At 34.0% G+C, this 117,624-nt stretch overlaps 12 protein-coding genes across 12 annotated transcripts; 4 read left to right on the plus strand and 8 right to left on the minus strand.

Moving 5' to 3' along the window:
- Positions 1–5,133: 5,133 nt before the first annotated feature.
- Positions 5,134–6,970, plus strand: LOC122600892 (alkane hydroxylase MAH1-like). Its single transcript, XM_043773670.1, has one exon. The coding sequence runs from the start codon at positions 5,218–5,220 to the stop codon at positions 6,718–6,720; it is 1,503 nt and encodes a 500-aa protein (XP_043629605.1). The 5' UTR covers positions 5,134–5,217; the 3' UTR covers positions 6,721–6,970.
- A 19,732-nt stretch (positions 6,971–26,702) lies between these two features.
- LOC122601637 lies at positions 26,703–28,297 on the plus strand. Its single transcript, XM_043774382.1, has 4 exons — positions 26,703–26,766; positions 26,858–27,011; positions 27,060–27,612; positions 27,716–28,297. The coding sequence occupies exons 1-4, from the start codon at positions 26,703–26,705 to the stop codon at positions 28,295–28,297; spliced, it is 1,353 nt and encodes a 450-aa protein (XP_043630317.1).
- A 6,664-nt stretch (positions 28,298–34,961) lies between these two features.
- LOC122600967 (auxin-responsive protein SAUR71-like) lies at positions 34,962–35,608 on the plus strand. The gene has a single exon (XM_043773745.1). It carries the CDS (start codon positions 35,053–35,055, stop codon positions 35,434–35,436), a length of 384 nt encoding a protein of 127 aa, XP_043629680.1. The 5' UTR covers positions 34,962–35,052; the 3' UTR covers positions 35,437–35,608.
- A 20,627-nt stretch (positions 35,609–56,235) lies between these two features.
- On the minus strand, positions 56,236–57,193 carry LOC122602189 (protein GL2-INTERACTING REPRESSOR 1-like). Its single transcript, XM_043774905.1, has 2 exons — positions 57,058–57,193; positions 56,236–56,803 (listed from the first exon to the last, which is right to left on the minus strand). Exons 1-2 carry the CDS (start codon positions 57,148–57,150, stop codon positions 56,423–56,425), a joined length of 474 nt encoding a protein of 157 aa, XP_043630840.1. The 5' UTR covers positions 57,151–57,193; the 3' UTR covers positions 56,236–56,422.
- A 364-nt stretch (positions 57,194–57,557) lies between these two features.
- On the minus strand, positions 57,558–64,227 carry LOC122599584 (TELO2-interacting protein 1 homolog). Its single transcript, XM_043772113.1, has 15 exons — positions 63,956–64,227; positions 62,598–63,063; positions 62,410–62,499; positions 61,552–61,971; positions 61,369–61,476; positions 61,153–61,283; positions 60,944–61,070; positions 60,534–60,861; positions 60,032–60,453; positions 59,774–59,953; positions 59,535–59,693; positions 59,368–59,442; positions 58,946–59,236; positions 58,649–58,864; positions 57,558–58,382 (listed from the first exon to the last, which is right to left on the minus strand). The coding sequence occupies exons 1-15, from the start codon at positions 64,156–64,158 to the stop codon at positions 57,738–57,740; spliced, it is 3,861 nt and encodes a 1,286-aa protein (XP_043628048.1). The 5' UTR covers positions 64,159–64,227; the 3' UTR covers positions 57,558–57,737.
- A 3,713-nt stretch (positions 64,228–67,940) lies between these two features.
- On the minus strand, positions 67,941–69,364 carry LOC122601638 (transcription factor MYB10-like). The gene is made up of 3 exons (XM_043774384.1): positions 69,220–69,364; positions 68,950–69,079; positions 67,941–68,598 (listed from the first exon to the last, which is right to left on the minus strand). The coding sequence occupies exons 1-3, from the start codon at positions 69,362–69,364 to the stop codon at positions 67,941–67,943; spliced, it is 933 nt and encodes a 310-aa protein (XP_043630319.1).
- A 7,486-nt stretch (positions 69,365–76,850) lies between these two features.
- LOC122602333 (phosphoglycerate kinase 3, cytosolic-like) lies at positions 76,851–79,939 on the minus strand. Its single transcript, XM_043775030.1, has 6 exons — positions 79,463–79,939; positions 79,284–79,361; positions 78,008–78,268; positions 77,612–77,929; positions 77,350–77,508; positions 76,851–77,259 (listed from the first exon to the last, which is right to left on the minus strand). The coding sequence occupies exons 1-6, from the start codon at positions 79,862–79,864 to the stop codon at positions 77,050–77,052; spliced, it is 1,428 nt and encodes a 475-aa protein (XP_043630965.1). The 5' UTR covers positions 79,865–79,939; the 3' UTR covers positions 76,851–77,049.
- A 2,218-nt stretch (positions 79,940–82,157) lies between these two features.
- LOC122600998 (ATP-dependent zinc metalloprotease FTSH 12, chloroplastic) lies at positions 82,158–88,427 on the plus strand. Its single transcript, XM_043773775.1, has 19 exons — positions 82,158–82,617; positions 82,769–82,953; positions 84,093–84,325; positions 84,501–84,772; positions 85,076–85,153; positions 85,240–85,482; positions 85,581–85,721; positions 85,818–85,985; positions 86,065–86,177; positions 86,250–86,466; positions 86,598–86,669; positions 86,762–86,881; positions 86,972–87,088; positions 87,166–87,342; positions 87,443–87,562; positions 87,659–87,733; positions 87,822–87,929; positions 88,029–88,109; positions 88,201–88,427. The coding sequence occupies exons 1-19, from the start codon at positions 82,267–82,269 to the stop codon at positions 88,276–88,278; spliced, it is 2,949 nt and encodes a 982-aa protein (XP_043629710.1). The 5' UTR covers positions 82,158–82,266; the 3' UTR covers positions 88,279–88,427.
- On the minus strand, positions 88,413–91,631 carry LOC122600999 (peroxisomal 2,4-dienoyl-CoA reductase [(3E)-enoyl-CoA-producing]-like). The gene is made up of 5 exons (XM_043773776.1): positions 91,397–91,631; positions 89,557–89,716; positions 89,300–89,472; positions 88,762–88,981; positions 88,413–88,669 (listed from the first exon to the last, which is right to left on the minus strand). The coding sequence occupies exons 1-5, from the start codon at positions 91,580–91,582 to the stop codon at positions 88,515–88,517; spliced, it is 894 nt and encodes a 297-aa protein (XP_043629711.1). The 5' UTR covers positions 91,583–91,631; the 3' UTR covers positions 88,413–88,514.
- Positions 91,632–93,650: 2,019 nt separating this feature from the next.
- LOC122599429 (serine/threonine-protein kinase pakA-like) lies at positions 93,651–100,463 on the minus strand. The gene is made up of 9 exons (XM_043771938.1): positions 100,346–100,463; positions 95,483–97,884; positions 95,348–95,419; positions 95,091–95,243; positions 94,803–94,966; positions 94,531–94,678; positions 94,297–94,419; positions 94,135–94,222; positions 93,651–94,051 (listed from the first exon to the last, which is right to left on the minus strand). The coding sequence occupies exons 2-9, from the start codon at positions 97,766–97,768 to the stop codon at positions 93,858–93,860; spliced, it is 3,228 nt and encodes a 1,075-aa protein (XP_043627873.1). The 5' UTR covers positions 97,769–97,884; positions 100,346–100,463; the 3' UTR covers positions 93,651–93,857.
- A 2,352-nt stretch (positions 100,464–102,815) lies between these two features.
- On the minus strand, positions 102,816–103,985 carry LOC122601639. Its single transcript, XM_043774385.1, has one exon. It carries the CDS (start codon positions 103,983–103,985, stop codon positions 102,816–102,818), a length of 1,170 nt encoding a protein of 389 aa, XP_043630320.1.
- Positions 103,986–112,347: 8,362 nt separating this feature from the next.
- On the minus strand, positions 112,348–115,740 carry LOC122599513 (DCN1-like protein 1). The gene is made up of 11 exons (XM_043772041.1): positions 115,617–115,740; positions 115,382–115,443; positions 114,368–114,510; positions 114,118–114,176; positions 113,847–113,870; positions 113,637–113,719; positions 113,484–113,548; positions 113,331–113,380; positions 113,142–113,243; positions 112,997–113,056; positions 112,348–112,650 (listed from the first exon to the last, which is right to left on the minus strand). The coding sequence occupies exons 1-11, from the start codon at positions 115,617–115,619 to the stop codon at positions 112,528–112,530; spliced, it is 774 nt and encodes a 257-aa protein (XP_043627976.1). The 5' UTR covers positions 115,620–115,740; the 3' UTR covers positions 112,348–112,527.
- Positions 115,741–117,624: the final 1,884 nt, after the last annotated feature.

Below are 117,624 nucleotides of genomic sequence, written 5' to 3' on the forward strand. Positions count from 1 at the left end.
ACTCTTGTTACAGATTTTGGTTTGCTTCATTTAATGCTACCCACTAGAGTGAAGCACTAATCTGTTGATTAGACTTTTGGAGTGTGCAGATTACTGTACTACCGGAAGAACTGAACCAACTTTCGGAGAAAAGTCTTGGCTCGCGGATTAGAGAGTTATACGAGTCTGGTTCGCGGTAGAGGACTCTAGGACTTTCAGGTAATCTTTTTGAGCGTATTCGAAGGTTTGAACTTGGATGGGATTTTGTAACAGTGGGAGCACGAGGAGTGTGTTGACATATGTTGAAATTGACGTTAAATTCTGAAGACCAGGGTTCCGAATGAAATCTCTCCTGTGATGCTACCGCTAGTGGAGAGTGTTGTTATTCCTCTGGAGTCTCTGAAGCCGGAATTTGACATCAGTAGGAGCTGGTTGAGATTGAGGATGAGTCATTGGTGGACTTTGCCATGATTGAGTCAGTTGTGTCTGACTGTATTGGAGCGGTTTACAGCTTCAATGGGCCTTTCAGGTGACTAGGTGACTGATGAACACTTGGGATGCATGGATTGAAGTTTGGTTTGTTATTGGGAGCTGGACCTGTAAAGACTTCTGTTCCTATCTGTTTTTATTGAAATCTTAGCTTATTCATGGAGAACTGAAGACTTGGGAAACTTCTGTTTTGAAGTTTTTAGTTTGTTCTTAGAGCTGAAGGCTTGAGGATTTCGGTTATCTGAAGATTACTGGAGTTACTGGATGACGGGGATATTGTTTGCTTGAATGGTGGGCTGAAATTTATCGCAATACCTTCAAGTGGGAGATTGTTGGGTTTGTGAAGGCCTTACGGGCCTGCTGGCAAGCCCAAATTGGTTTCCTTGTTCAACAAGCAAAAACCTAGTTGTTCTCCTATATATACCTTTCATTTTAATTGTAATCTCATGGTTCAGAGCATTAATAAAATAACCTAGTTGCAGCAGGTGGATTAGGCCCCCACTGGGGCCGAACCACGTTAAATCTCGTGTGTCGTTTATCTATTTCCTGGTTGTTATTATTATTTATATGTATACCACACAGAAAAAGCTATTACATATTCTCAACCCTAAGAAAAAACCTACATAAAACAAAAGCTATGATCGACTACAAAAACGGTTTTTTATTTAAATATTTTTTTAATATTTAATTATTATTTTTATTATTATTTAACATTGAAATTGTTATGTTATTGTTATTATTATCTATTTTAATTTAGTTTGTTATTTATTATAGGTTTATTATGACTTCTTATTCAACAACAAAAACATAAGACCACACATTAGATGGTCATTGTTGATGAATTGATATTAATCTTTCAAATTATATACTTTACACTTTTTGTTTCTCTTTTTATTCACCTAAAGTTTGGGGAAAAAAAGAGTAAACTAAAATCAATATTTATATGGAGTTAAATTTCATATGTTTCTTCTTTAGCTTTCATATTCATTAAGTTGTGATATTGGTCATAAACTTTTGGTTTCATAATTATCATAAGATTTATATATCTTGATACTATTCATCCAATGGACGAGATTAAGCACTAGTATATATATATATATATATAGGAGAAAGATAATTTAAGACCAACTAAAAAAAGTCCAAAAAAAGATCATTGATTTTCGTAACTTACACACCACCATCATCATCTACTACGATATACAAGACTTTTTTGTAAAAACACTAAGACTTTCCAGCGACTTTTTTCGTAACTTACACATGTGTAAGTTACTTACACATGATTTCTGGTGCGCCCGTCGCCGGAAAGTCTTAGTGTTTTTACAAAAAAGTCTTGTATATCGTAATAGATGATGGTGGTATACAAAAATCAATGGTCCTAGTTGATCCTAAAATAAGAGGTGGTCTCAAAATATCTCACCCATATATATATATATATATATATCGATTAGGGAATACTATAATTTTTTGCCATTAAAACACAACATAAATGACGGTTGGAAAATAAATTAAATAGCGAAAGGTCACCCTCTAATTAACTCTCTAAATGACTACCCAAAATTAGTTAGATGGCTACCCAAAATGATTTTAATACTTCTTGCGTTAAATCACTTAAATAAATGCTAATTTGGGCTTGCTCAATCGGCATAAGTGATCAATGACAGGAGACCGTGACTTTTGGAGACTGTGGTTCAATGTCTAAATCATATAAGTTTATTAATAATTTGTTGTTGGGCCTCTTATAATTAATATATATGGTTCAATTCAGATGTCGGTTATATCTATGTGTCTACGTGGCATCATGCAACATGTATTCAGTTTAGCTAATGAGAAGTCGTTCATTTCACGTTTTAGTGGGATTTTACTTTTGATTTTAGTAGTCGTTAAGTTACTTGTTTGTGTCTCATATAGTCATGTTAGAGTTTTATTCGTGTTCGCCAGTCTGATCGAACTATATGTTTCTTGTATTGTCTGGTGTCTTGCTAGCATTTATTTTTTAAATAAAATTTTAATGCCGTTTAAAAAAAATAATATTTAATATACTTACCTTATGAAGTCAAACTTTTCATTTTTACAATTATTTTACTTAGTTGTGTTTTATTGAACTTTTATATTTTTACACCTTTGCTTCTGGAGACAGAGGTCATGGGTTCAATCCTTATTTCATGCAAAGGTTGGAGGGTCTTTTCTACCATTTAGGTAGAAACTGGAAGCAGCCTCTCTACTTTGGTAGAGGTAAGGTCTGCCTACATCTTAACCTCCCCATACACCGTCGAGGTATTGAGGCTCAAAACCCGCAGAAGGCGGCACTGAGCAGTTACTAATTTTTTTTTTATACTACTTTATAAAATAAACTGCCCCCTCCTTAGTTTTAAAAACTTGAAATGACATATTTACACACTTTAACTAAAATGCTCTTAAAAAAAAAATCAACCTCTATCTCTCTCTCATGCAGAAACACATAACAAAAACCTTAACTCAAAATGCTTCCCCCTCCTCCCCGCTTTCATATCCCACCGCAATATTTCATCATATCTCTAACTGCAATAAATTTACTTTTACGTTGATAACCACACCGTCACCGTCACCGTTATCGCTGTTGCATTGCGCAGACACCAATATAGTTCATTTTTAATAATGTAAATCACAAGTATATTATAAACACCAACAAGACTCTCATAAAATGTCGTCCAATGCGACCGTTAAAAAATGTTTATTTCCGTTTTATTCGCGACATTATGCTAGTTTATCCAAATGTAGATGGAGGTGAATGTTAAGGGTCGTGGAAAAAACTCAAAAAGGAAAGTTTCATATTTTTCCTGTTGATATTTTCAAAATATAGATCGATTTTAATACATCATGCATGTATTAGTTTTTTAAGTATGTTTTTGGTATTTAATAAGTTGTTCAGATGCCCATTTTGGTGCGTGAAGGAACTTATGGCTGCATATTTGTTTGTATGTTTTTTGAAATGTTTAATCGCCTCCAATTTGTATGGGACTTATACGTCAAAAATACACATAAGTAAATTTGGTGGTAAAGCCTCTGTTGAAGATTTTTTTTCATGTCTTGTTTGTTGTAAATCTCATATAAGTTTCTTTTTTTCATCCTTTTTGTAACGACCTTTATAGTTAAAACTTTGAAAAGAATTCTAGTTTGTGTGTTATGTTGCATCTCTAGAATAGTAGAATACCTTTTTCGTGTATGTTATATGTAGTTATGTACGGTTGTGTTTAGCACTTTGCTAGACTTTGTTTTTAATACAATCTTTTTGTTGTTAAAAAAAAAAAACTTTATCATGTACATGATATATATATATAACTTAGTTATTATTTTATTGAATATATATTAATTATTATTTTATTGGATAGTTATCATTTTTTATTTATTATATTAGAATTATTGATTAAAAAAATATAAATTTGTGATGGAAAAAAAAAATATATTTTAGTTACAATTGAAACAAAAATCAACCTTAAATAATTAAAAGTTATGATTATTAAATAAGTTATTAATTAAAGTAAGTGTTTTTAGTATATTAAAAGATGTTATTGGGAAGGAAAATCAACATTTCATTTATATTCTATGATTTTTTAACAGTTAGTCGTTATTTGACATCAGAGAACACCTCACTGTATAATGGTGAAGCCCTACACGTACTCTAGACTATAAGATGTAGATCATAAACCATTACAGGTAATTCAGGAAAAAAACTCACAAGCTTATCACTCCTGAGAGTCGAACTTAAGACCTGTGAGAAAAACCAGAAATGTATCTCACAGTTGAGCTATCTTTATTTGTTTTTATGTTGTTACTCTCTTAAGCATGACAAAGGACATTAACTCAAAATAACGTACACCATTATTGATTGGCCCCTCCTTCCATTTAAAAATTACAGGTAAAATGACCTTTCTTAAATTAAAACACTACAATGACAATTTATTTATTTATTTATTTTTTTCTAATTTCCTTTTAACAAACAACAGATATCAAATTATGAAACCTAAATTCTGGTGAGATAGACCCACAATAAATAATCCTGGTTAGTTCAATCGGAGCCCCAAACCTAATAGTTCTGTTACAATATTACATGAAAGGAAAACCCATCAATTCTAGTGAATCCAGTTGGTTAGAGATATTCTCGGTTTTACCTAAGCTATTGATCGAATTTGATATTCAAAGATGATAAGCCTTATGGTTCTTAATATTACATGTCAATATTTTATTGTCTAGTGTACTTACAAACTTAACCGGCCAATATACGTTAAAATTTATCTAATATTATATTCCAATTGAATGTTCGAAAGAAACATGAGAGAAAAACCCAAGAGGTTGTAGTGGGAGTTTGAACACCCAACCTAATAAGTAAAACCCATCACTCCCTCTGTGATCAATGGCAATGATTTTTTTTTTTTCTTCTCAAATTGAAACAATCATATTCAATACAGGATCATGATATATTCGGTATGTATACGTTTTCATTTCACAACTTTTATTTGTCTGTAAGCATATATGTTAAATCCAAAATCTTACTTCTTTTTCTCTCTACAATTTGAATACCCACCATATCCATATCTTCCAGCTAATGATTTTTAGCTAGCGACACACATTTTATTGCAACCTATATCAAACACAAAATTACAAAATACCATGACATCTATATATATATATATAGATAGATAGATAGATAGATAGATTTCTCTTGTTTCATTTTTTATTATAACTTTTATTATAGTTGATTCCTCCCAACCCATGGCATCCTTATACTTCTATGATATACTTCTCCTTTCCATTATGTTGATAATATCCATTATTACCATACTTCTTTACCGGAAAAGGCGCCTTCCTGTTACAAATTGGCCATTTTTTGGCATGGCACCGGACCTCCTACTAAACGCGCATCGTGTCCATGATTATGCGACTCTTATCCTCAAAATTAGTGATGGTACCTTCATGTTTAAGGGCCCTTGGTTTGCCAATATGGATATGCTTGGCACTTGTGACCCAGCCAACATTCATCATATGCTAAGCAAAAACTTTCCAAACTATCCCAAGGGCCCCGAGTTTCGCAGCATGTTTGATATTCTTGGAGATGGCATTTTCAACTCTGATCATGAGTTATGGGAAATCCATAGGAGAACAATCATGTCTCTACTTAAACATCCCAACATTCCAACATTGCTTGAAACAAACATTAGGAACAAAGTCGAGAATGGACTTCTACCCATTCTGGATTTTGTTTCTTCACATAATCAAGAGATGGATTTGCAAGAAATATTTCAGAGGTTCACTTTTGATGCTATTTGTGTATTGCTATTGAATTACGACCCTAAAAGCTTGTCCCTTGAATTACCATACATTCCATGTGAGAAAGCTTTTACGGACGCTGAAGAAGCGCTCTTGTGGAGACATGTGTTGCCTGAAAAAGTTTGGAAGTTGCAAAAGAGATTTGGATTAGGGAAAGAGAAGAATTTGAGTGAAGCTTGGAAGGCTTTTGATGAATTTATATATAAATGTTTGTCTAGAAATGAAGTAGTACAAGAGGATTCAGGGTTGTTAACGTCATTGAAGAGAGATTATGAAGGACAAAGTGGTACTTCAGGAGATGCAAGAAAGTTCTTAAAAGATACCATATTTAATCTTATGATTGCAGGGAGAGACACTACTAGCACGGGTCTTTCTTGGTTTTTCTACCTACTTACCCAAAATCCAAGCGTAGAGAAGAAAATCCAAGAGGAGATTAAAAAAGTGTTGGCTGCTCGAAGCTGGAAAAGCTTGGGCCTAAAAGAATTAGGGGGGTTAGTTTACCTTCATGGAGCTATATGCGAAGCATTAAGATTGTATCCGCCTGTTGCTTTGGAGCGCAAGTCTCCAGCGGAGGCGGATATCTTGCCAAGTGGTCATGTTGTTGATAAGCATACAAGGATAATTCTATCTTTCTATTCCATGGGCAGACAAGAAGCAATATGGGGGGAGGATTGCATGGAATTTAAGCCAGAGAGATGGTTTTCGCAAGGAGGAGGGATAAAGCATGAACCATCTTACAAGTTCACCGCGTTTCATGCTGGGCCGAGGACATGTGTAGGTAAGGAAATGGGTTTGATTCAGATGAAAATGGTGGCGATTGCGATAATATGCAATTACCATGTTGAATTGGTGGAGGGTCATCAAGTTTGTCCAAGTGATTCTATCATACTCCAAATGAAGTATGGGTTGAAAGTGAGACTTTTCCCTAACAACATCAACCAATCTTAGTTTCTCCAAGTTTCCATTATAGATAATTTCTCTTGCAAATGCACAAATGTCGTTGAGTGTCTATTATATGAAATAATATGGTTTTGTGACTCTATAATTTACCATGGTTTTGGTGAATTATGTCATACAACGCATACGTACTAATTATATAATGGGATATGATATATGTGTGAAACATACTGGCCGGCCGGTTTTGTATCACATCATGTGAAATAAATTTTTGTATATATATGGTAAATGTCATTTTCCTAATGTGATTATTTACCATGATCGAACGACGATGATCAGAAGATCACAAATAGACCGCTTCATGATCGATACTCCAATAAATATCCTGCTTTTAATGAATTAATTGGAGTTAATACTGAATCATACGTGCACACGTAGCTCACCAATATCATTTGGTTGGATATATATTTTTAATAATGTATATAGTGTAATGTAAATAATACTACGCGGAGCACCACTGCCGATACAATTATCATGCTTACCAGCTCTTACCATACTCAGAAGGATGTAATTGTCCATTGCTTGAACGTGAAGATTACTGAAGAGGCTAAGCCGGCTAAGCACTCTAACTAATCCTCGCTGACAATGGTATGCAATGGGATAGATGGTTTTTGATTAAAAAATTTAATATATGTTGGAAAAAGTATTTTGGTTTTTGCTTACTTTTAAAATTATGTTTTATTTTTCTTTGAAAATAATATTATGTTATATATTTTATATATACAAACAATATATGTTAGAAATTTGATTAAAAAATTTACATCTAATAAAAATATAAATATAGAATTTGACATAAAGTAACAATATTTTATTAAATCGAAAGACCTGATTGGAAGATTGGAAGGCAATGTGTCATTCAACGCCTACCTTTTAGGTGAGACTAAACGTTGGGTTGGGGAAAGGACCACCCTCGTTCTTAGCCCAACACCTAATATCTTAGCCCAGCAGTGCAATTTCTGTACCATTTTCTATTTTGCCAATCTCTAATTCCGGCCCCCAGCTCAAAAGTGTTGGCATTCCCTAGTCCATACCTTGTTTTGACTGTATACGTTCCGTAAGATCAACTAGGTTCAACCGTTTTTTGATTTTTTTTTTATTGTAATATTTATTAAAATTATTTTTATGATAATATGTATACTTTAATGTTAACTTTGGTTGTTTATGTATTTCTAACATACATAAAAAATTTGTACCTTTTATATTAAAAGTCTACCACCTGAATTTTATAGTAATTGTACAACTCATTAATACACCTTAATCGCGGGCTGCGTTTAGCAACTCACTTTAACTTTGTTTTAATATATTGGAAAGGTAAACGATTAATTCTCCTGATTCATTAGCTTAAAAATCCTTCTAACTTATAGGATGGTAACATGTGGAAATTCAAGGGAAAATTAAGAAAGAGATTTAGTGGATTCCACTTGTCATATTCATATTGTTTTAGAAGGATTTTTAGGCTAATGTTTAGGAGGATTAATCATTTTTCTACTGAAAAACTAGTCTTCGGTCTCGTTCGATGGATCGGTAGATTCAAAACATATGACTTGTATATTTCATTTCAATAAGTTACGATCTAAAGAAGTCGTCTGAGAATCTATGGAAGAGCTTTGATGCTTTTATACATGGATTAAATTCATTTCCTTTAGATATTCTAGGAACTCTATAGGTACACAAATGATTGTCCTACTTTTTAAATTGTCCCGATACTCTATTTATAGAAGAAAAAGAATGTGACTGTAATAATGTAGTTTTTGTTGAAATATTTACACATAAATTAAGATAGTTCAAAAATGAAATGACAAATATTAAGTATGTACATGCTTTGATAAAATTGCAATACATGCTTACATGGATTTTTACCTGAAGTTAGTTTCTGTATCTTACTCTTTAACATTCTGATTTAGTATAATTAACGATGAATTGAAGTTGAGTACAACTTTGTTTGCAGGTTATGCAGGGGTATTCTTGCTCCACCTCTGATAAAATTCAATACTCAAAACAACTACTGCAAAAAGTTTTTCCCCTTTTGAAAAATCTAAACGAAGAATCCCACATCAATAATGAAATGCAGATTAAGATTAAAGGTTAGAACGAATTTGTTTGTTGCATAAGTTCAGTATGGGTCAATTTTTTGTTCCATAATACTTCAAATGACAACAATATTTATTATTTGCCTATAGTATCTCATTTCATAGGATCATCTCTCTCAGATGTGAAGTTGCAGAATGAACAGTTAGAAGTAGATGATGATATAACTTGGTGAACATCATGAGATGATACATCATATGATAGTCTTATTATGTGGTAGTTATTCACATATATTAAAAGTTATCTTTTTTGCAGTGACAATTGTGGAGCATATTTCTTTGGCTTCTGTCGAAGTTGTACGCGGTGTGACTATGATTTATGCATTGCATGTTTCCGCGAATTGTGTGATGGAAGCCTTAAGTGGAAATGCGGGTCAGATGGTAGCATTCCATGCCCACCCAAAGGACTCGGTGATTGTGACAATGGGACGTTAGAGCTGAAACACGTAATGCTTTTGGAAGATGTTGAAGAAATGTTGAAAAAAGCACAAGGAATATACGAAAGGGTTGGAAGTGATGATATTTTCGAGACTTTCACAAAGTGCGGTATCTGTTGCGATTCTTCTAAAACTGAAATGCAAGAAAATTCAAATGCAAATTGTTTGTATTTTCCAAGTGCAAAAGACATCCAAGGTCAAGATATGAAGCATTTTCAGTGGCATTGGTCAAAAGGTGAGCCCATTATAGTGAGTGATGTGCTTTCAACTTCTTCAGGGCTAAGTTGGGAGCCAATGGTTTTGTGACGGGCTTTTAGTCATGTCACAAAAAGTGGCAATCACCCCATGCTTATAAAGTGAATGCAGTTGACTGCTCGAATGGAGAAGAGGTCAGTAAAGCAGCCTTGTCACTTGTGTTCGTATATAGGCATGATATTCTAGGTTATGAATATAAAATATAAACACTACCATTCTCATAATATGCAGGTGGAAGTTTATCTTCAGGAATTCCTCAGAGTCAGAGGATACTCAGAAGGTGGATTCGACAAAAAAGAGGGTCCAAGGCTGCTGAAGTTGGAAATTGGCAGCCACCTTGCTCATCTTAAGAAGAATGGCCACGCCATTTTGCTGAATTTATAAGCACCTTACCCTTTAAAGAATACACGCACCCGCACAATGGTTACTTCAATGTTGCTTCTAAGTTGCATGATGTGCCTCGGAACTAGACATGGGTCCGAGGATGGATATAGCTTATGTAGTAGAAGAAGAGTAATATGGAGACTCTATTACTAAGCTTCATTATGATAAGTCTGATACCGTAAGTTTTCTTCTATAATGAGGTGGCTAAATGAGAGGGTTGGGTAACAAGTCAAAACCATTAGTTTTTCTTAATGAGCTGATTGTTTTACTTCAAACCATTTTTGTCCAAGCTTTTCAAATTTATATAATCACTGTGTAAATGCATTGACAAAATCACACTATTCCATTAATTATCCAGTTTGAGATTAAGATGATGCACTTGCTGCAACTTTAGACGCATTTGACTCACCCGTTTGAATAGTTATGCCTTCTTAAGTTTTGGGTGGGACTACAAGAACATATAAGGTTGCTATTCGTTAAAAAAAAAATATTTCATCCCCTTAACATGCTTTTACAAAACTTGTAGGTGAATGTACTGACACATATTAAATCTGCTCCCCATTTATGCTCAAAGCTCAAGAAAAAAATAGCAGGGAAACGAAATTATGGTGACCAAGATGGAGCTTCAGTGTCCAAGGAAGGTGTCTCGATGGTGGAAGGTGCTCTGTGGGACATCTTCCAGAGACAAGATTTAGATAAACTAAAGAAATATATTTGGAATCACAAAGCAGAGTTTAAGGTTGCTCATTGTCCCTCAGCTGAAAAGGTGATTTTATAGCTTTCCAAAGGTTGGCGTCTTCAGTTTCAGTTTTCTTGCTATAGGTATTTAGACCCATTTACTAATGAATGCCTCGACACATGTAATGTTTTATCACTAATGACTAATGAGTCAAACGGATAAATAAAAAGATTAGCCTAAAAGAAAACGAGTCAAAAAGGCCCGAAGCCTCCTAATATATATCTAATGAATAAAACCTTCTAACTCAAAGTCCTTTTATTCAAGTATTAGCTTTTATAAAAAAATTTCATTTATTTTTCAAAATCATATTGAAACACCAGAGCTAGAACTGCCCTTTTTGACCCAATTCCCAACCTGCTCGGCCCATTTGTTTTGCCATGTATGATGTTGTTTTTGGTTGCAGCTGACAGCATGTTTCATGATACAGTTCTTGTAGTTTTATGCTGAGGCTAGTTTCCTTCCATTTGATAGTTATTGTGCTTTTGCAGGATTTTTTCCCAATACATGACAACAGCTTTTACCTAAACACGGAGCATAAAAGAAAGCTCAAAGAGGAATTTGGTATACGTTAATTGGTATCTTGCCGATTCATTGTCATGTAGATACATACTTATTGATCATGATTTTTTAAGCTGATTAGGAATTGAACCATGGACTATCAAACAGAAGCTGGGTGATGCAGTTGCAGATGGTGAGACCGAGAATATGAACAGCAATGATCTGGGACAAGAAAAGTCTTCAAATGAATGGATCTTCATAAGCAGCCCGGGTTCTCAAAATGAGTCCCCGCCATTAAAGACTCCAATGAAAGAGTCCAATGAAACTGAAGGAGTGTATAGGGGAAATGTTGTTGGAATGGAAGAGAAAAAGCTGTTACAGGCTTTCGAGCTGCATTACCCTGATGCATTTGATTGGAAAGGAATTCCCTCAGCAGATATCGGGCGTGTAATATTGAAAGCATTGTAAACTCTCCTCAAAGGCATTTTGGAAACATTCTTGGAAGACATCGTGGATCAAGAACAGTTGACTAAACTTAAAGAGCAGCTCTGTGCATTCAATAAACTTGGATTCAAGTTTCATGGATAGAAAAGAGGTTAGAAATGGTTAAGGAGCTTAGATTTGGAGAGAACCCATTGCACCAAGAACTTCTATTAGTACAAGAATCTGTAGAACCACTTCAGGAGGAAGCACAAAGACAATACATGGAAGCGCAAAGACAATACATAGATGCAAAAAACTTTTTTAAAAAGGCTAAGATCAAGTATGATGCTGCTCAAAAGTATAAGAACAAGCTCAATGAGATGGTAGAAAAGTACGGAGACACGCTTGTATTGTCTGGTTCACTTGGTTCCAGAATGTTGCCTGGGTACTAATCTCGGTTTGTTTGTGTGTAATCTTTTCAGTGGATAATATGCAAAGTCTTTGTTAAATTATCAACTTAATTATGATAATAACTTAATCTGTTTTGTGTAGGTTTAATAAGTTGAAGGGCTGAAGCTGTAACCTTGGTGTCAAGAAGAAAAAGGACTGAAGAGCAAAAAGACCGAAAGACAGAGGACTAAAGCTATACTTGCTGCCTATATATACACAGCCTTGTGGAACCTAGGGATTTTGGACATTCTCTCTGCACATTCTGCCGTTGTCATCATTAGCCGTTAGGGTTGTGAATGTAATCTAATCTATGAGAGTCTGTTCCTGAAATTCTTTTTTCAAAAATGTCATTTAAATTATATTGTTCTTATTCCTTTTATCTGTAATAATTTATTTACCTAAAACCTTTTTGTTTAATTTAATATGAGTATTTACATCCACTCTGTTCTTATAATCAAAGCTTCAAAGTTTGATTGTGTCTTATATAAGGTTTAATTAATCTTTTTTTACATGGTATCAGAGACAGGTTCGTTTATCACATCGTTTATTTTTTTTTTATCAAATCATCTTTTACATATCTCGATTTTGTACTGCTCTTTTTAGGGTTTTTATTGTACCAAATCGATTGATTTTCATATTCTTTCTCATTCTTTGCTCCATCTTCTTTAAGATTGTGAGTAAGTTTGATTGATTCTTTTATATCTGCTCATGTGTGGGTCTCCTCTTCCTTAAGAGTTGTAGATCTGCCTTTAGTAGTGGATTCATTGTCTTAAGCCTTGTTATCATAAATCATTGCTTGTCCCTTTAACCGTTGTTTATGGAATTACTGTTGGCGACCCCACTGTAAGGATTCTCTCCTACCTCTTCTGTAGCAAATTTCTTTGTGCTTGGAGTGCTCTGAGTACAAAGGGTTTGGCCTATAGATTTGGACCCTTTATCCTTTCATATTGTGTTATCTGTTTGTTTCTTGTGTTAACTACATGCTTATATGCTATATGTGTTAAGTACTTTGGTTTAGTTATTTCTTGTTCTTCTTCTGTTATATTTCTTGTTCTAACCCCTTTCTTGTAGAAGAGAGGGCCTTAAGTAATACCTGTCTTGGATGCTTGAGTATCCCTGAATCTGGTCACTTACTTGAGTTGCTCTTTAGGTTCTTTTTTTATTATTAAGTGTTGTCTTGTGCTTGTTTTCTTTTCTTGACTATATCTGCTGTGTGTTTAAAATGGCTGATGTCATAAATGAAACTGTTAATCCTGTTATTGGTAATGTTGATGTTGAGGAAAATGTACTTGGAACCTTGATAAGCAAACTGGATTTTGGTGATGAACTGTACTTGCATGCTAGTGACACTGTAGAAACACCATTAATAAATTTTAAGCTTAAAGGCACAGAAAACTATAAGGTATGGGTATATGCCATGGAACTTGCCCTTGAAACTAAAAATAAAATGGGTTTTGTTACTGGTTCTTGTGAAAAACCTTTAGATAATGATGTGTTGGCTAAACAGTGGGACAGATGTAATTCTGTTGTCTTGTCTTGGATTCTAAGTTGTGTGACTGAAGAACTGTATTTGGGCCAAATTTTTTCAAAAAATGCCAAAATTGTTTGGGAAGAATTAAAGGAAACCTATGACAAGGTTGATGGATCTATTACTTTTAACTTGCATCATCAAATTCATTCTTTAACTCAAAATGGTTCTCTTATTTCTGAATATTATCATAAGCTAAATTCTCTTTGGAAACAATTTGATGCTCTTGTTAACCTACCCACATGCACTTGTAATGCTGCAAGAGAAATACAAGAGCATCAACAACTTTTAAAGCTTATGCAATTTCTCATGGGATTAGACAATGTCTATTTACCCATAAGAAGTGGCATCTTAACCAGAGATCCATTACCAAGTGTCAAGGGTGCCTTTGCCCTAATTTCTAGAGAGGAATCTCATAGAGGTATACCCTCAAATGAAGGTTCTTCTAAAACTCAAAACAATGTTTTTCATGCTAAAACTTTTGAAGGAAGTAAAAGGAACTTTGGCAACAGAAACTTTAACAAGAACTTTGAATCAAAAAGAGGCCCAAATCTTAATCTTCAATGTACCGGGTGTTTAAAATATGGTCATACTGTTGATAGATGTTATGAAGTTGTTGGTTTCCCACCTGGATATGGCAGGAACACTACTGCAAGAAGGAACAGTTCTCAACCTTTTCACAGAACCATGGCAACCAACAATGCCATGGTTTCTGAACCTCACTCTATTTGCTCTAATTTGACTCCTGGTGCTAGTACCAGTGGGCCTCCTTCTCCTAGCACTGCTAGTACTAGTGGTGGTGTCACTCTCACTAATGATGAATATGCTAAGTTAATGAGTCTGTTGAATGAAAAATCTCAAACCAAGGGTGTACATGCCAACATGGCAGGTACTTTCACTGTTTTCAACTCAAATTTTGATAGATTCTTCTGTTCCAATGTTGAAAAGAAACCAAACCACACCAATTCTGGTTGGATCACTGACTCTGGTGCCAACCAGCATATGACATGTAATGAAAAGGATTTAATAAATGTTGAAGACATATCTATGCTTGGGCTCACTGTTGGACATCCCAATGGTACTCAAGCAAAAATTCTTAAAATTGGTGATTTGTGGCTAACTAGTAAAATTCTTCTTTTTGGTGTTCTTTTGTTTCCTGAATATTGTGTTAATTTATTATCTGTACATTGTTTGGCTAGAGATAGCAAAGTGTTCATAGGATTTGATGAAAACAATTGTTATATACAGGACTTGAATTTAAAGAAACTGATTGGGAGTGGTAGTGAGTCTGGTGGTCTTTATATTTTCCAAAAAGAATGTAGAGGTACTAGAACTGTTTGTAACAATGTGAATGTTCAATGTCATTTATCCAAACAAATTTGGCACAATAGGCTTGGACACCCATCTCTTCTTGTCTTGCATAATCTTAAAGACAAAATTAAGCTTGATCTTGACCAAACCAATTCTCCATGTGAGATCTGCCATAGAGCCAAACAGACCAGGGGATCTTTTCCTACAAGTATGCACAAAAGTCATCACTTGGGTGAACTTGTTCACCTTGATTTATGGGGACCTTACAAGGTCTCAAGCAGGGAAGGTCATAAATACTTCCTCACTATAGTTGATGACTATAGTAGAGCTGTCTGGACCTTTTTACTTAAAACCAAAGATGAAACCTTTGAAAGCATTGAAACCTTCCATTCCTTGCTAAAAAATCAGTTTAATAAAACTGTCAAAACTTTTAGAAGTGATAATGGGAGTGAATTTATTAATCACAAATTCAATTCTTTTGTGAAACTTCATGGTATTGTTCATCAGACTTCTTGTGCATACACACCCCAACAAAATGGGGTGGTTGAAAGGAAACATAGGCACTTGCTTAATGTAGCAAGAGCTCTTATGTTTCAAGGGGGGTTACCATTATACTTATGGTCTGATTGTATTCTGACTGCTACTTATCTTATAAACATGTTACCTTCCTTTGTCCTTTCTGGAAAATCTCCTTATGAGCTAATTTTTAAATGTTCTCCTAATTTGTCCCACCTAAGGGTGTTTGGTTGTCTTTGTTTCTCTACTATCGTAAATAATCAAGATAAATTTTCCAAAAGATCTGAAAAATGCATTTTCATAGGTTATTCTAATGAAAAAAAGGGATACAAACTTTTTAATCTTGATAATAAAACTGTTTCGTACTCCAGAGATGTCAAGTTCTATGAAAATGTGTTTCCCCTTAAAATGGTTAATGAATCTTGCAATAATCCTTTTCCTAATAATAATTCTCTTAATAAATCTCCCTCTCAAACCTTTAGTCCTTTCTTTCTTGAAACTGACAACCCTAACACCCAACTGTCCAATGATGAAAGGAGAACCACATCTTCAGAAGGTGTTGGTAGTATTAGTGGTTCCTCTGGTGGTACTCATGAAGCTGCCAGGAACCATGATCCCTCTGGTGATACCTTTGGTACTGCTAGGGATCAATCTACCTCTGCCACACCTTTTGATGATATCATACAACCCGAGGACAATGTCAACATTAACAATGATCATCACATTAATGCTCATAGGGATGAGTCTTCCACCTCCCTTGACCCTAGAAGATCCAACAGAGCCATTAGAACTCCTAAGAAATTTCATGATTATGTGCTAGGAAAAGGTGTTAAGCATAGCATATCTAACTTTGTTTGTATTCCAACTTAAGTCATGAGAATTCTTGTTTTGTGTCTAATTTAAACAAGCACTATGAACCTGCTTCCTTTGAAGAGGCTTGCAAGGACCCCTTATGGGTTGAAGCAATGAACTTTGAAATGGAAGCCTTATATAAAAATGGAACTTGGGAATTGACTGATCTTCCACCCAACAGAAATCCTATTGGATGCAGGTGGGTGTATAGAATCAAATACAAATCTTCTGGCCAGATTGATAGGTATAAGGCCAGGCTTGTTGCCAAGGGCTATTCTCAAAAACTGGGGATTGATTTTGATGAGACATTCTCCCCAGTTGTCAAAATGGTTACCATTAGATGTCTTATGACCGTGGCAGTTAAAAATCATTGGTCAATGTATCAACTTGATGTCAATAATGCTTTTTTAAATGGTGAGCTTGATGAGGATGTCTACATGTTGCCTCCTCCTGGATATCACTCTGTCTCTAATCCTAAAATGTGCAAACTCCTTAAATCTTTATATGGGCTTAAACAAGCCCCTAGAATATGGAATGAGAAGCTTACTAGTGCCTTAGTTGAATATGGTTTTTTGCAAAGTCAAAGTGATTACTCACTGTATACTAGGACTGTTGACAAATCCTTTGTTGTTTTACTTGTTTATGTAGATGACATTGTCATCACTGGTAATTGTGAAGTTGAGATTTAAGTTCAAAATTCTCAATAAAAGATTTGGGAAAACTTAAATACTTTTTAGGCATAGAAGTTATTGACACAAAAGATGGTGTTTGTATGTCACAGAGAAAGTATTGTCTTGATTTAATTAATGAATTTGGGCTTTTGGGATGTAAACCATCTCAAACTCCTATAGACTGTAATCTGGTTCTCGCTTCTAGTGATGATTCTGACAAACCTCTTGCTAATGTCACTGAATATCAAAAGTTGGTTGGCAAGTTAATCTATCTAACTCTCACTAGGCCAGATATTTCTTATTCTGTTCATATCTTAAGTCAGTTTATGCGTGATCCACATGATTCTCATCTAAGGATTGCTTTGAAAGTTCTTAGGTATCTTAAAAGTTCTCCAGGTAAGGGTATATTCTTCAATAATAACTCTAATCTTGTTCTAAATGCCTATGTTGACTCTGATTGGGCCAAAAAGATGACTGCCAGAAAGAGTATCACTGGTTTTAGTCTCTTTCTTGGTGGTTGTCCCATATCTTGGAAAAGCAAAAAGCAATCAACTATCTCAAGGTCATCAGCTGAAGCAGAGTTTAGAGCTCTTGCTAGTGTCACTTGTGAAGTAATTTAGGTAATCAAAATTCTTAAGGATCTGGGTATCACTATTTTTAATCCAATTCAGATTAAATGTGATAGCAAAGCAGCAATGCAAATTGCTGCTAATCCTGTGTTTCAAGAAAAAACAAAGCATTTTGAATTAGACTTATTCTTCACAAGAGAAAAGGTTAATCTTGGAATAATTGAAATAGTTAAGGTGGCCTCTGAGCATAATATTGCTGACATACTTACCAAAGGTCTTGTGTATCATCAACACAAGATCTTATGTGACCAACTGGGAATGTTTGATCCCTTCCACAATTAAGTTGTGGGGGGTGTTAAATTATCAACTTAATTATGATAATAACTTAATCTGTTTTGTGTAGGTTTAATAAGTTGAAGGGCTGAAGCTGTAACCTTGGTGTCAAGAAGAAAAAGGACTGAAGAGCAAAAAGACTGAAAGACAGAGGACTAAAGCTATACTTGTTGTCTTATATACACAGCCTTGTGGAACCTAGGGATTTGGACATTCTCTCTGCACATTCTGCCGTTGTCATCATTAGCCGATAGGGTTGTGAATGTAATCTAATCTATGAGAGTCTGTTCCTGAAATTCTTTCTTCAAAAATGTCATTTAAATTATATTGTTCTTTTTCCTTTTAGTCTGTAGTAATTTATTTACCTAAAACCTTTTTGTTTAATTTAATATGAGTATTTACATCCACTCTGTTCTTATAATCAAAGCTTCAAAGTTTGATTGTGTCTTATATAAGGTTTAATTAATTTTTTTTTACAGTCTTATTATGTTCATTGCTTCTACGTTTCTAATTTATGGGTTGATACAATTTGATTTCACTGGGATGAATTGATAATTAATGTGATGAGGTGAAAATTTTAACCATTTGCTTTTGAATGGGTCAATTCAGGTTATGCTTATATGTTTTATCTCTAACAGCCTCAAACGAAAACATTAAATATAGCTTAAGTTTGAGGGTGTTGAAAGGTGTCAAAGCTGTAATGTACTAATGTTAGCAACAAAACCTACTAAGCCTTTGCGGTCAAAGTAGAGGGTATAGCATGATATAATTTGTCCATTATATAATTTTGCAACCGTAATTGACATACAAGTTAAGTTAGTAACAAAATCTACTAAACATGAATATTGTGTTATCATATCTATCCCCATTTACTTCAAAATGTGAGACTTCGATCAAATCTCGTGGATTGTAAACTAAATATTTGTGCTCATGGCTCGAGAGACATAGGTCAAACCTCTTTGTAAATTGAAAATTTTTGATCAATGATGTAATCAAGTTAAGGTGAGAATTTGATCAAATTTCAGGTAAAAAAGCCTTGAAGGCAATATTCACTTCAAGGTAATCATGAGTATATTCATCGTATCTCACGATAAAACCCGATAATAGAGTACTATAATCAAATCACAAAGATGAAGATCACAGACTCTATGGGCATATATACTTTGCTAGAACAAGGCAACGACTAATTGCTGATGAAGATGAAAAAGGTACACGAACCACCATTGTTTCATACATCATCGACTCTAAAAGACCCTACTAGTTTTAACCATCAACAGAAACTATTAAAGGTTTCCACCAAACAACATATAGATGAAGAAAAGCAACGATTTCACTAGCAAATGGCATCGATCATCTGCAAGAAATGTAAGACAGATACTAATGATGTTATCTATGCATAAACTTTCATCTACATAAATAGAAATAAAAGATCAACAAAGACCAATAAAATAGAAATATTTTTTTGTAGTCTAATCTTAATTACAGACCTAATTATGCTACTGGAAGATGATCAGCCAAGGTGTTCTACATACCAAGTACAAAGATGCCCCTTTACGTCCGGATTTAACCCCTCTAGCCAACTCATCAACAGATTAACCCCTCGAGCCAAACCACCGAATTAGAAATAAATATATACTCGATCACTCTATCCCTTTTGCTTCCGTCCAGAATGTAACAGAACACGGTGGCACTAACTTCAATTGCTTAATTGAACACAATTAATAATTAATACTAGAACCAAAATGAACCCCTGTTCACAGACTTGACTACGAGTATTATTCAACAAAAATTATGAGCTTATAATACAACTCTACATGTTTCAACTATCAATTACTCCCTGTTTCAATATTACTGTTCACTTGTTAAAAGCATACGGTTTTCAAAAACTGTATTTATTACGTTATTGATATTTGTTATATAAATAGTTATTTAATTAATGTTTTTATTTAACTTTGTAAATATTAGTTTTTGACTGGGGGTGTCTGATATACTTAACCAATTTCAAGTTATATTGTCTTTAACAAATAAATTTGGAATGAAGGAAATATATTTTTTATATTTACCGATCGAGCACATCGAAATGAGAAAATGATTCGCTTTAAGACAATTAAGTCCAGGTCTATACGTACATACTTTTCGTGATTTTTAGTAGTAAACGTACGCTGTTGATAATGTATCTGACCATTGGCGTCTCTTTTGTTTCCAAATGAAAGGAGTCCGGTCTATACGGACCCACTATTTTGAATACATTAAAAATCATCTCCAATGTGTGTTGTGTTCAGTTTGTTTAAGCATTCTAGTTTGATCATCAAACATAGTTTGAATCTAGTTTTTCTTTTTTCTTTCAATGCATTGAAAATTCTATTTGACCATATCACCACATTATTAATATCCTATAAAAAATTATATTAAAGTAATAATATCATATAAGAAAAACACATTATAAATCTAAATAGAAAATAATGATGTGCGTGGGAGCCAATATGTGGCCGGGAGGTGTGGTAACAACATAATGCACAAAGCCTTACAGTGGCTATATATAAGTACCAGTACGTTGTACGTACATGGAATTAATGGATTTTCATTGATATACTATTTTCAAAAGCACCCACTTTATCCCAACCAAGTTTTTTTTTATCTCGACTACACCTACTATTTGCAGCGATAATTGCTGCAAATAATGTGAGCCCCCTGTCTGTAATGACAAATTTGACAAAAAATAGCGAACCCCCTATCAGTAATCGCTGCAAATAGTTGGATATGGACAAAAACACAACTATTTGCAGCGATAATCAGTCTGGTTTAATTACCAAAAGTTTGGTCGGGATACCAGCCACCTTCAAAAATCAATGATGTTACGAGGCAATAATGGCAAATGAGCCCACAAAACAAACAGAATTAAAAAAGAAAAAAAGTTCAAAATTTTTACAGCCAAAATAAAATGAAACTTGACACGTTGTGGAATATGCGACATATATATGTTGAGTTGAATTTTGAGGTACAAAAAAAAAAAAGTCTCTAGTCAATGAAGGGAGCAATAATGTGTACGGTTGATCCAACTACTCTAATGTCTCTTAACTTCTCCCTCATAAAACCCACTCTGTCACTCCTGCCAAGCACATGCTCCCACCCTCTATCACCATCACATATATATGTATCAATTTCATCAAACGATATTTCGCCGCACAAAACGCGTTCATAATGACAATATGTAGACTATTATTTTTGTTATGAATTGTAATTTGTCTATTTGATTTATCATAGTAATAATTTTATTCTTGGTTTACATTTCTTTATTCAATTCGTAAAGTTAAGGTTGTTTTTATTTTTTTCTAACCGAATCAAGCAGCATGTGCTGTATACGTGTTCAACATTATACTATGTGAACAAGTATGGTTTTTTTGCTACTTAAGACGGTAATCATATGCCCATTATTAGATGTATGGATGTATTACGTTACAATCTGTACTACATACTTAACTTAGACGCACATGGATTTATGTTTGTTATCATAGTTTCAACTAGCTAGGTTTGGGCGTGTGGTACGAGTAGTGTGACAAACGAGTCGATCCCTATATATATATATATATATATATATATATTCTTGTTTAGTATATATCTAGAGATAGGCTCTAATGGGATGGAAGGCCACATATATTTTGTGGTTCTTAATTAATTATTTGACACATAATTTTGCGTTAATATAAACTTTGCACCTATTTGTTTGAGCCTTTTGCTTATCACCTGGCTATGTTTTCACTTAATAGAACGAGAAATGATACACAAACAAAAGGTTGAGTAAACTTCACATACAAAATGACATGAACTATTTTAATTGTATATGAAGAAATAAAGAAGTAATAAAGAGAAAGAAGAAAACAATATGATTGGTCTATCATCTATATGATTGAAACCTAAAACAAAATTATTGTGTGAAAATACTATTGGGAAATTTCAAAAGGAAGCAACTAACATATGGTTTGTTGTAAATCAAAAATCAAGATTGAGGACTATATAATAACAAAACACATGAAGAATCAAAATTGTAACCAAAAATAAACATATCTCACAACCTTTAGTCTAGGCAATGTCTTACTCTCTTTCTCTATAACAATTTGTCGTTTTTGATATAAGCGATAGTGTTATATACATAAACGTAACTTCATCTTCTTCTAAAAGTAAAGAAGAAAAAGACATATAACTTATTCTTCAACCCTTAATTGTTATGTTGAGAGGGAAAAGATAACATAAACTTTTAATAGCATGATATAAATATCAAGACAGATTGGTTTTAAACAGAAATAAGGGGTTGGTTGAGAGATGCAAATACAATCCAAAAATATAAGAAAGACTAGTTGTAATGTAATGTAATGGTAAGGTAGTCCGAAAGTTGGGTGAGAATGATGTGTTGGTGACTAGTGAGTGGTGGCAGGGGTCCATTGGTCAATTATATTCATTATACTATATATATTATTTTATTTTAGGAATTGATATCTATATAACTTTTTTATGTTATACAAAACAGTGAAATATTTATATAATCAGAGGTTGGGTATTGTAAAACAAGTATTAAGGTAAAACAAATAAGACAAAATCTTGACCCTTAGATCATGGTTATATTGATGCATGATGATTCACAAAGCAATTGATGCACAATGATTTTCATGATGCACAATGACTTTTAGTGAAAAGAAACCTATTGTTTTATTTGTTTTACTTTAATAGTTGTTTTATTTTACCTAAAACCTATATAATCATAATTATATACTTTATATATCTCTATTTTTTAATAAAGCAAATTTTTCTCTCTTAAATATTTTTTATTTGAAATACCTTATTTGCTCTTTGACTTTTTTTTTTTTCTTTACTTAACTAACCAAAATCGCTAATAAAGCAGACCATCTTCCCTACTACTGTCGCCGTGCATGCTTATAGTGTATTATTTGCACATGTACGTTGTATATAAACAAACAATTAACATCTCAAATTATTATACATATATGAATATGGATGATGATATAATTTTGTTAAATTTTTTTCTTAAAAAATCTCTTTCTAGCTAATGAAGTTAATTTGAAGAAGTTAAAAGATAGGAACTAAAAAAGAAATTCGTAAAAATCACATTTTAACCTATTTTTCTAAAAAAATATGTTAAAAGGGAATTAATAATTAATTTTCGGATGGATATAGATTAAATAAAGATTAAAGATAGTATACAAAATTATAAACTAGTGGGTGTTTGTGGGGAGAAGCTAGGAAAAAGAAAGAGCAATTGGAGGCAGAGATGTGGACAGGTCAGTTATGGTGTACGGCATGGACTGTACGGCAATTTACGGATACGGACACATTATGTACGTACGTACTCATCTACATTATATGATTATAAAGTCATAACTACCCATTTGGCCCCACGATTGCCTATCTTAAGTAACACACTAATTTCATTTCTCTATCTTCCTAATCATCTTGCAACGTACATAAAAACTAATGTAAAGCTAATAAAGTTAGGTATGTCTTTGAGTACTTTTTCTTTCCATTGTTTAAAGAAGTATGGGTTGTTGTTTTACTTGCTTGAATCGCCAAGTTCTATAATATATATATCTTACTTGCTTGAATCATCAAGTTCTTTTATATAATTTGTATGAACAAATTAAAAATTGAATCCAATTCTACAAAAACTCAAGTTGGTCCAAACGTGATTGAGTTAAATCAAAAAGTTTACCGCAATTAAAAATATAAAATTTAAGTGTATATACATAATATATGTCTTTAATATGAAACAATAGGCCGGGTCATTGCCATTAAGGGCAGTTATACATGATTATCGCTTAAGTACATGGATATAGGTTAGGTTGGAAACTGTTTTAGCAAGATATATCAAAAATTATGTTCGTGTATACGTTATCAAAATTTTGGAACTAGTAATATATAAAGTAAACTTTTAAAGAATTTAAATTAAATGAATTATAATTGAATACATGTGGTTTTTTTTTAGATCTGTCACTGTTTATGATCACTTCACCTTTAATATCCATCACTTAATAAAATTTCGAAACTCAACACCTTTATTGAAAGGAAAGGATAAATATAACACATATAGTGATAAATCTATCACAATGCATGTACAAGATTTACTGCATATTATATTAGGGTTTTGTTAGTGACAGCCTTTACGTTTGTTATTAAAAACTAATTGGGTGTATTAAAATTTGTACCTTGCTGTTAGAAAAATCAGGGGGCAGTTTTTAATATATAATGTACAAGTTTTTAAGCATATATATGTTATTAGTGACAGCCCTAAGGGCTGTCATTATCATTTTCCATTATATTATTCAAATATACAATACGCAAGATTCATTTATTATTTGTACAAATTATTAACTCCCTTAATTGAAGGGTTTGTGGTCTTTCCAATGTCACTATATGTGGATTCCCGGATCGAATTGAAAGGGGCATTGTTCGTTTAGGTTTTTTAAGCGAAAAATTACTACAATAGTCAGATTTAAGGGGTTATGTCTAAATATGGACGCCTCCAAAAAAATTTAACACTATAGTCAAGATATCTTTGCCACCTACCAAAATGAAATATGTTGGACTCCATATTCCATTTTTGTTGGTTCTTATAAAATTACTTATTTTTTTGTATACCTTTTATTTTTATTTTACAAGTAATTATATTTAGTTGAATAACCCACGAAATCAAAACAAGTCTATATAGTGATTAATGTTTGTTTCCTTTTTATATGTATTTTACACACATACATATATATATATATATATATATATTTTCACTTATCCGTAAAAGCCTCTGATTTATTTCAATTTCAGTTTGTCACCAAAAATACAATCGAAAAATGAATTATTCAAAAAAAAAAGGGTAAATACTAGTAAGATATCTCTTGTTTCTGGTGATACAAGAAGAGGTTTAAAATATTGAAAATGAAAACCAAAATTGAATTTAGTTTTAAACATTTCAAGATTAGTTTTAAATCTAAAAACTTTAATATTCTAAACAACAAAAATCTTAATTGTATTTATTTTTCTGAAATAATTCATCTATGGAGATATATTCAGTAGATTTTTAAAAGAAACTATATTAAACGGGAACTTTTTTAAAAACAAGTTAAAATATACGTATATAAAAATGAAATATTCTCAATTAATCCATATTTTGTCAATATAATATTAATAGATATATATAAATAATATAGAAAAGGAGTAGAAGAAACTATATATATTTATACTAACAAATATTGAAGTCAAAGCTATTATAATATTTTTGAACACACTTAATGAAATTTGTCAAGTTTTGGTTGGATATCATTATTTCTTACTAAAAATGTTAAGTGGTAAGAAACGTGTAACCAAATAAGTAATTTCTTTTGTAGGTGTTTAAAATTGGCCGGACATATACCTTCAAATTGATCATCTAAGTAATTTTTCCCTTTTTGAGGATTGAAGCCATTAACAATTGAACCAACCATTAAAAGAAAAATGAAAAATCACTCTAAGATTCGCTTTCTATGTTTTACCAAGTTTAATGAAATTTAATTTTGTTTCCAAAAGAAAACGAAAGACAAGGACACAAATTCTCAAGTACTTTATATGATTTTCTTTAGCTTTTATGTTGAAGATTTTGGACAGTTGGTAGTTTAATATCACTCCATACAGGGGTGGTACTAAAGGGGGCAAGGGGTCCAATGTCCCCCTTCAAATTTAAATTTTGTCATGTATTTTTAAATTATTCATAAATTTTTAAAAACTTTCTATAGGTTTTTAACATTTTGCCCCCTTTTAGATTTATTTTTCATAAATTTTCTAAGTTTGGCCCATTTGAAATTTTTTCCTAGTACCGCCTCTGACTCCATACGTATCAATTCAATTATCACCATACACAAGAAAAATAATATCAATAGTATATTTTCTGTTTAGCACATAGATACAAAATTGCCTTATGACATGTACTTTTTTGGACTTAGTAATAAAAATCTTGTTGTTCATAACAAAAAAAAAAACAAAACATAGAGGCAATTGCCAACAAAAACAAATGAAAATGACTTCATATACTCCAAACATTTTGTATCATATTTATACTAAAATTATAAAGATGATATAAATTTGGCATTCATAGCCTCTTCCAATATTTAATTATCAGCATTCACTTTTCTTTATTTACTTTTAATTTTTGTGAAATAAATTGACGTTCCTCCCTATTTTGCATTAACTTGAATATTTAATGGTCAACTACCGCCGGTGGTCGGTTAATGCAAGTGTTTTTTTTTTCTTCCTCCATATAGAGACAAACACGGTGTTCTTCCGTACCTCTCTCCGACGGTGTCTCAAAAAACCATACCAAATGGGCCATAATACTACACATTAATATCACCGATTAATATACGAACCTTTGAATTTTAGGAAAATAGCAAAAACAAGGATAATAATAATAATAATAATAATAATAATAATAATAATAATAATAATAATAATAATAATATAATAATAATAATAATAATAATAACAACATAAGATACAAAAGTTGATAATGCATAGTTACCATTATCAATTTAATTTGGTCAGAAGATGACTAATTAAATTTAGGCCAAAGTACTTTTTTCGTCTCTGTGGTTTCTCGAATAAGCATTTTTCATCCTCGCCGTTAACTTTCTGTTAAAATCATCCCTGTGGTTTCCTTTTCGTCCTTGCCTCCGTTAACCCCCCACGTGCAAATCACGTGAGGGGTACTTATGTCTTTTTCCACCCTCCTGTGTCTCGTGCAAGTCACGTGGATGTCGTATAAAATAGCAGGCACCCTCATTTTCCCCCTTTTCTAATCTAAATCATCCCTGTGCTTTCACCCAATTTCCAAAAAAACAAAATCATTAAAATTACTTCACCAAATTAATCCAATCAAGTGTGCAGAATGAAAAAAAAGGATCAATGGTTAAAGAGAGGCAAAAAGCCCAAAGATATCTCCTTTATTTTCGGTTAGTATTTTTTGATTTTTTTAGGGTTTTATTTGATTTTATAATTTATTTGTATTTTTTAATTAATGATATTTTTTTTTGTTGTTTGCAGATGATTATGAAGGTATGATGACCCTAAACGTTCATCATAATGGTAAGTTCATCTCAAACCCTAAAAAACAATACGTAGATGAAAAGGTTGATTATTTTGATTTCCTTGACTTGGAAGGCTTTGGCATGAGTGATATGACTGAAATTATGAGAGAGTTAGGCTATGAAAATGGATTTTTTTTTTTTTCTTTTTATCATTTTAGGGTACCTAAAACTGCTTTAGATGATGGGCTTAGGCCATTTAATCCAAATTCAGAAACAAGGCAGTTCAAAAGAATCTATGTCTGCTTGGGCCCATTGAAAGAAGGTTTCAAAGCTTGTAAAAGAGAGTTGTTAGGGTTTGATGGAGCCTTCATGAAAGGACCATATCCAGGACAAGTTCTTACTGCAGTTGGGGTAGATCCTAACAATGGAATCTATCCCCTAGCATATGTTGTAGTTGAGGCAGAAACATTTGACAGTTGGAGATGGTTTCTTGTTTGTTTGGGAGAAGACCTAGATCTATATCCAAACAGCAACTTTACTTTCATGTCAGATAGGCAAAAGGGGTTGGTACCTGCAATTGCTAAAGTTTTCCCAATGGATGAACATAGATTTTGCTTAAGACACATCTATGAGAATATGAGTAAGTTGTTTAGGGGAGAACTCATAAGGCAAATGCTATGGAAGTGTGCCACAAGAACCACTGAGCAAGAATTTGAAGCTGCAATGGAAGAGCTGAGGGTTGAAAATGATGGTGCCTACAACTATTTGAAGGCAATACCACCCAAACACTAGAGCAGGGCTCATTTTTCTGGTAAGCATCTGTTTATCTTAATTTTGGTTTATTATAACTTAATTTTGATTTTAATATAACTAGAAATGTAATACAGGAAGGGCACATTGTGATATTTTGTTGAATAATCTTTGTGGGACTTTCAATAGTCAATTGGTTGAGGGTAGGGAGAAACCAATAATCAATTGCCTAGAATATATTAGAGAGTATTTAATGATTAGGATTGTGACTGTGCAAAAGGTAATTGAGACACAGAAAGGTCCCTTGACACCAACAGCTGCACTTTTATTTGAATCTATCATGAATGATGCTAACCATTGTACTGCTATATGGAATGGATCACACAAATTCCAGGTTAGAGACTCATTTAGAGACCAATGTGTAGTTGATATTAATGAGAGGACATGTAGTTGTAGAAAATGGCAGTTGACTGGGATGCCATGTAAGCATGCAATCTGTGGTTTATGGAATGCTAAAGATAATTCTGTGCAAGTGGGGATAGTTGAGGATTGGGTTGATCCATGCTATAGGTTAGATACATGGAAAGAGGTCTATGCATTTAAGGTGGAGCCTGTAACTGGATCTTCTTCATGGCCAAAGAGTACTTGTGCAACTAGGCTTCTTCCTCCTGTTCATAAGACTCAAGTAGGCAGGCCAAAGAAATAGAGAAAGAAGAGTGCCATGGAAAAGAAGAAGCAAAAATGGTTAAAAATGGTAAGCTTACAAGGGCTGGGAAGACTGTTACTTGTTCAAAGTGTAAGAACAAAGGACACAATCAAAGGCAATGCAAGGGTCAAAATCAAAGTCAGTCTCAAGGTCAACCTAGTCAGTCCAAGGGAGGTTTGAAAAGAAATAATGAAGCTGGTGGTGCAGGTGGTAAGAGGTCAAGAAAAGCAGCCAAAGTCAAGGTGTAGGTGGTGCAAGTGAATCTGCTCCAAGTCAAGTTGGAGCAACTCAATCTGCAAGTCAACCAGCAAGAAACAACTGATAACCATTTGTTTTTGTTTCAATTAACATGGTTGTATTATTATGCAGTTTCAGACATTATTTTAAGTTATGGTATTATGTTTAAGATATTGTGTTTAGTCTTTTGCTACACTATCTTATTTGTATGTTGGCAGTTTGTATTTTGGCACTATGGTATGCAATTTCTGCACTTATCTTATTTGTATTTTGGCACTATCATATTTTAAGTTATGGCAGTTTGTATGTTGACACTATCTTATTTGTAAATTTTCCATTTTGTTTGCTTATATTCCTTTACACATTCTGCACTTTGACACTTTCTTACATTCTGCACTTTGTTACTAAATTTTCATTCATTTTCAACATTAAATTACAAAGAAAATGGTAACATTACAAGAACAGTTAACCAAAATCTAAACCAAGCAAACTAAATACTATACAACCAAAAACATATGAAAAATATCCAACTAGCAACCAAACACTTCTTCAATCGAATCAGTTGGCCATTTTTTTCCTCCAAATTTGCCTCCAAAGTGTTCTTAGCTCTTAGCAATCCAGGTATAATGTCCATGGATCTCGTACACATTGGTGGATCAACCCATCCAATAAAGCCACAATTATTTGATCCCTATTAACAAAAACATTGGATTTTCAAGATGAACCCAAAATCAAAAATTTACAAATTAGGGTTTTTTGATTTCTTACCCGTCGTGAGCAGCAATAAAATCGACGACCTGGGTTTCTTGGTGTCCATGATGTTCGAACAATCGAAGGCCTCCCACACACACAGTGAACATCCATGAACGGATTGTTTATGAGAGAAAGAGAGATGGGGAAGAAAGGTAGGTGTAGAGGAAAAGGGGGAAAAGAAATAAATGGGAGGGGGGGAATAAAGAATTTTCGTTTTTTTTAGTATTTATCTTCAGTAGGTGTAAAGGGAAAGACAAAATTGCCCTCACGTGATTGGCACGTGAGACGGCCTAACTGAAAAGTTATAACGGCAAGGACGAAAAGGAAACCACATGGATGATTTTAGCCGAAAGTTAACGGCGAGGATGAAAAATGCTTATTCGAAAAACCACAGGGACGAAAAAAGTATTTTGGCCTTAAATTTAACTTTGAACAAAACTGGATTATTAACCCTGTATTCAAAACTTGTGACATATGTATGTTGAGTTAGTGTTAACATGTACACAAATTAAGTTAGATGAGAAGGTGTCCAAACCTTCAGGGCAGTAAACAAACTTAACGGTTCATCAACAATTCAACGGAAGTTTTGCTCATTTAGTTAAATGAATAAACATGAACACATAAATCTGTCCGTTTCTTTAGATGAACAAACAGGAACAAAGATTTCATTCATCTATATATGTGAACGTTCAATAATTTGTTCATGAATGCTCGTATATGTTCGTGAACATACATATATTCATTTATGTTTGTGAACATGTTCATGAACATTCGTTTGTCTATGTTTGTGAACATATATTCGTATATGTTCGTTTATAATGTAAATATAACTTATGTATATAATATATACTAATTAAATATGCTATAAGGAGTCTTCGCATATACCCGCTATTTCTCTCTTGGAACCCATATATGGTCAATTTGCCATGTTCATTTACCATTTTACCTAGAAAAAAAAAATAATAATATCTTCATGATGAAAACTATTTGACCCTGACCAAATTAAAATGAAGCTGCCCTGTACCTATAAAAGTTAACATGAATTATTGGAGACTACGTACCTTGACTGATCACCCTTGACCTGCCTTTTATCGCATGATGAGATATACCAACCTTCAATTCTTTTGTAATTTGCGGTTTATGTGTAGTTCTTTGTTTGTACAAGGGGGTTTGATCTATTATATTTTTTTAGCTTATAGTTTTTTCTTTTCCACTTGTATTTAACAAGCTAAGATTTTTGGGCTTTTTTTTCTTACTAATGAGCATGAGATGACTTTCTATATTTAAATCATAATAAGTCTATAAATGTAAATTTAAGTTATGAAAATTAAGCCTTTATCAAAAATAAGCTACACAATACACACAAATAAGCTATAAGTTTCAAAAATAAGCTATGTCAAATTGATAAAGATCCTATAAAAGTGTACAGCTTTACTAAATACGTTGAAAGGACTCTTGGATTAAAATGTAATTTAATGGTAAATATCTTCAACTTTATAAAAAGTTGATGATAACTTTAGAGCATCCCAATCCATATCAAATACGAGTACCTTCTAGTTAGTTTGGATTATAAATTTTAATCTCTAATTCTAGTTGCTTAACTTGTTAGTTTCTTTGGATGCTCTCTTTTGTTTCCACACATAATTAATTATTTCCTTAAAAACTGTTTGGAGAAATAAAAGTTTGCATGTTCGAAAATATATATAGTGATTGATGAACAATAAAGTAGCTAGGTCGTGCCAAAGATATCATAAGTGATTAAAGATGATGATTTTGTTATTTATGTTTTAGTGGGTGGGCATTAATTTTCCACCATATATCATATATATCGTACATGTTGATGCCAACTGCAATGCCAAGTTGAGTGTACTATCGATCATCATATATGTTGCTTTTTTGTAGGGAGTGTGCCATTCTTCGTCATGCCCACTTAGGATTAGTCACTTTATTATTTCAGAAAAAGTAAAGCATTTGTTATAGCTATAAATTGTAATTATAATATATTATTATATACATTTATATTTATAAAATTATATATACTAATTACTACTATTAATATTATACGGTATGTATGACACGGATTCATACCATTCCTCGTCAGTTAAAACGCTTTATTCATAGCAATCATTGCATACCATAAATTTATTCTCATTCTGTATAACATTAATTTAATTAATCTAATTTACTTAAAGTGAAATTCCAAAAATGATTACACGAGACTCATAGCTGGTACATGACTGTCCAAAAATATAAAATACAAGCAAAACGTACAAAAGACTAAAAAGAATGATTATGAACAATATAATTAATTATTATTATTAAGATGAGGATGATGACGCCTTACAATTCAACTTTAGTATTATAAAATAGATAAAACTATTAAAAGGAAGTAGTATAGTAAAAAAAAAAAAAAGATGCAAAACCAACGACAAGAAGATCTCTTTGCTTTTGCCCTTTTTTTTCCACGCCCTGCCATGCCATAACATGTAGGATAAGATTCTTTCATTAAGACAGCCCATTTTTGCTCATAACCACCTCCTCTCTTCTTTCTAAGAAAGCATACACACACTACTCTCACACACGTAGAGAATCAGAATCAATTATGAATTACAATTTTGAAATATATATATATATATATATATATATATATATATATATAAAATTAGGGGTGAGTTATTTATAGTACAAGCATTTAAAAGAGTACAAAAAGTACATGACTAAGTTAACTTACACATGCTTGTTCCTTCCATCTCCGACCACCACCACCACCACCACCATGATTCTCCGGCGACGACGATCATCTCTGGCGAGACTTACACATGTGTAACTACAACTTACACATGTGTAAGTTAACTTTCCCGCGAGAATCAGGTTCGTTTTCGGGTGGATACGGTACGGGCCAGAGTCCCTCATCCGTTCTAAGCTGACCGTCAAGGGACGCATATGGGAATCGTATGGATTTGATGGGCGGCAATCCAAGAGATGGCGACGATTTGCTACGGTACGGGCGAAGCCCTTGATGCCGGCGTCGTGGTTGGGGTGGTCGGAGATGATGGTGGCTGGTGGTGGTTGTCTCGTGAAGGAAAAACCTAGAAATTTTAGACCCTAAAATGCTAAAAAAAAGTTGTACTTACACATGTGTAAGTTAGTTACACATGTGTAACTCTCACCGGAGATGGTCGCCGTCGCCGGAGGATCATGGTGGTGGTCGGAGATGATCATGGTGGTGGTGGTGGTGGTCGGAGATGGAAGGAAGAAGGAAGAAAAAGGAGGAAATACCTTGTACTTTTTGTACTTTTTTAAACCCTTGTACTAAAAATAACTTTCCTCTATATTATATATATATATATATATATATATATATATATATATGAGGAGTTTAGATAGGGACAACCCCATACTCACTCCCCCCCCCCACCCCACACACACATATATATATATATATAGGGGGATGGGAATATAAGGCTGTCGGGTATCTAAACTTAGGTGTGGAACACTCACATATTGTTTTTTTAATCCATAAAAATCATGGTGGCCCATGCATTTATTCATTAAACAATAAATAATAAAATATTAGTATGTGAGGGATTCCACACCTAAGCTTAGGTGCCGGACAACCTTATATTCCCTTTTCCCATATATATAAATGAAAGTTGAATCTTAGCTTCAAGCTTCGTGTTGTGATTTGACAACGAGATGTCTAGCATATGTTATTTTAATCGGGAACGTGTAAAAGAGTTCTCTCGAATTAGAAATGCCTATTTTAAATACCCAATAAGAAGAACCCCATACTAATTTACCCGAAAGCACGATATTTAATAAAGGTAAACCTTTGACGCCTCCAAAATTCAAACATGAGGTTACCAAGCCCAATCCCCTTTATTGGGGGACTACCTTTGCCACTGAGGTTTCACCTCATTGACAAAATTAAGCTATACATTTCTAACGTACTACACATTTCATAGGTGTATACATATTCGTTAAACACTTACGAGTCGAGTCGATGTACATAAAAAACGAGTTGACTCGTTAGATGACTTGTTTTTATCCAGACTCTTACGAGTTACTGTGTGAACTTAGACCGAGTTACGAGTTACAAACTTATTATTTTTGTAACTTTATACTCTGGTTATATATTTTTATATATTATACTTATTGCTACATCATTTTGTGTGTTATTTATGTAGTTTTGATCTTTTTATTGTAAATTTTGAGATAAACTGTAAGTTTATGACACAAAAGTGATAAAACTATTAAATATGTAGTATTTTGATAAATCTATTAAGATAATGAACTTATATTTTGTATGTAAAGACGTATATAATTATACTATATTATCGAGTATTTAAAAATGTCTTGATTTTTACGAGTCGAGTTAAAAAAACACGTTTTCGAGTCGAGTCAAAAGTTACGAATTGAATCGACAAGACGACAACTATAATTGTATATATATATATTTCCTACAAGAATTATATGTGAGAAAATTCCTCAAAATAACTTTTTTCCAGAGTTAACAAAATAACGAGAATCACTTAGGTTATAGGTTATCTCATATACGACTAAATATTTTTTTTCAAAGAAATGTTTTTGTTCAATGCATAATGTGCAAACATGAGCTTTGATTAACACTCAAATCCATTATTAATATAAGTTATATTTTTTATACTTACAATACCATATTTGACAGTGTATAAAGAAGATGAAATATATAGTAGATACTTTTATTCTTAGTTTACTACCTAAAATAGAGATGCTGCTTTTAGAAAAAGACTCCAACTTGCAAGGAGTAATTATTAACTATCCTTAACCTTTGTCTTTAGAAAACGAGCTACAGAGTTACTACTTAGATCCAATTCTTTTGCTTGAAGAACCAATTAACTATACTTCAACAAACCAAATAGATAGATCTAGGATCATCCATTTTGTTGATCAACTGAAGAACCAACTAATATAAAAGATAAGCTTGTGATGCTCATTCAGCATTTGAACTAGTTACCACAAATGGTTGATGTTTATTACTACTTCAGGCCTTCATCTTGTGAGTTGTGATTCTTGATTCCCTATTACATTTTCGTATGGGACACACTCATTTGAAAAGGTGAGCAATGTAGCAAACATTCCACCAATGGCTGATGGAGCCTAGCTGACACAAAATGTCTCATGAAATTATCTTTAGTATAACACCAAAATCTTAGCCAATATCACACCACAACACTCACATGACATGTCTTATTTATTTTTGTGAAAAGTATATTAAATACTCGTAATAATTAAGTGCATCTTATACTAATATACTAACACTAATTAACTACTCTAACTGATTGAAATTTAAAGTATACTCTATATAAATTTTGTATGTTCGCATATGTTCATGTGCTTAATGTAATAAGTAAAGTATCAGACATGAATAAAGACAAATAAAACGGAATATAGGTTCAAATAACGTGAAATGGAAATATTAGTGAAAAAAACACAATTTAAAAAGAGTAGTAGGTAATGAGTCACAAGACCCATATTGTTTTACTTGTATTTTTTATTTTCGTAATAATAATTAAAAAAATAAACAAATTAAGAAACAAAAACCGAGTAATTGTACCTTCCAAGTACGCCTACCTGTACCCTCACAATCCTCTTTTTATACTCACATTCCCACACACACTCTCCACATTCACCTCAACAAAATCTGACAACCTCAAAAAAAAAAAAAAAAAAAAACCAACTTCCAAACTTCAAAAAACACCCACACACACAAAAACCTTAACAAAATGAAAACCTTAATCCGCCGTTTATCTCGTGTAGCCGACTCTTCACACTACTCTCTTCTAAGGTCCAACTCGCGCCGTTCCAAGTCGTCATCATCAAAGACGACGAGAAGAAACGGCGCGGGTGGTGTCCCAGAAGGACACCTGCCAGTTTATGTTGGTGATGAGATGGAACGGTTTGTTGTTAGTGCGGAGTTACTAAACCATCCGGTTTTTATTTACCTACTTAATAAGTCAGCTCAAGAATACGGATATGAGCAGCAAGGGGTTCTTAGAATCCCTTGCCACGTTATCGTATTTGAGCGTGTGTTGGAAGCTTTGCGGCTAGGAGAAGAAGCTGACTGCAATCAGCTTCAGATTCTCCTAGCCGATGATTTTGATTTTTAGTTTTTTTTTTTCTTTAATTAGGATTAGCGAGTTATTATTATATAAAATGATATGATGATGATTCTAGTTTTTAAGTATACGATAACAGATCGGTTTTTTTTTATGTGGTCTGTATATATACCAATTAGTACATAAATTAAGTTAATGAGATTGATGAATCTGTTCTTTTGTTCCTCTTGTTTTACATTTCTCATTTGTCTTTTCATATAATTTATGTTATTTGCATATATATTTTTTGGAGGCCAGACAAAATATCATGATAATTTAATTTGATTTAATGTTATTATTGGTGTAGTGGTGCTGTGACGTAGGATATGGGAAAGTTTTGTTGAGAATTTGGTGTGAAATTGCTTTTTGAGAGGTCTAAATCAGTTTTAAAAACAAAATAAAAGATAATGAAAAAGAAGTTATGGAAGTTGGAAAAACCGAAAAAGAATTACAAATATTAAGGGGTTGATAATCTATACACCGTATTTTAGCAGTACATTACTAGAATTGGTTTTAAAAAGCTATACAATAATAATGTGAAATATTTTACTAATATAAATGTACGGATCACCCCTCTTAAATTTGTTTTACACTTTTACTTATTACTCTATGAATCAATGAATAGGCAGCATGTGTCAGGTTTTAATTTAATGTTTTACCTAAATTTGCGCTTGCATTTCAATCCTTAGCCCATAGGTGATAGAAATTATGCAATTTAAGTCTATATATATGTATATTAAAAGCTTAATGACATTTATATCCCATAGTTATTGTTGTTCAATCTTGTTGAAATTTTGCCAAAACTCAAATGCTATAAATTAATTAATTAATATATATAGTTCTGAATCCAGCCCAAGATTATATTTGCAGAATATTGTACAGAAAGTGGAACATCCATAATATATGACATTTAAAGTGGAGGTGCCAAATTTTGTAATCTGGCCTTTGGGTAAAAAGGGGCAGGGGGCCGAAAATATGTGGAAAGTCTTTTCACTTGGCTCTATCTATTTATGAAAAGCATATTTACTATTTTGATTTATATATAGTTATATATTTTGTCAAGTCCTATGCTTGACCAAATATAATAATTAGGCCAATTGTCAAGACAGTCAAAAGAGGAGAACAAGCGTTGATTAAAGATGGATGTAGCAATTTCAACTAAAAATAACACAAAAGAACTTTGCATATAGGATATTCAACTGGCCTTTGGGAAGTAGAAGATTGAAAATCAAATATAATTCTCATGTTACTTTTTACCGTAGTATAAGGTTGCGATTTGAAACTCAAACATTTGCTCAAGGGTAGTGTTTGGAATTGCGTTTTGATATTGGATTTTACATTTACAAAACTACATTTTGAGAAAACATTTTCATATACACATTATTTTTCAAAATTGCGTTACCACTGTAATTAAACGGAAATAATCACTGTATAGCTAAACACTTTTCCTGATTAGTTACGTCATGCAAATGCTAGTGGATTTCTAAGTTCATGGAGTAAGGTATCTAGCCCCCCATCAGTGTCATTTGTATAACGAGTTCAAATCTGATATGTCCTATACATTCTCTAGCATGTGCTTATATGTACGACCATTAGCTTATTAGCTGTCTGATTGAAAACAACATGCCCCATTCACACTCTTTTCATAAATATATACACCGGTTCTCCTCAAATGTATATAAAAATATGTTTACTTGTAAGAATAATAGGAACAACCCTTTCATGACAAATTTATGCTACTATACGGTTCATCCTTTTCTTTATTTCCTAGCTCTGTGATGTGTAAAATTTAGTTTAAAATTTTATAATAAGATTTACCGCTAACTGACTATAACACATTTACGGGCAGTGTACCCGTTCGCATGTAATATAGCTAACTAGCAAGACCAGGATCGAACACAAGAACAGAATGTTGCATTTAAGGTCGTAAAAATGTGAATCAAGAGAAAGTTTTGCTGTAACGGCCAAGTTGTCACAGTGCATTTTTGAAAACTAAGCAATCAATGAGTAAAATAAAGTACTCAACTGGTATTAGCGAGAGCACGCGAAATTAGTTTTTAGTTGTGAACAATAATTAAAAAGCCATCTATGTCGAAATTCACTCCACAAAAAGTCTAGGTTGCATATAGGTTAAGCTCAAAATTCGTTAATGTTGGTGATAATAATCGTGACAAGACAAAAATACAAATGGGTGCACTAAGTTGGTAAAATCGACTCAAACACTTAATCAATCTAATTTCTTGCAACAAGTGGTACCACCAACCCTATTACAGTTCCTTGAACTAACTAGTTTGTTTGATTATTTAAATAACAATTTTATCTTTTGTGAAAGAAACGTGGTACGACAAACCGTTAAATCCACTTAACAAAACAATTTCTATTAAACTTGTATTCTTTACTATCACACCATGACCCAGCAAGAGTTATTCATAGACAAACAACTAAAATAATACTTGCATTCAACTAGTACCACTATTGAAGAACACAAATATATATCACCAAGAACACAAGGTTAAGTAAAAGAAATCACTTCATTAAGATCTTGACAAAATGTTAAGTAAAACCAACTTGAATTCAAAATATTATGCAACCATAAGTACTAATTGTTTCACTTCATCTTCATAGATGTATAAAGATTTAGCTACTCATAATGTTAAGGGCTAAAGATTCAAATAAAAAGAGAACATAATGTACCAAATTAGAGAAATAATCCGAATCGAGTTAAAAATTGAGCTACAATCACTAAACAAGAACCAAAATTAATCTTCAAGTCTTCAAATGAGTTGGAGTAGTGAAAAAACCCTTTAAAACCCTTGAAAACGGCTGGAGTATAAGTGTGTGAGCGAAAGTGTCCAAGATTAGGATTAGGGTTAGTTGGTGGTTGGTATTTATACCCCAGGAGAGAGAAAATCCGTCAGGTCAGCTGAGCGCTGCGCCGCGAGGAGTGCCAAAACTGGGGCGTTTTCATACAGAGATTTTTGTCGCGTCGTGATACTCCAGAATCGCATTGCGATGAAGATTTTGTACTGTATCGCGCCGCAATGGACCTTGATCATGCCGTGATTTGCTTCAGTTTTTGATAATTCTGCTTCGAGTTCGACCAATCTTCATCCGTTAGAACATATGGGCCAATCCTAAACCATTTTCTACCATTTATGAGCAATGTACCTGTTGTAGACCTGAAACCACTAGTAAGCACCATGATGCACCACAAAACAAGTATAAACGGCTACAAAACGAGTATAATTCGTCTAATTAAGATGAGAAAAACATGTATAAATTGAGAAATTAACATCACTCTGTCTACTCCTTCAAAACATGTTCATTGTAAACGTACCGTATGAAGTTGAACACTAACATTTTCTCTAGCAAAGCATTTTCTCTAGCAAAGCATTAATACATCAACTTCAATAGACGATAAACGTGTTAAATCAGAAACATGTTAAATAATAGTACTTTAACAACCCTTTTGAGATAATAAGCGTAATTTGGGTATAACTGAGGATAGAGTGTTGGAGCCACTATTCATAATACAAAACCGATTGTAAAGTGTAGCATATTTCAGTTGTTCAAAATTGAGTTCCATATACGTTATATATTTCTGATTTGAGGTGTCTTTGGAATTCATAGTTTAGCCTAGGGGTGTAAACGAGTCAAGACTGCTTGCGAAATACTCGAATTCGATTCGTAAAAAGCTCGTTTCGAGCCGAGCTTAAACGAGCTAGAGCCGAATTCGAGCTTAACTGTTGACTCGTTTACTAAACGAGCTCGAGCTCGAGCTTTGAATCCATAACTCGATTAAGCTCGCGAGCCTAAACGAGCTTTCATATACTAATCGAGCCGAGCATAAACGAGCTTTTTACACGAACCTCTGACAATCGAGCTTAGTTTTGATCACTTACCGAGCTAGATTTCGAGCCAAACTCAGACTTATTTAGTTTTTTTGACAAACGAGCTGAGTTCGGGCTTTCTTAACAAATCACGAGCCGAGCTCGAGTTTATATACTAAGGCTCGAACGAGCTCGAGCCCAAGCTCTTTAAACGATCTCGAGCTCAAGCTTGAGCACTATCGAGCTCGGGCTCAGCTCGGCTCGTTTACACCCCGTTTAGGTGTTGAGATAATAAAGCTTAGTGTGTGGCATATTATATTATCTTAATTAATAGAATACCCCCAAGTTAAAGTCACGGATCTAATGTTTCTTGTATAAGATGAAATAGGCTAAATCAGAGTTATCGACGAATAATAATTACAAACATGAACATATAAAATGACACCAAGTAACCAAGATGCATTTAGGTAAGAAGCCAAAATAAAATTTAGTGGTAACATAGATGATAGTAATTTATTTAGAAATTAAGTCGCTGACATATAAAAGCATAATATATATATATATATATATATATATATATATATAAGGATTTTTACCCCGCACGATGCGCGGCTCTTGAATTATATTTTCAAAACTTTTAGTATTGAATCAAAAAAATCTCTAATAAACAACGTTTAGATAAAAAGTTATATAAAATAATTAAAAATATTTAAAAATCAAATATTCAAAATTTTCTTAATAGTCAAATCTACTGCATAAATGAGTGGACAAACAAAATATTAGAATACATACAAACAATTAGCAACAACAATTTTGTGAAATAAACTTGTTATATTGATTTAGTATAAAACACATATTGATATAGACGCTTCTATATGTTAGTAATTAACAAACTTATATATTGGAAAAAAAGTGGTAGCAATTATTTATTTGGAAACAAATTAAAAAGTGATTATTTTATTCATAATATGTTGTGATTTTATTTTTATTGATATTGTAACAAAAAAGGAATGTAGTATACATTAAATGGGAAAAATTCAAAAAGATGACACATAGGAAATATCTTATGTGGCAAAATATAAAGATAGCTTTAAGATGAGTTGGATGACTTTAAAAAGCTATGATAACTATTGTTTTATTAGATATATAAATATAGATGGTAACACTCCGGTATAAACACTCTTAAAATAAGAACGGTGAGAACACTTAAAAAACATCATTTTGATGCATTCAAAGTCTATAAAACTAACATAATGCATAAGTAATTATCATTATTTAAGTGTTTAACAACACATTGATCCGTCGAAATTGAAAAAAATCACGTTTTTTGTTGGATGCATCATTTTGATGAATATGCATCCAAAATAGATGTACAAAACAAAAAAACATGATTTTTCGATTTTGACAAACAAATGCGTTGTTAAACACTTAAATAATGATAAATAATTATACAATATGTTAAGTTTATGAACTTTTAATGCATCAAAATAAAGTTTTTAAGTCTTCTCACCATGTTTTTATTTTAATGGTGTTCTTATTTGATTTCCTCCCCCCCCCCCCCCCCCCCCCAATATATATATATAGGAAAAGATAACTAGAGTACAAGCAATCCAAAAATAAGGCTGTCTGACATCTAAGCTTAGGTGTGGAACCCCTCACATACAAATTTTTTAATATTTCTTGATTAATGAATAAATGTTTGGGCTCCATGAATTTTATGGATTTAAAATATAATATGTGATTGTTCCACACTTAAACTTAGATATTTAACAGCCTTATATTCTCAATCTTTATGTATATATTCATATTGGCCTGCAATTTATTTAAATGAATGAGACGGCAATAGTATCTTAGAGCTTCCTAAACAACAAATTTTCCAATAATCGTATATAATAATACTGTGCATTCGTACCAACATGCAAAATGCAAATTATTACTCTAGGAAAAGGAGAATCCCACATTCCCCACTAGCAAGTAGCAACTAGCAAGCAATATGTGGAGAGCCAAATATAATTTTCCGTCTTACACAAAAAAGCCCTAAAGCCTACATATTGATGGGCCAAAGCATTTAAGCCCAAAGACCTGGGCTCTTTTTATCAACCCAAGTATCTTGTTTAATACTCCGTAGCATTATTTGTCCGAGTGTCTCTTCATTCGGTTTGACTAGTTTAGACTCACAATGCTGTCTGGGTTATAGTTGATTTGTTTAGAAATGCATGATATTGTTGTATCCTAGTAGCTATGCATAATTTCAAGAAGTGGTTTTATAAAATGTATAAGTGTATAACACTTTTAAACATGTTATAATAACTTCAACTTACAATATTTATCATTTCCAATAATAATAATAATAATAAATCAACGCTATATGTTTGGCAATTTACTTTGAGAATTGCATATGAAGCAACTGTTTAATTGAAAGAACTACAACAATGTATTTCTTTGAGTTACTGGCTATATTTAAGGTGCATAAATTATATGTATATTTACCATAAAATTCATGGATGAACTTTTAATATGGAAAGTACAAATTTTTTATGCACGTTAAATACAGCCTTTAGAGCTGCATTTAATATTTTCCTTTACTATATAACTAATAAACTCGAACAAACTCATGCATTATTATTTGACTATGAATTTATGAAAGAAAACAATATACTCTTTTCATGTTAGCATTTTCCTATTATTTATTTTGTTGTTTTTGTTTTTATAAAACATAAACATAAGTAATACATATAAATAATATATATAAAATAAAAGACATATATTATACTAATTTATATAAAAAATATACTTTTATTCCAAACATCACACAATACAACTAAAAAATTATTCCAAACATTACACAATAAAACTAAACAATTATTCCAGACATTACAACTAAACGATTAAATTTTTTTAAAATTTGGATTGCTTCATACCAATTCTCACTCCTCCACGTGATGAAAACTGTTTCGAGATACCTTCGTGTACTCGGCCATAGTTCTTTCAACCATTGCACCGTGTTCATCGTCGTGACCTTGGTTCATACGGTTGAACATCATATTGAATACGTGAATGTTGGTGCGCATGTGATGCCTTTTAGCGGCCACTACGTCTGAATTTCGATAGGTCGATGGTTGGTTTTCATAAGTGAGGAAAAGATTGGTCACTTTTGACCAAAACGTACGTTCTCTTTCGTAGTTACCACACAATGGCTCGCCTGACACCTCGACCCAAGCTCGTGTCAAACTTATTTCTTCGGACCGAGTCCAAGCCATTTGATTATAGAGAGAAAAAATAGAAGATTTTGTATAATGTAGAGAGAAAAATAAAAGATAAAAGTATATAAAAATGAGAATAAGTAGTATGGAGTATTTATAAGGGGTTTAATTAAAAAGTTTATAAAAAAAAAATTAGCCAAACGGCTACTTCAACGGTTGGATTTCTTGAAAAACACGTGGATTTTGGGCGATCAATATTTGTCGGGCTTATTATTTTTTTTGAGCTTTGCCGTCCCTTGGAGCGGTGTGCTGGGCGGCGTAGGGTGGCGATGAGGCAATTAACGTCCCACTCCTCACAATCTTAATTAATTAGGCGACAATTGCTTTAAAGATTGTTATGAAGTATCCATCTTTGTAGATATTTTGTTACCATCTTGACATCTTGATGATTTATTATAAATTTTAAAAGGGAAATGATTAATCCTCTTAATAGATTAGCATAAAGATCCTCCTAATTTTTAGATGAGGACATGTGGAAAAATCAGGGGGTGAGATTAGGAAAAAGAATTAGTGTTATCCACATGTCACAAGCTAAAGTTATTAGAAGGATTTTTAGGTTAATTTTTTAATAGGATAAATCATTTTCCATTTTAAAATACTCCAAACTTTGTACATCAGAGTATTAGTCTTTACTTTTCCAAGACTAATGTGTACCGTGTAGTTTTGATATGAATCACTCTCCATTTATTTATTTATTGGCGCATAGTAATCCGATCATTTTTTTGGTAATCCGACTAGACTTTTTGCAGCGACTTTGACAGGGGCCCCGTTTTTATTCTGCCATATTTACCATTATAGACATGGGGGCCTGCACTTTTTTCATTTTTTGCAGCGAGGGTCGCTGCAAAAAGTAGTAGTGGTCGAGATACCAAAAAATAGTGTTGGGGATATGGGGGCGTTATTTATTTATCAAGAAAATTGTGTTACCTATAAACTTTTAATATTAAAAATAGTTTTTCGTTGGTACGGAAGGAAGCAATAAGGGTTGGTGGAAGAGATATGATATATGAGTATTATAATCTAATAAAGCTAGTATCAACATGTAACGGGTGTGAGTTTGGTGTAACAGTAAGTGTTATATTGAAGTCATAGTTTTTTAAATGGTTCGCATTTATTTAGAGCCCAGTACTCCCTAGACTAATTAAAAGATTAACATGTGTAGCCAATCAGTCTTGTTCTAGTGGTTTGAGCAGAGATGAAAATGTTTTCTTTTAGATCAAGAGGTCCTCAGATTTAAATATGAACATAAAAGTTTAACTAATTTTGGGTGATACTTTGTCGTTATCAGGCCGATTTGATGAAGTTATTATCCTTCAAAAAATAAAAAATAGACAGATATAGTTTTTTTAAGTCAACAAGTCATGACTTAAGAAGGGAGTATATTGTAATTACATTTTTCATTTTAAGTAATTACAAAATGGTTCTTAAAAGCAATTATTTGAAGGGTTAAGTACACCGAAATGTAATTAATTAAGGCCGAAAAGTTATTGTGTACATGAAGTTACAGAATCTTTATTGCGTGCATGAACTTAAAAAAAACATATATAGTATGCACGAATGACCTGCTATTCCATTAGCCGGTCACCCTTTTGACTTTTCAAACTTTTTTTTCCTACGTGGCGGATTATTTGATTTAAATATTAGAAATATACATCTATACAAAATATATTCTGTAGCAAAGAACCAAAGTCAGTTTAACAGAACAAAACCCAATCATCACTTCACTAATGAAAGTCAGTTTCATTGAAAACTAGTTATACAAATATAAGTGATTATATCCGATCGACAATCCATGAATTTGATAATCAATGAGCTAAGTCAAGCAAAACTTCCAAATTGAAACCCATGTAAAATATGTTTATATGCATTCGTCATCATAATTAAGGGAAAGGTTTTAAGAGGTGGTGAACGGTGGTGAAATTTGGGAGTGGGTTTCATCGGCTTCAAGGAGTTGATGATAAAAATGAAACCCTGTACACCCACGAAGGGTGACAAGTGGACGAAGATGGTGGTGCTGCAGTGATGAACGGAATAACGATGGTGGCCGGAAAATCAAAACCCACCCAAATGTTTTATTTTGTTAACAACTCATCAATAAACTAAGATAGATAGATAAATATGGGGGGCTGATTTCGGTAGCTTCTCATCACTCTGCCGCCGCCGTCACTTCTATCACCACCATTATTTCTGGCCACCCTATTTCAGCATCCCTTAATGAACATCATCATCATCTGGGTTTGAAATTTTGACCTATAATCATCTCAATCATTTTTCTTTGAAAAAAATACATCAAAAGAAATAATTACTAATAGATAAAAAAAAAGATTAAAAAAGAAAGGGTTTGGTGATATGGTTGGTAAAAGAGAGACAGAGTCAGGGAAAGAAAGAGAGAATCATCAAGAATGAATATGTGGTCAAAGTGTATTGATCCATGTGCAATCTATCTGTATATATATATATATATATATATATACTAGGTCTTTAACCCGCGCGATGCGCGGTTTTTAAAAAAAGTTGATTAAGATATTAACTTACAACTTTTATGTAGACATTACTAATTGTTGGTTGACGGAATCAACACGATGTCAAATACAAAATATAACAATGCATCTTGTGTAGTATAACCATATAGTGATATAGCCCATGAATGATAAATCGCTTAGCTTTTCAATTTCATTGTCTGTTATCAGTCCTATTGGTAAATGATGGATGGGGTTTCAGCTACACACTTAATCCTAAGCACATTCAATTAAATATTCATAGTTTTTTATAATTCATGGCTACATTAATTCTTCCATTAGATAAGTATATTTTGAAATCTTTGACGTGAACATAATCACTATGGTGCTGAACGTTTTAATTCCCCATCATTACTTGTCAAGCACATATTTTAGCCCATACTAAAACTTTGTGACAACTAATTAACCAAGGCCCACGATACATCTGGGATATCACAATAAGAACGGAATATATTTAATTGTTATTATAAGAGCGAAACAGGAGAAGTTGGGGTTAATATATAAAGACAATCTTAAACACATCAAACCAAGTCACCTCTAGAGATCTCCGGCTTCTCGTATTTGTGGAAATTAAAGAGTCATGAAAGCAAACAAACTAATATTATAACAAAAGTACCATTAACTATTTTCACACATCTAATGGAAAACAAATATACCCATATGGGGCAGAGGACTTATTAAAAAACATAGAATAAGGCAATATGCACATCAATAATAAAACGAATTTGTATCATAAACCAATTTATATCAATATAGTAAGATTTTTTTCAATTCATGAAAATAATAAAAGCTAAAATCTATCAAGACATATATTCAAATAAATTCAAATAAATAAATATAAATACTTAACCAAATTAAGAACTTAAATCTAATGCGTTGAGCAGATAAAGAGTTTAGAGAGGAGACATAAGCTCAAAAATTTTGTATATATAGGATGGACATTCGTGTGATTGGATAAGTAATATCAATTTTTTCATTAAAAAGATTTAAAATCCTACTATACTTAATAAAATATATTGACAATAATACATGAGAATGAAGGAGTTTGAAATTTTGTTGCCAAATAACGTAGATCCTATGAACAATAAAATGGGGATACTTTCAATCTTTAATATATATATATATAATTATAATATTAATATAAGTAATTAGTTGGATTTTTTTTTAATATCTATAAATATAATTAAAAAAAATAAAATATTGTTAAAAGAATATGGAGATGCCACATAGGATAAATCCCACATGGCAAATTTTTAGCATAACTTTGACTTTGAAGAGTGATTCAGAAGGCTCGAATAACTACTGTTTTAATATATATATATATATATAGATATATATAGATGGATTGATAATTTGATATAAATGTATAGATAAAATATAATGCATTTGAAAATTTGATCCCTTTCATTGTACTTTTTTTTCCCAATCTAATGGGTTTGAAAATTATACATGAATATGTTAGGTTGAAGATGAAATCTGAGTTTGTTGATGAAACCCGGCCCACATAAGCCTTTACCCGGTTTCATGATACAATAGATAATTAGTAGGGTTCATGCATACAATAAAGGTTTTGTAAGTTCATGCACACAATAACTTTTCGTCCTTAGTTAATTACATTTCCGTGCACTTAACCCTTATTTGAAAACTCATATTTTTCCTAGGTTTGAATTGTAAAGTTCCAACTAGGAAAAAAAAGCAAGAAATTACCTGTTTGTCTTTTTGTAGTAACATGTATTTTATCATTTATTTTCAAGATATCTCTATAAGGTCATCCCTAATCACAACTCAACCTAACAATAATATTTATTAAAAAAAACAATTTTGCTCTTTTATATTCATACGACCCAACTAATACCAACTTTTATACTCTCATTCGCAACCCAATCAAAATCCATAATTTTATGTAAAAAAACTCAACTTTAGTCACTACTAAACAAAACTAAATCATGTTGAAATCATTAGAATATTATAAAAAAGTAACCAAATTTCAGTTGGCTATGTGAATAAGTCGGTGATTTTAATGGAATCTTAGTGGGACCGGCCCAATTTAGCCAACCGTAACAAAACATTATTTACACCGATCGGGATGGCCTAACGATATTTAAACATGAGATCTTTAATAAAAGCACGAAAACTCCTAAACAAGGGATGATCTTAACTGTCATGGATATTTACAATAAATTTCAGATATTAGCATCGACCATGCAATAAAATAGATTTGCCCAACTCGTTTTAACACATATGTAACAACATATTAGGGATAACAATGACTCTCGAATATGAGTCGAATTTATTGTTTGTACAACGGATTAGGTTAAAGGATTTGGAGGTGTTAGATGGGTTGGACGGCGATTCCCTGCTGGTAAGGTGTGAGAACCTTTTGTAAGCCGGTTTAGATGTGTTTTAGATCTTTTAGGGTTTTGTCCGTGGATCTTGTATGTGTTTTAGGGTTTTGGCCATAGTAGGCATCATGATAATGATTAGGGTTTTCCCCCTTTTATAGCTGCTTTTTCGTGGAGAATAAGTCTCTCACGCGTTTTGTATCTTTGGTAACGATCTCTTTTATTTAAGGAAGTGATATGATCGTATCTTTTCATGTTTATCTTCTTTTCCCCAAGCTATGTGATACCCTGGGTGATCTTTTTAGCCTACCCAGGGTGAGGCTTTATTTTGGGTGACGGTGGGTACACCATCAAGCTCCCTAGACTAATAATATGATGTGCCAAGATCGTGTTGTTAGTCTTAGCCGAAGAGTTAATTCTAGCCATTCTTCCCCCTGTGTGCAGGGGGTTCGTGACTTATTTCCCAAGTAGGGTTTTTCGGGCCGTGTATATCACTTCTAAGAATAAGGGATTTGATTTGATCTTCTTTCCCTAGATATGGGATTCTTGATAAATGCAAATCTGTTCCTTGTTTATCGAGAGTGAAACGTACCCTTCAAGCATATCCTGCGTGTTTGCATCTGGGAGTCCGCTGTCTTTCAGAAGGTTTTTGAAAGGGACGATTTTGTACTAAAACGAATCTTGAATGGCCCTTTTTGCAAATTGACGGTAGTGCGGTTCATATCCCTATATAAGGTAAGCAATTGGATCCGGGTTTTTGTTTTTCACTTTTATTGATAGATTCCATAGATGAAGTGGGGTTATCGGAAAAAGAGGAGTGTTTTCTGCAAGCATGACCGGATAAAGACTATTGTCCAGAAGTTTAAGCTCGGTGCCAGGTCGTATGTGCATATGATAAAAATTCGCCGGTTAGAGTCGGATCTGGAAATCCTACGGCGGCGTTCTGAAGATTGTGGCACGTCCGCTGGTGTTGCCTCTGTTTCATCCAATGATTGCCCCTCCGATGTTCAAAATTTGAAACGAGCTCTTGAAATTAAAGATATCCAGCTGCAGAGCGCTCGAGATGGGATGGTGAATAGAGAAAATCAGTTGCAACTTCTTCGTTCTGATCTATCAGCTCTGCAGGTGAAGTATAAGAAGGTAATGACGGAAGTAATTCCTTTTGTACACCACTTGACCAAGGTGAATCCACTTTCCGGGAAATCTCTTGTCGACCAAGCTGTTTGTGAAGATTTTGATATTTATAAAATATGCCCGGATTCGTCGGTTGGGCCATAGTCATGTTCTCGGGTTCTTCATCCGGTTTAAATTCGTCGGATTCTGCATCCGGTTTAAGTTGTCGGATTTTTGTTATCCGTTTCGTAGTTTTAGCTCTTGGAGTTTTTTGTCCAGGCTATACGTCTTTATACCTTTTTCAGGATTTTGTTGTATGCACTTGCTTTTTCAGCAGTTAGGCATATGCTTTGATAAAATCATAGGAGTATGATTTTGAAATGCCATTGCCTTGTTTGGCGTTATTGGGCATGCATTCTGTTATAGTCATGACTTTATTATAATATGTTTTGCCTTTTTTGGCTTTTCGAAACTATGTGTGTGAGGTTGCGATCCTTTTTCACCATGAATCATAGTTTTTGTACACCGGAGGGTTTGTAACCCGTCCTTGTATTAGTCCGGTAGGCGTCCCCGCCATTCTTTAATAGTGTACTTTAATAGGATATGTTGTAAGAGTTGGAGATCTTCTCTCCTTTTCTTTTGTTCAACAATAGAGTATTTATTTGCACATAAGAGTTGGGGATCTTCTCTCCTTTTCTCTTTTTATTTATGCATATACATATATATTAGATATATATATTTTAACAATAAAACTTACGCAGATTTGTTACGTTTCATGTCCTGTCAACGGGGTTGCCATCTGTCGTTGAAAGCTTGTACGCACCATTTCCGATGACTTTATCGACTTTGTATGGTCCTTCCCACGTTGGCCCCATTTTCTCCAGGTATTCCACCTGGCTTGCGCTGTTGAGCCTAAGGACGTAATCACCGACTTTGAAGCTGTCTGGGTGAACTCTTTTGTTGTAGTATTTTTCAATTCTTTGCTTATACGCAGCCTCTCTTATTGAAGCAATTTCCCTCCGTTCCTCCAAAAGGTCGAGGTTTATACGCATTTCTGTATTATTATCTTCTTCATTTATGTCTTTTGTTCGACATGTGGAGACTTGTATTTCCGCAGGTAAGACTGCTTCTGATCCAAAAGCTAGGGAGAATGGGGTTTCCCCATTGCTTTGCTTGGGTGTTGTACGATGTGCCCAGAGTACCAATGGTAATTCATCCACCCAGCCACTATGGCTACGTCCCAGCCTTTTTTCCATGCCTTTCACAATCTGTTTGTTGATTGCTTCTACTTGTCCATTCCCTTGTGGGTGATATACTGATGTGAAGGATTGCTTTATGTTTAGCCTTTGACACATTTCCGTGAATGTACCCTCCACAAATTGTTTTCCATTGTCTGAGACTATCATTTGTGGTAGTCCAAAGCGGTATATTATATATTCCCAGACGAAATTCTCAATTGTTTTTCCATTTATGGTTGCCACAGGTTTTGCTTCTACCCATTTTGTGAAATAATCAATAGCTACAATTAGAAATTTTACCTTTCCTGGTGCTTTGGGTAGTGGCCCCACTATGTCAATTTCCCACTTTGTAAATGGCCATGCGGATGTTACCGATGTCATATATTGCTTTGGTAGTCTGGGGACGTTTGCGTGCAGTTGACATACTTCACAATTTTGCAAAAGCTTGGTTGCGTCTCTGTGCATGGATGGCTAAAAATACCCCAGGCGCAGTGCTTTTGTCGCCACTGACCTGGGTCCTGCGTGTAGTCCACAGATTCCTTCATGGATTTCGAAAATTATTGTTTCTGCCTGTTTGGGTCCCACACAGCGTAGCCATGGGGTCAAAAATGCCTTCTTGTAAAGGTTCCCATCCATCAACTTGTATTGTGGAGCTTTGATTCTTATTTTTCTTGCTTCGTTTTCATCTTCTGGCAATATTCCGCTCACCAAATATTCGGTTATCGGTGTCATCCAATTTTTTCCTTCTTCTTTAACTAAATCATGCACCTGCTTCTCGTATATGGATCTTTCTTTCATGACCTCTATTAGTACTTTCTTCCCCAGGTGTTCAAATGTTAACGAGGCTAGCTTGCTTAGAGCATCGGCTTTTTTATTTTGATTTCTTCGTAGGTGCTCGATGTCGAAGCTTGCAAATTGTTCGATTAATTCCTTTGTTTTTCCCAAGTATAGCTTTATGATTTCTCCCTTGGCCTCGTATTCACCTTTGACTTGGTTGGCTACGAGCTGGGAGTCCACAAAAGCTTTGATGCTTCTGATTTTCATGTCTTTGGCCAGGTCCAATCCTGCTATCAATGCCTCGTATTCTGTTTCATTGTTCGTTGTTTCAAACTCGAATCTTAGGGCATATGTATATTCTTGCTTGTCTGAGCTTATTAGTCGTATTCCGGCCCCGCAGCCTTCTGAACTTGATGCTCCGTCAGTGTATAATTCCCAGGTTTCAGAATCTGCTTCCCCAGTCACAGTGAGTGTCGTGGAGTGAGTTACTGAATTTCCTGTTTCCCGTATTTCGGTAATGAAGTCTGCTAGGATCTGTCCTTTGACTGCGTGCCTTGCCCTATACTCGATATCATATTCTCCTAGCTCGATTGCCCATTTTGTCATTCTTCCAGATTTTTCTGGTTTTGTTAAAATTTGTCTCAGTGGTTTATCTGAGAGTACCACAATTGGATGCCCTTGGAAGTACCTGCGTAGTCTTCTTGCTGCGTGAACAAGTGCTAACACAAGCTTCTCCATCTCTGGGTAGTTTGCTTCCGCTCCTTGCAGTATTCTGCTTACGAAGTATATTGGCATTTGTTTTCTTTCCCTTTCTGTTAATAGGACTGTGCTTACGCATTCGGCGGAGGCTGCGAGATATATGTAAAGGGTCTCTCCTTTCCTTGGGGATGTCAAGGTGGGGAGTTCTGCTATGTGCTTTTTCATTTGTTCGAATGCTTCGTCAGCCTCCTTTGTCCACTCGAACCCTTTTTTGGCCCCGCAGTTCTTTAATGTCTTGAAAAATGGCAATTGCCTGTCCGCTCTTTTTGAAAGAAAGCGACTTAATACTGCGAGTTTGCCGTTTAGGCTTTGTACCTCTTTTACTATCTTTGGAGCTGGTAGCTCGAGTATCTTGTTTACCTTAGATGGGTTTGCTTGGATTCCCCTATCCGAGATATAGTACCCTAGGAACTTCCCAGCCTCCATTCCAAAAGAGCATTTTTTAGGGTTGAGCTTCATTTTTATCTTTCGCAGTGTCTCGAAGGTTTCTTGGATGTCTGCAAGTAGTTCTTCCTCCGTTCTGCTTTTGATGACCATGTCATCTACGTAGACCTCTAGTTTTCGCCCAATTTGCTTGTGGAATGCTTTGTCTACGAGTCGTTGGTAGGTTGCTCCTGCGTTTTTTAGTCCAAATGGCATCTTTGTGTAGCAGAAGGTTCCTTTGCTTGTATGAAAAGATGTCTTTTCTTCATCTTCTTTAGCCATTTGTATTTGATGGTATCCTTTATAGGCGTCTAGGAAGCACTTCCATTTATGCTCTGCCAAAGATTCAACTTTCCAGTCTATTTCTGGTAGTGGATAACAGTCTTTTGGACATGCCTTATTTATGTCTGTGAAGTCTACACACATTCTCCAGCCTCCGTCTCCTTTCTTCACCATTACTGGGTTTGCGATCCACGTAGGGTACGTGGCTTCTCTTATGATTCCGGCTTTTAGAAGCTCATCTACTTCTTTGCATGCTGCCTCATCTCTGTCATTCGATAAACTTCTTTTCTTTTGCCTTACAGGTTCCATGCTTTTTCGTTCATTCAACCTGTGTTCCGTAACAAAGGTCTGTTCCCCTAGGGTGAGCACCCTGGGGACCCCTGTCATATCCGCGTATTCCCATGCGAATATGTCGATGTTTTGTTGCAATAATTTGAGTAACTTCTTTTTGAAATGTTCTGGCAGCCCTTTCCCTATGGTAATTAATTGATCAGGAAAGGCTGGGCTCACAAGTACCTTGTCATTATCCTGAGCCTGATCGCTCTGGCTGGGTGTCTTCACTTCTTCTGGTTCCTCCTTTGATTTTTTGACCTCACTAATTTGTTTACTTTGGTCGTAACTTGATTTTATCATTTCGACGCCTGATTTCGTTTGGAATAGTACCATGGTGTGGACTGTGGAAGGTACCATCTCCATTCGTTGTATTGCTGGTCTTCCCAGGAGAAGGTTGTATGGTGAGGGTGCTCGTATTACAGTGAAGTCTAGGGTTTCCGTCCGTGCAAACGGAGGGTTCCCCAGGGTAACATCGAGATCTATTTCCCCCAGGGGCCATACGCGGTTTCCGGCGAATCCTGCGAGTAGGCCTGTAGGGTTTGTCATTCTTGACTTTATTTCTTCTGGTAATTGCAGGAAGCAATGTTCATAAATAATTTCGCATTCGCTTCCATTATCGATATATACTCTTCGTACCGAGATATCGAATATTTGTGCTTGTATTATCAATGGATCTTTGCTAGCTTTTTTATTTCCCAAAGCGGGAAAACATAGATCTCTTGACTCGATTTGTGAGTCTTCTGGATCTTTTCGTTTCATGCTTGCTTTATTGGAATCTTTGCCGGCATACATTATTTGGATCTGAGTGTCGAAACAGGGAATCTGAACGTCTTTGTGAGAAAAATTTTCTGGATTTTGACCTTTTTTGGTGCAAATTTTTTCCAGATTTTAACCTTTTTTGATGTAGTTGTGGTGATGAGTAGCGATTGTCCCGAGGATGGCGCCAATTGTTTGTACAACGGATTAGGTTAAAGGATTTGGAAGTGTTTGATGGGTTGGACGGCGATTCCCTGCTGGTAAGGTGTGAGAACCTTTTGTACGCCGGTTTAGATGTGTTTTAGATCTCTTAGGGTTTTGTCCGTGGATCTTGTATGTGTTTTAGGGTTTTGGCTGTAGTAGGCATCATGATAATGATTAGGGTTTTCCCCCTTTTATAGCTGCTTTTTCGTGGAGAATAAGTCTCTCACGCGTTTTGTATCTTTGGTAACGATCTCCTTTATTTAAGGAAGTGATATGATCGTATCTTTTCATGTTTATCTTCTTTTCCCCAGGCTATGTGATACCTTGGGTGATCTTTTTAGCCTACCTAGGGTGAGGCTTTATCCTGGGTGACGGTGGGTACACTATCATTTATATAATCCTGAATTTGGACCCGATTAAAAATTCTCTCTTCAAACCCGGACATGACGGGTCCCACTTTACTTACTAACTATCAGGTAACGGAATTTTCTACATGTAGCCGGATGAGATCCATTTACTTAATTTCTTTTATTTTCTTGAAATCACTTCTTTAATCCACTTAAACTCATAAATAACAACAAAAATAAATTGATTGCACTTTTCGTTTAATCCACGTAAATAGGTTGCAGCTAAAAAATATTTATGACTACTGCACTTTTAGCTCAACTAAAACTAAATGACTACACTTTTAATTTAAGATCAAGTAAACAACTAAAATAACAGCTTAACTAACAGGAGATTTACTTATCATATAAATATTTATGTGATTACTTATCATATTGGAAATGGAAATATTATCATTATATAACGTAGCATAAACGAGACGGGACGAGTTTCGGATAGATGGGTCGGATATGCGATTTTCAAATAAAACTGTTATTCGACCTAGACTAAAAAAAATTCCCGACGCAGCCATAAACTCACATACTTGGACATGCATCATTTTAAATTTCGTGAAAAAAAACACTTTTTATGCATGAATGAAACTTTTCTAGTCAATCTGAATCTAATGATCGATTATTATACGTACCACAATCAATTACCTAAATATCACCAACCATAGATAGATTTTATTTGCCTATACTTCATTAAAAACTTGCATCGGAGTTTGTCAATTATGACCTGATTTGAAGAGTTTAGGTTTAAGGGAGCTATATATCACGTACGTACTAGATTTTACTATTAATTCATTGTCGTGTTTAGAAGTGAACTGTGTGAAAGATTTTCTCTTGATTGTGACACTAATGGGTCTGGGCTCCATCCGGCTGGATTAGACTAGTTGGTGGTACCCTTTAACCATCGGGTTGCCTTGGACGGTTTACGAGCAATCTATGTTTAGTAGTTGGCTGTTAAAATTTTTTTATTTTTTTAATGTGAATTTCAAACCAACCATCAATAAAATTTATGGTATGAGGAACTTTAGACCTTATGGTCTTCTTTTTAAATATAGATGCAAGTAAAATGTTATCCGGGTTGGTAATAATATATTTCTTTGAAATAACCAGGTTTTCTTTAGAACTAGAGATAGTGTACATGAAATGCAAAGGCTAACTATACCTAAAACTTGCCGTTAAATATCATTTATGAAAAACCATCACCAAATGGTCAAGGGCAGACTTCTTTCCTCACAAAAGGTCAGACGTTTGAAGCCTACCCTAACCATACTTTGAGGTGACCATAGATATTTAATTTCCACCTATGGTGGCTTTGGATGAGTTTTCCTCTCCAAATCTATGGGTGATATGATTAGGGATTTAAACCCTTGTCTCTAGAGACAAAGGTTATGGGTTTAATCATCACCCTATGCAAAAACCAGATGTCATTTTCTATCATTTAGATAGATACTGAAAATAGTTTGTTTACCTAAGTAGAGGTAAAGCTGTCTACATCTCAACCCCTACCGTCAAGGTAGTAGGACCTAATACCCGTGAAAGATGACATTGGATGATATATTTACATTTTATTTTATTTATTCGGGGAAGGCCTCTCTAACACGGGTGACACGTTTAAAATTCATTATTATATGCTAACATGTTGGTCTTGAAACATTAATATATGCCGTTAACTTTAATTATTCATAATGGGGGAGACATTAATAGCACATTTATATTCTCCAATAACAAATCATTCACAACTCAAAACCCCCAATCAACAAAACTAATAATAAGTTTTGAAGAAGCTAGAGTTATTGTTGCACTTTAATTATTTTGGTGGGTCGGGGGGTAATGATCAGTAATGACATTGTATATAAGTGGAGCTCGTGCTCATGGCCGAGGTGCATGATACTTGTAAGGTTTTATGAAACGCAACTTGGATATTATATATATATTGTAGTCCCAAACCAGGTTTGGGAGGTGATGTTTTGAATGGGCCGGGGTGGCCGGTGTTGACAAAATTTCCTTGTTTTTCTCCGTTAGCTCCTGAAGCGGGTGTTACATGCTTAGATTGCGTCTAACCATGTAAGCGGGTGGGTCTAATCATGGTTATACTAGGTTAAATTATAAATGATAAACCAGCAAATTAAGTTGGATATGTTGTTTACACCCTTAATTGCCTGAATTGTCATGGTTACTCGTGACTTGCTCAACAATCATTATGAATTTGCATGACATGACCAGCAAGGTTGGAACTACTTATCATTTAAGTAGTTGAATAAATGAAAATTGGATACTTTGTATTAACATATGGTAAAAGCTTATGACAATTGAATGGATTCACATGAAGATCGTACGTAGAAGCTAGCAGCTTTTCAGTCCATCAATGAATCTTTTTAAAAACATATAAAAAACTAGCTCCACCTCACTCTTTCTTCATTAATTTACATGTTTGGTTTAGCTTCATGTATGTATTCATTCTCTTTATGTTTTTTAAATGCAAACTATAGGCTATATTTTGAATATAAGTTGCCACACAATAATATCTTTTTCAGTTCTAAATAATAAAACGATTCCATAACCATATGAATTGTTGGAACGAATTAATTCTTTATTAATTGCTTAAAAAGTGCTTAAATGTTGGATCCTTAATTCACTAACCATAACTTTCAAAACATTATATCAATTACACAAGTAATTTAGCCATGCATCTTGCTCAATGCTAGCTAACTATATTTGATGAGCAGCAACGTGTTAATCCTATATATATAGCTAGCGCTATAACTCATATCGTAAAGCTAAGATCGATCCGGGGCTTCTTGATAGTTGTAGTAGAGGGTACGATCATGTTACAACTAGGACATTTGGGATTGGTCCTAGATATAAGCACATAAAGCAAGCAACTTGGGCATCCAGCGGCATAAGCTTCATTATCAACTTTTGTTTCTTTGAATGAAGACGTTGAAATGGAACGTTTCTTGGTGATCATCTCTTTTTCGGCTCTTTCAAGGGCAAATTTTACTTTACCAAGAGTATAAGGTGGTGGTGATGATGAAGATATAGAGACAAGCTTAAGGTCTAAGCTAGTATCATTCAACAAATTTAATGGTTCGGGTGGTTGGTTGAGATCTTGAAGCATGCTTTTCTTGAAATAATGTTTTTCTGGCTGTAAGTCAATTCATGAGGAACAAGACCATCAGTTTGGTATCAAGAATAAATTTGCTAGTTTTTGGAAAGATGTTAAGAAAGTTAGAAATTTAACATAAGAGAATAGTGACGACAACATTAATTACCTACAACGATACTCAATCCGTAAACAAACAGGATATGAAAAAATGAGATATAAGCAGTCGTACCTCTGGTATAATAGTTGAATGCATAGATGAGAGAATAGTAAGACTTTTAAAAATAAGAAAATACCTTAAATTCAGGAAGTTGCAATTGTTTACATGAATTATGATTGTTGAGCAAGTCACGAGTAACGAAAGACCTTGATTCAGAATGGTTGATCATGGTTGGCGATCTATCTTAAAGAAATGGTGTGGCTTTATAAAGAAATTTGAATGCGAATGTGAATCAAATTTAATGAGAATAGAAGAAGGGGGGCATTAAATGAGTTAAGAGATGCATGGATGGATTGGTGGGTGAGAAGAAAAGCTTAGGTGGGGTTACAAGTTCAACAAATTTCTTCATTTGTGGTGTATCGATAAAAGAGTGTCATTTTTCAAGATTTTTGTTGAATGGTCAACTTTTTGGTTTGGTTTAATAATGAGTATGTTGATCGACACAAGGAATGTATTATGTATGTATATCCAATATCCAATGTATTGGAAACAATAGGTTTCCAATTTCAATGTTGGGAAGTAGAGAAAACATTGAGATGTTATAACAGATATTCACTTTTCACACAAAAAGTTGTCTGATGAAATATGTTATGCTAACTCTACAAGTATAATGTAGCAAATGAAACAAAAACTATTTTTATCCTCTAAAACAACAAAACAAGTCGATTAACAAAATCAACCTCCTATAATAGGTCTCAAGTTGTAGTCTTGCTTTGAGCAATATGTGCCAATATTTACCTTTAAAAATATCAAGTATCAAAAGATGCTGACATCTTCAGAATACAATTTCTTAAAAACATATTCTACAGCAGAAAAATTGATGTCAAAACCATAGCTCTGTCCACCATACTGAACATAAAGGTACGCCTTGTGGGATGAAGGTGGTGGCACAAGTTGGAAGATTTGAGGTAAATCTTTAACAGGTGGTGGTGGCAAAACAATTTCCCTCGTTTTAGAGTAATAAACATCAGCAAGTAGCAGCCAAATAAGATCAGGATCAATAGATGCAAGTCCTCTAAGTGCATTCACAGATGCATCTCTAAGTCCGCTGACACCACTGCACGCTATCCCTACCACCAGTCCGCTCACGTTCTTAAGAACACTTTCAAATGCGGAAGCACTCTTTTTGTTTCCTGATATCTCACCTATCATCTCCAGCACCGCCACCTGTACCTTCAAATCCGAAATTTCTGCCCTTTGATCCTCTGAAGACATTGAAGTGCTTCTGTATGGAAGTTGTAAAACTCTTCTTTCTTTCAGATTTATGGGTTGTTTCTGAAATGGGGATCCGCTCAAGATTTTCCATAAGTGGGACCCATCTGAGTGAAAACGGCGAGAAAAGAAATCACCTCCACAAATTTGGACTGTTCTACTAATCACACCAGCACATCGCCTAGTTGTCTGTATTATATATAACAATATATTATTATGCGAGTTGATTTCTCAACAAGGGTCTAATTTCAGTAAAAGTGGTAATTTCGACACATTTACTCATGAATGGGTAGATTCGAGCTAAAATTTCTCTAACGAGTCAAATGGGTAAAAAGGAAAAATAGTGTATATATATATATATATATATATATATAGCTTTAATGGAAGCAGCTAAAATAGGCGGGAACTTGGAAGTCCCGCAAACTGCTAGAGTGTGATTTTAGTGCAAACCTTACCAGTGGATTCCCATTGCGGATACAGGCAACTAAAAAGGGCCAAATTTTATTCATTGCTGGAAGTAACCGGTTTTCGTCAGTTCCATCATTTTCTGATTCCAGAGTATCTGCAAGATCGTGAAGTGAATATAATTGTAAAGCTTGTATAAGGACCTCCCTTGTTTTTGTCTCTTGTTTGTATGATTCTTCAATTCCAGAAAGTGCTATGATTCCATCCTGAAAACAAGCATATATCAAAATAAAATTGATATATACATTTGACCATATGTCCATATTCCTAAAGCACCAAATATATACCTCTATAATTTCCAAGGCTACTAAGCATGCCGTTTGCTTTAGTGAACCGAGTAAAGGCGTAGCAGCTGTGATACACGAAATGGAAATAGATCCAACGGTTCGTCTGTAGCTTTTGGATTCCTTGAGCTTAAAAAATATATCTTCCAATTGCTCTTTGTGCTTTACTTTATCGTGATTCAAGAGATCACCATCATCAGACAGCTCAGACTTAACACGCTCATGGTATGACTCTGCTTGCAGGGACAGTGAACAAGCCTCAAGCTTTGAAGCCTTTACAATTTCTGCAACTGCCTAAGTTACAAAAAGTAATTCACAAACGATTAAAAAAAACATAATTATGTGTTCTATTTCATTTTTAGTAGGCGGATCCAACTTGAACCAACCTTAAACACCACTTTACATACTATGGAATAAGCACTTACCTTCAAGAAGGAAATAGTCAGCTCAGGATGCTGATGCCTTCCAAGAATCTCAAGTTCCTGTGAAATAGACCTCATCTGTGCAAAATTTGGTCATGTTAAAACCTAATCACTACTGATTAAGAATAGATATATGGCTTTAAACACAGACAGAAAGTCGTAAAACATACTGGCTCCTCCATCAACGGCAATATTTTGTGAGCAAGACCTATGTAGGACAAAATGGCAGCAAGAACACTTGGAACGTGGGGATTAAGATCCAAATGGCGCAGCTGTCGACATATTGAATCAATCACATAGTCTGAATTTGCCAAAACTAAGTGGCCCACCTGTAAAGTGTGTTAAGTTATATGAGGAATAATTAAAGTTGCACACACTGAATTTATTCAAACTAAGACTGCTAATTCACCGTTGGATAACCAGATGTAGCTGAAATGACATGTAAGACAGCATCCGATGCGCGTCTGACTTGAAAGTTTGAGCAAATAAGATTCTCCAGTAACACATAGAGAGAGGAATGAAGAAACCCACTTGCCACAAAATCCCTCTTTAGACACATATTAAAGATGCCTATCCCATCAATTATGACCTGTTTGAAATAATAGAATCAATGTATATAAGTTCCAAATGGGAATGAATCATAATGAGATGAAATATATGTAATTACCTGGTGCAGCATTGCGTTATCATGAAAAAGGTGTGAGGTAACATCTCCAGCTCCAATATTGGATTGTTCTAGTGGAAGATTCCAGATTTCAGGAGATAAATACTCATGCAAGATACTGCCGATGCAATCAATCATTTGACTCCTCAGATCTTTTTTTACAGAAACATTCCAACCAGATATGTTATTGTGAAACCTTGTTTTCAAATTATCAACTGCCTGGTCTGATAAACCAAATATCATCTCGTTCAAGATGCATACAGCTGTACTTGCTTGTCTAACAAGCTTCCCCGAATTAGTTCTGCTATACCAAGATTGCCAGCTCTCATTTGTGTATTCTTTGTTTCGTACATCACCAATCAATTTACGCAAGTAGCTCAGTGGAATATCTTTAATAATTGATAAATCGCCATCACTTTGAGAACCTGTTAACATTATATTCAAGATTTTTATCACATAATAAGCACATATTGGTGTAAAAAGATGGAGGAGGAGTTACAATAACCTGCAACAAGAGACAAGCTAACAAGTCTAAGGATCCCTGCAAGTGACTGGTAAAGTTTCTGATTGCCGGAGAAAGAAAACCAAGGTGGCATACGTGGAAGATCAAATTCATTTTGTATTTTATAAGAATTTTGATCTTCATAAGAACTAGACTCAGCAACAGCCTTCTTGTCATTTGAAAAAAAAGTAATAGCTTTCATCTCGGTTATAGATCGCAAGTACCCAGCTGAAGATGGTCTCTCCAAAAGAAGTTTATCCAAAGAGCCAGTAAATACTGAATTTTGACCTAAACAGAGGGTCAGGGTATCAAAGAACCGGGCAGCTGTCACCTATATCAGATAATAGTGATTGGTCAAGCCAGAGGTCAAAGGTCAAACAATAAGAAATGGATGAATGAAGAAGTATACATACGGGAGAATGGAATAAACGATCTTTAACAAGTTGGGGACCGGAGTAATAAATTAATACAAGTAACTTCTGAGAATGTACAAGTGACTGCTCCCCTGCAACTACTACTTCCGGGAGCTTTTCAAATAGCCTGTTATATAATCAAAAACAATAAAAATTCTAAATGATAAATTCACTTTTGAAGGATATATATTTAAAAGTTCAGCAAAGACCTGTTAAATATATCAGCAATATCATGTTTTATGTGATGGTTCCCACTTGATGATAACAAACTTTCAAAAAACATCTGAGCAGATGTCGACACCTCTTCATCATCATCAGAAACTAAAGCACATAAACATTCCTAAAAGAGAGATCAATACAATCACGATCACAATCAGTAAAAATATGGCACAAAATTTCAGATAATAAGGATAATATAAGCTTACCAGAAGCATTATCCTGCTTCCCTTCAATGTGCGACTGCATGTCGACAAGAGTCCCTTTATAGAAGCGATGGTCCCCTGTCTCACCCTCTTGGCTGGATGAACACAAAGCTAAAAGTAACATATAAATCCATATACATTTAGAATTAACAAGCATAATACAAATCAAACGTAATCAATCCTTACATGTGGAAAAACTGCTGACAAAATTTTATTCACATGAGAAGAAGCGGTTTCAATCCAATCTCTTGTACGTTCCACATGCAAAGATTTTTTCATATCAGATTGTGAAGACTTTTGTGGAGAATGCAATGGTAAAATCTCAACCTGGTCTTGCTTTTTGCCAGGTAAACGGCGTAACTCCTCCAGAAGCAACAATGGAGATTTCTCAATGTGTAACTCAGTGTCAGTGTCATCAAGAACAGATAGATTAGCCTCGTCCTGAAAAACTATCATAAGAAACTCAGCCAAGCCTCTAAGTGCTTGGTCCATAGCTTCCGTATTTCCAGCTGCCCCACTAATCATTGTTTTTGATACAATCAAAACTTTTCCAATTTGACTAACAACGCCAGGTAAAAAGAAAGCTAGTTGATCAGCTGTACCAACCTGCAACAACAATCTTTAATACACAATATAACACTATAGAAATGATGTGAACTCACAGCAGATAGAAAAGACATAAACAAGAAAGAAAGTCGAGGGTGGTAAAATGTTAATTTTCAATATTAATTAATTATTATTATTAGTTACAGCCAAGTTACGTTTAGGTTAAGTTGTCTTCAAATAAGGCCTGTGTGCCATTCGTTGAGGAAGGAAAATTATATGTCGGTTCTTTGAACTAATTAGGAGTTACTGGAACTCTAATCCAGTTTAGGAGTTGCTAGAACTCGAATCAAGTTATCTATCTATCATCGAAAGATTGTGTTCATTTGTTATTCTCTCCTATTATCTGTTTTAGTTGGTGCACATCAAGAAACTATAAATATATCATGAACAGTAAATCATTCAAAGAGCAACACAATTTTGAATACGCTTATAACTTACTTTAGCAACAAGCACACGAAGTGTCATGAAAGCTTCCACACGAAGCTTAGAGCTTCCTACACGTCCCCTTGTCGCCTCAACATCTGCAGTCTATACAGAGACAAATAAACATCCAAGATCAAGTTCTTTAATACTTCTAATCTCTATATTTCATCTACAAAAAAAAAAAATATATATTGAATACATACTTTTAGCAGAAGTGATAGCCAATGGCCAACAGTAACAGTTGCAGACTGAGAACGAAGAAACGCAAGTAAACATTCCTCATTGTCTACTTCATTTCTCGGATATGACTTTGCAACTTTTTTTTCCATAAGCATAGGCAGAAGGTTTATTTGTTTACATATGCAACTTGAATTAGAACAAGAACATAAACCGTCGATCAGTGCCTTAAAACACTTAACAACACCTCCACGGAACTCCTCTGATGCTTCAGACGGAGACAACAACGCGGCATTTGTCAACTTTTTCAATAACACAACCATCTGATCCACAGATCCTATACGACACTTAACTAGTAGCTCTTCCAAGCAATTAATCACATGTTCGGCCACAGCATCGCTTATTTTACGTGAATTTTCGTCTAACTTGTTTTTTGAAGATCTGCATTCCACTGCTTCTTCTAACAGAAGCAGCAGTGGGAATAACGTATAGCTGAAAACATATAACATAAAAAGTTAAAAATTTAACAGATCTAAATATGTAAGGGAAAAAAGAACAGAGGTTTGTTTCTAACAGAATAGCCTTGTTCTATTTCTAATTTCTAATTTAAATAACTATTCAGGTATACATATACCTTAATTACCATTCTTAGTGAATACCTTAATCTGGAATCATTACACACACACATTTATCGTTCAGAAACAATCTAACAATGTACCTTACTACACTGGCATAAAAAATGACTTCTACTAATCACTCAATAAAAACATTTCTTTGCTTCAATTGGCTAACAACATAAAAATTCTTCGATTGTACAAAATGTATCATTGTGTTAAATTAAACAAACCTAACTACATTTCTTTTAGCAATTGTTAAATTTATCACCTTTTTTTTTAACAATCAACCATAGTTCCCAATCAGAACATCTTTGAAGGTGTAAGAATCTCTATACCATAGGGCACTTAGCGTTGCAGCATTGGGCTGAACCGTCAAGCTAAAAGTTATAGATTTAAGTTATATTCAACCGTTCAAGATGCTTGGTGTAAATATAGGCGGTTGTAGGTGTATATACATTAACAATAACTAGCTCTTTTCTTCTTTAACTAGTTACTAACATTGTGCCGGAAAACGGAATACAGAAGATGAAAGCGTTATCCGAAATGATGGAAATGAATACTTTTTTTGTAACCTAACCAATATAAAAACCGGATATATAAAACTAGTTCTCCAATGTCCTTAAATTCAGTACAGAAATTTAACAATATTTCAGCAAAAATCACTAAAATCATAAACTAAAATTAACAATATTTACGTAATAAACAACAACAATAATTTAGATACAGCACTAATTAAACAGTAAATTAATATGTATATGTATACGTACTCGAAGAAAGGTTGGAGAGAGTGAGGAGGAGAACGGCGGATGAAATGAACAAGTGCAGAAACTGCAGTGGTGCCTTTATTGTTATTGTTAGGGTTTCTGATAAATTCTAGAAGCTGTAAACAATATTCCTTTAATTCCGGAAATATGCTATTTCTGCTCTCTCCTTCTTCTTCTTCTATGTTTGCTTCTGATATCATCATCATTAACGGAAAACCGACTTCTTCTTTTTTTTATTTCTGGAAGTGAATTCTGACTGTTTTTCCTTCTGAAAATGTTGGGGGGAGGAAGAGGGGAGAGAATAAATAATTTACATATTGAGTCCTCGTTTTTATTCTTTCATCGCCTTTGGTCCGGTCCGATCAAAAAATCAATGCAACCCAGCGGGCCTGGCCCATTTTTTACCCTTTAGCCCATAAGCCCTCACTCCAGTTTATTTCTAAGTTAGGCAGTTAGCTTTTCGATCCAAGTCAATTTCACTAAGATAATACAGTCTTTTCGTAAATTTTATTTTTCGAGAGACAAGTGTTAGAATACAAGTTATAGCTTTAAAATAAAGATAGTGATATTCTCACAACAATTTTTAGACATCCATAGTAAATGTATGTATTTTATCATGTAATGTACAACTGTGTAAAACATAGCTCATTGCGGATGGTTATTTTGGTGTTACGAGAGTATAAGTGCCCTTAAAATAACATGTCTAAATATAAAAACTTAAAATATTTTGCTAAGCTTAACAAGATATGTGAGTACTTAATACATACACTTCGTATTTATAATTTTCACATTTTTAAAAATTTACTATCTTGATACATGTATGAATATTTGGTTTTAATCACCGTGTATTACGTGAGAAATAAGCTAGTTTATTATAAGGATAATATTAACAATAATATATTACCTCGAAATTTGAGATGTTACAAGTTTTAATATATAGTTTAGTCGTTTATCTTTTCTCTTAAGTTAATCTTCAGTGTGTAGATTATATAAATAATACACTTAATTTAATCTTCAGTGTATGGATTATATAATAATACTTGTAAAATTACGCTCAAATGTTGGCGTCATTCGAGTATTGGTGGACTAATGGCTGCTACTGGTCGATTCATGGCCCCTAGCAGATAATTTTTTTATTTTTCACATTACATTTTGTCTCAAAGTTTGACGGATTATTGGATTTTGGTCTTGGAGCCTACTGCTTACAATGTAGTCGTATTTTTTTGTCAAGGCAAAGTTCTATTGGCGTCTTCCAAACATATGAGATATGGAGATATCATAAACTTAACATGAATATAACTATTTTTTTTTAATGATTTAGTACGTTTTTTCCACAAAATGATACGCTTCATGAATAATGGTTATTATTTTGGTCGAACACTTTGTGATACTAGTCATATGCCAAAGATGTTTAAAAATTAAAATTGTAAATAAAAAGGTAGGACATTTTGAGTAATCAAATTAGTAGAAAAAATGGACCAAATGCTTTATAATATACTAAATATATGTCCGCACGTTACGGTGGTATGACGGTAAAGGGACGGGTAATGATGGGGGTGCTGACAGGGGTGTAATTATTAATATAAAAGTAATTAATCTAAAAGGGGTAGTGTAGTTATATTTAGGGTTGGAGATATAAGTTGTAAATGATTTTATTAAGGGTATAAGGTATTAAAGTTATATCTGATGAGAGATTAAAATTAGTGAATAAAAAAAAGAGATAGTTTTGGTAGATCAAATTATTTTTTGAGAAATTTGTAGGAGGTAAATGCTTTATAAGGTTGTGTAGATATATTTAGGTATATGATTGTCATGTTTTTTTTTAAACAGAAGTGGTGATTGAACTCAGTGGCATTACCTATTTATTGTCCCGTAAAAATCGCCATGTTTTACGTTCTTAGTTCTCTAATATATATTTTATTCAATAATCTACTGTGAGTCAGTGAGTGTATTAAAAGAACATATATGTTTATCGACTTAATGTACGGTAGAAATATATAATCAATCACATGTAACCTTTTTTTTAAAATCAAATTTGATAGGTATATATAAATACATGTTGGGATGAGAAAAAAAAATACATCATCATCCATCCCATTTTAAGTGTTCCAGTTAACTTTGTAAGTTTTTTTTAATTAAACTTTGATTATAAATATTTTTGTTGTATTTTATATTAGTTGGTTAAAGTTATACTAATTAAAAGTACATCCAAAACACAATCAATTCATATATTTTATATAAACAAAAATATTTACAGTTAAAATTAAAACGAAAAAAATAATACTTAGAATAGGATTGACGGAGTAAATACATATTAAAAAACTAATATGAGATTGATTTGGAATATTCCGAATACAAAATAAATTCTATGATTACTAAACTTTGTTTAGGCAATATGGAGTCAACTTTTGATTTGATCAATGATAGTAACTTTCAAGTAGTAATAAAGATATTGGTTTGTTTTAGGGTGGACCAAAGAGAGTTTTATTCATCAAAGTCGTGTCAGATTTGAGTCTTGACAAGAAAACGTTATACTTTTTCCAAAGTTTAAATAGGGATTTCGTTGAGAATGTTTTTTAGCACGGACTTGATTGAGACAATATATGTTAGAACAGACTAGGAACTAAAAGATCGAGTGCATAAAAAATTATAAAACTTTAAAGAAATAGTTTTTTACTTAGTCATGTGCTTACAATTAAAATTAGTATTGATGCATTCCCATTTGACCAAACTATATAAACTACACCCAAATAACTGTTTGACATGACAATAACAAAGCTTTTTGTTCATGTAATTTGTGGCATCGAGGGTTGCCAGCTTGTCAACATATCAATCTTTAGAAAATATGAGGATGTTACGGAGATGAATTTTAAAATCTAGAAACCGCGGAATGGAAAAATCACAAGCAAGGTGTCAATGAGATTGACTTACTTTTATTCTCCAAAAGCTTTACATATTTTTGTCAAAATATAAATACACACGTGGGAAAGTCATGAATGTTACTTGTGAGTTGTAATTTTTAATCAGTTATGTGTTTTCAAGTATAGCTGCATGTCCGCTCGAATCCTCGATACGGAAACCATGATGGTGGTACGGTGGCGGTATAATGGTAGTAAAGACGGGCGGTATTAACAACTAATGGTGCTGGTGATGAAGAGTAAGATAGGTCATTGATGTAATGTAATTAATTAATGTAAAAGAATTAGTGTATTTATTTTAGTAGTTATATGATATATGTTATAAATTAATTTATTAAGATTAATTATATTTGGTAGATTATGTGTCTTAATTGTTAAGTATTTTGATAGATTATGGGTATTTTAAACATATCAACTCTTTGTAGATTAAAAGAGGAAGGGGGAGGGGTAAGAAATGTAAGATGCTTTATGTATAGCATTATTGTTGGATAAAGATTCTCTCACCAAAACCTTAAACATTTGATTAAATTAAGTCAAGTGTCAAAAAATTTGGTTGAGACGGTTTTATATATGCATCTATAAAGAAAGTTGGGACTAAATTACTTACTTTAAATATTAGATTAATGGTTGAAACAGTTTTATGTACATCTATAATTAAGAAAGTTAAAATGAGTACATTTTTACAACTTACAGTTAAAATTTATCATGAATAAAATTCAAAAAGTATGATTTTGATATTAAAAATACTTTTTTTATATACACGTCATCAATCATTTAGTATTCAAGTTTATAAATGTTTGGTAACTGATCGATATGATAAAAAGTAAACTTGATCAAACCGTATCTCTCTTTCAACTCATCAACCAATCATATCTAGAGCAGTAAATCACCTACCCACTACGAATTATGGATCAAGTCCACTAATATTCAGCTCCCTTGATCGACTGGTACATAATGGAGGACCTAGCTTGCTCATTTAGCTAGCTATATATGGCTAAGCAACAAAGTTGCCAAGTCTAACATGAACATACATTTAATTCTATGATTAATTAATTAAAGTGACTAATTAATTAAAAGAACCCATTATTCATAGGTGAAGTAGGCCAAAATGGAGATATCTGGTCGCTTAATGTTTTGCACCACATTTCGTGAACATCCTTATTGTTCTGGGTTTGTTCAATATCTTTGTTATCAGGAGTTGGACTTACTAATTCAAGTTCTTCCTCCAATAATCTGACCCAATACTCAACTTCCATATCTCGATCTTTACATGATGACGGTTTATTGATAGGACCGACCACGCCTAATTCATGATCATGCTCGTCGTCTGTTATTGGTTGATGCGACGACTCGAGCATGTTCCAAAACTCAACCTCTGATTCTAAAGGAATTTCTTGATTATTGATTCTAATTGTCTCATAATATTGACATGGAGTAGTAGTAGTAGTAGTAGTACTGTCCCAGCTGCAACATGCCTTATTACCATTATCTTGATCCGAATTGCAAGATATAGTCGAAGATGGGGTTGATGGTTGATCTATTATTGTACCTTCAGAGATTTCTTGACCATTTGAGATTTTGGGAACATCTTCTCTTTGATTTTTGTTGGTATCATTATAATTAGTAGTATTATCTATGACTAGTGATCTTTTCTTCAAATGTGTATTCCATACGTTTTTTATCTCGTTATCTGTTCGTCCAGGCAAATGAGATGCAATCTTCGACCACCTGCATTACATACATTAGATTGACCATGATGTCAAGCTTTTGTGAGACCTAAAGCGAAATAATAAAATGAGACCTTTTGTTGTTTTTATATACATACGGTAATTAAAATCATATGTTTTTTTAGTTTTCATTTAAGAAAATGACATAATGTTCAGTCTAATAATTTTTCTAACAACTTTATAATCAGCTTGGCTAGCTTTATTTTTTGTCGTACATATATATATATATATATATATTTTGAAAGACGTATATCCAAGTAGCTAGTAATATTCACACATTTGTCTAATTAAAATCACAATAGGCGATCGACATGAGATATATAAAATTAATGATATACGAGTAATTACTTACTTGTTCCCATAGGTGGCGTGAAGGCGAATAATGGAATGCTCTTCTTGAGGAGTAAAATTTCCTCTCTTGAGGTCAGGTCTTAGGTAATTTATCCATCTCAAACGGCAGCTCTTTCCACATCTTAGCAAACCTTCATTACGTACCGATTTTAACACAACAATATTTTAATTTATTAATTATTACATATGAAATAATCATATAAACCAACTAATTAAAAACTTATACCATGGATAGGATTCCATAATAATGAATGAACGTGTATATACATACCGGCTTGTTTGGGGAGCGAACGCCAATTGGGATGACCGTGTTTTTGAATGAAGGAGACGAGCCTGACATCCTCCGCGGGACTCCAAGGCCCTCTTTTCACCTTACTCTTATCGCAGCATGGTGCGCGCCCTCCTCCTCCTCCCATCTTAATTAATATTATGTGTGATTATGTGTGATTAATGAAGCTTAATTAGTTAAATGCTAATTCTACTGCATGCTCACTTTCTTCTACTTCAGCTTAATATATATATATATATAGCTTAGATTAACATAAGTTATAATAAGTAGTAGTCTATATATATATAAGTAAGCTTACGACAAGATTGTTTCTCTAGATTGGATTATGGCCAACTTGCTGGGGCCCACTTATGTTACTCTTTTCCTATCTTTCATTCTACCTCAGCTCTTTCTTTACCAGATGTATACTTTGAACGTTTTTTTTAAATTAAAATTATTAATGAAGTACGGCTCAAGTAAAATATCTATACAAAAGTTATATAATAAAATTAATTAATGGCATGCCTTATAAGTTACAACAATGTTAAATGGCATAAACTTAATTAATTAACTTATTAAGAGGGTAAAATAATAGAAGGGAAACACCCCGATCCCCAGTACCACATTAGTACAGACATGTGTAGATTGCACAACTCATTACCTAGTAAAAGTCATCCACCAAATATCCCAACACTGAACGATATTTATGATTAAATATTTTCAAACATGCTTGTAGATGGATTCAAACATGCTCCTTTCCATTGCTAAGGGGCCGGTAAACATGGTGTGATTCGACTTTGTAGGAACGGGTTGACCACTTGCGTTAACTCAAGTGATTATTTACCAATAAATATCGCTCAAATGTGGGGTTCGATAAAAGGAAATTCTAGTTATTTTGAATAAGCGTTGAGATCAATACGAATAAAACAAATTAAGATAATATTCTCATGTTAAAATAAATATGTAGATTAGGTTGGAAATGCAAATATGTATTTCTAAAAGAATTGTTCAAATTTTAGTAAGATGGTTCAAGGTTTACTTTTATGTATACATTTAAAAACTAGACATTTTTTTTTTATGTATACATTTGAAAACTAGACATATGATATCAATTTGTACATGATAAAATATATATTGAAAAATGAATAGCATTTTAAAGTTCACAACTTCACATATTCGATCAAAAATAGTTGTTATTATTATTTTGAGATGCATTAGATGTGAATATATGACTTTAAAAGATGGTCCCTAATTACATAAATCATCATAGTATCATACACCTAAAAGTTATATCATCAATTTCCTTTTCATAATATTTGCCTATATAACTTTTGATAATGACATTAAGACTTTTGTTGTATTAAAGGAAGGTTATTTTAATAGAATTTTGGTTGATAGGGAATACTACATGCATACATCTAGTAATCTTTTATAAAGACATAAAGCCTAGTTCCAAAAATGCATCATGATGAAGTCATGAGAGTAAGTCTTCTAGTGATTTATTAGGTTACCCGTCCACTTTCATATAACGCTTTTGCAACAAAGATCAATATTAGAATTGGCAATTTTATTTCTTATATTGTTAGTTTTTGTCCAAAAGCAACTTAATTTGTTCATCCGATTCTAATAGGGGTTAAACATGTCCAAAAGAAATTTTACAATCGGCCAGTACTACTCCCGACCGAATAATCAACCATAAAGCTATATTAAAAATATGATAATAACATATAAGCAAACATCGTTCTATAAATGTTTCAAATGAGCCCCGATCCCGTCACGCATATAGGGTAAAGATGAAGATGCTAGAGATGATAAAAGAATAGGTTTATTAGTGGTTGAAGTTAATTAGATCGATATAATACTCTAGTATGACAATGCAAATACATTATATACAACAACAACGATACTCAATATTTATAGGCATAGTATGTGAGAGATGAAATGTATCAGTCATATCTCTAGCCAGAGGTAGAGAAAACACAAATGTTTTATGTACACCTAAGTTAGTACTTAAAAAACATGAATCTACTACCATCTATTTGGCTATCTCCCAATGGCTCGTCAATTTCAAAAGCAACATGTGTCACTTAAGTGACACTATAGGCAGCGTCTCATGAATTCAAAAATCTTTTTTTTCTTTTTCTTTTGTTTTCAGTTGGGTGACAAGCAAGGGCGAGCTTATTGTTAGCCAATAGTTTTTGTAAAACAAATTAAGAAATTGTTAAATATTAGTAAAAATAAATAAATAAATAAACAAGAAAATGATGAGGTATTGTTGGTAATATTATGGTCAGTTGAAAATCAACTAATTAAGATCTCCAAACTACTGATGAAACGTACGTAACAAGCATAATTAAGTGCGTAACCATAGGAGCGCCCTCTAGATAGCAAAACCAATATACGAATATACGAGTAGCAGATAGATGAGATCAGGGAATCGCATAAATCAGAATCAGGGAACAAAATCAAAATAAAAGTTGGTACGCATCTTGAAGTAGTAGTCTTGGAAAGGTGGCCCAATAACATTGAAAACATCTTCTTTTCCTATTTGTTACGTTGATGAAATCAACTTAAATACAGTATATTTACTACAAAATAACTATTCCAAGTTTGAGCTTTGCAATATTATCACTTTCATAAATTAAATATGTTATGTTGACATTTTTGTTGTAACATCCACATATACATAATAACTCTTCAAATCTATCTCATAAAATCAAAATGACAAGATAATTTCAGTTTCTACTTTATGAAATAGACAACAAATTGGTTTATTTTGCGATTTGGCTAGCCTTTTACTTCTGATTATCCAAATCACGAGATGAGGCGAGCCATATGATGTGGTCAAATTTTACTGAGATTTGCCTTAAGCTTCTCGTTTAACTATTTTGACGCCTTATTAATTAAAACATAAAATTTCTTGAGAGATTAATAGATAATTTCATGTTAGTAGAAATGTGAAAAAAAAAAAAGCCCAACAAGAGATTCAACTTTATCAATAAAGTTGAGTTTTAACTTTATAAGATCTCAATTCATATCCTCATGTGTTTTTCAATGTTAATAGTAATTCAAAATTTTAGATAAAATACTAATAACCTTTAATAACACGGGGAAACTATCACTTCTCATTGGTTTATTTCATAAGAAATTATTTTTTTTACCAAAGAATGAAACACTAGAGAAAACAGTCAATCTCATTGTAATTTCACCGAATGAAATCACAGATTTGGCTAAATCGCGGGTTCAATATGGTGAATAGGTAAAAGACTAAATCATAAAGTATTTGTGATGGATTAGCTATTTAATATAACCTTGAAAAAGTTTGGTAAGATGATAATATCGTGTTTGATTTTTACTACTAAAGGCTATTTTCCAAAAATAATATTTTAAAAATAGGTTGAAAGCCTCTTTTCATATAGCCAGGCTATCCAAAGTCTAGGTTAGGGGAACCAACACATTGAAACAAATTTACCATTATGGCACCAACCTTTTGACATTTTCATTAAACTACTCTTTTTATTTTATTTTCAGCCACCAGTTACTAACCATGAATGACCTACATGACTTCGGATGTTGACTTGATATATAACTTAATCCATTGCCAAAACACACTTTCCGCCAACTACTTTTATATCCAAAAAAAATCCAACAATGAGATGAAACTATATATGAACATGCTTACGTATTTACTCTTAAGTAAAATGTACTGTATACATATTAACAATGAGATGAAACTATATATGAACATGCTTACGTATTTACTCGATCTTAAGTAATATGCATAGCATATGATGTGATGCATAGCCGCATAGGTAATTAAGTAACAACTAACAAAACAACAAATTAACCATGCTTACTAATTTTTTAAAATTTGTTCTTAACCACTATTTGATTATCTATATATCAAGTGATATACGAGGTAATGTTAATTAATTAAAGAAGAGTTTCAAAGGTAAAGTTAATAAAGATAGCGATTTAGTCCTTTTATCTCCAATGAGGGTATTTTTACACATACTTCCATATTCTTATTTGTCATTTCTTGTTGACTTATACATAAAATTGAAGTATGTTCGTCTTTACTTGTTCATATGTTATTTGTCCAACATTGTGATATCTTCACAACAAAATAGCATACTATGTATAAATAGTATACACTATAGTGTACAACCATGTAATATATGGGTTTTAATTATTTGAAATTTTTTTTGTGAAAACTAGAAAACTGATTAAAACACATTGTGATATGAATTTAACACAATGTGTTTTTAATGTGTTATTAGAAAACACATTGTGTTTAAGTTCATAGCACAGTGTGTTTGAACAATTTTTCGATTTTCACGCTATCAAAAACACACTGTGATTTAAAACTTAGCACTCTGTGTTTTTAGAGTAAACAATAAAAACACATTGTGAACACATTGTGTTTTTATAAAACACAATTAAAACATATTGTATTAAATTCATATCACAGTATCTTTTGATTAGTTTTCACATAAATTTTGTCTATGGTATATTTTGGATGTTGCTACCTTTAATTATTACTATTATTATTCTAATAAAGAAATTATTACTATTATTATTCTAATAAAGAAAGGAATATTAGGACTTACATCACTAATAACAAGTGTTAGAAACTTAATTTACTAACATATGTGGAGCTTCTCTTTTTTAAGAGCGGGTGCACGACATACATGATAGTTTTGGTGCCATGTTACATGCCTTTGACGTAATCTTGGTTGACTTTTAATAAACAAAGTGCCAAAGCATGAAACTCATCTCCCTGCTTGTCATGCATGCATTCAAGCTCACACAACAATTATAAGCTAATTGGTGCCACAAAACATAATCAACACCATTTTATGGTTAATTAGTTCAATATATATATATATATATATATATATAGCATTGTACCCGCGCGATCGGCGTTGATTTGGTGGTGACGACAATTGTTGGCGGTGACAACGGTCGTTGTGGTGACGGACTGTTGGTGGTGGACGTTGTAAGTAATTGATTTAATTTAATTGATGTAAAAGGGTAGTGGAAATATTTTATAAGATAAGGGCTTGATGGTATAAATTAATTTATTAAGGGTGAAATGGTAATTTTGTATTTAACATTTTTATGAGAGATAAAGTAATAATTACTATAAGGGAAATGCTAAATACAACCCTAAGGGCTGTATTTAACGTGCATAAAAAAGGTTGTACCTTCCATATTAAAAGTCCGCCCCCTGATTTTCATGATAAATGTACAAACAATTTATGCACTTTAAACACATTCTTAAGGGCTGTATTTAGCAAACCACTTATTATAATATAGTATAGATATATGTAACATTAATATTGTAGATAATTTAAATTATATATTAGAGGAATGCTACTCAAAATACATATTTGTTCGCAACAATGTTAATTAATTTAGAAATTAGACCATGTCGAACCATCTAACGATTCAATGGTTCAACGTGTCTTAAAAACTACCAGTAATTGCTTTATCCAAAATTAACATGGGTCAAAGAAGCTTCTCCCTTTTTTCGGGCCCTTTAATTTGTGGCGATAGATGTCTAGTAAGTGCTGTGAATACTAACTCTAGTCATTAACAACTTAATTACGATTTACCAAGCGGGTAACACTCTAACAGACGCCAATGATTGGTGGTTATTGTGACTTGTGACCCATTAGCCTATAACTCAGTAATTGCATGTTAGTACCGTTTTTGTATCCGGAAGAGATCAAGTCATTGAAATCTTAATGATGCTAGTACAAATCTACCAAACAAAACTGGATTGCCATAAAATTTATAAAATATATGTAATTATAACAAGAATATACTTTTTGAAGGCTTGAATACAAGAAAGTCCCAAAAAAGCATAAAAACATAGTAACAATATATTTTATCAACAAGGAGTTAGTCTAGCAATAAGGAAAGCACTTAGTTACCTTAAGGCCCCCTGTTAGCAAAAAAATAATTTTTTTAAGGTAATCATTACCAATAAATCCTAGAGCCACATTTGAAGTTCTAAAGACGCTGGTTCGATCATTCAGGGTGCACAAATCATGTAAAATTATGATGAATGTAATATGGCTATACCGGCTGAGTCAATGGGTATACAATTATGGTATTGGGGTTAGGATTCTTCCTTTATTTTTATTTTTTTTGCCTAGTAAGTATATATTTCCATTAGTTGAATGGTACTAGATAGAACTTGCAAGTAAAATGAATTTGTAGATGAAAAGACACATTTTAGTCTCTGGTTATCCTCTATAAGTCGTCATGGTGAAAATATGCTAGGGGGGAGACATAAAAGGGAGACCTGGCAAAAAACAAAACGTGTATTTCTTAGCTTTATGGTTGTAGTACATTGTTTGCTATGGTTTTTGACTGGCTACCTCTGGTTTTTGACCACTTTTGTTTGGTTTTGACTCAACCCGTTCTTGTTTGACCTGTCAAACAGTAATGGCCCTCAATAATGCCTCACCTATGCTCTCAAAGTTTGAAGTTAGATGTACCTTTATAAAATAGTTGTACTTCTTTGATCTGAGTGTAGACTTGATCAAAGTTTAGTAACGAAAGTGCAACAAATCGTTTTGGCTTCGCCTTGTGCATCTCCTTACATGCCTGCCATTGTTGGGTGTGCATCTATCCTCGAACAACATTTCCATGAACTAGCTGAACTACTTGTATCTGACTTTCAGTTACATTTAACATTTATATACGATGGTGGTTATACACGGGTTGACAGGCATTGTTCCCTGTTCAAACATTATTTTCAATTCCATACTAGATTCAAAATAAGTTTCCAAACTGGTTAGCTCATAGCCTGCTAGCCAAGCGACTTAGGGAAAACCAAGCTTGCCCAAATTGTATGATTCACCTTGTTTATACGGTTTCACCTTTGGAAGCAACGATCACGTGATTATCAGGCATCTACATGGACTGTCTTTAATGAGGCATTAGTAGTTTAGTACATACACGATCGCTTGAATGGTTACTATACATGTATAGAGCAGTATCACAGCAAATGTATAATAGATTAGTAGTGCGACAAAAATAGGAATATACAGTTTATAAGTGTTCAAGGAAGCATATATATAAGCATATAGATAACGCAAAAAATGAAGAACATACAGTTTATAAATGGCAGGCTTGAAGGGAGCATATACATAGGCATATAGATCATGTACGAAAAATGAAGAATATACAGTTTATAAATGGCAGGCTTGAAGGGAGCATATACATAAGCATATATATAGATCATGCCAAAAATTATATGTTTCTAGTCACCTAATTTTGGACCACAGGACAATGGAAACCTTCTCCGACGTACCCCATAATACATTCACATTTGGCATAAATACCTCCCATTTCTTAAATTTAGCAGTTCTAGCTTCACACTACATGCGGCTTCTTGCTCTGCAATCAACCAAAAGCACCTTCCAGTCAGTGAATTCCCGAGTTTCTGATCCTAAACACTTCATGCCTGGCCAAATCTGATAATGATCAAATTTGTCCACAGTTTTTGTAACTATCCTAAATTTTTAACACAACTATCACAATATTACCTTCATCCGCTCTTAGTTCATCATGCATCTAACTACTGAATAGAAATTGTATTATGAAATCTATACAAGGCATGAAAAAGGAAACCAATATATATTAAGATCTTAAAGTGGCCGTCTCTGTTCTTAGGAATACAACAATATGACCTTAAATTTATTATATATGAAGCATCTACAACAAACTCGTGTTCTTGTATACAGACTCACTGTGCCATAAGCATGCTGAGCTGACACTAGATAAAAAAAAAATCAAATCAGAATTTAGAATTATGCCTTACACAGCAACAACAACTGCTTCATCAAGAGCATCGACACCAGGGAGTATTTTGCCTTCCAGTAACTCCAAACTTGCACCACCACCCGTTGAGATGTGGCTCATCACATCCGCAACCCCAACTTTCTCTACTGCAGCCACTGAATCTCCTCCTCCAATGATTGTCGTCACACCCTTTCCACTAAGTTCAGCTAGCTTCTTTGCCACTGACTGCAATACACAATCAAATATGCAATTTCGTCATCTGTACATTTAAATGATTGGAACGAAACAGTTGCCAGATAAATAAATGTTACACACCTCGGTTCCAACTGCAAATTTGTCAAACTCAAACACTCCCATAGGTCCGTTCCAAATGACAGTTTTGGTGGTCTCCAATGCATCATTGAATGTCTTGACGGAATCTGGTCCAATATCTAATCCCATCCAACCATCTGGGATAGCAGATGCTGGGACAATCTGCATAGTACAAAATATTACTTCTTGGTTTTATTCCTAAATGGCCAACAAAAATAAATAAATAAATAAATTATGTTAGCAAAGCTACAAAAAAATAAGTTACCTTGCTGTTTGCATCAGGTGCAAACTTGTCTGCAACCACCACGTCGGTTGGTAATAAGAGATCAACTCCCTTTGCCTTAGCCTTAGCAAGAAGTGTAGTGGCAAGTTCAAGTTTGTCTTCTTCCACCAAGGAAGATCCTACTGATAAGCCTTGTGCCTTGTAAAATGTGAAGATCATACCTCCACCCAAAAGCAATATGTCACACTTTTCCAAAAGGGACTCAATAACTCCAATCTTGGATGACACCTTTGAACCACCGACTATAGCAGCAAATGGCCTTTTTGGGTTTGAAACAGCCCCATCAAGGTAATCCAATTCCTAAATCAAAATACAACCACGTCAGTGACATAATCAATGCTTAACTCGGTCAAATAAAGACCAGAATCAATATCGAACCTTTTGCAAAAGGAAACCAGCAACAGATGGCTTCAAGAACTTTGTGACTCCCTCAGTGGAGGCATGAGCTCTATGTGCTGTTCCAAAAGCATCATTGACATAAAGATCTGCAAGCGCTGCAAGTTTTTCTGCGAATCCTGGATCATTCTTTTCTTCCTCTTTGTAAAACCTCACGTTTTCAAGGAGAAGTACACCACCCTCTGGAAGTGAAGCAACCAACTTTTCGACATCTGGACCAATACAGTCATCTGCTTTCACAACCTGTTAATCAATGATACAGAAGTAAAATCAGAAATTAAACCCTGCCACCATTCCCTGCTTAATAAGCCTTATTGTACTTTATTCTCACCCAACTTGCTAAATTCTTTTGACTCATTGACTGTATTCAAAAACATTTGCATAATATATGTATAAAAGTACGGTAACTCCCAATACTATCTTCCGCGGGTTATGGGTCCCAATACCGTCAAAGCCAGCCACATCACTACCTAAGGAAGAGCGGGTGCTTCCAGGTTCTACCCGAGGTAGAAAAGGACCCTCAGCCTTGCAAGGAGTAAGGATTGTACCCATGACCTCTATCTCCAAAGGCAAGGGTATTAACCATTTGCTCCAAACCTTGCTTGCTTGCATAATATATGTATCTCCATGCAGATCTTTTGAGCTTAATCAAGTATTAACTACAAACAACCAATGCCAGTATTGTGTCTATGAAAACTAAATGTATCTCAACTTCTCAATGTGAGTTAATTAAACTAACTTATAGCAAATCATATGATTTTCTATACCATTATATATATATATATATATAGGTAGGTAGTAGGGTGTTAAAAATTTTAAGACAATGGTTGTAAAATAAGGAGGAAAAAACACAATGTTCCTTACAAAAATTCTCGGTCCTTGAATCTCCTAAGCCTATTACTAGATAACCACATCCTCTTAGTATATAAACAGATGCACAGTCTTGCATACACTAACACCCGTGCAGGGAGAATTTCCGAAATGACACATGTCTAATGCACATTTTTTTTACAAATTATTACACCTTTGATGCACCAAAAAATTGTTGGTCCATCAAAATGCAAGAAAAGTACATTGAAGCACCAAAATCCTTCCTACATTTTCTAGACTTCTCTTCTCATCTTTACCCATGATATCCTAGTCAGTTCTAGGTTATCTAAAAATGCAACCTTTTCACATCAAAATCAAATCTTTTCTAATATTAGCAACAAAAATTTTCAAACTTTATCAAAATTACTAATTCAGCAACAAAAACTACCTCAATACCGATAAGCTCGGATAATCTTGGTACAAGAGGAGCCAAGCTATACTTTGGAGTAACACCTTTAGGCCTACCCTGCAACAATTCCAAAAAAAAAGATTCAAACTTTATTAACTACATTTCAAACAAAAAACAACCCATTACATATAATCACAGATAAACAAAAACCCACATACCAAATGACTAGAAAGAATAACTTTAGCACCATTACTGATCAAATGTTTAATAGTAGGAATAGCAGCCCGAATTCGAGTATCATCAGTAATATTCTGATTATCATCCAAAGGTACATTCAAGTCAGCTCTAACAAACACTTTCTTTCCTTTTAGTTCACTTGATGAGAGGTCCCCTACGCTCTTTTTCGCCATCGAGACGATTTCTCTGACCGGTTTTGCGGTTTTGAGTGATCGGGAGTGTGCGAAAAGGAGCGGGTCCGCGGCCGCGAAGCCGAGGCCGCGGAGAGGGGACCGGAGGAAGCGGGAAGCAAGGCGGACGGTGGTGGCTCGGGTGGTGGTGGTGGAGGAAGATGATGAAGTTGGGAGGAATGTGAGGGCGGTGTGTGATGCTGCAGCTGCCATTGTTGGAATGGAATGGAATTGGATTCCGGGGATTGATGGAAAATAATAAAGGAAATGGATAGAGAAATGATGGGGTTTTATTAGTATGTGGAGTGGAGATAGAAGGGATTATTTCTTATCATTGAGGAGAGGCCAAAGATGTTTCTCTTTGGATTTGCCCCCATTGCTTTCTTTGCCAATCGATCTCAAAAGTCATGTTTCTTTACAAAAATTCTTTAAATTTTTTCGAAAACGAATATCATTTTAAAAAAGGTTTAATCTCTAGTTCAATAACGTATTTTATTGATAACGTTTTATATGGTTTGCACTGACTTTTTTTTTATTTTGAAAACGATTTTTTTAAAAAAACTGTGAAAACTTTTAAAGTATGTATTTAATCACATGTTTTTTTTGTTCATTCACAAGTGAAATGATATTAAAATGTATATTTGAAAGAAACTTTTATAAAAAAACCTTCAAAATAACATTTTGCGAACTTGTGAATGAATATGTTCACGTTTTTGTTAATATGTGAACAAATAGCTATATATAAGGTCTTGAAAAAAAAAATCTACAACATATATTTTAATAACGTTTCACATGTGAATGAACAAAAAAAACATATGATTCAATATATAATTTAAGAGTTCTCATGGTTTGTTACAAAAAAAATAAGTTCTTAAAATAAGGATATCATGGTTGCGCTATAAATTGTTTTATTAATATATTATGTTTTTTAAAATCAATTTTTACCAATCAACATGTCATCCAAGTACAATCATGTATAAGTTAAAAAAAAATTTAGAAGGTGGATATATTAATAAAAAAGGATAAATATTTTGGAATGTGACAAACTTTGGACGAATGTCTATAGTGTAAAATAACTGAAGTTGTGTTCATTGTATGTAATCATCTTTAAACTATGTTTATTGTATGTAAAAAGTTATACGTGGCAACCATATATAGCTGTCACTTGTTATTTTTTGATTGGTCGGTTACAATTTGTTACGTACAATAAACATAATTTAAAGATGATTACAAACAATGAAGACAACTTTAGTTATCTCACACTATAGACATTCGTCCAAAGTTTGTTACATTTCAAGATACTTATCCCTAATAAAAATGTTTCTATTATAAACATGTATAAAAAAAATATGTTGATAATCCGGTAATTGATCCTTTAAGAAAACAATTATGTAAAATAAAACCCTAGTTAAATATTACATATAAATCAAAAATTAATTTATGATTCCTAAATAAACTAAAATAAAATCCTCTGCTATTTACCATTTGTCTTTTCCATTAGGGATGTGCAAATGACCCGTAAACCCGTGACCCGCCCGAACCCGACCCCAACAAACTCGTCCGAAGCCCTAAAGGGCCAGCTCATGGGTCAAGTTTTTGTTGCATTATTGGGTCACGGGTTAGTCAGGTAATGTCAAAAATCAAGAAAAAGAAACCCTGGAACCCGCCTGAACCGGACCCAAACCTTCACGGGTCAAGTTACGGTTCTATTTTTTATGCACTTGCGTGTCACGGGTTAACCCGATTCAAGCTGGGTTTCGACTTGCGCATATCCCTGTGTTCCATCTTTGCAAGGACACAATCTCAAAAATGTTTCACTATTTAATACTAGTAATAAAATTGACTTAATAAAAATCTTAAAACTTTTAGTAACATTTACATTCACATATTATTACTCAATAGCCACACTATTTCATAACATTAATAACCCAAACAACCCCAATAACATTAACATTCTTTCGACGTCAATATACTCCTATCGGTTTAACGACACGACCCTGCTCAAGTAATAGTCTGCTACACGATGTTGGGGTGGTTGCTTCTCCACACCATTGATGATGGTTTCATTACGTACCCTCTAATAACAAACACATATACGTCGAAGCTAGAATTATCGACTTTAAGTTATAAGTTAATTTTTTCTTTCACCAACTTTTATTTGACGGTTAAAACTTTTTAATAGTTTTTTTAAGAAGATTTTTATGTTTTTAATATTTTAAAATAAGTCGAATTTAAATATGTTTATTACAGTTCTTCATATTACTTTGAAATTTTTCATATAAAATTTAATTAAATCTTTATTTTTTTACAATACAAGTTCATGTAAAAAATGGTTAATTTGAAACGATACTCTACCAATTGCAGGCCACAAATGTCAAAATACACCCTCTTACTAAAAAAAAAAAAAAAAAGAAATTTTTATGGTTATCTTTACTCAAACCTAAATAATGTAATGAAAGTTAATTACTGTAACTTTTCCATTTAAAAACTTTATCCATTTTGTCACCAGTGAAACAACAAAGATAAACCTCTAAAACCCCCTCTCTTACCCACCTTCCCTGACTCCATTGATGGCTAACATTTTACATTTCTAGGGTTCAAGAAACACCTAACAAATGGATCTTAAAGTACAATTCAGACCCAACCAATTCTACTCAGCTTCTTGTACAAGAAAAGAAGTAATTTTATTAAACAAAACACACCCAAATCTTGTTTTCGTACCATTTTCAAGTTACAAGAGAATCAAAGGAAGAAAACCCAAGTTTTGTGTTTATGCTAGTGTTGACCCTGATGGGTCAGAAACTGGTTCGGGTTTGACCCGGTTCAAAAAGTATCTTGAGGATTCTTTGAAGAAAGAAACTGGGTTTGATTTACAAGATGCAAGTTTCAAGATTTCTGAGTTTAAAGACTCATTTTTTAAATCAAGAATTGAATTCTTGAATTGGAACAAGTGGGACAGTTGGAAGGTAATTCTTATTTGGTAATTGTTTGAGGGACGATTATTTTTATGTACAACAGTTCTGCATATTAGCAATTTTTTTAATTTTTTTTGGTTAAAGTTGTTTTTTAGGTGAGTTAATTGATAAAGGTGTAAACTTTATAGGTTTTTGGTTTCAGGATGTGAATAATTGGGATCCTGCAAGAGTAGGTGTGTTGGCAATATATGTGTTGGTGGCTGTTGTTTCATGTCAAAGGATATATATGGCTGTTAGAGGTCCGTTTGTTGATCGTCAGGCTAAGGAAATATCAGAAGCGTATATGGACGCCTTGATTCCTGAACCAACTCCGATTAATGTTAGAAAGTATGTGAATTGCTTGCTGGTTTTTGAATTTCTTGTAGTGTAGCATAACTCAAATGAGATATGATTTGATATATTTCGATTTTGTAAGCATCCGAATAGTTAGTACATTTAGCCAAGTAGGATGCACAAAGTTACTTTCTACGACAATTTAGAAGTCAATATTCTGCACAGTAGTTATGAACTTATGATTTAATGAACTTCCGACCCAATTTAGCGTATGTCCTTTTGTCATTAAGATCCATCATAGGGATGCAACTTCAGTGGTAGTTAGAATCGTCGGATTGGATATTCCATAGATGCAGTGTAGCCGCCAAGTATGCTTCAAAAGGTCTGCCAAGAAAGACTTATAAATGTTCAAAGCCATATAATGTCCCCAGTGATATACCAGAATGTCTATAAATCTATTATTTAGGGAACATTATATTTCCAGCTATACCATTTACCCGTATTTGGTTGTGTATGCAAAAGATGACACACATATCATTCTTCCACGTGGTAGGAATATTAGACTAGCAAGCTGAGCAAATTTTCAAACAAATGCATTCCAAGACAATCAACCAAACGTCGATGTCCCAAATTCTTTTCAGCCAGTAATCAAACAAACTTCTTCTTGATCAGGCCAAATCCAACGCAATACAATCAGAAACTATATTTAATGGTGACCCTAGAATCTATGATGATATCAAAATCAGTTAGTATAAGCAAGCAAACAAGCAACAAAATAGAGGTCTTGTATCAAGACCTGAAAGTCTGATATCATGAACTGCAGAAGGGGCTAGAAAGTATATTACATAATTAGAGGATGAAGTATATACATTTTCACATACTTACATTGATGTAGGGTATATATCATATACAAATGAAGTTTCCTAGTTACAGTATTTGTAGGTCAGTGGCTACTGGCTACGATGCTAGTGCTTCAGTAGTTTATTGTTGATCATATGAGCTCATGTGTTCAAATTGCAATATCTGTTGGAATAAGCTTGGTGGAAAAGTAAGGTGCTTTTTGTTCTGAAGTACATGTATGTATATATTAAAAGTGAACTATTTATTGTGACTTGTGAGAGGGTACTTATTAGATGTTAGCTTGGTGATAGTACTTATACGTGTTTTGTTGACATCCCTTATGGTTCATAAAGGTATAAAAAAGGGTTATGGAGGAAGTCAATGCCCAAAGGCCTTAAAATGAAGAAATTTATCGAAGGACCTGAGGGAACACTTATCAATGACACTTCTTACATTGGAGAAGATGCATGGGATGAAGATGATGATGCCATGCCTTCCAAGGATAAAATTAACGAAATTATTGACAGTGATGTGAGATTTAACACAGAAAACAAGAAGGAGCTTCAAAAAGAGCTAGGACTTTCAGGTTAGTTTGTGATTACTTTTTATATGTCTATCTTTTACGAGCATGTAAGAGGCCTGATTATAGTTTTATATTGTAGATATTAATCGAGAAAGTAAAGGAACATGGCCTGATTGTAGTTTTGTATTTCTATATTTTACGAGCATCTAAGAGGCCTGATTATAGTTTTATATTGCAGATATTAATCGAGAAAGTAAAGGAACATGGCAAGAAAGGCTGCAAATATGGAAAGAGATACTTAGGAAGGAGCAATTGACCGAGCAGTTAGATTCATCACGTGCTAAGTATGCAATTGAATTTGACATGAAGGAGGTAGAGAAGAGCTTCCGTGAAGAAGCAAAGCCGAAAGGCACTGAAGGAGTTAGAGCACTTTGGATATCCAAAAGATGGTGGCGTTACCGACCTAAACTGCCTTACACGTATTTTCTTGAAAAGCTTGAATACTCTGAGGTCAAACACCTAATTTTTACCTGCTTTTGCCGTTCAATTTGTTTGGGTCTATTCGGCGTGCATAATCTGGGAGGGAATTTAAGATTTCCATTCTAAATTTCATGCGTTAAAGGATCTCACTACTTCTAGCTCAACCCTTTGGGATGAATGGGATTAAATTTCTATATATTACCCGCCAACCAAACACTGATAGATTCCATTCTTTCCAAATATACTCAGTGAACAAAACGTCCCCTTTATATTGTATCTGATATTTTTCAGTAGTAAATCCTTCTTTTTTGATATTATGGAGCTTTTATGTAGGTGGCTGCTGTTGTGTTTACCGAGGATCTGAAAACATTGTATGTAACAATGAAGGAAGGGTTTCCTCTAGAATATGTTGTGAGTTTCATTTTTCGGTATTCTTAAATAATTGTATTTTTATCATTTGAACTTGATAGATGTAATTAGTTGTTTGTGTTTTTTAGGTTGATATGCCTCTTGATCCATACCTGTTTGAGATGATCACGAATTCTGGAGCTGAAGTTGATCTGCTTCAGAGGCGACAAAGCCATTACTTGTTAAAAGCTGTGATTGCTTTATTGCCTGGAATTTTGGTTTTGTGGTTTTTACGTGAATCACTAATGCTTTTACATATTACCTCAAAGCGATTCCTCTATAAGAAGTATAATCAGCTTTTCGATATGGCTTATGCTGAAAATTTTATACTGGTATCTTTTTTATTTTATATTTTTTCATATAACACTATTATTTTCTGACTGGTTCATGGCTAATATTCTTATCCGAATAATCTGATTTACACCTGCAGCCTGTTAGAGAAGTTGATGAAACAAAATCCATGTATAAAGATGTAGTCTTAGGGGGAGACGTGTGGGATCTCTTAGATGAGCTAATGATTTACATGCGGAATCCTATGAATTATTATGAAAAAGAAGTGAAGTTTGTGCGGGTAATTTGCAAACTTTATACAGGCAAAAAATTGAAAAGTTGATTTTGAATTTACATGTGGATTATTTTACAAGTTTTTGGTTACAATGCGTTACAGGGAGTGCTTCTATCAGGACCACCAGGGACGGGTAAAACACTATTTGCAAGGACACTAGCAAAAGAGAGTGGAATGCCATTTGTGTTCGCGTCTGGTGCAGAGTTCACAGATAGTGAAAAAAGCGGTGCTGCACGGATAAATCAAATGTTCTCCATTGCAAGGCGAAATGTAAGATGTTATAGATTTCTAATTGTAATTATTGGTTTATGATGAAATAGATTTAGTAAGAGACGTGTTTTTTGTGCAGGCTCCTGCTTTTATATTTGTAGATGAGATTGATGCTATTGCTGGAAGACATGCAAGAAAGGATCCAAGAAGAAGATCAACATTTGAGGCACTCATGGCCCAACTTGATGGAGAGTTAGTATCTAAGTTCTATTATCTACGGCTGTTTTAATTGATTTTTAAATATATACTTATTGTGGATTTCAGAAAAGAGAAAACGGGTGTTGATCGGTTTTCTTTAAGAAATGCTGTTATATTCATCTGTGCTACAAATAGGCCAGATGAATTGGATCTAGATTTTGTTCGTGCTGGACGCATTGATCGGAAGTTGTACATTGGTTTACCTGATGCAAAGCAACGAGTGCGAATTTTTGGTGTGCATAGTACTGGAAAGCAGCTTGCAGAAGATGTTGAGTTTGAAAAGGTAATATTTACAAATTTCATAAATCTTGCTTTCTATCGAGTTTTTTCTTTCTTCATCCAGTTGTATACTTTAAAATCCACATTTTTTTTTCTCTCGTCTGCACTTTACTCTTGTTTCTTTCGCTTTTACAGCTGGTCTTTCGCACTGTTGGCTATTCCGGGGCGGATATAAGAAATCTTGTCAATGAGGCCGGAATTATGGCTGTAAGTATAATTTCTGGAAGTGTTAACTTATTTTCTTGTCGTATGAAGTGGTGGAATGTTAATGGTACATAAATGTTTTACCATCTGTGCAGGTTAGAAAAGGACATACAAAAATATACCAAAAGGATATTGTTGACGTATTGGATAAGCAGTTGCTTGAGGGAATGGGTGTGCTCCTGACAGAGGAAGAGCAACAGAAATGTGAAGAAAGAGTATGATTTTTTTCATCTTTGAAAATCCTACGTCTAAATAACTTGCAAGGATAATTTAGTTTTTTTTAATCATGTTATAAATTGTGATAGGTATCTATCGAGAAAAAGAGACTGTTGGCAGTACATGAAGCGGGTCATATCTTATTGGCACATTTATTTCCTCGATTTGATTGGCATGCATTTTCTCAGTTGCTACCAGGTGGTAAGGTATAACAACAGAAGCAGTTTGGAATTGTTTACCTACGCTGAATATACCTTTTCTAATAGCCAAAGATTTTAAACAGGAAACTGCAATATCCGTTTTCTACCCTAGAGAAGATATGGTGGATCAAGGTTACACAACATTTGGCTATATGATGATGCAAATGGTGGTAGCTCATGGTGGGCGTTGTGCTGAACGTGTTGTATTTGGTGATGATGTAACTGATGGTGGAGTCGATGATCTTGAAAAGATCACAAAGGTGGTGTATAATCGTCTGACTAATTTAAGTTGCATATATTTGTTTTTAAAGTTGAAGCCTCGTTAAATTCTGAAAATTGCAAATGGTTCCGTGCCCACAGATTGCTCGAGAAATGGTGATAAGCCCGAGAAATGCAAGGTTGGCGTATGCTACTTTGACAAACAGAGTCGGACTGGCTAATAGAGCAGATAGTACTGATGGTGAACTCATAAAATACAGAGTACACTCTTCATTCTCATCTTTACACATCATATCTTCAAGTTAATATTATTATTTGATTGTTGTTTGTCTAATTTCATTGATTAATCTGATTCAGTGGGACGACCCGCACATTGTCCCTGCGGATATGACGGTCGAAGTCTCTGAGCTCTTCACTCGAGAATTGACAAGAGTAACATAGCTTTTTCCCTTTTTAATTTAATATGCTAGTGTTTATTACTGTATATTTTATCTGAAAGTATTGTAATTTTGATGTCCAGTATATTGAAGAGACGGAAGAACTTGCAATGAAAGGATTGATCAGCAATAGGCATATACTGGATTTAATTTCAGAGGAATTATTGAAGAACTCGAGGATTACCGGGGTGGTAAGTTTTACATATCAACTATTTGGGTTTCCTTATAAGTTGAAATCGGATCAGGTTTACATATAAACCTGAGTGATTAAATTTTCTTCTTGATTTCAGGAAGTCAAAGAAAAAATAGGAAAATTGTCTCCTGAAATGTTTGAAGATTTTGTTAAGCCTTTCCAAATAGATGCAGAAGATGTATGTATCATCATGTTTTATTGGTCACAATAAATCAAATTTCTATCCAGTATTTGGTGATATTCAGTTAATCCTTTTTTTCCTTTTTCAGGATGGACCATTACCACACAACGATAGATTGAGATACCAACCATTAGAGGTTTACCCAGCACCTCTTCACAGATGTTGAACAAAAATTAGCCCATTGTGGGACAGAGCAGGACGAATTTTTTGTTGTAAACTTGTAATTCCCACAATCCATAAATGTTTTCCATATCTTAATTGCACATTAAGTTGCATTTATAAATATATTACAGCAGGAAATCACATCAATATCAATTATAATAGTCATTACCAAGATCCCAGTCTGTAAACAATCCAAGGCACAAATCAATTTCTTATTGAGAAGCGAGTGATTCCATTAGGCTACAGTTTGCTAGAAGGTACCCCCACGGGTGCAGCTCTAGCCTTTTTTTCTACTATTCGGGAAAGCCTTTTCACTTCATCCTTTGGCATATGTCGTGGACGGCTTAACCATAGTCCTCCATCAACAATGAGGGTCATCCCATTCACATATTTACCTTCATTTCAACCATTAATAGAGCAATTAAGAACTTTAGAGCAAAATTTAATCAACAAAATCCACTACTTTATGTAAGAACACGTTACTAACCAGCACTTGATGCAAGATAGAGGGCTGCAATTGCAATATCCCATTTTTCCCCGAGTTTGAACAGAGGCATGTATTCTCTATTGGTCTCTATTTCATCCGGCCCAAGTTTTCTCATGCCGGGAGTGTCACCTATTGGTCCAGGTGCAATCCCATTTACTCGGATATCATAGTCAGTACCCCATTCTAGTGCTAAATTTCTTGTAATTGCATCCACTGCAGCCTATCATAACAAACAATAGGTCTTGAAAGTGGTTATGCCAAATAAATTATCCAGAATCTAACAGCATCAAAATGGGATTGTATGAGATAGTGTTTAATTTTTGCGTCTCAGAATAAGTGTCCCCTTCTATAAAAGGTTCGATATAACAATTGATTAAATTTATTATATTACTCCTAAATGAACTTAGTATTACAAAACTCAAAGAAACACCATACTCATATATAGTGATGAGCTAAAATGTCATTTAAGTAAAACGTAAGCTGTAATAATTAAACTTTTTACTACCCAAACTTAGATAATTTTAAGTTCATGCATTACCTTAGCAGCGTTTACATGAATTTGATACCAAGCAGCCGTATAATGCAGGGTGGCACTGATGTTGAGTATCATTCCACCACTTTCATCTGAGCTTCTTCCAGGTCCACCTTTTTTAAGATAGTTCACTGCTTCATGGCACATCGTAAATGTCCCAACAGCATCGATGTCCACCACTGCCCAAAGTAACAATGTTTAAACATTTGATTAAATCTCCAATCATTAATACTCGATATAAACACTATGAAGCAAGACTCGACCTGTTCTAAATCCATTTGGGGACAAATCTTCAGGGGACACCAGAAAATTTCCAGCTGCAGCATTCACGAGGATATCGAGCTTTCCATAATGTGCAACAGTGGATTCCACTACTCTCTTTGCATCTGCCTGATTTCGAACATCCCCCGGAAAGCCAACAGCCTGTGTACAACGATCATCACATGCTATTAGATATAACCAAGTTTAGTAATGTTTCATTGTCAGTGAATTTCTTTATAGCCACGGCTAAGACTCGGAATTACTCCCGTCATCCCAAAATTAATGTCAACCAAACAAAAAGGCTTTCCTTAAGCTAAATATAACTAGTACAACTTACTTCATAGTAGTTCGTACTGAAATGACCGTTACTATTTATTTCGTAATTATAAGTAACACGATTACCTTAATCAATTATATACTGCCCTTATCTCAAAATAAGTGTACATATTTCTATTTCAATTTATCCCATAATAAACTTACTACTCCAAAAAGTAGTACATTAATTTTAACATTTTCCCTTAATCATTTTTAACAAAACGTATTCCTAGAATTTTGGGCATATATAAGATAATATTGTCGTCTTGCTACTAAAGGATTAAGTATTTCTTGAAGGGTGTTTGGGATTGCTTATTTATAAGCGCTTATATTCTGGAAAAAATAATCACGTAACCAGCCTAACTTGCTTATTTAAAAGCTGTCATTTAAAAGTGTTTATTCCTTATTAAATAACCAGATAAACAGTTTCCAGGAAGTGTTTCTAGTAATTGCTAATCTGCTTACTACACAATGCAATGATTAAGCATTTCTTAGGGGTGTCTGAGATATTCTTATTTAGAAGCGCTTATCTGCCAATTAGAGAGTGTTTATTCCTTATAAAATAAGCAGATAAGCAGTTTTCTGAAAGTGTTTGGCACTGCTTAAATAAGAAGATAAGCACAATAAGTAAGCCCAAACACCCACTTAATATATTATGTTCTTTCTTTTGCTTGTAAACAACTATTGGGACGACAAGCGGTGCATACATTCAAATTATTCAATCATTGATATATCTATATCTAAACTTCTAAAGTTGTACTCCAAACATGTTAATACTAAAATCGTAAGATGAACAATTATTTCAACTAAGTGTGCGATTTACTAACTTTCTTTTATCATTCAAACTGCTCTTTTTATATCACTCAATTATACAAATATATATAAGCATGATTTGGATCAAGTGGTTAACACCCTTGCCTTTGGAGACATAGGTCGAGGGTTCGACCCTCACTACTTGCAAGACCGACGGTCCTTTTTTACGTTAGGTAAAACCTGGAAGTAACCTCTCTATCTTAGATTGACAAGGACAGAGCTTTAAGGGGCCACAGGTGGATCAATAGTGTATTTTTACCTGTAATTTGTTCAAAAAATTAATAGCCCCATTTATGGGTGACTTTTGGCCCCCTCTACTAAACGGGTCAATCTCGCTAATGTAGCGGGTAAAACTGTCTACATATCAACCTCCTTCTGTTTAAAATTTTTTCTGCTGGAATTTTCCGAACTGTGGAAGATTGGGAGTTACTTACTTTTATATATATATTTAGGGAAAATGATCCGTACTGCAGAATTTACTTAAGCTTAGTACTGCCACTTTAAAAAAAAAAAGTTATAAATTAAACCCTTGAATTTGATAAACATACATAGCCCTTGAATTTTACATAACCTCCCGTGAATTTTACATAATCCCCCAGTTTTACTAAGGTACTGCATGTTTTACCTAACTTTTCCCCATATACATATATACAAAAAATAAGAGGAAAATATTGAAGTAGTAAAGTAGATTGGTAAGTGTGTACAGAGTGATACCGGAATACCGAGAGATTGGAGGGAAGAGACGGCGGAGTCAACGACGGATTTGCGACGACCCATGATGGCGATAGAAGCACCATGTTTACCAAACTGTGTTGATATCTCGAAGCCGATCCCGGAAGCACCTCCGGTCAATAGAGCTACTTTTCCTTTCAGTATTTCCGGCTTAAACGGCGATTCCATTTTTTTTTTGCTTTTTTTTTTTTTTTTTACGGACAGAAATAGAGACACAACCACAATTTTCTTCTTCTTCTTAATTATATATTACCACATCCTGTCTCTATCACCAATATTTATTTATTATATACGTATTGACGTATTGTAATTGTAATGTTTAATGTAATATTAATATTTTTTTTTTTGTTTTTATTTTACGCGAGTTTCGATTCAGATGCAACTTTAACCAGTGACTTGTTGGACCTCCAGGGGCGGTACTAAAGAGGGGGGCAAGGGGGTCCAATGCACCCTCCAAATTTAAATTTTGTCATGTATTTTTAATTTTTTCATAAATTTTTAAAAATTTTCTATAGGTTTTTAGCATTTTGCCCCCTTTTAAGTTTATTTTTTATAAGTTTTCTAAGTTTGCCCCCTTTAAAGTTTTTTTCTGGTACCGCCTCTGTGGACCTCCAACTTTTTCATAAAAAAAAAACTTGAGATGGAAAACTCTAAGACTCGACCCGAAACCTTGAAAAAACTGACCTCCAAGACCTACATAGTGGATTTATAAGATACCCTAGTCAACCCACCTAAGTGGAGTTGGTTTATTAATAGTTTTACTAATCATGCCATCATGGTCGATATGATATTATCATAAGTGATGATTACTCGTAATAAATACTCTACTCGAGCTAATATAATCAACTTATTAGCTATATATGTTGGAACCACGTTAGTGTGACCGTTACTAATCATGTATCATTCCTGATATGATAATTGACGATAACTGAAATCCCTATGTCTAAGTAAATATATGATGGGCGTATTTACTCTTAGAGACGTAGTATAGTGTTTCCCATTAGGTGATTGAAACTAAGAGGACTAATGCTACGCACATTAAACACCAGAAGGGTTGAATGTGTAAATACTAAAGGGTTGAATGTGTAATTACTCTCATTATAAATAGAGGGTAATTAACCCTAAGTTAAGGTTAATCCCTACATACATAATACCTAATTTTTCGTGTGTGTATTCCTCTCAAATTCGTGCATCATGTTCCAGCCGAATTACTCATTCCATTATTACTCAATCACCTTGTTATGGGATAGCAATTATGCTTTAATGTTCTTACAGATTCCACAGGACGATTGGGGATGTTTTATCATTCGAATCGAATCATGTTTATTCCAACAATATAGTTATAGTTAATGCATTATACTCAATAGCGTAAGGTCTCAATATCATCTACGACGATGTAAGAGAGAATTCGAAATGTAAACAGTCTACGACGATGTAAGAGAAAATTCGAAATGTAAACAATCTAACCTTTACATATCGATTTCAAATTTTACTTAAGGTAGAAAACAATCTTTATTATGAAATAAAAATTGAACCCAAAACCAATATCCCATAATAAACTTTTATTTTTAAAAATTAAATGTTAAATTATATCACTTCTCTTTCCATTCAACTTTTCATAAAATTGATTTACCAAATTATATGAAAACTAAAAACATTATTGGAATCTTATCATTATACTTTGCTATGCGATAATCATAAAGCATTGGGGGTCTTTTACGTATAAAATCAACTTTTTAAAGCTTAACAAGAAAAACAAAGGTGAGATACTCATATATGTAGTATTTAAATGCAAGTGTTTGACGTATATTTTTGTAGCCACATTAAAAAGCAAACAATAACAACCCAAAGAATTTAATTGTATATTCACCATTTTGGACGAACACAAATGGTATCTTCATGTACTGGAGATAATAATATCCCTGGCTTTGGATTATCCTTACATTTACAAGCATATGACTTCAAGAAAGTCCAACTACAAATGACCAAAAAATGTATCTATGAAAATGAAAACAGATGACCAAATTTAAAACAACATATAAACATGGAAGCAAGACATACAACTTATTCACCCCATCAAAATAAACAAATCTCATACACCAAATCAAAGTAGTGTTTGTTTTCAAAGGTGAAATCACATTCTTTAAACTCTATCATAACATAACATGCTCTCTTCTTATATAACGGAAGTAAAAAACGACAGTTATGATGCCAACGCAACCAAACACACCAACAGTTCTGCCAAATTTAATTCAGCAGTTATTTCAAATAAAGAAAATCATCACACATTTCTCCCATATACAGATCATGACCATGTATTATAATGATACATTTATGAAATTATATACCAATTCATCACAAAAGTTCTGATTTCCCCTTGTGCCAAAATTTTAGCATCTATTATATACACTTTTGAATATCGTTTAATAGGGAAAGGCAAGCATTAGCTATGATCCTTTGGGGGTGTGACCTTTTTACTGTGAGACGCTGCAGACATGACACGTAACTGTTTGGTTATTTCAGTGAAGGATGGTCTGACCATAGGGTTAGGTGCCCAACACCGTTCCATTAGTCGTCTCCATTCGCCATCACAATCTTTTGGAATAGGGGGTCTCAAAGTATTGCTAACAATGCCTCCTGCAAATACACTTGTCAATAGGCAAAAATTAACAGGACAATGTACTGAGATTTAAATAGGCAAATAGATTATTAAAACCCACCTATAATTGCACCATAGTGCATATTTGCATAAGGCTCTTCACCAGTCAAAATCTCCCATAACACGATTCCAAAAGAGAACACATCAACCTGCAACGAAAAACAAAATAAATGTGTAAGATGGGAATTTATCGTCATCTCATTATATTTATATATATGTATACCTTCTCAGATACTTTACTGCTGCTACCATTGAGTAGCTCAGGAGCCATCCAAGGCAGGGTTCCCCTAACTCCACCTGAAACCAAAGTGTTGCGCTTGATCTTTGAAAGTCCAAAATCACCAACCTGCATTAATAAAACAGATACAAATAACATATTTACAATATAACTATGTTACTTATGACATGTTGATGGGCTAATAAAGAAACAAGGCATATGCTATGATGAACTGATAACCTTGCAAATAGGGCGTGATGGATCCTTCATATTGACCAGCAAGTTGTCACATTTAAGGTCAAAATGCACAATGTCTTTGGAATGTAAATACTCCATCCCAAAGGCTGCATCCATTGCAATTATAAGTTTCTTTCGGTGATCCAGATGCCTGCAAGTTACATAACAGAAGATGAAGTAGCTAAAGATCACAAGTCTTAAAAAACAAAGATAAAATAAGTATGCCACGAAATGTGCATTACAACACAATACATTGTTAGACAAGCTATTAGTACCTATCTTTGCGAAGTAAGACATGCCTTAGCGAACCATCAACCATGAACTCTGTGACAGTAGCTAATGTCCCACCAGGTCCATCTTGTACTACACCATAAAATGCCACAACATTTGGATGGTGAAGCTTCGATAGTATGCCAGCTTCTCGCCAAAACTCTATAGTCTGGTATCAAATGAAAATATTGCACCAAAACTCATTCTCACAATGACCCAAGTTACAAAACCTACATAGCTATTGAATTAAAAATATCGAGTACAGAAATAAGGTAGTGAAATGATGTACTAACCAATCTCTCCTGCTCAGAAGATCGGCCTGCAAAGCAGCTTTTCTTTATTCGCTTGATGGCGACATCTGATCCCCTCCATTTTCCATGGTAAACTGTTCCAAATGTGCCAGAACCAAGCTCCCTTAATTCTTCAAGATCTTCATTCCTTATGATCTGCAATAACCGATTTGATACTGAGCTAACTAGAAATCAGATAAGAAGTGTGAATCGTCTATAATGCAAAAGGAGTTATCGAAAGGTTTCCACTAATATCAAACCTGCAATGAACTGAGATCGAAGTCATCCAGAGAAGGACCAATAGTAGACAGCCCAACATTCCCTCTTGCGGCCTACAAGCATCATAAGGTTATCAGATTACAGAAAATCAGGACTAGCAATTGATGACAACTTACCTCGTACTCTGACTCTGGCATCCTCATGTTCTCCACCATATCAACAAATTGCATGCTTTCACTGACTTCGACATGTGATGGATCAAAATGTGCTGTGGGACCAGGCCCTGTAGTGTAAGGTGCATCTTTTTCTCTATCTTCAGCAAAAACCTGTGTGGAATCCAGCTGGCTTCCAGAAGCTTCTTCAACTTTTGGAAGTCCAGATGAAAATGCAAGTTGATGTTGATCAATAAGAGAAACGTCCTTGTGTTGGAAATCATCTTGTGCCAATTTCTGGAAATATGACCAGTGTTGAGGTTCATGGTTTGCTATGTTCACGCTTAGTCCTGCTCCATCTTGTGGTAGGACACGTACATTAGGTGAATCTTCAGACATCATTGCTCTTGTGAATATATCAGACAGAAAATCCCGTGGAAACCGATCATTCACGTCAATTATTATATCTCCATGTGCATTAGGAGTAGAAGATTGAGCATCGTTAGCAGTAGAATCACTAGCCACCTGTTCACCCTGACTGTACTCCAAATGGTTAGTTGCAGGATCAGTATGATCCCTTGGTGGTGATCTAGTTTCTGCTGGTTTCTCAAACTGGACATTTTTATCATTAACCACCGCTGTGTTTGTTTCACGGCCAGACTGTATCTGCTTGTCTTGGATGCCCTCATTATCATTCACAGGTTTTGACTTCCCTTTGCTTGTTGAAATGGGAGGTAGCTCATTTTGAGAAGGAAGATCTTCTGAGATAGTATCTTGTGGGCCAACATCAGAACGTGAATGAGTTAAAGTGAACTGAGAACCAAGTGAATCGTCAGACTTTGTTAGCCTGTTCAACTCTGCCGTCCCTCGAGGAAGTCTCTCAGAATGATAAACACGTGGAGGAGGTACAAGAGGCTCAAGGTAGCTCAAATCTATCAGATCAGACTCTGACCCACCATATGAATCATTGTCATTTATTTTACTACCCTTTTCCACGCTAGCAGTATCAAGGGAAGAATTCACCTGTTCTTGATCCTGGTGCCTCTCCTCACTCATTTTAGCCTTCTCTGGAGAAGGCTTTTCCTCCACTGCTTCATTTCTTACAGATCCTTCATTTAACGATCCTTCGTTTCTTAATCCGTGCTCAACCTCTTGCTTAACAGAGTTATCTCCATTGGGCATTGGCTTCTTTACTGGTGGCTGCTGATTTTGCATGTCGTGAAAACCCCCTGACTGACTTACAAGCCCATCATTGTTCTGTTGAACAGCAAGAGGTTTGTCAAATGAGGACCGAGAGACAGCCCCGTCATGCATCAGAGAATGGTTCTCATAAGCACCAGAAGAGTTTGGCGGGACCGACGATGGGTTTGATAACGATGATGATATGAAGGTCAAAGGTGGCAAATTGTTACTTATGTTCATGTTTGAAACCTGTCGACTGGGCTCATTAAGATTATTTGCTGAAGAACTCCGTTGACCCTGCAGACTTGACTCCCTTCTTGAACCCAAGTCCAAACCATTGACGGCTACTACAAACTGAACCTCTGAATCACCACTGGAGTTGGCCAAACTAAAATGAGCATCATCCAAGTCGCTCAAGGAGAATAAGAACATTCTAAGCTTCTTTGAGGCCTCACCGTGACCAAGAACTTTACACTCCTCCATCATATTCAGCAAATCCTCGTCACAAGAGACAGATACCAAAGCATCAAAATCCTCCCCGGGAAGCTGATACTTGATTGAAGACGTTTCGTTATATAGTGCTAGCATTTTCTGCCACAATTCTTGCCAAGATATGTCCTTTCTTATACGAATAATCCTTGTAACTCCTCCAACATATCTAAGTTTTCTGTCACTTGGACGAGGTAAAATTTTGCCACCAAAACTGCATAAAATCTTAATCCTTGTTGAAGAATTGTCACGATTACTATTGGTCCGGTGCACTGACGGCATAGATAAGAAATTATCTATCGAACCTCTTTGTACAATATCGAGCATGGAAACATTGGACCTACTTTCCAACCCAGGGTGACCAATGCCTACACTGCCTTTGAGTTCCATATAGCTAGTCGCAAGATTAGGATCCTCGGCAGAGTATGGAATGAACGACATCCTAGGATTAACCCGATCCCGCATAAATTCAAGAGCAAACTCTTCACCTGTCTGGATAGAAAAATTTACAGGCTTCATATCTGGAGGTCTTAAGGTGGAACTTAAGAAGGCCTGAGATGATGATGATGCTGACTCAATGTTCTGAGGCTGAATGGGATAGTAATATTGAGCATGGTGGTGGCCTCTTGAAGGTTCCATTATTCAAAACACTTATCTATAACTCTCTCAAAAGTAGTAGCAGTGATGAAAACTCTCAACTCCAGGATACCTTGAAAATTGTATGTAAGTCATACAGACAAATCTCACTCTCAAGCCTACAAAATAGCAAACAAAAAGCTTCATTCAAAGACAAACCATAGCGTTGCCTAGAGAGAGAGAGAGACAGAAGGGCCTCACCAACTTGAGGCGCGCTCGACAAACTTTAACAAGCTAACAAACTTTCCAAAATAAAATCATATGAAAAAAAATTCGGTAGCCTATGATTGCAATTAGCTCAACAATATATCACTAAGTTTGGAATATCTCGCTCTGGTATTTAGGGTTCTGCACTTAAGCCTTCTGAGAGAGCATTCATCTGCTAATATAAAGTTTATGGTTCAGACTAAACCATCCTCTTTCTTCTCAACATTTCTACTACCATATTACATAAAACTATTGAAACACGTAATCAGATTCTAAAGTTCATATAACATGCTTAACAACAACTCAGCTAGATAGATCATTATATGCATACCACTTGCTAGCCCTTCAAAACAACAACAGCAATGCCCAACCCCGCTGGGATATGCAAATTTGTCCATCAATATCGAATCTTTAAGTACGGATGTACAAATCATAACCAAATCCAAACTAAGACACAAAATTCAATGCAATAACTAAAAGACCGGAATTTACTGGTATATATTCAATTTCCCATTATTTACAAAATCAATTTATATATTACATTATATGCTGATACTAATATTTAACTGGCAATCCATCAAAAAATATCAGCATCTAAGAAAACATAGTTAATGGAAGTTTTTTTACACATTATGAGAAAGATGATTTTGTTTCTTTGCTAAGTTACGCACTCACATTAATGAAAGGAAAGTTCGTCCTTAAAGGAAGTTTGAGTGTCATGTCGGCTTCATTTTACACTTCATAATAGGGTTTTTATACCTGGTGGTCGCTTTCACTATGATTACATACCCGATAAAGAAATCTATTAATTGAAGCTAGATTTTAGGGAATCACTTTAATAATTCATCGACTGATCCTTCATTTCAAGGGGTGACTCATATATTTGTGCTTGATTTTTCCTAGACGAATGTCAATCGTTAGGCTTCTTTCTCGGCCCGGTACATTTCTCTATCGATTAATTTAATCTTTGTTAGTATGAATCAATAGGTTATTGATTTGTATCATAACAAAATAGGGTGTATTGCAATCTTTATCACTTTATCCACTTGACTCCACTAAATCCCTCATTGGAAAACCCAAAATTTTAAAACCCTAGATCATATTTGTATCACCCATGACATCATTTTTATCTTATGTTGCCACCTCATCTTTTAGGCTACATCAATAATACTTTCAGATTTCCGTTTCACTCATCAACCGGAAATGAGGTTATTCAATGTGCTATTGACTATTGCAAAGAAGTTCAGTCTGAAGAACAATTGTATCCAACATTTAAACCTACCTCATCTAGAACTCATGCTTTCTTCTGGAACTATAAAATTGTGGGCCTAATCTGTAAGAATCTGATATTCTATCCTTTTTAACTGAAATCCTATTGCATGAGATTTGTTGATTTGCCCTGTTGTAATTTTGTATTGCCATCTGATTAACTTAAGGCTTTGAGTTTTGGGGATGTATATGCTGCAATTTGACTTTGTGTTGTTCTATCTTTAGTAGACCAGAGAGGCTTAACTATAACATTGAGCTAAAAAGGAAATAGGCCAACTTAGTAAACTGAAATGTGCTCACAGCTCAAGTATTGAAGTACATAAAGTCATAAACTCATTACTCAATACAGTCATTTTTTACGATTTATGATCTTGTTGTTTTCAGCTTATTGCTTACCTAAACCCAAAAGCTCATAAGAAGAAACAATGAGCCTATTGCCTTTTTGAAGTTTCAATAAGCCGATTAGCTTACAAGATAAACTAATCCAAATACTTTCTAAATCAAAACATAGCTTTTATTAAAACTAGCTTTTATTATTATAGACAATGACCTGTTTTACTTAAACTTATTTAACCTGTTACGCACCTAGCTTAACCTGCTAATCCAAATGAAGGTTGCTTCGATAAGTTCAAGAAGCTATATATCGTCAAAGATTAGTCTTAATGTTTTTCTTTTTATTCACTCTATTTTACGGTTTTACTCAAATCAACAATAAGTCAATAACAACAACAATGTGTAATCCCAGCAGGTATGACGGGGGTAAGACGTAGACAGTAATACCTCTAGAGAGACTGCTATTACTAATTACAAAAACATACGCACAATACCAGTAAACTAATACTAAATTACTAACAATATATTTGGCTATATAAGTAACTTCTTCATCATCACAGTCAAAAACCATTTTTAGAACAACTTTAACAAAATAAGCAACTAACAACCCAGTATCTTACTTACTAAAAAGCTTACAACTTTGTACATATTATACATATATACAAGTGGGTTTAACTATATTTCATCAATAAAAGAAAACCCTTATCTTGAAAAAAAAAAAAAAAAACTATATCAAGAAAAGCAGTAGTAGATCAAAGTTTGATGAAATACCTTTTACAAAATATTATCAATCTTTTGGCTTGCAGTTTCTTGATTACTTCCAACTTTAATTAACCTCTTTTTTAGTTTGCCCAAATTTCTTGAATATCAACTGTGTGTGAATGTGTGTTGATAATTATCAATGTGAAGTCTATATACAATTTTTAACCAAAAAACGGAACAGAAATATAACCCTCAAAGAATGAAAGTATATACTTACCACCCCTGGACTTTATTTCTTGAATTTTTTTTTGAAACGGGAGTATTTCAAGGGTGTTTTGTCAAACAAGTTTTCAAAAAAAAAAAATACGAAACCAGTGAATCCGGTTTTTGAAATACCGGATTCAAATATTCTAGTCGAATCTGGTATTTGAAATACCGGTTTCAAAAAGAATATATGAATCCGGTATTTCAAATACCGGATTCGACTTTGATGTGACACAATCTGACATTGCATGTTGACCTGAACAGTGGATGTCTTCACGTACTTCGAAACCGGTATTTGAAAAACCGGTTTCGACCTAACCCTAACACGTGTCTTAGCCAGGTGATACCCTAATTGATGTGATGTGACGGTGGTTCAGAGGTGCAGGAAAGGTGGCAGTAGAGGGCAGTAAAGTGACAGTGACGTGACTATGAATCCGGTATTTCAAAAACCGGATTCAAGTCGAGACAAAAAACCCCATGCAACGTAACAGACTTTCTACTGTATATATACATGCATATTTACTCATAGATGGTCACGCAAAAACATATATTTCTCATATAAGCAACCAGCAATTTATCAAAGAAACATTTTCACAATCAAAAATGGCATTTATTAATGTTAGTTGTGTTCCTAGAAACCCAGAGTTGTTGTGGCTACAAGCTGCAGATGAACATCGGTCATACAACATCTCCCATGACCGTGCCCTGACAGAAGAGCCACGTTGCAGAAGAGGTGATGGAGGGCTTAACAGACAACTGCAAGATGGTGTGCCCAACGAGGTTGTATACTATATCAAGAGTGCTGGGTTTTACGAACTCTTCCAGGCATATACATGCCAACTTGATCATTCTTTGATCATCGCGTTGACTGAGCGATGGCGTCCGGAAACCAACACGTTTCACCTTCCTGTCGGTGAAGCGACTGTCACCTTGCAAGATGTGCAGGTGATATGGGGTTTACCCATACAGGGACCACCGGTGTGTGGTCAGTGGGTTACAGAGACCCGAAATGTTGAATATTGGAAGAATTTGTGTCAGGAGTATCTGGGTATTTACCCGGAAAATGACGACTTGCGCAAAGGTCGGATGAAATTTAATCGGTTGGCAGGTACGATTACTTTTGAACATTGGAACCCGAATGATGAGGAGCGTTGCAAACAAGTGGCTAAACAGGTTATTCTAGCTCTTATTGGTTCGCAGCTTTTTCCTGATTCTAACAGCTATGATGTTAGTCTTAACTATTTGTCGTTTCTGGGAGACCTGAGCATAGCGGATCGAAGGAGCTGGGGTTCAGCAACCCTTTGTTGTTTGTATAGGAATTTGTCTAAAGGGACTTGGCCTACTAGACAGGGCATTGATGGACCGTTGTTGTTGTTGCAGTATTGGGCCTGGGAAAGATTCCCACGCATTGCCCCACGAGTCACGCCATACAAACCGGATGACGGAGAAGAAGAAGAAGTGTATGATTACAGAAGTTGTTTAGCAAACAAGTGGTGTGGAGACCACTCAAATCGTGATACACCGGTACACTGTATAATTTCGTTTCGTTCTTTTTACAATGTGCTCACGCCTGACCAGGTAATAATTAATATGTTTTAATACGTTTTAAGTTATATGTACTTATTAATTTCTAAGTTATAATATGTTAATATCTTTTAAGTTATAAAAATTAATACGTTTTAATATCTTTTAATACTTTTTAATTAATGCAGTTCGAATGGACTCCGTATACCAACTTCATCAACATACTCCCCGCGAGTTGTAAGACTGGTCGAAGCATATGGAGATACATGGGTCCCTTGATTTGTTGGGAGGAAGTGGAGGTTCATCTAGCAGATAGAGTTGCTAGACATCTCGTTCCGGTAACGTCTGGTGCGTCTCCTACCCCTATGCGTGACCAGTTTTGCCGAGTCTCCCTGTATCTGCCAATCTACCTGCACCCAGTAATGCACGTCTCGGAGGGGAGCAAGTGTAGCATTATACTGACTTATCCACGTCCTAGTTGTGTACCTCTTGCTAGGAAGATTAGCAGCTCTCTCTTCTCTATATCCGCAAACAGCAATGGCATGAGAACATGGAAACCTTTGATGCTGCCAAGCTCCACAAGAGCATTTTTTCCTATTCGCCGCCATGACAACGTTGCATGTGTTCTCGCCTTGTGCATTTCTTTGGTTTGTTATGACCGTGTAATCTCCCGATCGCTCAGAAAAAACTTCCACCCTATGGCCTGTTGAGGCTCTTTCACGCATCTGATAAACCTGCTACATTTTGGGAGTTAGTGGTGGGTTCCAACTGTTAGCCCTCCGGTATTGGTTGACAAAATGGTCTCTTGTCCAGGTAAATGTGTCTCAATTAAAGCTCTAATGGGTAGCATTCGAGCCTTACCAAGGATTTTGTTTTGGCACTCGGCAATGTTTGTCGTTAAGTTACCCCAACGGCGAAGCCCCGAGTCGTGCCTTAGAGTCCACTTATCTAGACCAATATTTCTCGGATACGGCCAAACATCATCATCTTCACCCTTGATTTCCCTCACCGCCCAAGTATACTTGGATGATTGGGAAGTGAAACCGATAACCCAAGCAAGATTTTTGATTCTCCTGTTCTTGAAGTGCGAGTTCACATTGCTACAAACGTGCCTCAAACAATACCGATGATGCCAACCCTGAATTTGGTTCACTGCATTAAGAATGCCTTGGTGACGGTCTGAAATGATACACAAATCACCCTGCCGCTGCGATCCGACATGCTCTTCAAAGAGATTTAGAAACCATGCCCAACTTTCATTAGACTCTTCATCAACCAAGGCAAAAGCGACCGGCAATAGTTGTCCATTGGCGTTCTTCATCAATACAGTTAGCAACTTACCCTTGTAGCTGCCTTTCAAATGAGTGTCATCGACAAAGATCACTGGAATACAACGTTGGAATGCCCTAGTCGCCGGTCTAAAAGCCCAGAATACAAACTTGAATTCTTGTATGTGGCTTGAACTAGTTGGCGAATGGAGCCATTCAACAACAGTGTCAGGGTTAGAAAGTTGTAATTCGACAACATACCTGGGCAATGCATCAAAGTTACTCGGCCAAGTTCCATACAACCTTTCAATTGTTATCCTTCTTGCATTCCATGCCTTGGCGTAGCTCACATCCACATTGAAAGTTGCTTTTACTTGCGCCTGGATCTGTCTGACTTTATAAGTTAACTCTTCCCGCACGTTAGGCAAAATTTCAGAAGCAATCATACTTGCTGTCATACATCGGTTGTTGTTAGATATCACTTCTCCATAGCAATTGTGACTCTCCACCCACTTTGTGATCTGAAACATGCCTAACTTGTTTCTGCTTGTTCCAACTACAACCCACCTACACGGGACCCGGTCCGGAACACCACGATAATTCTTCCCCCTTGTCATGCACTGTGCTTTCCAAAACGTTGGCCTTGTATCCATAACAATAAGTTATCTGTTTTCTCTTATGTTCCAAAGCCTAACAGCGTGTACAAGTTCTGCCTTACTTTGAAAAAACATTCCTTTTTCTATCACATTTCTTTCTCTCGACCAAAAGACCACATCTTCTTGAACTTCATTGAATGACATTAGAGCATCTTCATTATCATCGACGAGATTAAGAAGTTCTTGATGCTCCAAAGGACCTTGTGCATGGGCCCCTTCTTCTTCTTCGTCTCCAGATACATCCCCATCAACGCTATAGTCGTCAATGGTATCATCACTTGTATAAGGTGCCTCGTCACTTGAGCCAACACCCATTGGATCAATTTCATCATCATCTTGAACATCTTCATCGTCTTCATTGTTGTTGTCTTCATCATCGTCATTGTCTTCATCATCATCATTGTCTTTATCACCTTCGTTCTCTTCATCTTCTGGTTCGTTACTTCCTTGGAAATAACATTGGCTTTGAGTCAAGCTTAACAACTGATTTGTAAAAGTAGGCTCGAACTTCACTTCAAATTGCGCTTCACCGAGATGATAAATCATTGCCAAAGTATTATCATCCGTAATTAAGTTCCTAAAAGGAACACCCTTAAATTCATACCACAAATATAGTTGCAGTTTGAACTGTTGTTTTGAAACACCAAAACAACTGTAAGTCATATCACAGATTTGTGAATAAGTCATCATGTGGAAAATGGGAAAACTTCTTCTTTTCGATGGATCTGTATTTTGAAGGATCCCATTTATGAATGATACATGATCATCCCATATTAACTGAACTACAATGGGTTTGAATGATGAAGAAGAAGCCATTTTTTTTTAAAGTGTTTGAAATGTTATCTAAAAATGTTTGTTGAGTACTGATAATGTTTAATGATGAAGAAGAAGCCATCACATACTATATATATACAACAAAAATTTAATTAGGTTTACATTTCAAATTAGGGTTTCACCAGGCTTCGACACGTGTTAGGGTTACAACGAAACCGGTTTTTCAAATACCCGGTTTCGAAGTACATGCAGTCAACCAATCAACAGTGGAACTGTACCAGTCAACAGTCAACCTGCGATGTCACATCACCTGGAAACCGGTATTTGAAATACCGGATTCAAACTAGGTTTTTTGAAACCGGTATTTCAAATACCGGACTCGAGTGGGATTTTTGAATCCGGTATTTCAAAAACCGGATTCACTGGTTTCATATTTTTTTTTTTTTCGAAAACTTGTTTGACAAAACATCCTTGAAATATGCCCGTTTCAAAAAAAATTTCTTATTTCTTAGCATCGTGGTTAACTGGTTATATGACTTATATCTAGGGATGGATATAAGACTGTGTCATTTTATACCAGTACTAGTGCTTAGACCCCGTGCGATGCACGGACAACCCTAAATAATCTTTCTTAAATTTTATTTTAAGATTGTATCAATGAATAAATATAACTGAGTTAGATATAATAAAAATATTCTTATGAGTTGATTAATTTAAAGAAGAAGAATGCTAGATATACCTTGGGATTTATTAATGATACACGAGGGCTTAAAACGCGTACATTACACGCCGGAGAGAAATTATAAAATTGATTGCCCATAGTAGGCGCATATAAGAAGGATTATGTTGGTTACCTGAATGTGATAGGTATTATGAATTTTCCCCCACTTTGATATATAGACCCACGTGGATGCGCTATAACCTTAAATAATTTCTTTAACACCAGCTCAAGCATGCATGTAGTGAAGTAAATGTACTCCTATTACAACTAATGATCATTTTAAAAAAAAATTAATGACTTAAAATGCATAGAAAAGTCTTATTTAGCACTAAAATAAACCAAATATACCTCATAATTTTTATCACAAATTTGATAGGCTGTTCTTTGTATAAGATTTGAAATTTGTTGATCATTCATTTTAACTCCAATAGCACCAGTGGCATCTACAATCCTAACTTGCACATTAAACCTACAAAAAAAAACAAAAAAAAACAGAGATACAATTTTACCACACAACTTAATGATTATAGAGTTTTAATATGAAATATAAATATATACCTAGGATTGATGAGAACTCCTTCCTTGTTACATGAACAACAAATCCACATTTTGTTGTCTCTTAAAGCATCAATAATGTCGACTGCATCCATGTAGAGATCGGTCAACTTAACTTCTTGAGAACAGTTCACACATTCCATTGAATACCATAACTGGTCGGTTGGAATAAAACCGATTGTTGCAACAACAACAACCACTTTATCAAACTGTCAAATGAAAATGTTTATACATTAGAATGTTAAAAAGCTAGTTATAAATTCGAAATAAAGTTATGTTAAAAAGTAATCTAATCAAAAAAGAAAAATTCACAAACAATGAATACTTACATGTTCGTCCATCAGGATCATCTCAATACTACCTTTGTTATTAAAATCTCCATATCGAGGTTGCTTCCATAGCCGCAAAATTCTAACCGTTATCGTACATGGCTTATTATTTGGACGCAAATTTCTAATTGAAACATGGTTTAGTGAAGCCATGCTAAAATTAATCTGTTATGTGTTTACGTTTTGAAATGCCTTAAAACTGAATGGAAGTAGCCTTATATAGACATAGACATGCAAGGAAGTAACCACCACAAGCAATACACGAACGGTTACACATTCAAATTTTCGAAAATGTGAACTTCTTGAAAGCATAACTAATCCGTTTTCAAAAATTTGAACTTCTTATAAAAGTAACTAATCCGTAGACCTTCCAAGGAGCAATATTGTAATGATTTTTGGGCTTTCTTGCATTTTTAAGCATGCCACATAGGCAATAACTAACAAATTTTGAAATGAGATTTATATAATGTAGGGATTAGTAAATAAAAAAATTATTAAAAGATCAATAGTGGCTCAAGGGTAACACAAGTGAAGTAAAGACTTTAGACCTCTAAGTTTTTAAAGCCCCAAATTTGTATGTTTACAAATACGATTATGTGTTTTTCTCTTTGAGCCTATCAAAAAATTGATTACAAAATTTTTATACAATATATATCTACGTTAGGGATGTGCACGGGTCGAAACCCGGCCCGACCCGGCTCGACCCGCGAGAGCATGAAAACCCGAGCCGTGAAGGTTCGGGGCGGGTCATGAGTTTCCTTCACAATTTTTTCTTTTTTTGCCTTCACCCGCCCCGACCCGTTCAACCCGTGACCGCGAATGCACTAAAAACATGACTCGTGACCTGACCGCGGGTTTCGGGTGGGTCAGTTCTACCACTTATTTATTTCTCTCTCATCCATAAATCATTTTATTCCTCTAATTCATTCAAAAAATTTTATCTCAAAAATCGTATATCGATAAATTATAAAAAAAATTGTATTGGTGTTCTTAAAATTTCATGTTCTTTCATTAGAGATGTCATTTGATATACTTTCGACGAATTTTTAAATCCGAGAGCGGAACCCGTACGGCTAAGGCATTTGACTATCAAACTCTATGACTTGACCTATCACCCCAACCATCTCACCGTCGCAACGCGCGGGCACTATCTCTCGTAAATGATATACATGATTAAGTATAGGAAAATAACAAATTTATATTCTATCATATTTTCGCTTTCTGATTTAAACTATAAAGTTTAAAGGTCAATTAAATGATGAATTTTATATTACATATGTATTTTTTTATTTTGTCTCATATTGATTGCCATAGTTAAATAGTTATAATTAAATCACTAAAAGGTTTTATTGTTATCTTAATCAAGTCATTTTTATGAAATTCACTGATTTTTCGATTGTGAAGAAAAGGTCTCCATTTGAAATTTTTCTTTAGGCCCCCAAACGGCTTGAACCATCTCTGTAAAAGATGATATCTACATCAGACTTATATGAACTGGTACATGGTATTTCTTGATATCTTTGATATTTATTCTGTACAGATTGAGATACTGATATCATAAACTACCAAAAGTGGATACAGTCCCAATCCCACATAATATTTTTATTGATACCGAGACATCATAGATGAGAATTGGGAAGAATTGTTTATCCCTAGTTATATCAATGGGGACAAGTAAACATATAAAAAATGGTCATTTTTCATTCAAACTATTTAAGTAGTTAATGTATATGGTCTTTTCAAGTTATTTTTACGTTCTGTTTTGAAGCTTTTCTTTAACCATCTTCAATATAATTACTTAATAATAATCATATTTAAAATATTTTATAAAAATTATCAAAACATCAGAAAAAAATCAAAATTTTAGTATATATCATAGTTTCTTGATGCAAACAACAAAACTGTGATATGGGCATTTATTTTCTCCTATTAAAATTACAATGTAAATGATTACATGACAAAAATCATATTTATATCACTAACTTGGATTGTCAACAAAAGGTATATAACTTCATAATCGTAATTTTTGATGTTATAAGAGTTTTTACTAGTTACTTTTAAGATAATATATATATGTTCTTCGTTAAAAAAGTTAAGGTTTTTGCCAAGTGTTATCAATAACATGTATAAAAAAATGATATCTTACAAATAGAAAGTAGACAAAAAACTACAACTTCACAGTTCACACATTAAAGACCATCCATGGGGGAAAATGTCTAAAATGCCCTTAATGATATATTAAACTATTAGTCCTTTATCTTTTTGAATATCTTAATTAACTTTTTACATCAATTACTTTTACATCATTTATTTATACCACTCGACGTCGTCTCTACCACCAACAGTCGTCCCCCACCAACATAGTCGCCGCCACGAATACCGCCGTATAGCGCAGGTACCGTGCTAGTAACACTAATGTGTATATATGTATCACTTTTTTAAACTATTATTTCAAACACTTTCAATGAGACTTTGGATTACTAATCGTTGCAACAAAACTGAAAACTTCATGGATGTATTCTGCCTTAAAACGGAAATTTATATTATATATCTTGTGTATCCTTAAACATTTAATTTAAAAATATTTAAAAATTAGTCAAATGCTACTCCCTCCATCCCATTTGATATGTCATACTTTGAATATTTAAAGTTTTTATATTTAAACTTTGACTTCAAATATATTTTTTTGTGTTATATAACACTTGGTAAAAGTTATACCATTAAAAAACACGTAAATACAATCAATTCATATAACTTTCATAAAATATTATTTAATACAAATAAAATTATTTAAGGTCAAAGTTATAAATGTTAAACTTTGAAAATTTAAAACTATGATATTTCTAATGGGACGGAAGGAATAATATAAAAATTCCCATAAATTATCACGAACCAGGGGACCATGGCCTTCGAATATGATTCTCAAAGAAATGATTGGTGAGAAGTATATATCGTTACTTCTTTTTAGCTTAATTAAAGTTTGGTTTGTTATTTTATTATATATACTTATACTTATACCCTTTTAGCGACTCCTTGCATGCACCTATAGAGTTACAACTAACATAAAAGGGAATTGATATTCGTACCAATGTTTTTAATTATTTCATCACATCTGTGCAGTGAATACCTGTACAGTATGTTGTAACACTTGTATATTGTGGTAAATATATTAAAAACTTTGGTACGATTATCAGCTCCCAACATAAAAACCTAATCTTTTCCCCACTAGTATCCAAGGGAGCGATCAACAAAGCATTCAATTTAGCAGTTAAGTTATTTGGCTTAGTCGCTTCTTCTTTTCTCCACTAGTATCCAAGGGAGCGATCAACAAAGCATTCAATTTAGCAGTTAAGTTATTTGGCATTTTGGCTTAGTCTTCAATCAAACCCAACTTACTATATTAGCCCATTTGTTTACCTTTTACATAAGGCAATTTGGCCATTTGGATTAATGTTATTTGGCTTAGGTAGTGTTTGGTAGAAACTTAATTAAAAGGTCACTACTTAATCTTAATTGGCTTAATCTATTAAGTCAATCAAATATGTTTGTTTCTTGACTTAATAAACAAGAAAACATCTATATTGACATAATCAATACAAACAGTATGTATTCATTCAGTCACTTTCTCCATTCAGACACTTGGTGGATAAATAAATAAATAAGCCCTTAGCTTTTTAAAAACAGTATCTTTATTTTTCGGTAAAGTTAAAGATCATCTACATCTTCCTTCTCATACCCTGCAAAGGATAGAGTATTGTTATTGTTGTTGTTGTTGGGCTTAGCCTTCAATCAAGCCCAAACTACTACGTTAGCCCATTGTTTACCTTATACATATGTTACCTTACGAAGTTTGTATACCGAGGAAACCATACTCTACATGTGAAAATGAAAAAGATTTGTACATTAAAATATCAATTTCATACAAAAAATAATATATAGTGATATACCATATTAAAAGAAGTTCTTGATGATAGAAAAAAGAAAACCAGTTCCAAAGATTTCTTTGTTTACATGAAAAAGTCGTCTAGATTAAAATTACTTTAGAACAGTTTTTTCGTGTTTGAATAAAGTATCTATCTTTTTGATACGAGTAATATGTATAGATTACTGATTATATAGTAGTTTTTTGATTTACGTGTTAAATGAATCGGCCGTAAAAAGAGATTTCTTGTAAATAGACAACTTAATGTAATAGGAAGAATCGTTATTTTTTAAGTTAAATCATTATTACCGATTCGTCTTTCTTACTTTCTACATGTTAATATTAACAAAAGATAGTTTGTTTCACAATATTTAATTTTTCAACTAACCAATCAGAAAAATAATTTATCAATATCGAGAGTTTTTTAACTAAAAGATCCCTATAGCTTATTAAACTCAATTTATGCCCAATTTCTTAATAGAGTGTTCACAAACTAAATGAACAAAAAAGGGTTGTGTTCATATTCTTTTATTTAGCTAAAAGAAATAACATGAATGAACTTTTATTAAATGGTTCGTGAACTGGTCAATAAACGTTCACTTTTGTAGCTCTATATACGAAACAAGAATCAAATTTAACCATGTACAAATGAATCTAAGTAATTGCAAAATGAATACCACCTTAAAATGATATAAATTTCCAGCTGATAAATGGTTAAATGGGTCCATGTCATTATAATTTTTTCGCTTTTTATTAGTATCGGGCCTGTCGGCCATATATTTGTAGTCACATAATCATGGATGTTTAAATATATAACATCTAGAAGTGATATGATATTTGACTAAGGAGTAAGCTAAAGCAGCATATAGTGAAATTGAGGTACTTTTTACTTTATAAAATATTATATTATATTAAATCAAATTGCCAAATGGAGTAGGTGTCCTGAATTAAAATCATAATGTCAAAGAAAAAATGATATATTAGAAAAGGGGGCTTTGATTGAATAATAGAAGTTATCTTTAAAGAAGTATTGAAATATTAAGAAAAGTATTTTTCAATAAAAGAAGAGAATTGGAGTTGGTATTTGCAACTACATTTTATAAAAGTCTTTTATCCAGGGCGCCACTTCTGTTTATATTATTATCATCAATTCATCATCGTTATTAGTCTGCTAAAATGGGCTGCATATCTTCCAAGCCATCCGGTGATGCGCAGCCGAACAACAACGTAAATAATCCTGATCATGACTTGGTTGTCGCTACAGATGCTAGTCGTAAAGTTGATGATGTCTTGGACTTAAAGGCAGAACCACAATCACCAAAAGAAGATGATATGTTGATGACTGATACACACAAGAATGAGAATGGTGATTTGCAACCATCACACAAGAAGCTAACTAGTGAACGATCTGCCGGTTTTCATACCGTGGAGGAATATGATGAGCTATTACGAAGAATTGGCAGAAAGGAAGACGATGGTGAGTTGGAGGGTGTCTCAGTTATAGACATTAACCTTGATCAACCAGTCATGGATATAGCAGATAAGAAAGATAGCTATGAAGAAAAAGGGAAGACAGGGAACTTGGGGAATATAGAGTTTCAGACAGTGCCTAGTCTAAGACAATGGCTTGACTCTCCTCGTGGCGATGGTAGAAATGCAGATGCATCCACAGATTATCTGACTCAAAAATTTGCTTTTGGTTTCTGTGATAAGAGTATTACACAGACACCAGGAGAGAATTTGGCTTTGATCGAGGATAATAAGCAACAAAAAGAGGAAAGCATTATAGAGTTGGTGGTTGCTTTCGATGAGTATATGCAACAATTGCAGATTGAGGAAGAAACCATTCTCAAACAGATCCACAACAAAGAATGGGCATGCTAGCTCTAGCCAGTATCATCCATCGGATACAACATGATATACAATGTCATGATTCATGAACTTAGTAAGGGTTGCTCTTTTTTCTTTTACTTCACATGTAGATATTAATTGATGCATCTTCCATTCATTCTGATTCATTACGGTCTAATGAATATCGACCAAAACCATGCAAAGATGTACTTCTACATAACGAATCGTATTAGGAATATAATTCCTGACACCAATCTACTTTCAAGTACTCTTGCACAAAAATTTCATGAATAGATTAGCCCAAACTTCAAGATCTAGTCTTTTTTTTTTCTTTTTTTTTTTATATATCTTTACCCCATACGCTGTTAGCTTGATTTCCTTCAGCAATTACAACTTCTTCCCCGCGTCCTTTTGAATTACAGCTTTCTCAGTTAAGAACTCCACAAACTCATCAATTAGATATGGCCACGCACCTTCAGGATCATAATTTGCAAGTCCAGGAACCACATTCTACAAAATTTGCATACACAAATTGTCAAAACACGACACAAAGATACATAAAAGGGATATACATTTCAGTGTTACATCTCAATTGTAGTAATAGTGGACAATATAGTAACATGGTTCCATCATCACTGTTCCATCATCACTGTACCTAAACTTTTTATGGGTAAAATTGTACAACCTAAATTGTCATTGGCATCCTTCCTAGTATTTTAAAACTAGAGCTGGATATTGAAATCATCTTTGAAGTACACATGGACAGGCATAAACGTATATCAAAATTTTATAGACATAGGATAAACTAAAGCCTAAAGGGAAATGTATGTTTGTTATATGAAATCGTGTATCTTACGGTTGCAAACTCCAGAAGTTGGGCCCAAGTGTCCTGGGAAATTGCTTTATTATGCTCCTTCTGAAAAGAGCAATAAACAATACATAAGTCCAAATTGCAAGATAAGATTTCTAGCGTTCATCATTAATAATTTTCCTTATGCTACCTGCAAGAATTGGCACCAATGTTCAACCAATGGCCACTGTTTTTCAGCAAACAGCAATCGCCACATCCCTATAGCCGTATCCAATGTCAAGGACTTCTGACCCTGGAATCAAACACTAAAATGAGAGCATGCACATCAAGACACCTAAAACTCGACACTGTCTATTAATTGAAAAGACTACATCTGTACCTTCTCCTTTGCCCATCCAAATGCAAAGATATAGATCTCCTTAAACTTTGCTGGAGAAAACAATAATTACAGGTCAAGGAAGCACACGATGCAGTAAACAACCAATAGTCAGAATTGGAATTACTAATGAAAGAGTTACCATATGGTACATACCATTATCCTTAATCTCAGAACGTATAACTGGCAATCGCTCACGAAACTTCTCCAATGAATCAATTCTGACACAAAAATCACAAAAGAAGCAGTGAACTTGATGAGATATCATCTCAAATCAGCAACTAAAGGCATTACGAAAATAATAAGTACCCAAGAGATTGCAGGCCACCAACAAACTCCTGCTTGGAAAATTCACACATGGTAGCAGCCTTCATGTGCCACGAGACAACCAACTGAAGCATCAAATCCAAACAGATGTCAGTTAAGTACAACCCACATATCCCACTTTTATATGTTCAAACAAATACAAACAAATTCTAGAAAATTATATTAGCACTCATTTGAAAGTAGTTGACTTACCATGACAATATCTTGAGGGTCTACCTGGCCAAATGACAGAGAACTTGTGTCAAAAATAATAATAATAATAATAATCTTGTATAGCCACAGTGGCAAGAACGTAAAGTCTATACGCCTTAAATGTACACATAGAAATTACTGTATGTGCTTTTTCAAGCATAACTGTGAATACATCAAAAGATACTTTTTTTTTTGTAAGGTACATCAAAAGATACTTGAAACGTAAACATTATGTTTTTATTGACAACGAAGTTAAATATGTAAAATTTACCCTTAGGTCATTGCAGAAGTTACTAACACCATCAGCCATAATCATATCCTCATATGGATCTGAAACACAGCAGAAAGAAACTTAAATTAAACCTGTCCCAAACCATATCAAGAAGCAAACCTTATAATTAAAAAGCCAAAACGCGATCCTTCCTCTTATAAGCTATCCGGGTGTTCACAATTTCGTTTTGAACTGACAATGCATTTATTAACAAAACATTTCCATCCAAAAAGTATGAAACTTTTCTCGCCTTTATATCGAGAGTATAGTGCCTCAATAAGTCTTGAATCAAGAGATGATTTGACTTGAAGCTGAGGTTGACTGTAGAATGCATCAATTGCTCTTTCAACATGCCAATCAGTTGCTTTCAAAGCCTGACGTCCAGCTTTCTCACTGCATTTAAGTAAAAATATATAATATTATTATACATATAGAAAACATATGCATAACCACCACCAATGCGGCCTAGTGGTCAGGCGTTTTAAATTTTGATGTCCTCACAAAAGGCCTCAGGTTCCAACCCTCCCTGGGAAACATCGGTGACCAGGGAGTTCGGAAATGGTCTAGTTAAATATAGTCCAGTTAAATATTTTCCATCTAGGTATATATATATATATATAGTGAAGGGATCAAGTGAGAACCAAAATAATGGTGAGAACCACAAAAAAACCATCTCTAAGGGCTTAGCCCTTAGAGTTAAGGGCTACGCCCGTACCCGCCCATCAAATCCATACCATTCTCATATGCTTCCGATGACAACCCCTTTAGAACGGATAAGGGCAACGCCCGTACTGTATCCATACGTTTTCAACACGCAACCCATATGATTTTTTACAAAAGAAAAAAAAATAATTCTTATTTTTTTATTTTGGAATGGGTTTTTGTTAAAGGAAAATCAAGAAATAAAAAAAAAATCAACAATATAAAATTAAAGAAAGTAAAAAAACCAAACCAAAAAGGAGTAAGAGGGAGGGAAACTAGCGGTTTTCACGGTTCTCTTCCATGTTTTGGTTTTCACATTAACCTTACCCTATATATATAAAGCTGTGTGCACATAGGTAAATCCAGAAGCCCATACTTAAACCCGAAAAATCTGCTTTTTGAGGCAAGTTGTAAGCAAATAAGCAAAAAATATATCTAAGTTTTAGCAAGTATGTAAAATTTCTAATCCCATTTAACAAGTTTTTATGCCACAAAAGCAAAATTGCATTATGGGGTGTTCTATAACTATGAATGAATAATGAAACAGATGAGTGATGCGAACCTTGTGCCGGTGATTTCGGTGAACTGTTGGAGCTTCTCGCGCTGTTCTTTGCCTAACTTGTTCTGCAAATAAAATAATAATAATAATAATAATAATAATAATAATAATAATAATAATAATAAAAGTAATATTGGGTAAAAAGGTAAAAAATAAAATAGATAAAAAATATTTTAGGGTTTATCAGTTTGTAAAACCCTTATGACTTTGAGGTTGAGATATTGAGAAGAATGCTGACCATTTTTTTGATGACGGAAGCGAAATTCAACCGACGAGAGGGAGAGAGAGAAGAAGAAGCTCAAATGAAGGACCACCGCGTGTTCTTCTTCTTCCTTGTCAAAATTAGAAAATGTCGGAATTGTGGATTCTTATGTATAGATTAAAGAAATTGTTTTACGGGGTTTTGGGCCTTTTGGGCTTTGCGTTTGAACAATGATTTTAAAAAAAAAATAAATGATGGGGAAATTGTTTTTTTTTTTAGAACATCAATGATCATTGATCAAATGTTTTGTTTTTTCTTTTTTTAAATGTGAATTTCGTTTAAAATTTCGTGTCGCAATTTGACAGCGAGAGTTATAGTATATGTTATTTTAACTGAGTCCATACTAGAGAGATTACTCGAAGTAAAAATAACTATTTCAAATATCCAATTGGGAGAAACCCTCTACTAATCCTCATGAAAGTACGACGATTAATAAGAGTGAACTTTGCCCTCTTATACTTTAACCTGGGTATACTCAAATCAAGCACTCATAGAATGACCACTTATATCTCAAAGTTGGCTGAATGAGGATTCGAACCTAATGCGTATAAGTCACCAAGGAACTCCAAACCACTACACCAATTCATCATTGATCATTGATCAAATGTTTACTAGTCAGTTTAGGAAGAAAAGGTTGATGGTGATTGAATTGTATAATATATTGCATAACATAGTCGTTTTAGGTTGGGGAATGTATTGTGGCAAGATAATAATTGGTTTTAGAATAGGAAAAACTCATAAAAACCTCAATATCAATTAGAAATGATAGGAAAACTTCTAAGAAACGTTTTGTTATATATGAAAACTTCAAGAAAATGTTTCATATGTGTTTCGTATGCGTTTATGCTCTCATGGAGTTTCTGAAACGACAAAATGGGTACGCCTACTTGTTCGGAGATCCGTGCATCATATATAATTTTATTTTTTTTATTTTTTTATTTTTCATCCAACACGTCAAATGGCAACTAATCTTCAACCTAAATACGTAGATATATGGTTGTGCTTCATCAACTTTGTCCCCTATGAAAAAGACAATAATTAATTATAAGAATGATGAAAAATGTATCACTAATATAGTTTACACTTATTGATATTCTCTTTCTAAAAAAAAAGTCTACTTATGTAGTAGGCTGTATGCGTGTTAATTTGAAATTACATGTGTCACACAAAATGTACGAGTTAATACCTACACGAATACTTAAGAGTTAAGAGTGAAGACCGGCCTATATATGATCATGGTCATAATAATTATTATAACAAATATCAATTTACACAACATATATCTATACTTCTATACTCCTTATTAAAAAAATATAGACTCTCTATTGAAAGTTACAGGGAGGAAAATATCAAAATTACCCTCCATTAAAACAATATCTCTTAAATACGATACAACTCCACTCTAAATGAAACAAAAATACCATTAGTCCCTCAACCTTTAAAATAACTACACTAACCATTATATTAATTAGATTTACATAATAGCCCACACTACTCGTCGTCACCACCGTCAGTCGCCACCGCCACCCGTCACCATCACATTGTGGCCACCGTCGCCGCATTTGTGCGGGTAACATGCTAGTGTTTGATATAAACATATTATAATCATTAATTAAAATGATCGAGTTGAAGACACATCACATACATGTCTTAAGTTAATTTGACATTTAATCTTTGATGGATCTTTATATTTTATGTGTGTAATCATTCTTTTCTTCGGATAACCATATAAAGAAAAGAAAAAGAAAAATCTAAATACGATTTCCTGAATATACAAACATATACTAATGCATAAAACACATGCATATATAACACATAATAATCTTATTCATCTTAGGGGGAGGGAGCCGAAGGCTCCAACCTTTCCATCTCCCTTCAACCAACCAATCAAATTATTCCACTTCATTTCAACCCTCCAACCTTTTTTTCAACCTTTTTGAGTGGCATCCGATACTCCCAACCTTTTCTTTAAAAGTTTCAATAC

The sequence above is a fragment of the Erigeron canadensis genome, chromosome 5, assembly GCF_010389155.1.
Source record: "Erigeron canadensis isolate Cc75 chromosome 5, C_canadensis_v1, whole genome shotgun sequence".
Taxonomy (NCBI): domain Eukaryota; kingdom Viridiplantae; phylum Streptophyta; class Magnoliopsida; order Asterales; family Asteraceae; genus Erigeron; species Erigeron canadensis.

Bases quoted from the DNA above. Each gene is read 5' to 3' on its own strand.
- LOC122600892 (XM_043773670.1), top strand. From the start codon at position 5,218: ATGGCATCCTTATACTTCTATGATATACTTCTCCTTTCCATTATGTTG.
- LOC122601637 (XM_043774382.1), top strand. From the start codon at position 26,703: ATGAAAAAAAAGGATCAATGGTTAAAGAGAGGCAAAAAGCCCAAAGAT. The intron at 26,767-26,857 runs GTTAGTATTTTT...TGTTGTTTGCAG, and splicing joins AGATATCTCCTTTATTTTCG to ATGATTATGAAGGTATGATG. The intron at 27,613-27,715 runs GCAATACCACCC...TAATATAACTAG, and splicing joins GTGCCTACAACTATTTGAAG to AAATGTAATACAGGAAGGGC.
- LOC122600967 (XM_043773745.1), top strand. From the start codon at position 35,053: ATGAAAACCTTAATCCGCCGTTTATCTCGTGTAGCCGACTCTTCACAC.
- LOC122602189 (XM_043774905.1), bottom strand. From the start codon at position 57,150: ATGATCAACCATTCTGAATCAAGGTCTTTCGTTACTCGTGACTTGCTC. The intron at 56,804-57,057 runs GTATTTTCTTAT...ATTGACTTACAG, and splicing joins TGCAACTTCCTGAATTTAAG to CCAGAAAAACATTATTTCAA.
- LOC122599584 (XM_043772113.1), bottom strand. From the start codon at position 64,158: ATGATGATGATATCAGAAGCAAACATAGAAGAAGAAGAAGGAGAGAGC. The intron at 61,284-61,368 runs GTAAGCTTATAT...TCTCTCTTTTAG, and splicing joins GAAGCAGGATAATGCTTCTG to GAATGTTTATGTGCTTTAGT. The intron at 59,954-60,031 runs GTAATTACATAT...TATTTCAAACAG, and splicing joins ATAACGCAATGCTGCACCAG to GTCATAATTGATGGGATAGG.
- LOC122601638 (XM_043774384.1), bottom strand. From the start codon at position 69,364: ATGGGAGGAGGAGGAGGGCGCGCACCATGCTGCGATAAGAGTAAGGTG. The intron at 69,080-69,219 runs GTATGTATATAC...TACGTAATGAAG, and splicing joins TTCGCTCCCCAAACAAGCCG to GTTTGCTAAGATGTGGAAAG. The intron at 68,599-68,949 runs GTAAGTAATTAC...TATGTAATGCAG, and splicing joins CACGCCACCTATGGGAACAA to GTGGTCGAAGATTGCATCTC.
- LOC122602333 (XM_043775030.1), bottom strand. From the start codon at position 79,864: ATGGCAGCTGCAGCATCACACACCGCCCTCACATTCCTCCCAACTTCA. The intron at 79,362-79,462 runs GTATGTGGGTTT...GAATTGTTGCAG, and splicing joins TTATTCTTTCTAGTCATTTG to GGTAGGCCTAAAGGTGTTAC. The intron at 78,269-79,283 runs GTAGTTTTTGTT...ATTGATTAACAG, and splicing joins CCGAGCTTATCGGTATTGAG to GTTGTGAAAGCAGATGACTG.
- LOC122600998 (XM_043773775.1), top strand. From the start codon at position 82,267: ATGGATCTTAAAGTACAATTCAGACCCAACCAATTCTACTCAGCTTCT. The intron at 84,773-85,075 runs GTCAAACACCTA...GCTTTTATGTAG, and splicing joins AAAAGCTTGAATACTCTGAG to GTGGCTGCTGTTGTGTTTAC. The intron at 85,986-86,064 runs GTAAGATGTTAT...TTTTTTGTGCAG, and splicing joins TCTCCATTGCAAGGCGAAAT to GCTCCTGCTTTTATATTTGT.
- LOC122600999 (XM_043773776.1), bottom strand. From the start codon at position 91,582: ATGGAATCGCCGTTTAAGCCGGAAATACTGAAAGGAAAAGTAGCTCTA. The intron at 89,473-89,556 runs GTCGAGTCTTGC...TACTTTGGGCAG, and splicing joins CCCAAATGGATTTAGAACAG to TGGTGGACATCGATGCTGTT. The intron at 88,670-88,761 runs GTTAGTAACGTG...GTTGAAATGAAG, and splicing joins CTATCTTGCATCAAGTGCTG to GTAAATATGTGAATGGGATG.
- LOC122599429 (XM_043771938.1), bottom strand. From the start codon at position 97,768: ATGGAACCTTCAAGAGGCCACCACCATGCTCAATATTACTATCCCATT. The intron at 94,420-94,530 runs GTTATCAGTTCA...TTATTAATGCAG, and splicing joins CATCACGCCCTATTTGCAAG to GTTGGTGATTTTGGACTTTC. The intron at 94,052-94,134 runs GTGGGTTTTAAT...GTGTATTTGCAG, and splicing joins GCACTATGGTGCAATTATAG to GAGGCATTGTTAGCAATACT.
- LOC122601639 (XM_043774385.1), bottom strand. From the start codon at position 103,985: ATGGATACAAGGCCAACGTTTTGGAAAGCACAGTGCATGACAAGGGGG.
- LOC122599513 (XM_043772041.1), bottom strand. The intron at 113,871-114,117 runs GTAAATTTTACA...TCATTTGGCCAG, and splicing joins ACTTCTGCAATGACCTAAGG to GTAGACCCTCAAGATATTGT. The intron at 113,244-113,330 runs GTACAGATGTAG...GTTTGATTCCAG, and splicing joins TTGGATGGGCAAAGGAGAAG to GGTCAGAAGTCCTTGACATT.